The sequence below is a fragment of the Budorcas taxicolor genome, chromosome 2 (assembly GCF_023091745.1).
Source record: "Budorcas taxicolor isolate Tak-1 chromosome 2, Takin1.1, whole genome shotgun sequence".
In the NCBI taxonomy this organism is placed as follows: domain Eukaryota; kingdom Metazoa; phylum Chordata; class Mammalia; order Artiodactyla; family Bovidae; genus Budorcas; species Budorcas taxicolor.
The window spans coordinates 21,715,725-21,859,414 of NC_068911.1; the positions used below are offsets into that span (position 1 = coordinate 21,715,725).

At 45.9% G+C, this 143,690-nt stretch overlaps 2 protein-coding genes across 2 annotated transcripts; one reads left to right on the forward strand and one right to left on the reverse strand.

Annotated features, from left to right (window-relative positions):
• The first annotated feature begins 12,095 nt into the window (after positions 1–12,095).
• On the forward strand, positions 12,096–100,593 carry COG7 (component of oligomeric golgi complex 7). Its single transcript, XM_052663529.1, has 17 exons — positions 12,096–12,431; positions 17,970–18,118; positions 18,413–18,529; positions 21,184–21,352; positions 38,652–38,734; positions 39,924–40,046; positions 46,311–46,509; positions 53,268–53,395; positions 54,717–54,871; positions 61,308–61,424; positions 63,960–64,025; positions 72,095–72,281; positions 73,782–73,922; positions 79,492–79,575; positions 83,856–83,970; positions 97,284–97,427; positions 100,192–100,593. Exons 1-17 carry the CDS (start codon positions 12,263–12,265, stop codon positions 100,356–100,358), a joined length of 2,313 nt encoding a protein of 770 aa, XP_052519489.1. The 5' UTR covers positions 12,096–12,262; the 3' UTR covers positions 100,359–100,593.
• Positions 100,594–106,827: 6,234 nt separating this feature from the next.
• On the reverse strand, positions 106,828–131,944 carry SCNN1B (sodium channel epithelial 1 subunit beta). Its single transcript, XM_052635705.1, has 12 exons — positions 131,631–131,944; positions 128,375–128,651; positions 127,095–127,285; positions 116,784–116,887; positions 114,395–114,558; positions 114,001–114,108; positions 110,454–110,571; positions 109,685–109,760; positions 109,538–109,595; positions 109,056–109,117; positions 107,928–108,003; positions 106,828–107,208 (listed from the first exon to the last, which is right to left on the reverse strand). Exons 1-12 carry the CDS (start codon positions 131,939–131,941, stop codon positions 106,828–106,830), a joined length of 1,926 nt encoding a protein of 641 aa, XP_052491665.1. The 5' UTR covers positions 131,942–131,944.
• Positions 131,945–143,690: the final 11,746 nt, after the last annotated feature.

The window sequence follows — 143,690 nt, forward strand, 5'->3', positions numbered from 1 at the left end:
CTTTATTCACTCAAGTAGTAATCGACTATCTGCTGTGAGCCAGCCACGTTGTAGGCACTGCAGACAAAGCAGTGATAGAAGGTCCCTGCCCTTGTGGGTCTTCCGTTCTGATGGGAAATCCATCATATATGTCTGGCGAAGGTTTGGCACTGATGACCCCGCATTTCCCCTCTCCTGAATGCCTGCTCCAGGATCCTGGTCATCCCTGTCTTCCGGCCTACCTCTGACTGTTCCTTTTCGTCTTTTCTTTAAATGTGTTTCCAGAGGATTTAGTCCTGAGGGCTCTTCTAAGCGTTCTGGGCAGTTCACCACTAGGTGGGTGGTAGACTTCTTGCTGACCTCAGGTCCGTATTGCAAGCCGCATAGAGGATGTCTTTATCTGGAGGTTCCCACTGTTGCCTCCAAGTGCGTAAAATGGAACACAGCCACCTCCCTCTCTTTCTCTCTGTTCATTTATTTGAAAGCACCTTTCTAAGCCTTCATGGATCCTTGATTCCTACTGCATCTCCATTCCTTCAGTACTGTTTTCTCATCTAGTCTATTTCTTTTTTAAAAAATTTGGCCACGCCATACAGCATGCAGGATCTTAGTTCCCTGACCAGGGATCGAACCAGTGCCCAGTGCATCGGAGAGTAAAGTCTTAACCACTGTACCGTCAGTCTGTTTCTAAATAGTACCACATTTTGGCCTCCCTGCTGCATTGTCACTGCCTTGGTTTAGCTTTTTTTTTTTTTTTGGACAGTGCAGTAGGCTGCCTCTCAGTTCTCTGAGCCATTATACATTATAGTTGGCCACCATCAGATTTCTGATCTGGGTACCTGATCCCTGCTGAAAAATTCCAAATGGGTCATTAATGCTCTAAAAGTGTACGCAGCTGAATTCAGGTTGCTTGCTTGGGGCATTGAGTGCCCTCTAACTGTGTGCTCCCTACCCTTCTGGCATCATCTGTCAAGAATAGAGCACACTTTGCCAGAGCCACAAGAAAGTCCCTTCATAATGCCATGTTTTCTCATAATATCTGGCTACTACCTGCAGTTAACTCCTTTTATCTCCAGTGAATTTAAGTTTGGGCTAAAATGCTGCTCCATCTGCAAGCCACTCTGGGAGGGTAGATGGGCTGTGGAGATAGTAAAGGTTGAAAGAAGGATAAAAAACTTAAGACCAAACACATGAATACTACTCATTAAAAATTAGATAGTGTAGATTGAGAGATCAAACATGAAAGGTTGAAAGCAAAGGTGATATTCTCATACAAATAGTGTTTACTAAAGTGTTTGTAAATCACAAATTCTTTAAATATATCTAATACAGAAGATGCTTACTCAATCCCAAAATATAAAATTCCGTCAACTAGTTTGTTTGGTTTTTACACTAAGCACGCACAATAGGGTGCTGGCCATGGTTTGTTTTGTGTTTTTTTAAGGTAACCCCTGACCTCTCACTGGGAAGAAGTGGAGTCAAGTAGATGAAGTAGGGTGAGCCTGAAGGCCAGAGAGTGTGCCACACGCTTAATTTCAGCTGGCATGAAAAACTCCAGGCCTTTCTGCCCCTTGCCCAACGCATTCCCAGGTATACCCTGTTCCCTCTGAGAAAGCTTGCATCTAAAAATATGTAAACATTCTGCTTCTTTGACTTTTATTTTTAAATACATTATTCCATGGCTAGAGGTAATACTTTTTATACTGTTGAAAATACATACATACATTACAAAATATATACATGTTGAAAATACATACATATATGCTGCATGGTGGCATGCTGCAGTCCATGGAGTCGCAAAGAGTCAGACACAACTGTGACTGAACTAAAGTCAGGGGTAATACTATTTTAGAAGTTGAAAAACCTACCACAGTGTTACAGGCTCCAGATAACATAGGTTTTTAAAGTTTGAGGTTTTCTGAAGCCCCAGCAGTTTAAAGTAATTAATCAACCCCTAGTTGTAATTCTATTCTTCAGCTTCACATACTGCTTCTAGCCATGTGACCTGGGGCAAGTAATTTGTCCTCTTCCCCTTCCTTGCTTGTAAAGAACACAACAGGATTGTTTTGAGAGGTGAGTTATATATGAAGTGACTCTAGTCCTTCATAGTAATAAGCTAAGACTCATTTCAATTACTGTATGTTGGTCCATCTGGTTTCCAGTACATGAACTGACTTGACTTACCCGTAACTTTTTGTTGTTTTTTTGCTGCACCGTGGTATGCGGGATCTTAGTTCCCTAACCAGGGATTGAACCTGTGCTTCCTGCAGTGTAAGCTTGGAGTCTCAACCACTGGGCTGCCAGTGAAGTTCCCATAACTGAAATTTACCTCATGAGATAAATGTAAGCAAATATTTAAAATTTTGGCAGGGTTCAAATTAATGCTGAGATGCAGTAAATATCAAGGATAGATAAAAATATTGGAAACCACACACCTAAATCTGGCCAAAAGCAGAAAGCCATAACAATATACTCGGAAACTAATGAACACACTTCCTATAAAATACTTAAATTTTGTAAACAGGCTATGTAATTCTAAAGTTTACAACCCTGAGACTCAAAGAACAAAGTTATGATTACGGGGTAATCATTATGATTGCAGGCAGGGGTATGGGGGAAGGGATAGTTAGGGAATTTAGGATGGACTTGTACACACTGTTAAGAAAAATTCCTTGAACTGTGCCTCATAAATTGTGCATGTTTCAATAAAAATTTCAAAAATTAGAGAAAATTAAAATTTTTAATCCTGTCTCCAAAATCTGAAACAGGTAACTGTTATTAGTTTATTCTTGTTTTTGAGTGCATAACCAAAGTACTAACTTTAAAGCTAGTGGCATATTGAAAGAATACACTCTGTAGAGCCTTTGGGAATGCACTTAGCCACGTTAATAACGCAAATGGACTATTTGATCATCTGAGTAGATGAAGAAATGGCATTTTCTCTCATTCATTGTTTATTCCTAATAGAATCAAAGTACTAGCTATTGCTAGTAGAATCAAAGTACTAGCATCATGTTTAATAAGGAAATAACTACAGTGGCTTAAACACAGAGGCTTGTTTTCTTATTGAGGGCTTCCCTGGTGGTCCTGTGGTTAAGAATCATCCTTGCAAAGTAGGGAAAACCAGATTGATCCCTGGTCTAGGAGGATCCCACATGCCCTGCAGCAGCTAAGCCAGTGAGCCACAACCCACATGCTGAGGGACTGTTGCTAAGCTAAGAGCCAGGATATGTAGGAGTTTCTGCTGCAGAAACAAAAACACCCCTCCCCTCCATGTCATCAAGAGATTACTTCTAATCACAAAAGCAGACATCTCAAGTTAATGATTTTAGTGCTTTTCTATGTATGGGAAAGGTGCCAGAATCTGGACTCTGAAATAATTCCTGATACACATCTGGAGTATCGAGGACCAATATCCTGTGTTGTTTTTTTTTTCAACTCAGAATTCCCCTCAGGGTACACCATAGAGGCAGCTGCAGTGGTTGATGGCTTTATCACTGCAACATCGTTTGTTTATGGAAGTGGCAAGTGACAGCCTTAGTCCACAGTGGTATAAGCATCACAAAGTCATTAGGGACCTAAGCTCCAACCAGTGCTAAGTCACCACCCAAGGATGTACTCAACATTATGTTATGAGCTTTAGCTGCTGAAGTTCTAGGCAACAGAAAGGGAGTGGGGGGAGGAAGGAATAAAGGAAAACTGCCAAGTTCTTAAGGTTTCCTGGAAGTTTTATGTGATATTTTAATTCACATCCTATTGGTTATTTAGTAACATGGGCACACCTAGGCCACACCTAGGTGCAATTTATTTTAATTCTCAATGTTAGCTTTTCAGAATTCAAACAACAGAAGGTGGAAAGTCTTCCCACCAGCCCTTCTAAGACATACTAGTTCCTTGGAGATATTCTAGACATTTTAAAGCAAATGAACAGTCCATACTTCCCTTTTTCGTTGTTTAATGTAATTTGATGGCAAAAGGAGAAGCGGGTGGCAGAGGATGAGATGGTTAGATAGCATCACTGACTCAAGGGACATGAATTTGAGCAAACTCTGGGAGATAGTGGAGGACAGAGCTAGTAAACAATAGATGACTTGGTGATAATGCCATTATCAGTATGAACTGAACAGAAAAAAACAATAGCCCCCGCTCGCCTCTCTGACAGCAGATGGTATCAATCACATGTTGAAAGTGCTTTGTATTAAAACTGGCACGTGAACTTCCTGATGACTTCCATGTACCTCCAGCCTCTCCCTTCCACTGACCCCATTCCTGTGGGCAACAGAGGTTGAGATGGTTGGATGACATCACTGACTCAATGGACATGAGTCTGAGCAAACTCCAGGAGATAGTGAAGGACAGGAAGCCTGGTGTGCTGCAGTCCATGGGGTCGCAAATAGACGCAACTGAACAACAGACAGCAACAAAGACTGCTGAAGTCTTCCCTGCAGCTCTCCCTTGCATGGGAGAGAGAAACAAGGATGGGTTTTGGAGTCAGGTTCAGTTTCTAGTTTCTTGCCATCTTGGGCAAGTTACTTAACAACTAGGCCTCAGTTTTTATATTCTAAATGATAAAAATGTTAAAAATGTACTTCATAGTTTTTGGCGAGTATTTAATAACAAAATACCAGACCTGATAGGTACCCTTTATATGTGTGTATGTGGGCTCAGTCGAATCCGACTCTCTGCGACCGCATGGACTGTACCTGCTAGGGTCCTCTGTCCATGGAATTTTCCAGTCAAAAATACTGGAGCAGGTTGCCATTTCCTCCTCCCAAGGGATCTTCCCGACCCAGGGATCAAACTGGAGTCTCTAGTGCCTCCTGCATTTCACCTCAAATCGCCTCATCTAAGATCGCTCCTTTTTTAATTTACTACCTTAACTTGTGGTTACTTCCATTTTGTCACTATATTCGTTTCAAAACCTCCCCTGCTCTTATGGAAACCAATGAAATTTTGCTAAGGATACTAATAACCTAATATTTGCAGAGACAGCAGAAAAAGATTGCATTTAATAAAAGCTGACCATCTCTATATCAAGATTATCAGCTGCAGGAAATCGAAAAAACTCAACAGCGGCTTAAGCAATATTTAGGTCTATTAGCTTCCCGACACCCTTGAACAAGGTTGGATGACTCAACAGAAATGTATTGTCTGGCGGTTCTGGAGGCTAGAAGTCTAAAATGAGGACCATGCTCTTTCTGAAACCAGGAGGAGAACCCTCGGGGTCTGTGACAGTCTTTGGCCTTCCCTAGCTTGTAGCTGCATCACTGCTGTCTCTGCCTTCATTGTCACTGTTCTCCCTGTGTGTGTCTCCCACGACCGTCCTGTAAGGATGCCGATCTTACTGGATTAAGGACTCACCCTACTTCAGTATGATCTCATCCTAACCTGTTACATCTGCAGTGATGCCATTGCCAACTAAAGTCGCATTCAGAAGGACTAGGGGTTAGGATTTGTACCTCCCTTGGGGGGTGGGGGGTGGGGGGAGACACAGTTCAATCCATACGACTTGCAAATTCAAGAACCGCAAAACTTGCAAATTCAAGAACCGCAAAGGTAGTGGACCTAGGACTGGTGTGCAGTCCATGGTCAGGTCCCTGCTGCTGCTGAGTCGCAGTTGTGTCCGACTCTGCCACTCCAAGACGGCAGCCCACCAGGCTCCCCCGTTCCTGGGATTCCCCAGGCAAGAACACGAGTGGGTTGCCATTTCCTTCTCCAGTGCATGAAGGTGACAAGTGAAAGTGAAGTTGCTCAGTCATGTCCGACTCAGCGACCCCGTGGACTGCAGCCTACTCCTCCGTCCATGGGACTCTCCAGGCAAGAGTACTGGAGTGGGGTGCCATTGCCTTCTCCGGGTCAGGTACCTAGATGTCTTCAATCTTGTCCTGCCATGAGTGACTTCATTCCTAAGAACACTCAGTGAGCCTCAAGATAGGTCAATAGAAGTTACCCAATCTGAATAACAGAAAAAAACAAGAAAAATATAAAGCTGCAGAGATCTGTGAGACACAGTTCAGTGTATGGTGACCAAATACACACCAACACATACATAATGGGAGTCCCCAAAGGACAAGTGGAAAAAAGGGGCAGAAAAGAAGTTGGTTGAAGAAATAATATCCAAAGCCTTCCCAAATTTGCTGAAAAACATTAATCTACACATCCATAAAACTCAACAAGCTTCACGTAGCATAAAGTCAAAGAAACCCAGACCTAGACACATTGTAGCCAAATTTAAAAGCCAAAGATAAAATTGTGAAAGCCTTTAGAGAAAAATGACTTACCACATACAATAAGCTCATAATAGATTAAGAGCTGACTTCTCACTGGAAACAATAGAGAAGGCAGTGGGATGACATTCAATGGTCTGAGTAGGAAAGAATTCTCTATCCAGCATTACTGTCTTTCAAAAATGAAGGTATAATAAAGATATCCCCAACTAAAGGCAGATAATTTGATGCAAGCAGATATGTCTTGTGAAAAAAAGCTTTCTTAAAGTTCTTCAAGTTGCAATGAAGTGAACAATAAGTCTACATGAAGCAAAAAATACTGGTGAAGGTACTTTTAATTAAAAGACAATTGCACAAAACAATAAGAAATGTGTTTATAACAAAGAAACATACTATCCATGATAACAGGAGCTCAACAGAGAGTGCAGGGAGTAGAACTATACTGAAGCAGGGTGGTGGTGGTTCATGTTGCTCACTAAGTCATGTCCGACTCTCTGACCCCATGAACTGCGGAAAAGACAAATATTGCCAAAGTCAAGAAATAAAGAGGGGCAATTACTACCAATTCTACGGAAGTTAAAAAGGATTATAAGGGAATGTTATAATTTTTTGCCAACAAATTTCACAGATTAGATGAAATGGACAAATTAGTAGAATTTCTCAACATACCAATGGATTTAAGAAGAAACAAAATCTTAATAGATCTATAATAAGTAAAGAAGTTCTTAATAGATCTATAACAAGTAAAGAAGTTGAATTAATAATTTAAAATCTTCACACAAAGAAAAGTCCAGGCCTAGATGGCTTCACTTTGAATTCTGTCAGCTATTTAAAGAAGAGACGTTACAATCTTTACAAACTCAGAAAATGGAGAAGGAAGGATCACATCCCAGACCATTCTATGAGACCAGTGATATCCTTAAACCAAAATTAGACAAAGATCACAAAACAATATTACAGGCCAATTTCCCCCATGAACATAGACATGAAAATCCTCAACAAAATATTAGCAAAGCAAATCTGGTAACATATAAAATAGTAATACCCCATGACTAAGTAGAATTTATCCCAGGAATGCAAGATTGGTTTACCATCCAAAAAACTACTGCTGTATAGTTATACATCATATGAATAAAACCACACAATTTATAAAATACAATATTTTAACATACTGATAAAAGGAACAGAACGAAACTTCCTCGACTTAAAAAAAGGGCAACTATGAAAAATGTACAACTAGCATTGTACTTCATGGTTAAAGACTGCATGCTAAAGACAGATCCTTAGAAGGATGTCTGTTGCCACTTCTATTCACTGCACTGAAGATTCTAACCAGCACATTTAGTAGTTGGAAAAAAGAAAGACATCCAACCTTGAGAGGAAAAAGGAAGATTTTTCATTTTTTCATGATTCTGTATGTAGACAAATCACACACACACATACAGAAAGACAAAAGAAAAGACAGTGTTAAGTCATGTCTGACTCACACGACCCTGTGGACTGTACCCTGCCAGGCTCCTCTGTCCATGGGGTTGTTCAGGCAAGAATACTGCAGTGGGTTGCCATTTCCTTCTCCAGGGGATCTTCCCAACCCAAGAATCGAACTCAGTTCTCCAGCATACATACAGACACACAAACTAGAACTGAATTTAGATGTTCAAGAGGTACAAGAGAATCATACAAAGATCAAGTGTGTTTCTAACACAAGAAACTATGAAAATCAAATTAAAATTTCATTCACGATAGTATTAAAATGAATACTTTGGAATACATTTAGCAAAAGAAGTAGAAGACATTTACAATGTACAATGTTTGACTACTACTGTTCTTACTAGGGGACAGCTGTAATGTGGAGACATTTTTGGTTGTCACAGTTTGGGGGAGGGGATGCTATTGGCATCTAGTGAGTAAAGGCCAGGAATGCAGTTAAACATTTTACAATGCATTGGACAGCCCTCCACAACAAAAATTAACTGGTGCCAAATGTCAATAGCACCAAGGTTGGAAATTCTGCTCTAAATAAATGGAGAGGCATTTCATGTTCATGGATTTGAAGACTCAACCCTGTTAAGATGCCAGTTCTCAAATGGATCTATAAATTCAATATGATCTCTATTCCAGCAACTTCTGCAGTAGAAATTGATAAGCTGACTATAAGATGTATATGGAAATGCAAAGGGTATGGAGTAGCAAAACAATTTTTTACAAGAATAAAAGGAGAGGACTTACATGACCAGATTTCAAAACTTACTGTAAACTACAGAATCAAGACAGTTTGGTATTGGTACAAGAATAGGAGTATAGATGATGGAACAGAATTAAAGTGCAGAAACCCTTATATTTATGTCATTTGATTTTGACGAAGATCTAAAGGCAATTCAGAGGAGAAAGAAAAGTCTATTCAACAAATGGTCCTGAGAGAGTTGGAGTTGTATCTGTGTGTCAGTCACTCAGTTGTGTCCAACTCTTCGTAAACCTGTGGACTATAGCCCACCAGGCTCCTCTGTCCATGGGATTTTCCAGGCAAGAATACTGGAGTGGATTGCCATTTCCTTTTCCAGGGAATCTTCCCAACTCAGGGATCAAACCTGGGTCTCCTGCATTGCAGGCAGGGAGAATTGTATATCTGCATGCAAAAAAAAAAAAAAAAGGAAAAAAGAACTTAGACCTTTACCTCATATCATACACAAAAAATGAATTCAAACTGGATCGTAGATCTAAACGTAAGAGCTAAAATTTTTAAACTTCTAGAGAAAAATATAAAAGTTTATGATTTCTGGTTAAGTGAAGATTTCTTACATACAATATCAAAAGTATAATTCATAAAATAGAAAAAGATAATGGAATTTATCAAAATTAAAAACGTATGCCCCTCAAAAGATATCATTAAGAAAATGAAAAGACAAGCTATAGATTGAGAGAAAATATTTGCAAACCACACCTCTAATTCAGGAATTACATACAGAATACATAAATAGCTTTGCAGTTCAATAATATGAAGACAGACCTTCCCCAGTGGCTCAAAGGTAAAGAATCTGCCTACAGTGCAGGAGACTCAGGAAGACAGGTTTCAATCCCCGGATTGGGAAGACCTCCTGGAGGAGGACATGGCAATCCCTCCAGTAGTCTTGCCGGGAAAAGCCCACGGACAGAGGAGCCTGGCAGGCTACTGTCCATTGGGTCACACACAGTCGGACACGACTGAAGCGACTGAGGATGCACGCAATATGAAGATGCTGCTACTGCTGCTGCTAAGTCACTTCAGTCGTGTCCGACTCTGTGCGACCCCATAGATGGCAGCCCACCAGGCTCCCCTGACCCTGGGATTCTCCAGGCAAGAACACTGGAGTGGGTTGCCATTTCCTTCTCCAATGCATGAAAGTGAAAAGTGAAAGTGAAGTCACTCAGTCGTGTGCGACTCTTAGTGACCCCATGGACTGCAGCCCACCAGGCTCCTCCGTCCATGGGATTTTCCAGGCAAGAGTACTAGAGTGGGATGCCATTGCCTTCTCTGAATAAGAAGATAAGCAATGCCAATTGAAAATGGGCAAAAATTTTGAAAAGATAGTTCACCAAAGAGGAGGTAAGAACCGCTAATAAGCACATGAAAATGTGTTCAATATCATTAGCTGTTAGGGAAATGCAAATTAAGGCAACAATGACTTACTACTACATACCAAATGGAACTGGAACCCTCATACCTCATTGACTGTAATGTAAAGTGGTATGCGGGATAAGTTTGGCAGTTTCTTTAAAAATTAAACATAAATCTGTCTTATCATTTAGCAGTTCCACACCTAGGAATCTATTCAAAAGAAATGAAAACATGTCCACACAAAGACATGTAGTGAACATTCACAGCAGCATTATTTCTAATAGCCTTATTTAATTGGCTGCCAGGTCTTAGTTGTCATATATGGGATCTAGTTCCCTGACCAGGGATTGAACCCGGACCCCCTGCATTGGGAGCACAAAGTCTTAGCCACTGGACTGCCAGGAAAACTGCTCTAATACCCTTAAACTGGAAACAGCATAAATGTCCATCTACTAGTGCATGAATAAGCAAAATATGTCATATCCACACAATGAAATACAACTCAGCAACATAAGGGAACAAATTTTATGCTTGGTGAAAGAAGCCAGATGCAGAAGACTACATAGTGCATGATTTCACGTGTCTGAAATGTCCAGAAAAGGTAAAAATATAAAGACAGCACATCAGTGGCTTCCTAGGGCTTGGGGTGGGAGCAGAGATTAAACAAGCAGGGAGGAATTTTTTGGCTGATGGAAATGTTATTGTGAAGGTAGCACACCTTGTTCAATTTGCTAAAAATCGTTGGATTGTATATTTGAAGTGAGTGAACTGTATGCCCTGTAAGTTATTAAGCAATAAAGCTTTTTTTTTTTTTTTTTTTAACTTCATCTCCCTGGGGAGGAGAGGGGCATACGGCAATTACAGGCACCCAAGGCTTCTGAGCATGCCGCGGGACTAGATTAGTTTGCTTCAGGCGAGCGTATCACCTTTCCTATTAATAATTTGCAGATTTAGGTTCTTAGCTATATAGTCTTCAGGAACTACTGTATGCACTGAATTGGAGTATGCCTGGGTGAGAACAGATAAATGGCAAAATTAAGCACAGTGTGACCAAAGGATGCTTTTGTTTGTTTGCTTTGTAAATTTTGAATCCTATGACAAAGGAGGCCTTCCCAGATATCTCTTTTCCGAGGTATCACATTGCTTTAAGCTAGAGAAAACAGTACCGAATGGGGAATTCCAGACCTTTGTGTCTCAGGCCACGGACAGGAGGCCAGCGTGGCTAGAACAATGAGACAGGAGCTGGAAGCGTGGTGCGGAGAGACCAGGTCATGTAAATTCGTCTGCCCGCTTTGGGAAGGCACTGATGGACGCCAAAGAATTCAGGTTTCAGTAGCAGGCTTCGGTTCGGTTCGGTTCAGTCGCTCAGTCGTGTCCGACTCTTTGCGACCCCATGAATCGCAGCACGCCAAGCCTCCCTGTCCATCACCAACTCCCAGAGTTCACTCAGACTCGCGTTCATCGAGTCAGTGATGCCATCCAGCCATCTCATCCTCTGTCGTCCCCTTCTGCCCCCAATCCCTCCCAGCATCAAAGTCTTTTCCAATGAATCAACTCTGCCTGAGGTGACCAAAGTACTGGAGTTTCAGCTTTAGCATGAAACTTCCAAAGAAATCCCAGGGTTGATCTCCTTCAGAATGGACTGGTTGGATCTCCTTGCAGTCCAAGGGACTCACAAGAGTCTTCTCCAAGACCACTTCGGCGCTCAGCCTTCTTCACAGTCCAACTCTCACATCCATACATGACTACTGGAAAAACCAAAGCCTTGACTTAAGTGAAGTGAAGCCACTCAGTCGTGTCCGACTCTTTGCGACTCCATGGACACCAGGCTCCTCCATCTATGGTATTTTCTAGGCAAGAGTACTGGAGAACTTCCCGACCCAAGGATCGAACCCAGGTCTCCCACATTATAGACAGACGCTTTACCGTCTGAGCCACCAGGGAAGCCTTGACTTGCCTGAATTCAAATCCCACTGCGCTACAATCTAGCTACGTGATACTGAACAACTTGCTTAAACTGCCTCAGCTCTTCCACTTTAAGTTGGGGGAGAACAATAGCACTGAAAGGATTGTGAGGACTAAGTGTGCTAATAAAAGTAAGGGCTTTAGAGTAAGCACGTATTTAAGCGCCCAGCCGGCATTTAAATTAGCAGAGGAAAAGCGACGCTCCTTCTGTTGAACGCTCTCAGCTCGCCGCGTTTCCCGGAATGCCTGCAATCACTATAGTAACGGCTACCTACTTCCGGAAGAAGTACGGCGCGCGGCGAGGGTCAATCCCGGGCGTACACATCAGCGCGCTGACCCAGGGGCTGTGGAGGGGTCTGTCTCCGGCGCTGTCGATCCCCGGCCGCTGCTTCCCAGGCTGCCGCGGGCGCTCTCGCAGGGCCACCCGCTTCTGCAGCCGAGTGGCCGTCCGGAGCCAGGTCTTCAGGCTTGGACGCCGAGCTGCGACGGTGCAGCCATGGACTTCTCCAAGTTCCTGGCGGAAGACTTCGACGTGAAGGAGTGGATCAATGCGGCCTTCAGGGCTGGCCCCAAGGAGGCGGCGGCCGGGAAGGCGGACAGCCACGCAGCCACCCTGGTGATGAAGCTGCAGCTGTTCATCCAAGAGGTGAACCACGCCGTGGAGGGTGAGCGGCCGGGCAGAGCTCCCAGACGGGCCCGGGGTCCGCACGTAGTGGGCAGTAAATGTCAGCGCCTCGCGTGGAGAGCGAGCGAGCGCGGGTCCGGTTCCCGCGCAGTCCTCGTGGGGACATCCAGGTCTCAGCCCGCTGCTCGTCTCTCTGCAACACTTGCAGATTTGGGATCTTGCTTTCCACTTCCGGCGGTTTAAAACTTACTGGAGTGAATTTTAAGAACATGAAATAATTAGTCAACAGATTCTTACATTTGGCAAAAAGCGTATAGAAGATGTATAGGAAAAACACAAATAGGGAAGACATTGTTTTAATGGATTAAAAAAAAAGATCTTGTTACCTGTAGTTGATTTACAATGTTGGGTTAATTTCTACTGTACAGTAAAGTGATTCAGTTATATATGTTATATATATGTATTCAGTAAGTTGAAACTCCCAATCCTTTGGCCACCTGATGCGAAGAGCTGACTCGTTTGAAAAGACCCTGATGCTGGGAAAGAATGAAGGCGGGAGGAGAAGGGGGCGACAGAGGATGAGATGGTTGGATGGCATCACCGACTCAGTGGACATGAGTTAGAGTAAACTCCAGGAGTTGGTGATAGACAGGGAGGCCTGGCTTATTGCAATCAATGGGGTTGCAAAGAGTTGGACACGACTAAGCGACTGGACTGACTGACTGACTGTATGTACTTACATATATACATTCTTTACCACATTCTTTTCCATTGTGGTTTGTCACAGCATATTGAATATAGATCATTTCCTGTGCTGTACACCAAGTAGGAGCTTGTTTATCCATTCTATATATAATTGTCCGCGTCTGCTAACTTAAGACTCCCACTCCATCCTTCCCCCACACCCCTCTTATAGTGGATCTCTGTGTCAGTGAGGAAGATGGGCTGTCTTGATTGGAGACTTTTTATTCCCCACGTTTGTCTGTGCTGGATCTTTATTGCTGCACTTGGACTTTCTCTAGTTGTAGAGAGTGGAGGGCTACTCTCTAGTTGCTGTTCGTGGTCTCATTGTGGTATTTCTCTTGCTTTAGAGCACAGGATCTAGGATTCATGGGCTCAGTGGTTGTGACATACGAGCTGAGTTGCTCTGCAGCCTGTGGGGATTTTCCTGGACCAGGGATTGAACCAGTGTCCTGTGCATTGGCAGGTGGATTCTTAACTACTGGACCACCAGGGAAGTCCTAATGGGAGACTTTAAAGTATCAAATTAACTAACCAGAATAGTGAATTATTAAAAAAATACACACCAGAGTTAATAATAATTTAATGTATCTACCATGCACCTGTCAAGAAATGAGCACCGGGGGTGAAAAGTTTATCTTTCTGGAGTTTGCTGCCTTGTGGGGAAGACAGGTGAACAATTTAATTACAATGAAGGGTAGATTTACTGAGAACAGAACTGGAAGCTGAGAGTTAGATGAAGGCAGCAGTTGTCTCTTGTCTGGGAGGTTCATAAAGGGCTTTCCCTGTGTTAGGCCTTGAATGAAAGCTTCACAGGGCAAAGATGAGGAGGGCATTGTGTTTAGTCTCTCAGCCGTGTCTGACTCTTTGCGAGCCCATGGACTGTTATCGCCCACCAGGCTCCTCTGTCCATGGGATTCTCCAGGGAAGAATACTGGAGTGGGTTGCCATTCCTTTCTCCAGAGGATCTTCCTGACCCAGGGATCAAAGCCAGGTCTGCCTTGCAAGCAGATTCTTTACTGTATGAGCTACAGGGAAGTTCAGGGAGGATTTTAATAATAATGATACGATGGCAAATATCTGAGTCCTTGGTATACGTCAGGCACTGTTTTAAGGGCTTTGTATGTACTTTTGTAAAAAGAGCTACTTAATACTTAGTAATCCATGGTCTTTTTAAAACAAATCATTTAATTACTTTATTTGGCTGCACCGGGTGTTTAGCTGTGGCATGAGGGGTCTTCAGTCTTCATTAGGCCCTGTGGGATCTTTAGCTGTGGCATTCAAACTCTGTTGCAGCGTGCAGGATCTAGTTGCCTGACCAGGGATTGAACCTGGGCCCTGTGCATTGGGAGCACAGAGTCTTAGCAACTGAACCACCAGGGTTTTGCCTTGGATAGCCTTATGCTATCATAGACACAGCATAAATATCCATCAGCTGGTGAGTGGATAAACAAAATATGGAATACAACTCAGCAACATAAGGGAACAAGCTTTATCCTTGGTGAAAGAAGCAAGATGCAGAAGACTACATAATGCATAATTTCATGTATCTGAAATGTCCAGAAAAGGTAAATTTTTAGAGATAGAAAGCAGATTAGTGGTTTCCCAGGGCTTGGGGTGGAAGCAGAGATTAAGTGCAAAGTGGCAGGAAGGAATTTTTTGGTTGATATCAGTGTTCTTGTGGAGATAACACAGCTTGTTAAATTTGCTAAAAATCATTGAGTTGTATATTTGAAGTGAGTGAATTGTATGCCAGGTAAATTATTCATCAATAAAGCTGTTTTTAAAAAGCTTCAGCTTGTTGGGGAGGAGAGGGACATATCATAGAGGCTCCCAGACTTAATGTCCTACAGTTCTTGGGACAGCCCTGTGCAATGAAGAAGTGTCCTGGAGAAAATGTTAATAGTGCCGCCCCCTCCCTCAGCATAATTATCTTATTTAAACATGGCAGTAATCCTTAGAGGTAGGCACAGTTATTATTCCCACTTTATAGTTGTAGAAACTGCAGCCAAAGGTAGTAACTTGCCCAGCATTGTGTTGCTAATGAATGGGGAGACTGGATTTGAACCCAAGTGGCTGGTCCCAGATCCCAGGCTCTTATCCATTATACTTTACTACCTTTCTGGTATTAAAGGGAGAGGGAACACTTGTAGAGGTAGGTGGGTATAAAGAGACCTACCCAGTCCAGAAGAAAAGTGAGAAGTTCAAATAGAGCTTCATCAATAGCATCAATACATATTAGTCCTTATTATTATTGGAGGATTACACTTCCATGAGGGGGAATTTCTGCTGGAAATAAGGTAGAAAAGTAGATTAGGATCAGACTGTGAAAGGCTTTTCTGGCCATCCTAAAGTTTTGATTTTCATCCTATAAGGCAGGGGTTCCCAAGCCCTGGGAACCATTAGGAACCAGGCCACAGTAGGTGAACGATGGGCAAGAGAGGGAAGTTTCTTCTGTAATTTACAGCCACCTCCCATTGCTCACTTTTGTAGGAAGCTCCACTTCTTGCTCAAGGAACTCAATAAATTCAATGCTCTTGAATCATCCCAAAACCATCCCCTGCCCCTCCCCTTTCCAGCTTCCCAGGTCCATGGAAATTTTGGTCCCTGGTGCCAAAAATGTTGGGGACCGCTTCTGTAGGTAGTGAGAAGCCATAGAAGGTTTAAAGCTTTATTTTTAGGGACAGTGAGACAAGGTCCCAAGTCTGTGGTGAGAAGAAGTTACTGCATAGGTTGAAACTGGAGTTGTTGAGGATCCCTAATAGGATGGATTGATTCATTATTCATTCAGTCAGCAAATATTTTTTGGGCTCAAACTTCTTCAGGGTCCAGAGATGCAGTGTTAAACAAGATCCGTTCTTAGGTTGGAAATGTTGGCAGGGTCCAGGTCATGCAGGGAGGGATTTTACTGTCACATTAAAGAGTCTGGATTTGATTTAAAATGTGTGTAGTGGGAAGGTACTGAAGGATTTTTAAGCAGGACAATGAGATGATTTAAGTCACCATTCAGGAGACCATTGCTCTAGTCCAGAAGAGAGGTGACCGTGGCTTCACTTGGGTTTCTGGCAGTAGAGATGGGGAGAGAAGCGTAGCTTTAAGATATTCTCAGGAGAAAGGGGAGAATTTGCTGATGGATTGGAATGAGGGATAAGGGGAGGAAATCAAGAATGATGGCAGATCTTTGTTCTGAGCAACCGTGAATGGGGGTGCCAAACGTGCCACAATGCTGCGGGAATTTGTAGTGAAATTCCAAGCAGCCATTGCCTAGATTCTGCAGCAAGCAGTGGCTAGTCTTGCTTTATGGCAAGTCTGTCCATCCCTCTATCCATCCATCCATCTTAATTTTTGATGTGTTTAAAAATAAATCGCAGATAACAGTAGACTTTGCCCTTTAAACATTTCATTTAGAACCCTAAACATTATAGAGTTCAGTTCTTGTTTATAGCTCTTGTTTTTCACTAGGTAAAATTTATGTAAGGTGGGATGGAGGGACCTTATCTGATCCATTTGACGGGTTTTGACAGGTGTGTACGGCTAATACAACTCACCCCCCATCACCTTAGGCGGTCCCCTAGTCCCCCCTCTGATGGAGATTTGGCCCTTACCCTTCCAGAGGCATCCACGCGAGGTGACAGTTTTAAAATAGATTCTAGAAAGAACTAAATTTGAGGGTGCTGTGAAGCGGGGCGGGGGGCAGGGGGGTGAAGAAGTTCACAAGGAACCAACCAGACCTGAAGAGTGACTCTGAGGTTTAGCAGGCAAGGGGCCGGGCCAGGGCCATAACAGCCTGTTAAAAATCAGGAAGCCTCTGTGCTTTGAAGAAATCTTTGTGTGTTCTGCCTTTGTTTCGTTAGTCATAAAACTTTACTTTAGGTCAGTGCTGGAGACAGAATGTTGTTTTATGGTAGAGCAGGGTGAACAGATTCTTGAAGTGTGTTTTCGATGTTAAAGTTCCATTCAATGTACTGGTACCAGGAGCAGAAGGCTCTGAACTTCTTTGGTTGATTCCCCAGTGAATTGCTCTTTAAAGGACAAAAGGATTATGCCTTTTTCAGATAACACCTCCTGATCTGCAAGGATTTTCAGATTTTATTCTACACTTAGGATGTCTGTTAAAAAAAAGAAATACAAGTTCCTTGATCTCCTACCAGGATTCCTAAATAAGCATCTCTGGCAGGTGACCTGGGGACCTGCATTTTAACTGCATTCCAGCTGATACCAGTGGTCTGTGGACTGCATTTTGAAAAGACCATGGAAGCAGAGGTTGGGTCCAGACACTCCTTGGCTTCAGCTCTGTGAAATCTTGGGCAGCTTACTTAACCTTTCTGAGCGTTAGTTTTCTCATCTGTAAGAGGCAGCTGCTAGTGACTGCTGTGTATGTTAAGTGATGTATGGAAAGCTTGGGGTGCAGCGCTGGCATTCACCAGTGTCAGATTCCTCCCTTCTCCTTCCTGGAAAAGGGAGTTTCATGTGAATTCCCTGCCTGTCCAGTGGTTAGGACTCTTTGCTTTCACTACTAGGGGGGCCTGGGTTCGTCGGGGATCCTGCAAGCAGCGTGGCACAACCAAAAAAAAAAAAGAAGTTGCGCTTCAGCTCAATGGTGGTGGGTCAGGTTGATGGTTTATCATGGCTTTCACCATCATCCTGGGGAAGACAGGGTCCCAGCAGAGACCAGCTCCCCCACCCTCCGCGCCCCCGCCCCACCCAACACAGGCTCAGGAATCTGCATGGCTCATAGATCCTTAGGGAAGATTTGCTTCCTGTCATCTGATTTATTCATATTGTTCACTGGTGAGTGGTCCAGTGTTCACCTTTGGTTCTTGGGTTCTTGCTGCAGAAACAAGTCACCAGGCCCTCCAGAACATGCCCAAAGTGCTCCGTGATGTCGAAGCCCTTAAACAGGAGGCGTCTTTTCTGAAAGAACAAATGATTCTTGTCAAGGAGGACATTAAAAAGTTTGAACAGGACACATCTCAATCGATGCAGGTATTTTGGTTCCTAATTGTTGACTCTTGTTTTTGGAAGATGTTTGCCTTCCCAGCAGGAGGCCACCCCTCAGAATTCTGCCAAACATTCAAACTACTCTTTTGTTTAGTACTTTTAGCTTATTCATCTCTTCAGCATCACTGAACGTTTAACCATGTGATCAGTGTTGTGCCAGGTACAGAGTTTCCTAAGGCAGGACCATATCATGATACTTATGTTTCGAGTTACTTGCGGAAGGCAGAGCAAATGGAACTGCCGCTTCCTTAGTGTCTGAGACCCTCATTTCTCTTCTAGGTGTTGGTAGAAATCGACCAGGTCAAGTCCAGAATGCAGCTTGCTGCAGAATCTCTTCAAGAAGCTGACAAATGGAGCACGTTGAGTGCTGATATCGAGGAAACTTTTAAGACTCAGGTAGGTTTCTTGTTTAGGGGATGGTGGATTGGTTTGTTGTTGTTAGGCTTCCCTGGTGGCTCAGATGGTAAAGAATCTGCCTGCCAAGCAGGAGACTTGGGTTCGATCCCTGGGTTAGGAAGATCCCCTGGAGAAGGGAATGGCAACCCACTCCAGGATTCTTGCCTGGAGAATTCCATGGACAGAGGAGCCTGGTGGACTACAGTCCACGAAGTTGCAAAGAGTCAGACAGGATTTAGCAACTGCACAGCAGCAACAAAGCTAAAAGTTACATCTTGTTTTTTCTTTTCCCGACCCTCTTGATATTCAGAAATCACTGCCTACAAGATCCAAAGCATCTAGCTGAACTCTTCCAGGCTCATAAAAAACAGAATTAACTATTTCTGACCAAAGCCACTCTCCATTTGCTCCCCTGCCCCCTCTCTTGGGTTAATGCGTCCTTTTCCGTATAGGTTTACCTACCTGGAAACCTCAGCGGCCCTTCAGTGCCCCCTTCTCCCTGCCCCTCCCCTCTTTCTCTTCTGTTGTCTGTTCTTTCTGTCCCTCTGCCGCCCCCTAAGCTGGCTTTGTAGTCATTTTGCTCCTAGACCGTTTCAGCAACCGTCCACTCGCCTCCTTGCCATCAAGGCCCTCCCCGATCCCAGGTTATCCCCACCCACCACGTGTCCAGGGCATCTCCTAAAGCACAGATTGGCATGTGGCATTTCCCTGTCCCTCACACTCCCAACCCAACCCCATCTTAACCTCTACCAGCTTCCCATTTTCCATCTGATAAATTCTATGCTCCTTACACAAGCCACAACCTGTCCTTCCGCACAACGCTCTGGGCAGCCTGTGTTTACAGCTGTTCCTCCAGCCACTCCCTCTGTGTGATTTCAGCCTCTGCCTGCTCCAGACTGAGAACACCCCGTCCCTTTCATGCCTGTTCCCTGTTCCCTGCCTGAGCTGTCCCCCCTACTTTTCTTGATAGGACAGTAGCCTCCGCTTGTCCCTCGAGGCAGTTGAGTGTCTCTTCCTTTTACATCTCTCCTTGCTGGCTCCTGGCCTCTCCAGTGCGTGGAACTCATGGCCCCCTCCCCTCTGCTCCTGTGACCCTTGAGCCAACTTCTCTTTATTTTATCTAGTGGCCACCCCACGTGTGATGTGCGGTCTTAGTTCCCTGACCAAGGGTCAGACCTGCACCCCCTGCTTTGGAAGTATGGGGTCTTAACCACAGCACCACCAGGGAAGCCCATAAGCCATCCTCTTAAAGTGTCTCATAATCTTTCTCCCCCAAGTCATTCATGCACTGTGGCCTTCATCATCTTTTTGTCTCAACTATCTTTAAGACAGTATCTGAGGCATCGTGGGCACCTGCAAATACTGCAATGAAATACATTTCCTTACTCTCTTCATTCTTTCTTTAAATAGCATTTAGTTTTTTCTATTTATAAACATAACTTATGTGTGTCTTACAAGATTTGGAAAATTGAGAAAAATGCAAGGAAGAAAACAAAATGATCCTATTCCTGTGCCCTAATAGTATTTTTTTTTTATGTCTGTTAGGTATTTTTCTAGGTTTTTGTAAAAATTTATACTTTTGTATTATCTTATATGGATGCATATATTGTAGGCATATGTTGGGTTGGCCAGAAAGTTCATTTGGGTTTCCCATAAGATATTATGGGATATTATTAGGATATTATGGAATAACCCAAATGCACTTTTTGGCCAACTCAGTGTATACATGTCTCTGTATATTCTAGTGTTTGTGTGTCCTTTTTGTGATTTATTTCACCTAATGATAAGTTGTAGAGACTGTGCTGTGTAATTAATACTTTTCAAAACGTGCTTTTTAAAAACATTTAAATCTATTTACGTACTTTTGGCTGTGCTGGGTCTTGCTGCTGCTGGGACTTTTCCCTGGTTGCGAGGAGCAGGGCCTCCTCTCTAGGTGCGGTGCATGGGCTTCTCATTGCAGTGGCTTCTCTTGCTGCGGAGCACGGGCTCGAGGATATTCACGCTTCAGTAGTTGTGTCTCCTGGGCTCTAGAGCGCTGGCTCGGCAGTTGTGGCGCCTGGGCCAAGCTTCTCTGTGGCGTGTGGGACTCCCAGACCGGAAATCGGACCCTTGTCTCCTGCATTGGCAGGTGGATTCTTTACCACTGAGCCAGCAAGGAAAACCCCAAACGTGATTTTTAACAACTGTACAATATTTCACATGCCATTATGAGTCTCCTAATCTATATTTTATTTGTTACTATGGAAGATTTAGGTTCCTTCCAGGTCTTTGTCATTACAATACTAAAATCACATTAATCAATTTTAATGCATTAATATTTCTTTGTCCCTCTGATTTTTTTCCTTAGAGTTCTAGAACAGAAAATACCAAGTTCTAAGGATGTAAATATTTTTAAGGCTCTTGATGCATATTGCTAATTTCCCCCCCAGAAAAAATATAATAAATTTAGATAAACTTTCTTTGCACCCTTCCCAAAGATAGCTGTTATAATTTTTCAGAAGTTTTTCCAGTTTGTTAGGAGGAAAATGGCACTTCCTTGTTTTAATTTGCTTTTATTTGAAGACTAGTAATACTGAACATGAAGTGTTTATGAGCCATGTTCTCTTAATTGGAGAGTCTTAACATAAATATTCTCTCTTCTGGTCTTCTTATAGGACATAGCTGTGATTTCAGCCAAGCTCACAGGTATGCAGAACAGCCTAATGATGCTCGTTGATACACCAGACTACTCAGAAAAATGTGTTCACTTGGAGGCGTTGAAGAACCGGCTGGAGGCCTTGGCCAGCCCCCAGATTGTAGCAGCATTCACATCTCAGTCTATAGGTGAGTGCTGGCTGCTTCCCATCTCTCTGTATACCTCTTTAAACAGTTAAGGCTTTCCACGTCTTCAGTCTTGAGAATGTCTTAATTTTGATTAAATTATGTAGATTGGAAGTCAGTCTGTACCTTCATGGTGGTTGCCTTTTCTTCAACATTCTATATGAACTTTTTCAAAATGCAGACAGGCTGTAGAAACGCACCAGTGAGCGTCTCATCTAGATCCTAGCGTTAGCATTCGCCACATTTGCTTTATCACATATCTGTTCACCTACCCACCTCTGTATCCATCTGTCTTATTTTTATCATGCAAGTCAAAGTAAGCTGCAGACATCGGTACGCTTCACTGCTAAACACTTCAGCATTCATGTAATAGCTAGAGTTCAGGGTTAGTTTAGGAGCCTTTCTTTTTGTGAGGTGAAATTTACATTTAGTGTTAGTTGCTCAGTCACATCTGGCTGTTTGTGACCCCATGGTCTGTACCCCACCAGGCTCCTCTGTCCATGGAGTTCTCCAGGCAAGAATACTGGAGTGAGTAGTCATCCCCTTCTCCAGGGGATCTTCCTGACCCAGGGATCGAACCTGGGTCTCTTACATTGCAGGTGGATTCCTTACCACCTGAGCCACCAGGGAGACCATTTAGAAAAATGTACACATATTAAGCCATTTAGAAAAATGTACAAATCTTGAGTTTTGAGCCTGATCAAGACCATTATAATGCTATGTTATTTTCCAGTGACTTTTTTCAACACATAAGTTTACCTAGCTCTCCCTCTCCATTTCATCCAGAGAACTATTGGTTAAACAGGAAGCAGCAGCCGCAGTAAAGCTGCTTTCTTACCTTGTTGTTGGTGTTCAGTCTCCCAGTTGTGTTCGACTCTTTGCGACCCCATGGACCACAGTACGCCAGACCTCCCTGTCCCTCACCATCTCCTGGAGCTTGCCCAAGTTCATGTTCATTGCATCGGTGATCTCATCCTCTGATGCCCTCTTCTGCCTTTGATCTTTCCCAGCTTCAGGGACTTTTCCCATGAGTCGTCTGTTCACATCAGATGACCAAAATACTGGAGCTTCACCTTCAGCATTAGTCCTTCCAGTGAATATTCAGGGTTGATCTCCTTTAAGATTGACTGGTTTGACCTCCTTGCTGTGCAAGGGACTTTCAGGATTCTTCTCCAGCACCACCAGTTCGAAAGCATCAGTTCTTTGGTGTTCTGCCTTCTCTACAGTCCAGCTCTTACAACTGTACATGATCACTGGGAAGACCATAGCTTTGACTGTAATACCTTTGTTGGCAGAGTAATGTCTCTGCTTTTCAACACACTCTCTAGGTTTGTCATAGCTTTCCTGCCAAGAAGCAGTTGTCTTCTGATTTCATGGTTAAAGTCACCGTTCGCAGTGATTTTAGAGCCCAAGAAGAGGAAATCTGTCACTACTTCCACCTTTTCCCCTTCTATTTGCCATGTAGTAATGGGGTTGGATGCCATGATCTTAGTTTTTTTAATATTTAGTCTTAAGCCTGCTCTTTCACTCTCTTTCTATACCCTCATTGAGAGGTTCTTTAGTTTCCTCTTCGCTTTCTGCCATTATAGTAGTATTGTCTGCATGTCTGAAGTTGTTGATGTTTCTCCTGCCTATCCTGATTCCAGCTTTGTAACTCATCCAGCTGGGCATTTCTCATGATGTGCTCAGCATATAGGTTAAACAAACAGGGTGACAGCAGACAGCCCTGTCATACTCCTTTCTCAAGCTTGAACCAATCTGTTGTTCCACACAGGGTTCTGCTGTTCTTACCTGAGCATCTGTTTATTGATATATTGGCAGAATGTAGTCTCTATCCACTGCACTGCTTCCTGCACTCTTGGTCATACATCACGCAAGCCCTTCTGCTCTGGGGTTAGTGTTCTCCTAAACCTGTTCTGTTGAAGGTCACCAACAACCATGTCATCAGCAAACCTGAAAGCCTAATACCATTTTATACTTTTCTGTTTCTCATTGTCAACAACACTTAATGATGTTTTCTACTCCCTCCTGCTCTGAAAATGCTTTCTTCTTTTGACTCCTGAGATGTAGCACCAGTTTTATGTATGTGAAGTCTCTCAGTCGTATCCGACTCTTTGTGACCCCATGGACTGTAGCTTGCCAGGCTCCTCCATCCATGGGATTTTCCAGGCAAGAATACTGGAGTGGGTTGCCATTGTCTTCTCCAGGGCATCTTCCCCACCCAGGGATCAAACCTTGGTCTCCCGCACTGCAGGCAGACTCTTTACCATCTGAGCCACCAGGGAAGTTTTATGTATATGATGGTACATTTTCAATGATGAAATGAAACCATAAATAGTTCTGATATATTTGTTCTGTTTGCTTTTTTTTTTAAGCTTTATTTAATTTTTGGCTGCACTGGGTCATCATTGCTGCATGTGGGCTTTCTCTAGTTGTGGTGAGTGGGGTCTACCCTTTACTGCACTCTGCAGACTTCTCATTGCGATGGCTTCTCTTGTTGCAAATACAGGCTCTAGGCACTAGGGCTCAGTACTTGTGGCATATGGACTTAGTTGCCTAGTGGCACGTGGAATCTTCCTGGAACAGGGATTGAACAAGTGTCCCCTGCATTGACAGGTCAATTCTTAACTACTGGACCACCAGGGAAGTTCAAAATGTACTCTCTTTAAAAAATACATTTTTTTAAAAATTTCAAATTTAAATCCAAGGTCATGAGGCTTTCCCCCTATATATATTTTTTTTTCTAAGAGTTTTATAGTTTTAGCTCTTACATTTAGGTCTTTGATACATTATAAGTTAATTTTTATATATGGTACAAGGTAAGCGTCCAATTTCTTTCTTTTGCATGTGGACATCCTGTTTTCTGAGCATCGTTGTTTCTGAGCGTAGTTGTTAAAGGACTCTTCTTTCCCCCAGTGAATGATCATGACTTCTTTGTTGAAAATCTTTTGACCATGTGTGTGAAGGTTTATTTCTGGGCTCTCTATTCTCTCTATATACAGAGGCATATCTTAGTCCTTATGCCAGTACCACATTGCTTTGATTATTGTAGCTTTGTGGTAACTTTTGAAATCATGGATTGTGAACCCACCAATGTTGTCCTTCTTTTTCAAGATTGTTTTGACTTTTTGGAGGTCCCTTGAAATTCCATATGAATTTTAGGGTGAATTTTTTCTGTTTTTCCAGAGAATACCTTTGAACACAGTTTTGGAAGGGATAACTTTGAATCTGCAGGTGATTTGGGTAGTATTATCATCTTTTAAAACATTTTTATTAATTTTTTAATTGGTGGAAAATTGCTTTACAATTTTGTGTTGGTTTCTGCTGTACAACATGAATCAGTCATAATTTTAATTTTATATATCAGTCATAATCAGAGATATATATATCTCCCTCCCTTCCTTCCCCCCGTCCCGCCCTCTAGGTCGTCACAGAGCGCTAGGCTGGGCTTCCTGTGTTATTTAGCAACTTCCCACTAGCCATCTGTTTCACACATGATAGTGGATATGTGTTAATGCTGCTTTCTCCATGCGTCTTACCCTCACCTTCTCCCGTTGGAAATTTTCTAATTCATGAGCGCAGTATACCTTTTCATTTATTTATATATTTTAAAATTTCTTTCAGTGGTGTTTTTTGACTTTCAGTGTACAAGATTGTTCATTGTTACTGTATAGAAATGCAGGTGAGTTTTAGTGTGTTGATTTTGTATCCTGCTGCATTAACTTAATAGTTCTAACAGTTTGTGTGTGTGTGTGTGTGTAATCTTTAGCACTTTCTATATATGAGATCATATTATCTGCAAACAAAGATATTTTTACTTCTTCCTTCCCTTTTGGATGCTTTTTATATCTTCGTCTTACATAATTGTTCTGACTGTAACTTCCAGTACTGAATTGAATAGAAGTTGCAAAAGTGGGCATCCTTGTCTTATTCCTGATCTCAGAGGAAAAGTTTGAAATGGTCTTTCATATCAAGTATCATGTTAGTTGGGGGCTTTTCATATATGACCTTTATTATGTTGAGGTTGTTTGCTTCTATTCCTAGTTTTTTTGAGTGTTTTTAATCATGAAAAAGTCTTACATTTTATCACATGGCTTTTTTGCATCAGTTGAAATGATCATGTGAACATTTTCCGTTTGTTAATGTGGTGTGTTACATTTATTGATTTTCATGTGTTGAGCCTTCTTTGCATCCCAGAGTAAATCCCACGTGGTCAAGGTATATGATCCTTTTAATATGCTGTTGAATTTGGCTTGCTGGTATTTTGTTGATGATTTTTGCATCTATATTTATCAGGGATATTGATCTGTAGGTTTCTTTTCTTGCAGTGTCTTTGTTGGCTTTGGAATTAAGGTAATGCTGACCTCATAGAATAGGCGGGAAGTCTTCAGCACTCTTCAGTTTGGAGGAGAGTTTGAGAAGTATTAGTATTAATTAAACTTTTTTTTTCCTTTTGTGCTGGGTCTTTGTTGCTGCACATGGGCTTTCTCTAGTTGTGGTGTGGGCTTTCTCACTGAGGTGGCTTCTCTTGTTTGCAGAGCATCGGCTCTAGATATGTGGACTTCAGTAGTTGCGGTACCGGGTTTAGTTGCCCTGAGGCATGTGGAATCTTCCTGGACCGGAGATTGAACTTGTGTCTCCAGCATTTGCAGGTGAACTCTTAATCACTGGGCCATCAGGGAAGTCCAAGTATTAATCCTTAATTAATCACTGAAGCCATCTGATATACTTTTCTTTGTTGAGAGGTTTTTGATTACAGATTCAATAAATAGTTTTATGTCCATTCAGAGTTTCTGTTTCTTCGTGATTTAGTCTTGGTACACTGAATATTTCTAACAACTTGTTCATTTTACCTAGTGTATCCAATTTGTTAGCATATAATTATCCATAGTACTTTCTCATAATTCTGTTACCTTTAGTAAAATTGGTAGTGATGTCCTCCCTTTCATTTCTGATATTATTTATTTGAGTCCTCTTCCTTTTCCTTGGTGAACCTAAGTAAAGGTATGTCAATTTTGTTCACTTTTTCAAAGACTTTTTTCAACCCTTCGTTTTGTTGATTCTAATGTTTTGTTTCTGATATTCTCTGTTTTACTTATTTTTGCTCTTTATTATTGCTTCCCTTTTACTAACTTTGGGTTTCGCTTTCTTCCCCCTACTTTTGTAAGATGTAGAATTTAGGTTGTTGATTTGAGAGCTTTCTTCTTTTTTAACGTAAGCATGTACAGCTATAAACTAGCTCTTAGGATTGCTTTTGTGGCATCTCGTAAGTTCTGGTCTGTTAGGTTTTTGTTTTCATTTGTCATTTTTAAAATTTCTCTTGTGGTATCTTTTTGACTCATTTGTTGTTTTGGAGTCCACATTATTTGTGAATTTTTCAGTTTTCTTTTTTTTAGTTGATTTTCAGTTTTATTCCATGGTGATCGGAAAAGATACTATATGATTTATATGACTGTAGTCTTTAGAAATTTAGCAAGACTTGTTTTGTGGCCTATGATATGGTCTGTCCTGGAGAGTGTTTTATGAGTACTTCAGAATGTGTATTCTGCCATTGTTGGATGTATTGTTTGTTAGGTCTAACTGGCCTGTGATGTTTGTTTAAGTCCCTGCTTCTTTATTATCTTCTCTCTTGTTGTCTTAATGTGCTCTCTGAATGCACCTTCTGCAAGCTCTGTTCCTTTTCTTTTTTTTACCCCCTGTGGTGCTTTTGCAAAGGTCACATGGTAGAATTTTTTTTGTTTGTATTTATTTCTATTTATTCATATTTGTATGTGGGTGCTTTTTTTCTGGGTCCACTGTTTTACTGAAAAATAATGAGCATGGGATCTCCATGGAAACCCCTCCGTGTTTTGCTATTGTTTGGTCGCTTAGTTGTGTCCAGCTCTTTGCAACCCTATGGACTATAGTACACCAGGCTTCCCTGTCCTTCACTATCTCCCAGAGTTTGTTTAAACTCATGTCCATTGAGTCGGTGATGCCATCCAGCCATCTCATCCTCTGTGATACCCTTCTCCTTCTGCCCTCAGTCTTTCCCAGCATCAGGGTCTTTTCCAGTGAGTCAGCTGTTTGCAGCAGGTGGCCAAAGTATTGGAACTTCAGCTTCAGTATCAATCCTTCCAATGAATATTCAGGGTTAATTTCCTTTGGGATTGACTAGTTTGATCTCGGAGTCCAAGCGACTCTCAAGAGTCTTTTAGGGCACCACAGTTCAAAAGCATCCGTTCTTTGGCATTCAGCCTTCATTATTGTCCAACTCTCACATCTGTGCATAATTACTGGAAAAAACCATAGGTTTGACTAGGTGGACCTTTGTTGGCAAAGTGATGTCTCTGCTTTTTAATACACTGTCTAGGTTTGTCATAGCTTTTCTTCCCAGGATCAAGCCTGCTTGTTTACCTGGACTTAATTGAAAGCTTTCCTCTTGCCCTTGATTTAAAGGCTACATTCTCTGATGTGCCCAAAGAGAATGGATTCAGGACTCTTCTCCAGCCTCTTCATTCCACGTCCTCCCCATTTCTCAATTCTTTATTTTGCATCTTCTCTTCATTAGCATGATTACAGGACGAGAGCTGGACCTTTGGAAAATCACCATCTGGCAGTTTTATTCCTCACGTTTTCTAGTGAATTTGGTGCAGGTGTAGACCACGGAGCTCACTTGTGTGGTTGGGATATGCATCCATTTGATAGGGGATTAGGGAAGTAGGAGTGGGGACTGGGGCTCCATGAATTTTAAGTTTTTTTCCTTTCCTTCTGTGTGAATTGGCTACTTGGTGCTGGAATCAGGTTTGAAGAATGCCCTGTGGATCAGGATCACAGGCTTTGGTTTTGGAGTAAGCTGTATTTGACAGCTTTCATTCACAAATTTGAATCAGGCTTGATTCTAGATTCTGCTGTTTGTAGGCAGGATGCTGATTCAGAAGGGGGAAATGGGTCCTGCAGTTGTCCCACGGCCGAGCTGGGGTGGAAGCAGACCCTCTCCTGCCTGCCCAGGCCTCCTTGGCCCCTGGTGCTCCATGCTAATGTCCAGTTTTTCCCAGCATACCCACTTGTTGGCCAAAATGATTGAATATCTGATTGGTGTTCTCTGAAGTGTGTAGTATGGATGTTTTCCTGGCGTCAACAGAGATGGATGAAACTGTGTTTTTCTTTGGTGGTTAATTTTGATGAACATCGGGAAGGGTTTTTTTCTGTCACAAAAGTAATATGCTCTTTAATCAGTTATCTTTCCAAGAAGGCAAAGGTGCTTCTTTATCTAACAGTTTTTAGAGGGAAATCTGATAAATTAGTACATCCCCGACATAATACCCACAATCTTCAAGTATACATGCCTCATTCATTTTATAAACTAGTGGATTCATTACATAAATTGAAGCAACTTTTTGGAGCCTAACTTTACATATGGCAGGGATATTCATTTATCTACGTGATCTTATGAAAATAATAAGCATTTTAAAAGCACATAGTATTTTTAAACTCATGGAGTCCTGCCCATTACAATGAGAACTACTGTCTAGTCTCTGGAGTTTAGCTGAGTTATATCCACAGTGGTTGCTGTTACAGCTTTTCCTTCTCAGCAGTTTATTGGACTTACAAGAAATGGAGGAAAACAGAACAGGTATAAAGAGGTTTTGCACCTGATAGCTCAGGGTTTTTTCCCCCATTCTTTTTTTTACATTTTATTCTAAGGCTGTGGCATCTGTGTTTTGACCAGAAGGGGGCAGATGGGAGCCAGAGATGCTGCATGCATGGGAGGCCACTGAAACTGTATGTTTTTTCATCAGTAGACCTGGAACCAAGTGTTGTGTTTAGCACTTCCTCTGCCCTTAGGGAAAAATATAAGAAAGTACTTGATATTAGACCCATAGAGTCCATTGCTATCTGTTGAATGCTGGTGTTTACCAGATAATTTTCTTATTCCTCAAACCATTAAATATATGAAGTTCTAGGAGTTTAGTTTGTTTGCTTAGTTCCCGTCTGATATAATCAGAGTAGGAGTTTTCAGAGGGATTACTAACTTGTAAATAGTGTTTAAAATATTAATTACATGAGGAATGGCAGGAAATACAAAAATGAAAAAGACTGCTGTCCTTCAAGGACTTTATACCTTGGTTGAGGGTGAGGCTGGGAGAAAACAAGTACACAGATAATTTTATTACATAATGGAATGTGAAAACTGCCTTAGGCCTCCCCAAGATGAAGGAAAATCAAGGAAGCTTTTATGAAAGAGCTAGTATATGCACAGAACCTTGAAAGGGATGAATTTTAAAAAATTTAAATTGCTTCTGATTAAAAAATAATACATATGCAAGTTATTAAAATTTGAAAAAATGGAGAAAAGTGTAAAAAAGAAAATGATATACCAGTAAACTCACCACCCAGAGATGACTGCTAGTATTTTTTTTAATTAATTTATTTTTTGGCTGTGCCCTGTGGCATGTGGGATCTTAGTTCCCTTACCAGGGATCAAACTCTCGCCTCCTACAGTGGAAGCACAGAGTCTTAACCACTGGACCACTCGGGAGGTCCCTTTACTGTTATTACTTAAAAATTTTTTGACCATTAGTATTTTTTCCACTTTTTTTTTCCTTTGTGTACATAAATCTTTTAAGGAAAGTACATACATTGAGTATAGGCAATTTTGTATCTTTTTTGCTCCCTTTAGCAATATAGCATGAGCTTTTTCTCAGGGATATAGGGATTTGATAGGTGAGGAAAAGCATTTAGGGCTCAAGGAATAATGTATATTTGGATGGTATAGAAAGGAGAAAATTCAGGCTCTATTTTGGGAATAACAATTAAACCCATTTTAGTGGATGAACATTGGGAAATGGTCAAAGGTGAGGCTGGAAAGGAAGGTGGGGACAGAGCATAGTTTGCCTTGAACAAATTAAGGAGTTTCTATTGAGGGAATGACTTCATTGCTTCTGACAATTTATTAGTCTGCTGAGGAATGTGGCAAGAATGGAAGGACTAATAAATTGTCAGCAGCAATGAAATCATTCCCTCAATAGAAACTCCTTAATTTGGAGATGGGCAGACCTAGTTTCAAATCTTTGGGCCGCCACATATTAGCAGAGACCTCCACTTCTGCTCAGTGAAATGAGTGTAGAATACGCACTATGTTCTTGGGAGGATTAAACAAGACAGGCGTGCAGCTCCTGATCCAGAGGAGGCCTCCAGAGAATATTGCTTCCTCTTTCTCTGGAACCTCTCATTCAATACTTGTAGCCCTTATAGCAGCCTAAAGGGAATAATTCCTAAGAGGCCAGTAAAGAACTCCTGAACACTCTCTTGGAATGAGAGCTGCATCATTTCCAAAAAGCTGTGCAGCTCAGCAGATTTAACTAAACTGTCAATACATTTTGGAAGCCCAGACCCACATATAAGTTAGTTGGGTTTTTTTCTTGAATTTGGGCTTTCCTGGTGGCTCGGACAGTAAAGAATGTGCCTGCAGGGCCGGAAACCTGGCTTCAACCCCTGGGTCAGGAAGATCCCCTGGAGAAGGGAATGGCAACCCACTTTAGTATTCTTGCCTGGAGAATTCCGTGGATGGAGGAGCCTGGCAGGCTCCACAGGGTTGCAAAGAGTTAGACACGACTGAGTGACTAACACTTTCTCTTCTGCTTTCTTGAATTTAGTTAAATGTTTTTCCATCACCTACAGGGCTGAAAAATTAAGTAGTACTGAAAGGTCTAAAAGGGAAAAGTAACGTCTTCTTTCTCTACCTAGTCCTTATCCAAGAAGGCCACCACTTTTAGAGCTGTTTTTCTGTGGTCTTTTACTTTATCTTTCTGCATGATAAATGTATTAGTTTATTTCTTCATGTTTCAATTTTAGCCATTGTCTGTTGACTTCTGTTGTTCCAGCTAAGGATTTAGCTTTCATACCACTCCTCTTTCTCTTTCCCATTATCCTCCTGTCTCCTTATTTTAATTGAATCAGTAAATAATATTTATATTATCACAACTTTATAAATTATTAATTTTTGCTGAGTCAAGCCCAGGTACTATGATTTCGTTCCCTTTCCTGCTCAGCTTCATGTTTATCCTGAAATTTCTGATCACCTTTTTATCCCCTTCTCATCCTTCCAGCTCTCCATACTCCCTCTTTTTTTCCAATTGGGTTCTTGGGGATAATGCTTTGTTTCAAGTACCCCCTGTTCCCCAGAAACTCTCCTTTTGGAATGCTGCCTCTGCTCTGGACATGCAGATCCCAGGATTCTTTACTGGTGCTCAGATTTAAAGTCTTGTTTCTGTCAGTTGTCAATTGGACAAGTCATAGGAGTTAGATGATGTCTCAGGAACCTGGCCAAGACATATCTGGGCCCTTCTAGTTGTGTGATCTCAACGAACTTATTTATTTCAGTGTCTTACCTCATATAGTTGCCTTGAGATTATAAGTGAGCTTGCATAAATGGAGAAGCTTTGGAAGTTCTGTGAATGAAAAGTAGACTAGCTTATCCACAGTGACTTTCTTTCAGTGTTACTACCTACTCTGCATTTCAAAGGGCTTAGATATTATCCTTGCTGCTGTTTATATTTGCCTGTGCACTCAACCAGGTATCCTCTTTCTCCAGGAAAAATGAGCATCAGAGAGTGGGAGAAGTGAAGAACAGCTCTCAGCACATGCCTAGAAGGGTGGTGCTTGCTGTTTACACCTAGGCAGAAATGGGGGTGGGGTGGGATAAGTTCTGCAGACTGATATAGTGGGGGAACTATTTTAGGAAGAGATTTAAGAGCATAATTTCTATATATTTATTTTATTTAACATGTAATTATGACATATAGCCTATGTGAAAAGTACTTTCTTATGTTTAAATAGCATGCAAAATCATTTGCAGAAGCAACAATAAGTGAATTTTGGGGGACTCTTTATTTTTTAATGTCAGTGTCCAGGTTGCTTCCTGTTGGTGCCATAAGGTTTTTCTACTGTTTGTTTATAATTAAAAGTCAATTACTGATGTGAAATGGTAACCCATTTACCATATATTATTACACTTTGGGTACGTGAGGTAGAGACTTGGGGACTGCGTGAATATTTTATTCACATGATACCTGCATCAGTTTGAGATTCTCTTGGTATCAAGTGATGAAAACCTATTTCAAAGTGTTAAAGGAAAAAGAGATTGTATTGGTTTATGGAACTGAGAAGTTCAGGGATAAACTTGCTGCAGGCCTGGCTTGATTCAGGAGCACAATCTATGTCTTTAGAACCCAGAGTCTCTCTCTTGGCGTTTCTTGGCTCTGTCTTCCTATGTGTTGGTTTTACTTGCAGGCACATTCTTTGGGTGGTGGCCATTGCAGTTCTAGGCCTCCTTTCAGGCAGTTCAAGAAGGGGTGTCAGGATTAATCTTGATCTTGTTTCACATGCAGCTTTGGCACCTCTGAGTCAGTTACTTTGATTATGTGGACTCAAGACCCTGGTTGGCCAGGCCTGAGTATCATCCCAGAGCTGCGGGTGGAGTTGTTCCACTGGAAACATTTAGATCTTAGGAGAATGGGAGGCAGGGATATCGTTCCCCAGAGGAAGACCATAGTTCTTTCTTTTTTAAAAAATTTATTTATTTATTTTAATTGGAGGCTAATTACTTTACAGTATTGTAGTGGTTTTTGCCATACATTGACATGAATCAGCCATGGGTGTACATGTGTCCCCATCCTGACCCCCCTCCCCCCTCCTTCCCCATCCCATCCCTCAGGGTCATGCCAGGTGCACCAGCCCTGAGCGCCCTGCCTCGTGCATTGAACCTGGACTGGCGGTCTGTTTCACATATGGTAATATACATGTTTCAATGCTATTCTCTCCAATCATCCCACCCTCACCTTCTCCCACAGAGTCCAAAAGTCTGTTCTTTGTCTCTGGGTCGCTTTTGCTGTGTCACGTATAGGGTCATTCATTACTATCTTTCTAAATTCCATATAAATGTGTTAATGTACTGTATTGGTGTTTTTCTTTCTGACTTATGTCACTCTGTATAGTAGGCTCTGGTTCCATCTAGTTTATTAGAACTGATTCAAATGCATTCTTTTCAGTAGCTGAGTAATATTCCACTGTGTATATGTACCACAGCTTTCTTATCCATTCATCTGCTGATGGACATCTAGGTTGTTTCCATGTCCTAGCTCTTGTAAACAGTGCTGTGATGAACATTGGGGTACACGTGTGTCTTTCAATTCTGGTTTCTTCCATGTGTGTGCCCAGCATTGGGATTGCTGGGTTGTATGGCAGTTCTATTTCCAGTTTTTTAAGGAATCTCCACACTGTCCTCCATAGTGGCTGTCAAAATATGCATAGAAACAAATGAAAATGAAAACACAACAATTCAAAACCTATAGGATTCAGTAAAAGCAGTGCTAAGCGGAGGGTTCATAGCAGTACAAGCTTACCTCAAGAAACAAGAGAAAAATAAAATAAATAACCTAGCTTTACACCTAAAACAACTAGAAAAAGAAGAAATGAAGAACCCTAGGGCTAATAGAAGGAAAGAAATCATAAAAATTAGGGCAGAAATAAATGAAAAAGAAACAAAGGAGACTATAGCAGAAGTCAACAAAACTAAAAGCTGGTTCTTTGAGAAGATAGACAAACCATTAGCCAGACTCATCAAGAAAAAAAGGGAGAAGAATCAAATCAACAAAATTAGAAATGAAATTGGAGAAATCACAACAGATAACACAGAAATGCAAAGAATCATAAGAGACTACTATCAGCAACTATATGACAATAAAATGAACAACTTGGAAGAAATGGATGAATTCTTAGAAAAGTATAACCTTCCAAAACTGAACCAGGAAGAAATAGAAAATCATAACAGACCCATCACAAGCACAGAAATCGAAACTGTAATAAAAAATCTTCCAACAAACAAAAGCCCAGGACCAGATGGCTTCACAGGTGAATTCTACCAAAAATTTAGAGAAGAGCTATTGAATTGAACACCTATTCAACTTAAACTCTTCCAGAAAATTGCAGAGGAAGGTAAACTGCCAAACTCATTCTATGAGGCCACCATCACCCTAATTCCAAAACCAGACAAAGATGCCACAAAAAAAGAAAACTACAGGCCAATATCACTGATGAACGTAGATTATAAAATCCTCAACAAAATACTAGCAAACAGAATCAAACAATTTATTTAAAAGATCATACATCATGATCAAGTGGGCTTTATCCCAGGGATGCAAGGATTCTTCGATTCTTCTATATTTGCAAATCAATCAATGTGATACAACACATTAACAAATTAAAAGATAAAAACCTTTTGATTATCTCAATAGAGGCAGAGAAAGCTTTTGACAAAATTCAGCATCCATTTATGATAAAAAACCCTCCAGAAAGCAGGCATAGAAGGAACATACCTCAACATAATAAAAGCCATATATGATAAACCCACAGCAAACATTATCCCCAATGATGAAAAATTGAAAGCATTTTCTCTAAAGTCAGGAACAAGACAAGGGTGCCCACTCTCACCACTGCTGTTCAACATAGTTTTGAAAGTTTAGCCACAATAATCAGGGAAGAAAAAGAAATAAAAAGAATCCAGATTGGAAAAGAGGAAGTAAAACTCTCACTGTTTGCAGATGACATGATCCTTTACATAGAAAACCCTAAAGACACCACCAGAAAATTGCTAGAGCTAATCAATGAATATAGTAAAGTTGCAGGATATAAAATTAATATACAGATATCCCTTGCATTCCTATACACTAACAATGAGAAAACAGAGAAATTGAGGAAACAATTCCATTCACCATTGCAACGAAAGAGTAAAATACTTAGGAATAAATCTACCTAAAGAAACAAAAGACCTATATATAGAAAACTATAAGACACTCATGAAAGAAATCAAAGAGGACACAAATAGATGGAGAAATATACCATGTTCATGGATTGTAAGAATCAATATAGTGAAAATGAGTGTACTACCCAAATCAATCTATAGATTCAGTACAATCCCTATCAAGCTACCAACAGTATTTTTCACAGAACCAGAACAAATAATTTCACAATTTATATGGAAATACAAAAAACCTCAAATAGCCTAAGCAATCTTGAGAAAGAAGAGTGGAACTGGAGGAATCAACCTGCCTGACTTCAGACTATACTACAAAGCTACAGTCATCAAGACAGTATGGTACTGGCACAAAGACAGTAATATAGATCAATGGAACAAAATAGAAAGCCCAGAGATAAATCCACACACCTATGGACACCTTATCTTTGACAAAGGAGGCAAGAATATACAATGGAGGAAAGGCAATCTCTTTAACAAGTGGTGCCAGGAAAACTGGTCAACCACTTTTTGTAAAAGAAGGAAACTAGAACACTTTCTAACACCATACCCAAAAATAAACTCAAAATGGATTGAAGATCTAAATGTAAGACCAGAACCTGTAAAACTCCTAGAGGAAAACATAGGGAAAACACTCTGACAGAAATCACAGCAGGATCCTCTGTGACCCACCTCCTTGAGTAATGGAAATAAAAGCAAAAATAAACAAATGGGACCTAATTAAACTTAAAAGCTTTTGCACAATGAAGGAAACTATAAGCAAGCTGAAAAGAGCCTTCAGAATGGGAGAAAATAATAGCAAATGAAGCAACTGACGAAGAATTAATCTCAAAAATATACAAGCAGCTCATATAGCTCAATACCAGAAAAATAAACAACCCAATCAAAAAAATGGGCCAAAGAACAAAACAGACATTTCTCCAAAGAAGACGTACAGATGGCTAACAAACACATGAAAAGATGCTCAACATCACTCATTATCAGAGAAATGCAAATCAAAACTACAGTGAGGTACCATCTCACGCCAGTCAGAATGGCTGCTATCAAAAAGTCTACAAACAATAAATGCTGGAGAGGGTGCAGAAAAAAGGGAATCTTGTTACACTGTTGATGGGAATGCAAACTAGTCCAGCTGCTATGAAGACTATGGTTCTTTTAGAAGAAGGACAGTAGATGTGGGGTGGCCAGAATGTCAGGTCCACAAAGAGACCTGGCAGGGGCCCCTGCCCAGCAGGTGCTCACTGGTCTTTTTGAATTGAATTGGTTATGTGCTAAGAGCCTAGAATTCCTCTGGTTGCCAAAGCAGACTTTCTTTTTCTCTCTGTTGTTCAAATCAGGTTTACAAATTTGTCTGTTTAATGTATTGATCTTGAAAACTCGGATTCCTCTGTAAGGGCAAAGAAAGAAAGTGAAGTCGTGAAGTCACTCAGTCGTGTCTAGCTCTTTGCCACCTTGTGGACTTGTAGCCCGCCAGGCTCCTCTGTCCATGGGATTTCTCAGGCAAGAATACTGGAATGGGTTGCCATTTCCTTCTCCGGGGGATCTTCCCAACTCAGGGATTGAACCCAGGTTTCCCGCAATGCAGACAGACTCCTTGCCATCTGAGCCACGGGCTTCCCCTTTATAAGGGCTAAAGACCCACATATTGTTAATTTTAAGGTTTTACAGTGCTTTTGCTAAATGGATTTGCTGTTGGCCAATTCTGCTTTATTATTTGTTTCAAGAAATAACAAATTCTACTCTGTTGGGTAGAAATTTCTTAACATTGGATTATATATTTAGACCAGTGCTCATTGTAGCATTTTCTTTCTAAAAATATTTTTTTGACAGTCCACTAAAATGATGACAGTGTTTAACAGGAGTGATAGGATTGCGGGCAGTTTCTCCTTCATACTTACAGTCAGTTGGGGCTTCCTGGGTGGCTCTAGTGGTAAAGAACCCACCTGCCAGTGCAGGGGACACAAGAGACGTGGGTTTGATCCCTGGGTTGGAAAGATCCCCTGGAGGACAGCGTGGCAACCCTCTCTAGTATTCTTGTCTGGAGAACTCCGTGGACAGGGGAGCCTGGTGGGCTACAGTCCGCGGGGCCACAAGAGTCAGACATGACTGAAGCAACGTAGCACAGATGGATGTACACACACTGTCAGTTGCTAACAGTGTTCTCAACAAGCCAGGGCTTGTGGTATCCGATTGAGTCACATGTTCTACCCTTAACTTGACTTGTTTTTCACGTGTGTGATCTCCACACATGAGTTGATTCATTGTCTGGGTAGGAACTTCTGAATATTAGCTCACAATTAATCTGCATTCATCCTGCTGAATTCTTGCTCTTGGCTGCAACAGAAAACCTGGTAACAGTATGTACCTGTTTTCCGTTGTTCCCTCCCCACAGAGGGAGGGCCAGCAGAGCATCCAGACACAGGAAGTACAGAGGCCCTGGGGCAGCAAAGAGCATGATTTCTTCCTGGCACCTGTCAGAAGGTCTGCTCGTGCCAGTAATTTTTAGATCCTGTGAATACTAGCTTGGGTCCCATGAAATGCCTGTTTTTGTAGGTCGGAAGTGGTTAAGTAGCAGCAGCAGCGTACGGTTCAGCCTGTCCCTCCATCAGCGGTCCTGCTGTTGACCTGCAGGCAGCTGAAGTTCTCTGGGCTGCAGTTTCCTCACCCTGATCTGGTTGGTCTATGGTTATTTCAGACAACTTTTTACCCCTGACATTTTATGGCTCTAGTCAGGGCCAGGACGAGGTGAGGCAGGTGAGATGCCAAAAACACCAAGTTGAAGGAGATGCTCATCCTGCCCTTGTACAACCTGCAGAGTGAGAGCTCAGCCCCAGCCCCTAGTGCCAGCCCTGATTCTAATTCATTTTTCCATTCCATTCATTTTTCCACATGAGAGGTTTGCTTTGCTGTTGTATAACCTGAGCTCTATCAATGATGCCCTTTTTTTGTGTTTCTTTAAATGAGCAAGGTTGTTGTTGTTTTTTAAATTTTTATCTCTGTATTTTTGACTGCAGTGGATCTTCATTGCTGCGCCTGGGCTTTCTCTAGTTGCGGCAAGTGGGAGCTATCCTCTAGTTGTGGTGTGCAGGCTTCTCATTGCGGTGACTTCTCTAGTCGCAGAGCGTGGGCTCTAAGGTACACAGGCTTAGTTGCCCCATGGCGTGTGGAATCCTCCCAGACCAGGGATGGAACCCATGTCCTCTGCATTGGCAGGTGGATTCTTAGCCACCAGACCACCAGAAAAGTTCAGTGACGCTTACTGATGCACTGTTCTCAACAAACCAGGGCTTGTGGTATCTCGTTGAGTCACGTGTTCTACCCTTAATTTTACTTGTTTTTCACGTTTTTGATCTCAACGCATGAGTTAATTCATTGTCTAGGTAGAAACTTCTGAATATTAGCTCACAATTAATCCACATTTATCCTGCTGAATTCTTGCTCTTGGCTGCAACTGAAAACTTAGTAACAGTATGTACACATTTTCCATTTTCTGTTGTTTTTCTTTAGATCAGTCCAAAATGTTTGTGAAGGTTTTTAGTGAAATTGACCGGATGCCCCAACTTCTTGCATACTACTACAAGTGCCACAAGGTGAGAAGCTGTGAGTGATTGCCCCTGTGGAATGTTTGTAGAACCGGGCCATGGAGTCCCAGTTTCAAATCTCAGATTCTTACTTAAAGGTAAAAATGTTTGCCTCCATGCTCTCTGGCTTTTTTCTTTTAATTAGCCAGTAGGGGGTGCCCTTGGTCCAGCCTCTGGATTCATTTAATTGTAAGTTGGGAAAAAGAGTCATTGGTTTTCAGCCTTTGTTTTTGTAGCTGGATTTCCTTTACAGTGGAGGAGTTTTTAGTTTTTCCCATTTTTGTGTTTTGAGATTCCTTTAAAGCTCAATCACTAAAGAATCTGCCTGCAATGCAGGAGACCCAGGTTTGATTCCTGGATGGGAAAGAGGCCCTGGAGAAGGAAATGGGAACCCACTGCAGTGTTCTTGCCTGGAGAATCCCATGAATAGAGGAGCCTGGCAGGCTCTACAGTCCATAGGGTTGCAAGAGTCAGACATGACTTAACGACTAAGCCGCCACATTTTTGCCTTTTAAGGGAGATTCTCATCATAAGGTTTATTATGCTTTCAGTAAACCTTGAGAATTTTATCTGCTGTCTAGGTTTGTTGAGATTAGTTTGCTGAAAATCTTGACAGCTTCCTGGGCTAACTTAATTCCTGCAAATCCAATGCTCACATGTCTTTTAAGCAGTGGAGTTAGGACATGAAGCTAAAATACATCTTCATGGCCACCCCTGAGGTCTATTCAGAAGAATGGGGGCATGCTGAGTACATTGGCATGCTTTGGGAGAAAGATAAAAGGAGAAAGGATCACTTAGAGGGCAACAGATTCAAGCTCTAGATGACAACAGAGCAGGTGTTTCTCCTGCCTTTTGAAAAAATTATTCATTTATTTATTTGGCTGCATTGGATCTTGGTTGCAGCATGTGGGGTCTTCATTATGACCCGTGGGCTTAGTTGCCCCATGGCACGTGGGATCTAAGGTCCCCAACCAAGGACTGAACCCACATCCCCTCCATTGGAAGGTGGATTCCTAACCGCTGGACCACCAGGGAAGTCCCTTTTCTGCCTTTTTTTAAGCCAGCGGTCATCCGTGGGTACCTGCTTGCCCGGGAGAGTGGGCAGTGGTGGATCTCTTGCCGAGGTCGGGGGGCAGGAGAGCAGCAGGCAGTGTATCCTGGCGGACCCAGTAAGGCCTCATTTCTTCTGCCTCCACAGGTGCAGCTTTTAGCGGCCTGGCAGGAGCTGTGCCAAACCGACCTGCCCCTGGACCGGCAGCTCGCTGGACTCTACGACGCCTTGCTCGGTGCTTGGCACACACAAATCCAGTGGGCTTCGCAGGTAACAGCTCATCTGGGTTTTCGGGAGGACAGAGCCCGTGGTGCCAAGGGAGAGGCTGATGACCTTGACACCCTCAGCTCCACGTGAAGAACTTCCCCTTATGCTGCCATCACCAGAAGGGTTAAAAGATAAGCTTTGAAACCCAAGGCAGGCAAAGCTTCAGGTCTCCATTCAAACTCTTCTTATCGCTCTTATCTGTATCTTAAATAGGATCTAATGTGACAGTGTTGCTTGTTGTTCAGCCAGGCAGCCCATGGAATTCCTGGAGGCTGTTATCTTCTGATCTAAAAGCAGGAGGCCCTTAGTCAGGTTGTGCTTGAGTGAACCAGACCTTTTTATCTTAACTTGGGGTAAAATTTTCCTGGTCTAAAGTGAGTTTCCCTTGTTTTCACAATACACCAGGAGTTACAGGAGCAGTATAGAGTTTTAAAGGTGCCCTCTGACTTAGGGCAGAGGTGAGGCAGAGGAACTGCATTTCGTTGACTTTCAGGAACTTTCCATCCTTTACCTTCTCGAATATTCAGCCTTAAAGGGTATAAATCACTGGTCCCACGTCTTCGTGCCAGGAAGTGCCCCAGATCTTCTTTTTTTGTCTGAGTAATGACTGACTGGGCCTGTTCATGGTGTGGCTTATTATATTTTTTTCAAAATTCATTGTGAATCACCCTTCAAGTGCTGGTCAGTCATTCGCAGGCATGAACTTGACGGTGGTTGGAGATGATTCCTCATACAGGGTCACGTCGCTCAAGATCGTTGAAGCAGTCTTCTCCATCCTTGTTTCTTTCTTCTTGAACCGTTCAGTCTTTTTAAAGAAAAAAACAAGCAAAACAAAAAACAACCCCCTGTGGAAGTTTCATGGTTTTTATGTCATTGTCAGTTTTCAGTGGCCCTGTCCATCCACACTCATTTCTGTGTCCTTGTCTGCTGCTTCTATCAGGAGGAGTACAACAGTTCATGCGCATATGTACAGATGCCCCTCAGTGTCTGAGTAAAAGGACTTCGACTTCTCACACTTATATTCAGGCCTCACCCCAAGTTTTGTAAGATGTGATGTGTGTCCTTGTGTGCATGCTCAGTCGTGTCTGACTCTTTGCAACTGTGTGGACTGTAGCCCGCCAGGCTCCTCTGTCCATGGAAATTCCAGGTAAGAATACTGGAGTGGGTTGCCGCTTCTACTCCAAGGGATCTTTCCAACCAAGGGATCGAACCCTTGTCTCTTGGTCTCTTGTGTCTCCTACGTTGACAGGTGGGTTCTTTACCACTGAGCCAGCTGGGAAGTCCCTGTAAGATACAAGTATATGCTAATTTACACTTTTGTCCCATGGCCCGTTTTCTTTTCAAAATGTGAGGATGATACGTGACTGTTATCTTCTAAAGCTCAGTATAGCACAGAAGAAAACCAAAGGTGCTGGGGTGAATATGTCTCTGAAGACTTTTTATCCTCAGTATTTTAATATGAAAATTTCTAACGTACAAAAGATTTGAAAGAATTGTACAGTGAACACCCATGTACCCACACCTCCTGTGTTCTACAGTGAACATTTTGCTGTTTGCTTTACCACAGAGCTAGCCATCTCTCCATGTGTCCATCTGTTCACCAACTCATCTTAGTTTTTGACTCATTTCAAAGTAAGTTGTAAACATCATTCACTCCCAAACATACATATCATTGACTAGAGTTCAGTATTTGCTTACTGAGATTTTTTTAGGTAAATTGTGAACTGTGATGATCTTAAATATGCCATTTGATTAGTTTTGACAAATGCAGTTTAACCTAGTCCCCTACCAAGGTACAGAACGCAACTGTCATCCTAGAGAGTTCTCTTGCGTTCCTTCTCAGTTGGGCTTTGTGCCACCATCACCGAGGGCAACTGCTGTGCCGTTTTTTTCCACCATAAATCAGTTCAGCCCGTCGTAGAACTTCATGCAAATGGAATTTTACGGTGTATGTTCTTTTGTGGAGGGTTCTTTTATTCAGCCTGGTTTTGAAGCTTCATTTGTGTTGTCGTGTGCATCAGTAGTTCCTTTTCGTTACTGAACGCTCTTACATGGTGTGAATATATCTCGGTTTGTTTATGCAACCTTTTCTTGATGGACACTTGGACTGTTTCTAGCTTGGTGTGATTGTAAGTGGAGCTGCTCTGAACCTTGTTCTATAAGTCTTTTTGTGGATACCACAGGTTCATGTCTCTTGGGTAAACACATGGGAGAGGTACCCTGGGTTATAGAGTAGGTCTATATCTAGATATATAAGAAATCAGCACTTTTCAAAGTGGCTGTGCTTTTTCACACTCCCACACACAAGTACGTGAGAGTTCCGATTGCTCCACATCCTTGCCATCATTAGATGTTGTCAGTCTTTTTAATCTTAGCCATTCTGGTGGGTGTAGTATCTCACTGTGGTTTTAATTTGCATTTCCCTGATGACTAAGGGTGTTGAACTCCTTTTCTCATGCTTATTGGCCACTTGTATATCTTCCTTTGTGAAGTATCTGTTCTGGTGTTCTGCCTATTTTTTTAAAAAAATTGGGTAACTTGCTTTTTGAATTATTGAGTTATGGAAGTTCTTTGTATATTCTGGATATAAGTTCTTGATCAGATACATTTTGTAGATACTTCCTTCCAGTCTGAGCAGAGGTGTTGATTTTGATGAACTTAATTTTATCATAGTTTTCTTATATGGTTATTCTTTCTTTGTCCTCAGAAACTATCACCAACCCCCAGGTTGCAAAGACATTCTTCTTTGTTTTCTTCTAGATGCTTGTTGAGCTTTTATATTTAGTTCTATGGCCCATCTAGAATCAATTTTTGTGTATAGTGTAAGGTGGGGCTTCCCTGGTGGCTCAGACAGTAAAGAATAAAGAAGCTGCCTGCGATGCAGGAGACCTGGGTTCGATCCCTGGGTTGGGATGATCCCTTGGAGAAGGGAATGGCTGCCCACTCCAGTATTCTTGCCTGGAGAATTCCAGTGTAAGGTAATGCCACATTGTTTCTGCATGTTGTCTGGGTTAATTCCATGCCCCTTGTTGTGAAGTTTGATCTTGTAGTCTTTTGAACCTTTTGGTGGTTCTTTAACCAGTGGCCATCCCTTGTGCCAGATCACTTTAAAGGAAAAGGGACACCTTTGAGCATGAGAGACCTGTTGGTTGGTCAGCTGAAACTGTCAGCTGTAAACATTATAGTTCCAGCTGCCCAGCCAATTAGAAGGCTTTGGTTTAGAGTTGTTTAGTTTAATTCTTCCCCTGCCTCAAGTCATTTAAGTAGGAGATAAAAGTGAAGTAGGTATTCATTGCCTAGTCCTGTCTCACAATACCAGGAGAAGAGCCAGGATTTCTTTTTCTAGATAAGAATACTTTTCATTGTCTCCATTGGTTCCATCCTTTCTTGTAGTAAAATGTTTCTTTTGTCAAATCAGGAAGTTGGACTGGGTGATATCTAAAGATCTCTGTGATTCTTTTATGTTTGGGGGATCGTGGAGGGAATATTAACACTTTGGATAGAGACAGAGGAGGGTGTGTATTGGTGCAGTTTTGTGTGGGGGCAGTGGGAATATATGATGGAGAAACACTGAATGCAAGACAGGAGTTTGGCTTTCTCTAGAAGGCAGTGAGCATCTGGAGCAGTAGTGTGAATGATGTTACTGTTTTAAGAATCGCTTTGGTGTTAGACCATCACCTATGTAGTTCCTCTGCCAAAAAGTCTCACCAAGAGGAAGCATGCAGGTAAATCGAAGACCATTTTTTGAAACAGCTGTCCTGGACTCTTCAAAAATGTCAGTATCATGAAAGAAAAACAGTCAGGGAGTTATTAAGATTAAAGGAGACAAAAAGGCAACTGAATGTAATTTCACGATCTTGGATGGGATTCTGCATGATGACAAAAAAAGCTATTCAAAAGAACATTAAAAGGACAATTGAGGAGATTTGAACATGGACCATAGCAGGTATAAGTATTACATCAAAGTTAAGTTTGATTAGTTGCAGTGTTGTGGTGATAAGGCTGGCCTTATTCTTAGGCGATATATGCCGAAGTATTTAGCGGTAACATGTCATGATACCTGTGATTACCTTTCCAATGGTTTAGGAAGTAAAACATTTGTGGCAAAATATTAATTGTTGAATCTTGCAAGATTTAAACATTTAAAGCATAAGAAAAATTCTAAATAACTTTTAAAAATAGTGAATTTGGTAATGGTAAATAGGGTGAATTGATGAAGAAAGACTGAAGACAGGTAGGAAGCTATGTTTGGTCTAGGATAGTGATGGTAACGTAACAAAGGCATCCAGTTAAAAAATGGGCAATTGTTAGAACCTGGTAAGTGACAAAGGACCTGAAAGGAAGGAAAGTGGAAAGAGAGATTTTTATTCTGGTCAAATGGAGATGCTACTGACAGAAATAAGGAAGTTGAGAGAAACAGGTCTGAGGAGGTCAGCAGGAAAAGAATGAATTCCAATCTGGGACACTTTAAAATTCCAAGAGAGAGTGGCTCAGCTCAATGGTGACACCTAGTAGATGGCTGGAAGCTGTCATTCAGGAAATATAAATTGGTTGTTTCGGTATTTGTTGGGTTAAATGCAGATTTCCTCTGTCTGTTTCTCTCAGACTCCAGCAGTGATATTTATTAAACTAAATAGGTGCTCATTGAATTCACTATGAGAATTAAAAAATTTGATCTTCTCTTTTCATAATAATCTAAGAAAAGATATTAGCATATTTTGGACGATGTGCACGACCACCTTATAACCAGTTGCGGCCGTATGATTTCAGTGGGTGCATTTGGGTTGGTAGTCACGTTGGTAGTCACGTTGGTACCCGTCTTCTCTTGGGGGCTAATGAAAAAAGAGGTAATACTTACATGACATAAGTGCTGGTGTCAAGTGAGTGCTGTTTTATGTACGTTGCATAATGTTTTCTAGGATCCTTCCCTTTTTATGGCTGAATAATCTGTTGTGTGTATTTATCGCATTTTGTTTATTCATTCATTTGTAGATAAACACTTGAATTGTTTCTGACTTTTGGCTATTCGGAATAATGAAGCTGTGAACAGGGGTGTACAAACATCTGTTTGGGTCCCTGTTTTCAATTTTTAGGGGTGTATACCTACAAGTGGAATTGCTGGATCATATAATCCTATGTTTAACATTTTGAGGAACTGCCAAATGTTTTCCATAGCAACTGCAACGTTTTACATTCCCATCAGCCATGCATAAGAATCCAAGATCATGAGAAATTTTCCCTATGTTTTCTTCTAAGAATTTTATAGTTCACTCTTTAACATGTAGGTCTTAACATTTGAGTTAATTTTTATATATGGTATAAGGTAAGGATCCAACTTTTTTTTTTTTGTCATGTGGATTTCCAGTTTTCTGAGTGCCATTTGTCAAAAAGACTGTCCTTTTTCGATTGAATGATTTTTGGCACCCTTGTTTAAAATCATTTAACCATGCATGTGTTTTTCTGGGCTCTCTATTCTATGCCATTGGGCTATTTGTCTATTCTTACTCAGATGCCACACTGTTTTGACTATTATAGCTTTGTTGTAAATTTTGAAAATAGGAAGCATGAGATAGTCAATGTTCTTCTTTTTCAATATTGTTTTTGCTATTTGAGGTTCCCTGAAATTCCATATGAATTTTAGAATGAGTTTTCCTGTTTCTCCAGAAAATACTTTGGGGATCTTAATGGCGAGTACACTGAATATATAGATGGCCTTGGGTAGTATTATTATCTAGCTCAGTGGGTAAAGAATCTGCCTGCAATGCAAGAGATCCAGGTTTGATCCCTGGGTTGGGAAGATCCCCTGTAAAAGGAAATGACAACCCACTCCGGTATTCTTGCCTGGAGAATCCCATGGACAGAGGATTTGCAGGCTGGTCTACAAATGTGCTTCCAGATCCTCTAATTGATTCAGTGAATTGCTCTTCCTTAGCTCTGTTTGTTCCCTGCCACCCACGCCCTCCCCGTTTCTGCATTTCATTTTCACAGTCCTGTCTCTAGCCAGTATCTAAATACTACATGTGATAGATTTGAAAATAGTTAGGCAGACATGAAGTAGCCAGTTGTCTTGGAGGCAAGGCACAAGTCTTGCTAGTTTACTTGGCTTCTGAGCACATCTACATGGGTGCTGAGCAAAGAGCCTGGACCCTGTAGCTCTTGATTGGACCACTTCCTGGCTCAGAGGGATTCCTACAGGCCATCCAGGAGTCTGCTTCATTGGAAGGTTTGCTCCCATGTGATAACACGGATGCCTCTCTCCCCCTGCAGGTCTTCAAGAACCCCCACGACGTAGTAACTGTTCTGCTGATTCAGACCCTGGGGGCCTTGGTGCCCTCTCTACCCGTGTGCCTCAGTTCCGGCGTGGAGCGGGCAGGACCTGAGCTGGAGCTCGTCAAGCTGCTGGAGTTCTACGACGCCACCGCCCACTTTGCCAAGGGGTTGGAGATGGCCCTGCTCCCCCACGCACGTAAACATGCTTCCTCCCAGCTCTCTGACTTGCCTTCACTCACTTTTTTTGGGTGGGTCGGCGGGCCTGGGTTTGTTTACCTTTTCCAGTGACTGATTTTACAGACATAGAAAGGAGCAGTGTTTTCCTTCTCAACAGAGAGGGAAACCTTTTCCATGAAAACATTGCCATTATGGAAATAATTGTTGCCTAATATATTTGCCTAGCTCCAGTGCTGCCTAGGCGCTTCACCCATGCTGGGGAAGCGACAGGCACTTCTGCAGGGGCTTAGAGTATAAGAGGCAGGTGGACGTCAGTGGCAGCGAGTGGGCAGCGAGTTAGTCTGGGAGGGTGGTATCCTCTTCCTCTTAAGTCATCACAGAACCTCGGGCAAGTCAACCTAAAAAAGTAAGTTCAAGGGAACAAGTGGATTAGAGGAGGCTTTTGCAAGGGCAACAGCATATTTTTAAGGGCAAGGGTGCAGTATTAGGACCAAGGGCGGCTGTAAGGTACCTGGGCTTTCCCCAGATGCCGTGTGAGAGCGCTTTTTATTCCCGTTTGGGCAAACAATGCGTGGTGTGTTGCGTTTCCCCAGCTGTTTCCCATCTATATTAAAAGCGCCATAAAGCTTTAAGTCACACAGACCTCGTGAGGAATGCTGCTGTCAAATCAGGACGTCGCCTCAGGAAGGCCTGCTTCTGCCATTGGGCTGCTGCGTGTCACTAACTTGGTTTATTTACTAGTTATTCTCTTTAATTGCCTTCATGTGTAATTACCTCGTACATTCCAGGGAGTGTGTTTGTTGTTCGAGTTCCTGATGACTCATCGGGGGTTTTTGGCACACTTGCTGGTCTGGCCTCGGCTGTGGGAGAGGCACCGTGGATGTGGACAGCTTCCAGGGATCTGGACATCGTTGTCCTAGTGGTTGGAGAGTGTTTAGGCTGAGTGTCCTGCAGGGGCAGAGTGGAATGAAGGCAGGGCCAGAAGCAGGTTGCTTTCCTCCTACTGGTGATGGATATTGCTGAAGAAGAGAGAACCACCCTCTAAAGAACCAGATACAGAAAGTACTTTGTTAGTCAGCCATGGAAGTTTAGATTTTTCATGATTCCTATTGAGATTAAAAAAATATATATATGTATTTTTTAGTTTAAAAGTACTTTGGAAACAGACATAAAAATAAAAGAGCATGAAAATGATCCATAATCTCTTCACTCAGAGAGGCATGGGAACATTTTATTTCCTCCCAGTAGTTCATATATAAATATACATGTTCATAAATGTATATGAAATAAAGGGCTTCCCAGGTTAACTCAGTGGTAAAGAATCCACCTGCCAGTGCTCTAGATGTGGGTTCAGTCTCTGGGCTGGGAAGATCCCCTGGAGGAGGAAATTGGCAACCCAGTATTCTTGCCTGGGAAATCCCATGGACAGAGGAGCCTGGCGGGCTCTAGTCCATGGGGTCGCAGAAGAGTTGGACATGACTTAGTGACTAAATAACAACAACGTATGAAATAGGTGCATATATAAATATATACATGTGCATGTATCTTGAAAAATACTAGTTTATATGATCTTATACTCTCTTTTTTGCTCACATGAATGAGCATTTTTGTGTCATTAAGTATCTTCCTAAGACATGGTTTTTAATGACCATTTGATAATGATGGCTTACTTTAATTTTTTAATCCACTATTTAGAAATAAAACTTATAAACAATCTTGCACATTAATTTTGGAGCCCACTTCTGATTATTCCTTGGAAGAAGTTTGAAAATTACAGTTGCTAATAAATGAAAAATTTAAAGATTTTGTCACATTTTGTTCTGTAGAAAGTTTCTGCTTCTTTACAGATTCATCTGTAGTAAATAAGGCTCCTCATTCCCCCATGCCCTAACCAGCACTAGGCTCTATTGTTTTTCCTCTTGCCAGTTTCTTAGACAGTTAACAATATATTGTTTCAATTTTCATTTCTTTGATTACTAGCCAGTTTGAAAATTATAAAAAGTTATATTTTTTCTCTTAAATTGCTTATTCTTTTGCCTCTTTTTCTGTTTGAGAGTTTAATCTATTTCCGGTTAATTTATAAGGGCAATTTATGTAAAACAATGTTTTATCAAATATGTTATCAACAAAGCGCTGTTATAAAAATTCATGATACAGTTATATCTATAACATAAGATGAAACTCTCCTATAATCCCACTAGCTGGAAATAACCACTGTTAAAAATTTGGTGTGTATTCCCAAAATATCTTACATAGTATGGATTTTTTCTCATTATCAGCTATGTTGCAGATACGTTTTCTAACTTTCTAGTTTACCGTTAAGACTTTTCTATTTTAATGTATATATTGTATCTCTCTAAAAGGTTACGCAGTAGAAAATAAAAAAAAATAATTAGTTGACTTTATAGTTAACAAGCAATATGTTTGGAGTAGGAAAGGACAACCCACTCCAGGATTCTTGCCTGGAGAATTCTGTGGACTGATGAGCCTGGTGGTACAGTCCATGGGGTCGTAAAGAGTTGGACACCACTGAACACGTACACACACGTATTGGGTTTAGAAAAACCCAGAAAATACAAGGAAGGAAAAAGAGCAAGCTCAATCAGCCGTCCAGAAACAATATTTTACATTATATACACATGCATATTCTGTATATGAGTGTGTGTATGTACTTAAGTGCTTTTTATTTTTTATTAGTTTTTATTGGAGTATAATTGCTTTACAATGTTGTTACCTTTTTTTTTAAGAACTACTGTCTTTTTAAATTTTATTTATTTATTTATTTTTGATGGAGCTGGGTCTTTGTTGCTATGTGCAGACTTTCTCTACTTGCAGCAAGTGGGAGCTACTCTTCCTTGTGGTGGGTGTGTGGGCTCATTGTAGCAGCTTCTCTTGTTGCAGAGCATGGGCTCTAGGGTGTGGGGGCTTCAGGAGTTGCAGTGTGTGGGCTCAGTAACTGTGGCACTTGGGCTTAGTTGCCGTGCAGCATATGGGATTTTCCTGGGCCAGGAATCGAACCTGTGTCCCCTGCACTGGCAGGTGGATGCCTAACGGCTGGACCACCAAGGAAGTCCTTGTTAAATATTTTTAATACAATATTTTATTATCACCGTCACCCTCCCAGTTTTATATTGATGCAGTACTGTCATCCAGTACACAAATTTTCCTAGTTCCACAACAGTCTTTATAGCCGTTTCCCTACCTCTTACTAGAGTCTGCTCAGTGTACATGCATTATTTTTGGTTGTCCTTTCTCTTTAATCTCTTTTAAACCAAAAACAGTCATCTCATCTCTGGTCTTTCATGACACTGATGTCTTTGCAGAATACAGGATAGTTTTCTTGTAGAATGTCCTATAGCCTGGAATTATCTAGTTGTTTCCTTGTGTTTAGATTTAGATGAAACATTTTTAATAAGAATACCATACTGTTGATGATGTATACTTCTATGGCATCACATCAGGAGACACATAATGTCCAATTATTGGTGGTGGGTTGGATTAATCACTTGGTAGTTATACCTGCCAGGTCACTCCATTGTGAAGTTACCTTTTCCTCTTTGTAATTAATAATTATCTATGGGGTGATATTTTAGCCCATAGGAATATTCCGTTCCTTAAGAAACATTTACCTAATGACTTTAGCATCCATTTGTAATTCCTGCCTGAAGAAGCCTTTACATTGCTGATTATAAAATGGTAATATTCTCATATTACCATTCTCTCATTTCTTTTACATACATTTTCAGGCATTCTTTTGTGAAGAGATTTTTCTTCCTTTGTCTCTCTCTAATGTCACTATAAACTTATGGATTTTTAAATTCATTGTATTAAAATTATTTTCATTATTCATTTTGATGCTTAGGTTATTTCAAATTTGGTCGGTGATTGCCCCTTCAGGCTGGTGCCTGCATCATTTTGACATGTCCCTATCAGCCTTAGAGTGTTTTATTGCTTTTTGGTACACACAGATCCAGGAACATTTTGTACTGCCTCAGACCTGGAATCAGCCGTTTTCTCAAGGAGCTTGGTTTCTTCTAGTGGGAAATGGTATTTAGGAACCAAGATGTAGCACCATGCATGCTTATTGTTGCTGGGCAATTATTACTTCCTAGGCCCTTTGTGAACAGAGCCAGGAAATACATTTATTTTATTTGTTTATTTTTTCAAAATTTTTTTAAATTTTATTTTTTAATTGAAGGATACATGCTTTACAGGATTGTGTTGATTTCTGCCAAGCATCGACATGAATCAGCCATAGGTGTATGAACTCAGGGAACTCAAACCCGGGCTTCTTAACAACCTAAAGGGGTGGGATGAGGAAGGAGGTGGGAAGGAGGTTCAAGAGGGAGGGGACATTTGTGTGCCTATTTATTTATCTTTGGTTGTGCTGAGTCTGTTGCTACCTGGCCTCCTCTCTAGTTGCAGTGAGCAGGGGCTTTTCTCTAGTTGCAGTGAGCAGGGGCTTTTCTCTAGTTGCGGTGAGCAGGGCCTCCTCTCTAGTTGCGGTGAGCAGGGCCTCCTCTCTAGTTGCGGTGAGCAGGGCCTCCTCTCTAGTTGCGGTGAGCAGGGGCTTTTCTCTAGTTGCGGTGAGCAGGGGCTTTTCTCTAGTTGCGGTGAGCAGGGCCTCCTCTCTAGTTGCAGTGAGCAGGGCCTCCTCTCTAGTTGCAGTGAGCAGGGGCTCCTCTCTAGTTGCAGTGAGCCGGGCCTCCTCTCTAGTTGTGGTGTGCAGGCTTCTCATTGCAGTGGCTTCTCTTGTTGCAGAGCACGGGCTCGAGGGCACTCAGCTGTCAGTAGCTGTGGGACTAGGGCTCAGTAGTTATGGCTTCTGGCCTCTGGAGCACAGACTCAGTAGTTGTAGTACACAGCTTATTGCTCTGCGGCATGTGGGATCCTTCCGGATCAGGGATTGAACCCATGTCTCCTGTATCGGCAGGCAGATTCTTTACAACTGAGCCATCAGGGAAACCCCATATTTTAAAAAATTACCAGTTTATTCTGATATTTCCAACACCAGTAGATTTTTACCTCTTGCCATTCTCTACTGCATCTGTTCTCTCCTACAGAGAGAATCATGGTTTCCATCAGCAGTGGGTGTGCATGTGTGCGTGTGCATATGTGTGTCTCTGTGTTTTTTGTATACACATACAATTACTTTTCATGACCCTCTTACAGATAGGTCAAAAGGTATTTACTTATTCAACTATAAATGGGCTAGTTCTAGAGTGCTGTATGCTGAGAATGCCATGCTAAGCAAAACCAGACAGAGTCCCTGCTCTCATACAATATATATTCCAGTGGGAAATAGCCAAATAATCATACTGATGAGTGTATAATTACAAAGCGAGATGAGTACTTTGAATAGCAAAATGGTTCTAGGAGAAAAGTAGAATGGTCCTAAGCCGATAAAGATGATCGAGACCCTCAGACATGAACTGAGTGAGTCGTGAAGGAATAGGAGCTAACCAGATGAAGAGGGTTAGGGAAGAACAAGGTCTTTCCAAACAGAAGTAGTAGCCGGTGGCCAGAGGGGAGCTTTTGAGAAACCGAGAGAAGGCTGGAGGCTAGGGGAGTTGTGAAAGAGGGTTAGGCTGTAGAAGTACTAACAAAAGTCAGTTCAGTTCAGTCGCTCAGTCGTGTCCGACTCTTTGCAACCCCATGGACCGTAGCATGCCAGGCTGAGTACAACAAAAGTAGCTGGCATTATTGAGTGCTTACATGTGTTAGACACATACTATTTTACCTAATCTCCAGTTAAGCCTGTAAAATTGATGCCATTATTAACCTCATTTTACAGTTGAGGAAAGAGACATTGAAAAGTTAAGTCATTTGTACCTAGTCCCCTAAGAGAAAGCAAGAGAACTTCAGTTAGAAGAGCCTTCATCCTTAACTACCCCCTCTTTCACCTCCTGAGGTCAAGCAATGGTAAAACTTTGCAGGCTATGGAAAAGATTTTGGATCCCAGCTGAAGAGAGAATTCTTAGCAGTTGAATTACTGTGTCACAGAATATGCGTGTTAAAGTTTTCATGTAGTTGAATATGGAATTTTGATGCATATCCCGTTTCTGTAAAATCCTAGGAATGCTCCAAATGAAAATGTTCTTTGTGCAGAGCCTTTTCTCTGTAGCAGTTCTTGAACTTGACCCTGGGGAAGGCTATCATTTGAAGAGGTTCTCAATTATGATGGGTTATAGGATTAAGGGGATCCATATCTTTATTATTATTTTAAAATTTTTTATTTATTTATTTTTGGCTGCATTGGGTCTTTGTTGCTGCCCAAGGGCTTTCTCTAGTTGCGGCAAGCCTGGGGTGGGGGGCTACTCTCTAGTTGCCCTAGGTGGGCTTCTCACTGTGGTGGATTCTCTTCCTGCAGAGCATGGACTCCAGAGCGCAGGCTCAGTAGTTGTGGCCCATAGGCTTAGTTGCTCTGAGGCACATGGGATCTTCCCGGACCAGTGATCAAACCCGTGACCCCTGCATTGGCAGGCCGATTCTTAACCACTGGACCACCTTGTCATTCCAGAAATTCAGGGAAGCTCCCTGAATCAGTGTCTTTAATAGAACTTTAGGCAAATAGTACACAAAGCTCAAATTTATTGAAATATTTACTGACATGATTGTTACAGGTTCCATGAATGGTAAAAGCAGATGAACAGATAGTAGGCACCCCAAAGATGAAATAGGAAAAGTTCCAGTAGAGTTCCTTCCACGTATCATTTTTCACCAGTTAATTTCCAGTTCCTTGTTCATTATTGCTTTTAATTTCTGATTTCCTTGAAGATGAGCAAAACCTGGTGAAAGTCATGGAGCTGGTGGATGCTGTGTATGGTCCATACAAGCCCTACCAGCTGAAGTATGGCGACATGGAAGAGAAGTACCTCCTCATCCAGTTCAGCGAGGTGCCTCTGGTAAGGTCACAGCACTGCCGGGGCCAACTGGGCTTCGCTGTATCTGCCAGGCTAGGGTCGGGCTGGCTGGGGTGCTTCAGAGAAGGTGGGAGCCAGTATATGGAATGCAGAGAGTGGGAACAGGTGTGTCAAACATGGGCTCTCAGCGCTTCCTGGGCTCTCGTAATCCAAATGAGACCACAGGTCTACTACCTGGTTTTTATTTAAAATCCCCAGTGAGGACCTAACACCCCTCAGAGGCTTAAATCTTCTCAAGATTAAGTTGGTTATCTCCCTGAGTCAGTCATGATTACGCAGTCTTTTGTTCAAGGCAGATATGCAAACAGACACTGGAGCGGAGCACTCAAGCACAGTGCTCTCAGGCCAGGTTCACCAGGTGGACGCACCAGAGGGGAATTTCCATTGCAAATAATTAAGTCTGTCTAGCGGGAGAGGTGGACACGACTGAAGCGACTTAGCAGCAGCAGCAGCAGCAGCGGGGGGTGAGTTGACATTGAAGAATAGATCTTACAGTAGTTCAAGCCGGCTGCCTCCTGCCATTTTTTTTTTTCTGTTTTCTAAGGATGTCCCTAGAAAGTCTGTTCCACTCAGTTATGTTCTTGCCCCTGAAGGAAGCATGTGTTTTTTTCACTGCATTCTTTTGGAGTGTGTGATACGAAGAATTCAGACCCTCACTTGAGAGCCAGAGGGAGAGCTGCTGCTGCTGCTGCTGCTGCTGCTGCTGCTGCTGCTGCTGCTGCTGCTGCTGCTAAGTCACTTCAGTCGTGTCCGACTCTGTGCGACTCCATAGACGGCAGCCCACCAGGCTCCCCTGTCCCTGGGATTCTCCAGGCAAGAACACTGGAGTGGGTTGCCATTTCCTTCTCCAATGCATGAAAGTGAAAAGTGAAAGGGAAGTTGCTCAGTCGTGTCCGACTCTTCGCAACCCCATGGACTGCAGCCTACCAGGCTCCTCCGTCCATGGGACTTTCCAGGCAAGAGTACTGGAGTGGGTTGCCATTGCCTTCTCCACAGAGGGAAAGATACCATCTTAATCACAGAAAAAGAGGAAAGAGATAAAAAATACATATATAAGGATGACTGTAAGGATTTGATCATGCTTTTTGCCCAGGAGTTTATTTCTGTGATCTCACTGGCCGCTTAGACTGTTCTTCCTTCAGTCAGGCTTTTAAAGAGCTCTCATAGTTTGGGACTACATTTCTGATGTTCGTAGTAAATGGTTTGACCATGAATGAGAAGGTCTGGAGCTCCTCCCATCTGGATGTTGTCTATTCATTTGTTCTTCAGTCTGAAGCAGCTTTTTATTGTCTCTGCTGACCAGGAGCACGGGGAAGTCATTGACTGTGTGCAGGAGCTGAGCCACTCTGTGAACAAGCTCTTTGGCCTGTCTTCTGCAGCCGTTGACAGATGCATCAGATTCACCAGTGGCCTGGGGACCTGTGGTCTGCTGACAGCCCTGAAGTCTCTCTTTGCCAAGTAAGGCTGGGGAAGTGGGATCAGGGCCAGCTGCAGGGAGATAATGGCCTGCTGATGGCCCTGAAGTCCCTCTTTGCCGAGTAAGGCTGGGAGAGTGGAGTCAGGGCCAGCCTCATGGGAGAGTGGTGTCTCCCAGTTAAAAATGCGGATGTCCGTATTCCTGCCATGAATCACTTGCACCTAAGCCTAAGGGGACGTCCTTAATGACGCTAAGAACATCACAGCACATTCATTATGGTGGAGCATTTAAAGCAACCAGAATGTCCATCAATTTGGAAATGGCCAAATAAGATATGGTATATTCATACTAAGGGAGTTCCTTATGAGGCAGTTAAAGTGTTAATTCTATCTACACATAACAGCAGGGACAGATGTCAAAACATACTGTTGAAGTGAATAAAAAGTTGCAGGATACTATGTAGAGTACATTTTCTGTAGCAGGGCTCAGCAAAGCTTTTCTGCCAAGGACCAGATGATAAGTATGGTTGGCCTTGAGGGCTTTGTAGTCAGTAGAGACTTTCATGGAGAGTGCTTCCCCAGAAGCACAAAAGCAGCCAGAGAGAGCACATACCTGAGTGGATGTGGCCTTGTTCCAGTAAAACTTTGTTTACAAGAAACAAGGAGTGCCAATTCCTGTTCTGGATCCTCTTTGAAACTATAAGTGCATTATATGTTCCTATAGAATACAGGTCACCAAACTCTAGCTCAGGAGCCAAGTCTGTTTTTGTAAAAGTTTTTGTAAAAGTGTTATTGGAATTCCACTAAGCCCATTCACTTATCTGTGGCCTCTAAATCCTCCCAATGAAGTTAGAGTTGAGTAGTTGGAACAGAGACCTTGTGACTTGCAAAGCTTAATACCTGGACCTGAACAGACAAATTTTGCTAAGCCCTGATGCGGAAGGTTAGGCAAAACTGAAAACACTGATTATATTTGAGGAGAGGGAGGACTAAGTAGTCATAGGAGACTTAGCTTTGTTATTTTTGATTCTTAAAAAGGAGACTAAATTAACACATTTCTTGTGTAATTAAAAATATAAAATAAAAAAATATATAAACATCATGCTCAGTAGAAGAAGCCAGTCAGACAGGACCTCACGTTATATGATTCCATCTATACAAAATGTCCAGAACAGGCGAATCTATAGAGACAGACAGTAGGCTAGTGGCTGCCTAGGCAGGGCATGCAGGTTCCATCCTGGGTCAGGAAGATCCCCTGGAGGAGGAAATGGCAACCCACTCCAGTATTCTTGCCTGGGAAATCCCATAGACAGAGGAACCTGGCAGGCTGCAGTCCATGGGGTCGCAAAAGAGTCAGACGTGACTAAGCAACTAAACAAAAGGGCTGGGGAGGGGGGCATTTGGAGGAGATGCAGGATGTCTGCTAAAAGGTAACAGGGTGTCTTTTAAGGCTGATGAAGCTTGTTTTAATGTTGATTGTGGTGATGGTTGCACAACTCTGTGACTGCATAAAAACCTTTGACTTGTGTGCTCTGTGAATTGCAAAGGCGATAAAGCCATTAGAAGAAAGAAAAGAGGGAAGACCAAAATTAAATTTACTTAGAGAAAAGAAGAGGTAAGAAATTTCAGTATAAGGCTGGATTCTCTGACCTGTGTGATTGAGGTGAAAGGGCCCTTGGGAGGTTAGATGCTTCAGTGTTTAGCTTATGGACGGATACATTCTCAGGCTCTGCAAGAGACTGTGTTCTGAAATAAAGTTGCCTTGAGTCTCAAGGAACTCCTCGTACTGAACTGAATGCTCTTTTGCTGCCGTAAGTTTAGGGAGCCCTTGTCATTCCAGAAATTCTGAACATGCCCCGTGAGCTCTGTGCTGTTGGTCACTGCCGCGGGCGGTCTGCACCTCCGAGGGCGGCTCACAGGAAGATACTGAGGGGACAGGGGCCCTGCTCACAGAGGGAGCGGGAGCAGGTGAGCCCAGACGGCACCTCCAGAGAGAGAAACATCAGCAACAGGTTTTAATCAAATAAAATTCACCTCTTTCTCTGCCACCAACCAGGATTTTGTGGATGAAATAATTCTTTTTGAGACCTAAAAATTTTATTATAAAATAACAAAAGTAAAACGCTTTCAAAAATACAGATATATTTAAATACAAAAAGGTGTAAAAAAGCAAAAGTCTTCCTTCTTTCCTGCCCATGTCCTTCTCCTCAGAAGTCACAAGTTTTAGTCTTTTATTTAAATATATTTAGCTGCACTGGTCCTCAGTTTCGGCACGCGGGATCTTGGTTCACTGACCAGGGATTGAACCCAGGGCCCCTGCATTGAGCTCAAGGAGTCTTAGCCTTCTCACTCTTCTCTCCAGACTTTAAAGAAAATTTGTTCGTTTATCACCTTTAACTTGACTCTCAACCCTGAAAGGTGAGGAACTGGGCCTCTTTGAGTCTGGTCCTCTCATATCCTCTCTCCTCCCAGTTCTCGTTGGTGATGTTTTCATTTTTGGTTCTTGTGTTGGTTACTTCAGTTCCTTCATTTTAAAAAGTAATGCAAATCCATATTAAAAATTCAAACTGGACCAAAGGATGTATGAAGCCAGATCACCTTCTCTAGAAGGGGAGGATTTGAAGGTACCAAAATAGCTGATATTTGTTTATGAAATTAGTCAGGGAAATAAGGGTGATACTGACTTGCCCAGGGTTCAAGTGGGACCTCGTTCAGTAGTGGGGAGGGCATGGGATGGTATTCAGGAAGGAGGGGTAGGGAGGATGAAGGATGCAGGCAGGGCAGGAGGGTAGCCTAACCTGGATTTGGCCAAGGCTGTAGAATCCATAGTTAAAGATGGGGTGGTACAGAGTCAGGGGTGTTCTGGCTGTGAGGGAGCCTGGGCCCTGGAGGTGGAGCCCCCTGAGCTGAGATCCTGGCTCAGGCACTTAACAAGCTGGGACCTTGGGTGGGTTCATGCACCTCTCTGAGTCTTGTTATCTTTTAGTTGGGGAAACTGATGGTGATAATACCACCTTTCTGTGTGGATGTGAATATTGAGTGAGAAGTAAATGTGCTTAGTCGCTCAGTCAGTCTTTGCAACCCGATGGACTGTAGCCCGCCAGGCTCCTCTGTCAGTGGAATTCACCAGGCAAGAATACTACTGGAGTGGGGAGCCTTTCCCTTCTCCAGGGAATCTTCCCAACCCAGGGATCAAACCCAGATCTCCTGCAATGCAGGCAGATTCTTTACCATCTGAGCCGGCAGGGAAGCCCAGGGAATATTGAGTGAAAGCACATAATTACAGCACCTTGCATGGTAGAGACACTTGGAAACATTTATTGTGAGAGAGCTGGAGTGTTTTGGTACGAATGCCATAAAAATGTGGTGTGATGCACACATCACCTGTGAGCCCCACTGGGGCTAAGCAGTCACCCACCTCCCCCTACCTCACGCCCCTGCCATGCTCCACAGCTGCTCACCATCCCAGGGACTCTGTCAGGAGCTTCTGCAGCGCAGTGGCACTGTTGGGCGGGGTGCTCTTCACGTACTTGTCACGGTTGCAGGGTGGTGATAGATGTTTAACCTTCTTCAGCTAAAGCACAATTATGTCCTCCAAGAGCCCCCTCTCAGTGTGTCCTGAGGCCCCTGCCCCTCCCCCAGGGGAACCTGTCACGTCTCTGGGAGGGGTCCGTGGCGTTTTGGTTTCATAGCTTTCCAGCGCTACGTTTTGAGGCCTCCGTGAAGGCAGCAGCACCGGCGCTTGTCCTCAGCGCAGTGGCCTGCTGCAGTTTTGTCCACTTGCTTCTCTGAATGGCCTTTCTTTCCACCACACAGACTTACTCTTCAGGGCAGTGCCTGGGGTCCTCATAATCCACCGTCCTCCCTAGAGCGTATGGTTTGGGAAGGGAGAGGAGCAAGATTTCCTGTGATGTGTGCAGGTGTTGTGGGTTTTAGGGAGCCTCTTGGCTTCCAGAGCACATGACCATCCACCCTAGTCCTCCTTACCGTACTCTCCCAAAGGCATGTTTATTGTTTACCTTCCAAGAACTGTACAACCAGCCATCTGTAGCCAGCATCCCTTATCTGTGGCTTCAACTAACTGTGGATTGAAAATACTTGGGGAAAAAATGTGCAGAAAGTACCAAAAGGCAAAACTTGAATTTACCCGTGAGTTTGCCACATGCTGGCAACTATTTACATAGCATTTATATTGTATTTACAATTTACATAACATTTACCTTGTATTAGGTATTATAAGTAATCTAGAGATGATTTAAAGTATATGGGAGAATGTGCCTAAGTGAAGTGAAGTGAAGTCGCTCAGTTGTGCCCAACTCTTTGAGACCCCATGGACAGTAGCCTGTACCACGCTTCTCCGTCCGTGGGATTTTCTAGGCAAGAGTACTGGAGTGGGTTGCCGTTTCCTTCTCCAGGGAATCTTCCCTACCTAGGGATCAAACCCAGGTCTCCCGCATTGTAGACCAACGTTTTACCATCTGAGCTACCAGGAAAGTCCATATGCCTAATTATTATTATTAATTTGCTCAGTCGTGTCCGACTCTTTGCTACCCCATGGACTATCAGGCTCCTCTGTCCATGGGATTTTCCAGGCAAGAGTGCTGGAGTGGATTGCCATTTCCTTCTCCAGGGGATCTTCCTGACCCAGGGATCGAACTCGGGTCTCCCACATTGCAGGCAGACGCTTTACCGTCTGAGCCACCACGGAAGCCCTTCATATGCCTAGGTTATATGCAAATACTATAGACCATTTTGTATTTTTTTAAAAACTTGAACATCTGTGGGTTTTGCTACTTTGGCTGGGGGCAGGATCCTGAAATCAGTCCCTCATGGATACCAAGGGAGTTACAATATATAAAAACAATACCACTGCACATCAGCTTTCATTTTATACTTTTCAGGGAACTTTTGTGTGTTCTGTTTCATTCATTTCATTTTGTCATCACGACAACACTGTGGGAGCAGTACAGAAAGTGAAACTCGCTCAGTCATGTCTGATTCTTTGTGACCCATGGACTATACAGTCCATGGAATTCTCCAGGCCGGAATACTGGAGTAGGTAGCCTCTCCCTTTTCCAGGGGATCCTCCCAAACCAGGGATCAAATCCAGGTCTCCCGCATGGCAGGCAGATTCCTTCCCAGCTGAGCCACAGTGGAAGCCCAGGAACACTGGAGTGGGTAGCCTATCCCTTCTCTAGCCGATCTTCCCCATCAGGAATTGAACCAGGGTCTCCTGCATTGCAGGCGGATTCTTTACCAACTAAGCAATCAGGGAAGGCAGTGCAGAAGACATCATCAAGTCCACTTTGAAGATGAAGAAACTGAGGCCCAAAGACACCTCGGTACTTGCCTAGCTACTGCAGTGCAGGTCTGTCATTGCCTCACAGCCTGTTTCTGGATGTCTCCCTAATGCCCAGGCGTGTGCTAATTCCCGGGGATACAATTATGAGCCACAGAGTGATAGTCCCTGTTCTCTCCCAGAGCTTCTAGTCTAGTGACAGCAATAAACATGAAACACATACATTAAATAAGCTATTTAGTGATACCTGGGGTTCCGTGATAAGTGGGATGTGATAAGCCATTCAGTGATAAATGGGATGAAGAGAAGTAAGTGGTGTAGGCGCGAGCAAACAGCACAGTCTGCGAGGGAGGCTTTCAGTTTGGAATCCAGCTTTATGCTTCACTAAGGTTGGGCCCAAGCCATGGGCTTGGCTGTTTACTCTGAATTCAAGGATTGGAGTGGGCTTCCCTGGTAGCTCAGCTGGTAAAGAACCTGCCTGCAATGCAGGAGACCCTGGTTTGATTCCTGTGCCGGAAAGATCCCCTGGAGAAAAGATAGGCTACCCACTCCAGTATTCTTGGGCTTCCCTTGTGGCTCAACTGGTAAAGAATCTGCCTGCAATGTGGAGACCTGGGTTCGATCCCTGGGTTGGGAATATCCCCTGGAGAAGGGAATGGATATCCACTCCAGTATTCTGGCTTGGAGAATTCCATGGACTGACTGTATAGTCCATGGGGTCGCAAAGAGTTGGACACAACTGAGTGACTTTCACTTTCAAGGATTTCAATGCTGCAGAAGTACCTTGTGGTATCCTAGGTGTCAGTCAGGTATTATAGTGGGGCCGTGATGTTTTAAAACAGTCCTTTAAATTAGCTTCCAAAGAAATGCCTCTGTTAGGATGAAGGAGTGACTTGCCAGCATCATCTGTCACCTGGTGGGTCACAGAGTTGTGGTCTTCGTGGCCGTCCCCTTCCCCCTCATCGTGAACATCTCTTAAAGCTGCTCTACGAGATGAAAAAGACCGTCTTGTTACATAGAGATTTGTTTGTGGTCAGGGCTTTATGAGTCTTGACAACCCTTTGCAGGATAGCCTCTGAAGATGCTCTCCTTAGCGGTTTGTCCAAAGCTTTGTAATTCCTGGTGTCTCTAGGTAGAGAGTTTATGATGATACCACTGTTAATTTTTCTTTCCCCATAGGTATGTGTCTGACTTCACTAGTACTCTTCACTCAATACGAAAGAAGCACAGACTGGATGATACTCCTCTCAACTCTCTTTTTCAAGAAGATTGGACGGCTTTTCAGAATTCCATTAGGTAAAATGGGAGTAAACATATATAAACATATATATATAATAGTGTATAAAAATGATAAATGTGGGGTTTTTTTTCTCTTTCACTGTCTCCTCCACCTCCTGCCCCTTTTAAAGCAAACACTCTAGACGCTGCAAACAAGCCAATAAACAAAACAAACATCAAAGAGATCTGTCTTGCTCTTAAAATATTTTCAGAAATTCTTTAGGAACTCATCTCCTTTGGTGATTAAAGTTTTTTGTCTGACTTGAGATTTTTTTCCCCCCTTAGCCTATAGTTTTTGCAGTAAGTTAGAGCTTTTATATTTTAGAAAATGCACAGTTGATTATAGCCTGTTTCTGGATCTAAGTGCCATAGTACTAAATGGTAAGGCAGTACTCTTTGGCCTGCAAAGAGCCGTATAAGAGTTCCATGAAAGGACCTGAGGTGACCCTCCTGAATTGTTGTGGACAGGCTCCAGGGTAGCCTCGTGTGACGTGTGGGCTGCGTGGTAGACACCCTGTTGCCCCAAACCCTGAAGTCTGATCTGAGTGTGACTGGCAGTGGCTTGAGGCATTTGGCCCTTGATATGTCCAGCCAGGGAATGCAAATGCTCGCCAGTGGCCAGATCTGACCTATGGACAAGTTTTGTTTGATCACAGGATTTAAAAAAATTTTTTTAGATTATTTGCCAGCATGTAAAACCAGATTTAACATAATCCAGCTTTCCAACATCATGTCAAAACTGGTCTCTCTGGAAGCACTGGGTCTGTGTCGCCCCAAGGCCTTGACCTCTACCTGGGGCTGGAAGCCGAAACCCCTGGTTGACGAGGTAAATGTCCTCTGTTCTGTTCTCCCACTCCTATGAGGCCTATCAGCTGTACTATTGGCCTGAGATAAAAAGCAATCCAGAAATTTCTTTTCCTTACAACCATTCTTCACAGACATGTGTTCTGGAAAGGCAAGCTGCTCTCCCCTCACTTACATTCCTTGCCTGACCCCCTGGGCTAGGTAGCATGTACAGGATACCCATGGTGCACGTGGGTCCAAAAACCATCTTATCAGGGTAAACCCTGGACCTCCCAAGACCATCTGGAATATCTCCTCACGGGCTCTGATCTGAACTTTTATTTTTTGATGAAATTTAATGTTCTTGATGCTAATATCCCTTATCAGCTGTGGCAGCTTGGTACACCGGAAAATATTACGCACGAAGTTGTTCTGTTGTACCTGATGTGAATGTAATATTTCACTTTCTCATAAACCTTTCTTATGATGGAATGCCTAGATATCTTGGTGATGATAGGCACTTTTAGAGAAAGTTAAAAGTTAACTAGCCCTAAGATGTTTTTAATCCTTGGATTTGTCCTGACATTATAGTTTGGTGTTGAAGGACTCAGTGGCTGGAGTTTGAGGCCTAGCATAAAATTACTCGGAAATTAAACAAATATTAAATTCAGACGTGATGATCATTCAGGCTTATCTCTCAGAAACAAATGGATTAAACTCATCTGCCTTTCATGTGATCAGAATGGAACATAATTCTAATATCAAAACAGTTTTCTCTTCTATGCCTGGCAAATAGCAGGCATCTCACAAGCATTAAATAATGAATTTTGGTTTTTAAATTTTAGAGACAAAAGATTTCCAACCCATTTTTGTTTGTTTCCGTTTTTTTTTTTTGTCACACTACAAAACTTGTGGGATCCAGTTCCCTGACCAGGGATGGAACCCAGGCCCTCAGCAGTGGAAACTCGAGTCCTAACCACGGAACCACCAGGGAATTTCCTCCAACCCATTTTCTCAGAGACAAAAACCAAGAGCAACTTCAGTATTTTGTGTGCGTGCTAAGTTGCTTCAGTTGTGTCCGACTCTTTGCAACCCTATGGACTGTAGCTGGCCAGACTCCTCTGTCCACGGGATCCTTCCCGTAAGAATACCAGAGTGGGTTGCCATGCCCGCCTCCAGGGGATCTTTCTGATCCAGGTATCAAACCTGGATCAGATCTTTGAGGTCCCCTGCATTGGCAGGTGGGCTCTTTACCTCTAGCACCACCTTGTATTCTGGGACATGTTAAATTATTTCGGATCACGTTGGATAGACTTGTGATTCATAGCAGGGAGACCCATGACAGAGGAATATCAGAAAGGACCGGAATCTCCCTTTTACGTGAACTACTAATGAATGAAACATTTCAGATCAGCCCTCTAAGTGGGCTTCCCTGCTGGCTCAGACGGTAAAGGTAAAGAACCTGCCTGCGGTGCAGGAGACCCAGGTTTGATCCCTGAGTTGGGAAGATCCCCTGAGGAAGGAAATGGCAACCGAGTCCAGTATCGTTGCCTGGGAAATCCCATGGACAGAGGAGTCTGGCAGGCCTCCAGTTCATGGGGTTGTGAGGAGTCTGACATGACTGAGCTCAAAGGATTAACTGCTTTCCCACAACGCAGCACACAACAAAAAGGGTTGAATACTTAGAATTTTTATGAATGAGACAGTGTTTGTCCTGTAAATGTCAGCATTCCAGATGCTTAAACTTGAAGTGCTTTTTGTTTTGTTTAGGATAATAGCCACCTGTGGAGAGCTCTTAAGGCAATGTGGGGACTTTGAGCAGCAGCTGGCAAACAGGTAGGAGGGGTCTGGGGGTGGGTCCCTGGGCCCAGGTTTAGGGAAGAACTTGATTGAGTACACAGCACAGTCTGACGCCTCAGTGCTCCAGGGCTCTCTGTACCTAGGATACGAGGCGTCAGTATTGTCACCATTCAGCATTTATTGAGCATCTAAAAGGAGCAAGGCCTGCTTGGCAGCGGGCACATAATTTTAGTTAGATATGAAAGTCTCAGCCTAATTGAGGAAAACAGTACATGCTATCTCCAAATTATCAGTGGGCTGGGTTCCTGCTGCAATTGTGAGTCAGTTATTGGAAATCGAAATAAATTTCACCATAGAAATGGTGTTCAAAGCATGGTGAAGTCCCCAGGGCCAACCTACAGAATCGGGCTGAACCGGGCCAGCCTGCCGTCTGGGTTCTGCCCCAGGATTCTGTGTTGCAAAGTGGGTGTGTGGCAATGAGGATTTCTGGGCTGGGGTCTGGAAGGTCCCTTGTGTCCCTTTCTCCATTCTGATACCTGCCCCGAAGGGACCCCTCAGAGGGCTCCAGCTGCCCAGATGCTCTTGTTTCTTTCTTTCAGCAGAATCTCATTGTCTCAGTGCAGCTGGGTTCTCTGTTCTGCAGGAGTTCAGGGGAAGAAGTCTGAACTCAGGTGGTGTGAGGGCCTAGCATCTGTCCCTTCCCCTCTTTCTGGGATAATTCTTCATTGTCTTAAAGTCATCTCTGCAAGAGGGACTTTCTGGCAGTGGTACAAAGTGAAAAGCAAGTCGAGACCTCAGACTGGGTGGACGGTAGGGGCGAACTGCTGGGGAAGGAAGTCAGACCACCCTTGGGGTCAGGGGCCTGAGCTGGTCATTTCTTCTTCTCACAACTTTTGGTCTTCTTTCATTTCTGACCGCATGGATTGCCTTCAAGTCACAAGACTTTTCATGATGGCTCTCATTATGGGGAAAGTCTTGCTAGGGGTGGGGGTGGGGGTGGGGTGGGGTGGAATGAGCAGCTACTGGGGTTCATGACTCCCAGACAGCCCAGCACAGAGGTTATGTGGCTTCCTGGAACAAATAAAACCAGGACATCACAGGCATACAATGGAGTGTGTGTAAATAGTATAAATGATGAAGTGAACGCGCCCTTCCTCCCTACTCCCATGCACACTTACGCTCACATTCATATGCAGGTGTATACACACACGCACACGTATACACGGTGAAGGGAGCTTATGGTGGAGGGTAATTAGGTCTGGGTTCACAAAGGGCCTGCACAAAAACGTGAACATTTTATATTTACATGTTTAAAAGAAAAACATGTAGCTTATTATTTTCTTAATTACAGTAGTAATTACATCCTGGGTCCAACTCATTGCACAAATTAAAAGTTCACAAGTATACAAAGTAAAAACTGAAAATCTCACCTTAAAAGTTCTTCAGAAGAAAACAATTACAGCCCTCCACCCCTGTCACATTTGTTGAGCTTCTGATATTAAGAACCTTATCGCGTTAACTCATCAGTCATCCCGGGGGCTCAAAAAGATAGGTACTCTTCTTATCCCCATTTTTACACATGAAGAGACATTGAGGCCTAGAATTTGGCACAGGTAATAGCTTATTCTAGAAAAAGTTACTTGTTTTTGGCTGTGCTGGGTCTTCATGGCCGTGCGGGTTTTTCTTTAGTTGTGGCAAGTGGGGGCTCCTCCCTAGTTGCAGCGCTCAAGCTTCTCATTGCAGTGGTTTATTTTGTTGCAGGGCATATGGGCTCTAGAGCACAGGCTTAATAGTTGTGGTGAATGGGCTTAGTATTTCTGTCGTATATGGGATCTTCTTGAATCAGGGATCAAATCCGTGTCTCCTGCACTGGCGGGTGGATTCTTTACCCCTGAGCCACCGGGGAAGCCGCAGTAATAGCTTTTTAAGTAAAAGAAATTATTTGTGGAAAGAGCTGTGTCTGAGGTGATGCAAGTAAGAAGCAGTGTTTGAACAGGGATGTCAGCTGAGTCATCCTGAGTACATGTCACACCCACACGTCCTTCCTCAGAAATGGTTGTCCATCCTTAGACTTGTGTTTCTCTGCGTGCATATCAGAAGTCTTACCATGTCAGAACATACAGGCTTGCCTTAATCTTTTAATGAAGATGAATATTACATTCTAAAGGGCAAGGAAGGATCTGGTTAAGAAAATGCATGGGGCATTCATAGATAGGTAAAGAGCAAGCTCTTGTAACTGCACCCCAGCGAGGCTGAGTGCCTGGCCCGAGCTCTCTGGTGTGATGAGAACAGATTGAGTGTATCCAGGGCAACCTTTTTAAGATGTGGCGTCATTCTGGAAGCACTGAGCCTGGAAAGGGAAACGAGTAACAGTCACCATCTGTATTCCAATCAGGGAGCCCAACTGTTTGGCCTGTAAAACTTATCTTATCTCCCCATCAATTTCACCTGCAGAGCCCAGACTATGACTTAGGACCACTCCCCCAGGGTGGCAGCCGTGGTAGCTCGAAACACTCCAGATTACTTGAACAACAGGAGTGACATTGGCTACTGGGCTTTAGAGATCACCTAGGCAGGTGATCATTTTGACAAAGATCATTTTGTGACTTATGGGCTGAGTGAAGCCAGGCCGAGTTGGGTATCACCCGAGGGATTTCTCTTGAACTCGGGCGACACGCAGGAAGGTTGCTGTGGCTCCTCTATACTTTTATGGTGCCCACTACCGATTTTTGGCACAGTGGCATTTTCACTGGGACACAGCTTTAGTAGGGCAGTTCAGTGGGGCGATGAGGTTTGGAGAATCCAGAATAAATGTATACATTTCCCTGGCTGAGGCGTGAGCAGCAGCTTTTCAAGAAAAGGAGATGTGTTGAGGAAGTAGGTGGAATTGGGATGTTCGTCCCTCCGTCCTTATCATGTGTGGACTTAACTGCCTTCTCCTGGCCCGGCAGGTAGCCCAGCACTGGCACATATTGGGCTTTCCTGTTAATCTCTGAGCTTCTGGGCAGGCTCTGTTGTATTTAATCATCTGAAAGCACCGAAGCCTAGCTTAGAGCCCATCACAACATGAGAAAATATTTCTTTTTTTAAAAAATGTATTTGCTTTTGGCTTCACTGGGTCTTTGTTGTTGTGCAAGGTCTTTCTCCAGTTGTGGAGAACGTGGGGCTTCTCTTGTCGCAGAGCATGGACTCTAGGGCACGTGGGCTCTATAGTTATGGCCAGCAGGCTTCCACTCCCTGGCATGTGGAATCTTCTGGATCAGGGATTAAACCCGTCTCCTACACTGGCAGGTGGATTCTTAACCACTGGACCACCAGGGAAGTCTGAAAATGCTTCTTAATGAATAAGGAAATCAAGTTTTCATTTTTGCATGGTTTAGTTCACAATACTGGGAAATACAGATAACAGGACATCAGAGTCTAATGATGAGATCATCTCATGGTGACTGGTTGAAGTGGAGGCTAGGGAAGAATCCCATTATTGCCTTAGGGCTGGAGCTGTGTTTATTCCAACATTTAAAAATGTTGGATTTGGTTTCTATTGTAGAGCACGCTATTCAGACATTTTAAACTGTTATCTGTAGTATTTGAAACATTCCCGGTGTAACTGCTCTTCTTCACCTTGGATGGCAGAATGATGCCACTCGCTAGCTGCCTGAGACTGAAGCATGAGCTGCAGTGACCCTGAGAAGGAGAGCTGACTTCCTGGAGGGAAGAGATGAAAGCTCAGCTCTCAGCTCCCTGCTCACCAAATCCAGGGCCACCTGGCATTCACAGAGTAATTATGGAACGCCTGTTCTGTGCCCAGCACTGTGCTTCTATGGTTCAGTTGCTCAGCCATGTCCTACTCTTTGCGACCCCATGGACTGCAGCATGCCAGCTCCCCTGTCCTTCACCGTCTCCTGGAGCTTGCTCAAACTCAGGTCCGTTGAGTCGGTGATGCCATCCAGCCATCTCATCCTCAGTCGTCCCCTTCTCCTCCTGCCCCCAATCCCTCCCACCATCAGAGTCTTTTCCAATGAGTCAACTCTTTTCATGAGGTGGCCAAAGTACTGGAGTTTCAGCTTTAGCATCATTCCTTCCAAAGACAACCCAGGGTTGACCTCCTTCAGAATGGACTGGTTGGATTTCCTTGCAGTCCAAGGGACTCTCAAGAATCTTCTCCAACACCACAGTTGAACAGCATCAATTCTTCAGCACTCAGCCTTCTTCACAGTCCAAGTCTCACATCCATACATGACCACAGGAAAAACCATAGCCTTGACTAGACGGACCTTAGTCGGCAAAGTAATGTCTCTGCTTTTGAATATGCTGTCTAGGTTGGTCATAACTTTTCTTCCAAGGAGTAAGCGTCTTTTAATTTCATGGCTGCAGTCACCATCTGCAGTGATTCTGGAGCCCCCAAAAATAAAGTCTGACACTGTTTCCACTGTTTCCCCATCTATTTCCCATGAAGTGATGGGGCTGGATGCCATGATCTTCATTTTCTGAATGTTGAGCTTTAAGCCAACTTTTTAACTCTCCTCTTTCACTTTCATCAAGAGGCTTTTTAGCTCCTCTTCACTTTCTGCCATAAGGGTGGTATCGTCTGTGTATCTGGGTTATTGATATTTCTCCCTGCAGTCTTGATTCCAGCTTGTGCCTCATCCAGCCCGGCATCTTGCATGATGTACTCTGCATAGAAGTTAAATAAACAAGGTGACAGTATATAGCCTTGACGTACTCCTTTCCCAATTTGGAACAGGTCCATTGTTCCATGTCCGGTTCTAACTGTTGCTTCTTGACCTGCATACACATTTGGCAGGAGACAGGTAAGGTGGTCTGGTATTCCCAGCTCTTTAAGAATTTTCCAGTTTGTTGTGATCCACACAGTCAAAGGTTTTAGCGTTGTCGATGAAACATAAGTAGATGTTTTTCTGGAATTCTCTTGCTTTTTCTATGATCCAGTAGATGTTGGCAATTTGATCTCTGGTTCCTCTGCCTTTTCTAAATCCAGCTTGAACATGTATCTGAAAGTTCTTGGTTCACATAATGTTGAAGCCTCGCTTGGAGAATTTTGAGCATTATTTTGCTAGTGTGTGAAATGAGTGCAATTGTGTGATAGTTTGAACATTCTTTGGCATTGCCTTTGTTTGGGATTGGAATGAAAACTGACCTTTTCCAGTCCTGTGGCCATTGCTAAGTTTTCCAAATTTGCTGGCATATTGAGTGCACAACTTTCACAGCATCATCTTTTAGGATTTGAGGTAGCTCAGCTGGAATTTCATCACCTCCACTAGCTTGTTTGTAGTGATACTTTCTAAGGCCCACTTGACTTCACATTCCAGGATGTCTGGCTCTAGGTGTGTGATCACACCATCGTGATTATCTGGGTCATGAAGCTCTTTTTTGTACAGTTCTTCTGTGTATTTTTGCCACCTCTTCTTAATATCTTCTGCTTCTGTTAGGTCCCTACCGTTTCTGTCCTTTATTGAGCTCATCTTTGCATGAGATGTTCCCTTGGTATCTCTAATTTTCTTGAAGAGATCTCTAGTCTTTCCCATTCTGTTGTTTTCCTCCATTTCTTTGCATTGATCTGAGGAAGGCTTTCTTATCTCTCCTTGCTATTCTTTGGAACTCTGCATTCAGATGGGTATATCTTTCCTTTTCTCCTTTGCTTTTTGCTTCTCTTTTTTTCTCAGCCATTTGTAAGGCCTCCTCAGACAGCCATTTTGCTTTTTTGCATTTCTTTTCCATGGGGACGGTCTTGATCCCTGTCTCCTGCACAACGTCACAAACCTCTGTCCATAATTCATCAGGCACTCTATCCATCAGATCTAGTCCCTTAAATCTATTTCTCACTTCCACTGTATAATCATAAGGGATTTGATTTAGTTCGTACCTGAATGGTCTAGTGGTTTTCCCTGCTTTTTTCAATTTAAGTCTGAATTTGGCAATAAAGAGTTCATGATCTGAGCCTCAGTCAGCTCCCAGTCTTGTTTTTTCTGACCGTATAGAGCTTCTCCATCTTCAACTGCAAAGAATATAATCAATCTGATTTTGGTGTTGACCATCTGGTGATGTCCATGTGTAGAGTCTTCTCTTGTGTTGTTGGAAGAGGGTGTTTGCTATGACCAGTATGTTCTCTCGGCAAAACTCTGTTAGCCTTTGCCCTGATTCATTTTGTACTCCAAGAGCAAACTTGTCTATTTGCATTCCAGTCCCCTGTGATTAAAAGGACATTTTTTTTTTTTGGTGTTCTAGAAGGTCTTGTAGGGCTTCATAGAACCGTTCAACTTCAGCTTCTTCAGCATTACTGATCAGGGCATAGACTTGGATTACTGTGATATTGAATGGCTTGCCTTGGAAACGGACAGAGATGGTTCTGTTGCTTTTGAGACTGCACCCAAGTACTGCATTTTAGACTCTCTTGTTGACTGTGAGGGCTCCTCCATTTCTTCTAAGGGATTCTTGCCCACGGTGGTAGACAAAACTTCTTGGCTAAGTGCTGGGAATTCAGAGATGAAGAACACTTGGTGTGTTTCAGCCTCACCATCTGATGGAGAGGAATGGGAGAGCATGTGCTAAATGTATAAGAGGTGAGAGGCTGGTGAGGTCAGAGGACTGAGGCCTGAGGGGTATGATTGGGCACAGGAGAGCAGTCCCTGTAGAAGGGGTAGGATCTTTCCAGGGGCACCAGGGAGGGGAGAGCATTTCAGATCACAGCAGCCTGTGAGCAAGACATGCAAGGGCCTGAAGTATGCTGTGTGGGCTGCGCTGGGGGTGGTTGGCACGGGAACAGGAATGTCTGTAAGCCTATAGGGGCTCCAGTGATGGAGGGCCCTGGGTACCATGCCAGGCATGTTTAGTTTTATCTTGTGGGACACTGGCAGGTCTTTGGGAAAAAGATAAAATCAGATTTGCATTTAGAAAAGATCATTCCAGTAACCCTCGAGGACAGATTAAATGAAGCAAGGAAGGGATGGCCACTGTGGTCCAGGCAAGAAACAGTGAAGACTTGAAAGTAAGGCAGTGGCAGGGACAGGCCACGGTTCCATGGACAAAGATCCGACCAGAATGACCTGTGGGCATAAGAGACAGGGAAAACTGACTTGACCTTAATGGCAGAGGCAGATAACTGCTTGTGTCAGCTCTGGTTCCTGAGGAGGATCCTGTCCCCAGCATTTGTTTGCAGATTCAGGCATTTCTTGATGAAGTCATGGGATTTGTTTTTGAAGAAGTAAGTTCCTAAAAGCTGCTGTGTCCAAAGTTATGCTTTTCATAAGAAATCGCGGTGAAGGAGGGGTTGGGGAATTAGGCATGGTTGAGATGTACAACAATGTCTAGTCTCCTGGCCCCACAGGTTCGTATAATCCTTTACACATATAAATGTGTGAGCCAAGTAGTGAAGTTGGGCTCAGGAGAAATGGAGCAAAGGTTTTCAGCGTCCATCAAGGGAGGTCATCTTCAATAGAGACAGATGGAGCGAAGGTTTTCAGCGTCCATCAAGGGAGGTCATCTTCAATAGAGACAGAGAGTCTACTCCCCAAGCCACGCTAGAGGTTGATCTTCCCTTAGAACCTCCCCGCAGGCTTTGTTCCTTCTCAGGAAAGCGCCAACTTCCCTCAATATGTCTCTCTGAACTGCAGAGTAAGCTTTTTGGTGCTGATGAGCACAAGCAGTGCAGAAGCCCAGTATGTATGAGAGCGTGAGTCCCGTGGGTAGAGTTGTGCAGGGAGCTCCAGGGACGAGCTGTCCCACTGCCAAGTCCAGTGCCTCTGTGACCATTGGCCTGGTGGCTCCCTTGGCTTTGACCATTCCAAAGAGATGCTCACAGAACTCATATGTAGAAAGTGCACAGTGTTCCGGATTGCAGTGAATTGACAGCTGCCCTGAGGCTGGGCGTCATATTAGGACGATGGCATATTCTGTTAAAGCGTGTTAAAACAGGAAATGAAAATGTCTGGTGTTCATCGTGCACCTGACGTCCACCTCCCTCCCGAAGGATGAATGGCATCTGTGTGCCTCATGAGGAGGTCCTGGGATTCAGGGAGGAGCGTGAATGCTCCAGGAAGGAAGTTCCATACACGTGGCTCAGGACATAATGGCCATCGCTTTCATTACAGGATTTTGTCCACAGCTGGGAAGTATCTCTCTGACTCCTTCAGCCCTCGGAGCCTGACCGGTTTTCAAGATAGCATCTTGACAGACAAGAAGAGCTCTGCCAAGAACCCATGGCAAGAATATAATTACCTCCAGAAAGATAGCCCTGCTGAATATGGCAGTTTAATGGAAATACTTTATACCCTCAAGGTATGAGACCAGACTGATGGCATTCTTACGCTCTTGAAAGCTTTTCCCTTGTCACTCACCCTTTCCCTAACCCAGCTGCTCTGCCCCCTGTGTGTGGGCCCTGAGCTGTGGCAAAGCCTGCTCCTGCGTCTCTGTCTCAGTTTTGTTGGGATTTTAAGAAGCCGAGCAACTAAACCGGAGTCAAACCAACTGAAGCACAGATGTAGGAGTCAGATTAACAAAGCTTTATTACTGAAAGATAGGTTGGAAAATGCAGCTCTAGGTCTGTAGCCAAATGAGCTTGCCATTCTTCCCCCAGAGTTAACTTGTCAGCAGGGTGGGCTGAGCTGGACAGCCCTGGACTCCCACACAGGGACAGAACCTGGGAAGATGGCCCCCAGCCCAGCAGCCAGGGGAGGAGCAAGGGTAGAGAGAAGCCAAGCACAAACACCTCCTCCCCCAGTGCAAGCTTCTCCATGTGGCAGCACAAGGACGTGGGAATCAGTGTTAGATTTGTTTGTCTGCAATAAAACTGACCTTGACTTTGAGCTTTGGGCCCCCTTGGGTTCCAGGGGCAGAGCAACCTCCTGACAAATGGAATGAGCCATAGGCTCCCTGAGAATGACCCGAGGTTCTTAGCAGTCCGTGGCATCCTTTCCAGAAACTTCCTCCCCGCCACCCCCAGTCTGATTTGAATCTCAATCTCTTGGTGATAAGTAGAGGAGATAGTACTGTTCCCAGAGCACCAAATTCAATCTGAAATTGTCTGTTTGGGCCTCACGCTCTGGAGGTGAGCGCACAATGGCCCTCAGGATGTGTCTGAGGCTTCAGCGTTGCCCTCGCAAGGGTCTCCCCCACCCCTCTGCACCTTCACCTACCACCTGGCTGCGTTTGAGCTTGGCAAACACTTCTCAGAGCCATTCTGCAAGTTCGCTCATCCATGCTCTGCGATTAGGTTAAAGCAACTCCGTTTATCTTTATTGCTGATCTGATTTATGTCTGTTTGTCGTAATCAGTTCACTAATAATAGCAAAACGAAGGTTACATTTTCCACCTCTGTATTTTCTCAGGCTATTTGGAATACCTTGGGACTCATACAGCAGGGTGCATGCTCTGGTGTACGGCCGAGAGTTATTGACCTCCCTGTGAATCAGGGCTCTGCCTGTCAGTCTTGTTTCTACTTGACACATCTCAATTTTTTTTTCCTTTCTTCTGTACCCTTGAGGGACAGTCACAGGTTAATTTTTCGTAAACTGTCACTCCATGAGCTGATATTAGTTTAAGTGCATCAGAATCACCTGGGAAAGTGAATACAATACCCAGACTTGGTGGTTCAAGCAGATCCTGGGTGTCTGTGACTCAGCATGTCCCCATGGGGTCCCGAGCACAGCCAGGATCAGAAACCATCACTGTCGAGAACCCTCTTGCTGTTTTCCTTTCAGTGGCTTTTCAAAACGTTTAGCTCATCCCTCGGTTGCATTCAGGGCCTAACAACCTGCCTTCTGCATTTTCTTGTCATAGGAAAAAGGGTCGAGTAACCACCACCTGCTGTCCGCGTCGCGATCGGCTCTGACTCGGCTTAACCAGCAGGCCCACCAGCTGGCTTTCGATTCGGTCTTCCTGCGCATCAAACAGCAGCTGCTCCTCATTCCCAAGATGGATGTGAGTTTCCCACCAGTCAGCCAGTGCGCCCGCTCACCCCCTGTGCTGGACCTATCATCCCTTGCCCGAGCCTTAGGAGGGGCCCATTTGGACGCTCCTGGGCTAGAAGCCTCACTGCAGAGTCACTGTTCCCTTATAATTCATTGTTTAGCATGACTGTCTTGTGTGTATATATATATATATATATATATATATATATTTATTTTTTATTTTTATTTTTTTTCTGTCCCCAAACAATTTATTCTTCTTAAGGGTTACATAACAGATCATCACTAACTCGTGCCAAGGGGCTGTCTCATCTTAATAGTGGTCACTGCGATGCTGTGGTTTCAGATTGTTTTTTGGGATTATTCCTCTTGCTTGATTAACTTTCACCATTTGGAGAAGCTTACCTGTGGCCTCTCAGGGGGAAGCAAGGGAGCTTATGTGCCATTGGATAGGCTAGGGCTACTCAGAGGAGCTAGCTGTCTGATGAGGTCGAGCTGTTCTCCTGCCAGATGTTTGTGGAGACTTGGTTCTGGAACTTGACCCAGGAGAGTGCCTTACCGGGTGTGGTCTGGTGTTTTTGAGGGGAGTTTGAAGGGTAATGCTCTTTTCTATCTTTGATACTCTTGCTGTTTGGTTATTCTTGGAATGCCTTGCTCCCTTTTCTCTTCTCTGCTTGTCCTTATTGCTTTTCAAGGAATTGCCCCTCCAGTTCTCTGTTTTCTCTACTGGCTCTTGACTTTCTCTGGGTCCAGATCTCAGGTTTCCTTTCAGATTTCTGAGACAGTCCCCTGATTAATTTTTCTTATGGACTTCTCAAGTCTATTTGGATTTGGCTTTTTATCATTCTTTGTTCTCTTTCTGGAAATTAGGATTTTTTTAAAAGATAATTTTGGGGGGGGGCTTCCCTGATGGCTGAGACTCCTCACTTCCTTTGCAAGGGGCCCAGGTTTGATCCCTGGTGAGGGAATTAGATCCCACATGCTGCACCTCAGACCTGGCACAGCCGAAATAAGTAATGGATGAAAGAAAGAGAGAAAGATAATTTTGGGGGGAAGGACCCATTTATGGGCTTTTGCTCACTAGTAGGTCCTTTGCTTTCTGCTGTCCCCTGGAAAATATACTAGATCGGGAGCTGAGGGCCACTCTCTCATCCACTGTACGATTTGGTCAAGTCTTGTGCAAAATGCTGTGAGGTCTTCTCTAACCAGATCTTACGTTGCAACCACGGGTGGGTGGTGTGGTGGCTATTGCTGTCACATCCTAGCAGAAGCGATGTCACCATAGCTACACCCAGACAGCCATATGTGGTCTTGCTGGGTCACGTGGCCGAGGCTGTTAGAGCATCTCCTTATCCTTAAAATGGGGATACAGTGATGGGCATCATATGAATATGTGAAGATTAAGTGAGGTTTCGTATATGATAGAATTTAGCACAATCCCAGCCCAGAGTAGTTGCTGAATAAGTAGTGGTTTTCTTTTTTTCTGTGATTATTAGTTTTTAAGAGTAATGATAGTTTTTAAACATAAAAATTACTCATTTTTCAGAAATTCAAACAATACAGGAAAGTACAAGGAATAGAAGCAGTAAGCCCCTTCAAGGTACCTCCATCCAGAAATCATCAAGCCAGATATATCTTCCTGTCCATTCACATGCTGAGGGCTGGGTGGGCATTGGTAGATAGGTAGTCCACAGGAAGAAATGGAATTGTACTATTCATGCTGATTTTTAAAAAAATCAAATGTGTGCAACATAGATTTTATTTGACTTTAGAAAACAAATGAGCCAAAGGAATGGTTGAACTTGAGATAATAGTTTCTTCACCATGAAAGGTATCAGTTCCCAGAAGATCTTCGCAAGATCAAGAAAGAAAGATTATAAAAATTCCTGATAGATGGAGTCACTGTTTTTGTTAGTCACGTTTCCATTTTAGATAGATACTAGCATTGATTCCGGAGAAGGCAATTGCACCCCACTCCAGTACTCTTGCCTGGAAAATCCCATGGGTGGAGGAGCCTGGTAGGCTGCAGTCCATGGGGTCTCTAGGAGTTGGACACGACTGAGCGACTTCACTTTCACCTTTCACTTGCATGCATTGGAGGAGGAAATGGCAGCCCACTCCAGTGTTCTTGCCTAGAGAATCCCAGGGACGGGGGAGCCTGGTGGGCTGCCCACCTATGGGGTCGCACAGAGTTGAGACACGACTGAAGTGACTTAGCAGCAGCAGCAGGAGCATTGATTCACCTGCCCTGAAAGCCGATGGGATTAACATTCCTTCCATCTCTCATCTCCCTTCCCCAGCCTCCCAGGTTTGGTTGTTTTTATCATTTTTATTTTGTCAGAGGCTGAAAATATCAGCCTCCTGTTCTGAAACCTCAGTTCTGCCAGTTATTGCATCTTCTTTGCCATTGAGCTGGGCTTGGTGCCTCCACTGTCCTTTCCCCTCTACTTCTGTGATCCACGCTCACTGCTCTGCCCCGTCCTCGGTTGCCTGATCTCACCTGCTCATTCAGGCCTCACCGCAAGGGCTCGGGCGCTGGGAATGGACGTGGGCAGCTCTGGAGATTAGGGGGAATTCTCCCAGTGCGCCCGTGCGAAAGCACACAATACAAAGGCAAACACTTTTGGCCTCAAGGATTTGAAAATTAAACCCTGCTCATTAAATGTTTGTTTTTAATGTTTGCTGGTAAATTGTGTTGCCCTTGTCCATTACAAGAATATAAACCAACACCATATTCCCTTTCAAGATAGGCTGTTGAAGTTTACTTACGTTACCTGGTGACAGACGTTTAGAAAAATCCCTTTGAAGGAAATTTTGAGTTGAAAAATAATCTGCACCATTTCCTTGTTGACCTCTTCAGGTCCACCCCCTCTGCCCACCGTTTCAGGCCCTCCCACATCAGTCTACCCCGTCTCGCCCTTACCCCCAAGTACTTTTCCACTCTGGCTCTTCTTCCCCTCCACCCTCATCTTAGCCACCTCCCTCCTCTGTGAAGCCCTCCCAGGGCCTGCAGCCCATGGTGCTTGTACTTTAGCTTCTGTGCCCTTTCCCCACGACTCAGCCCTGGCCCCTGGCTGCCCCCCTCTCTGCCTGCCCTGGTCTTCACCACCTTTGCTCCCTCGCTGAGCCCCTCTTTGCCAAGACTCTACCACCAGGTTGCATGGTTGCTTCTTTCTAGATCCGTCTCCATCTGTTTCCATGGCCACTGCCCTGGTTTGGGTTCTCGTCGTCTCTGAATTGTTTCTTGAGCCTCTCCACCCGCAGTCCTTCTGAGAATTGCTGCATCCGTCTTTATAAAACACCGCTCTGATTTTTGTCTCTGCACATTCAGATCCCTTCCCTGGCTCCTCACAATCAATATGATAGTCTATTTTTAAAACTTTTTATTATGGGAAAATTTCCTACATATATGCAAGAGTAGAGGGAAGAGTGTAATAAACTGTGCATCTTCATCACCCCGCTTTGACACTGATCAACTCTTGGCTGTCCTGGGTCATATATACCCCCTTATCTAAAATAAGAGCCCTAGGGGCTTCCCTGGTGTCACAGTGGATAGGAATCCACCTGCCAGTGCAGAGGACACGGGTTTGATCCCTGGTCCGGGAAGATCCCACATGCCACAGGGCGATGAAGCCTGTGCGCCATAACTGCTGAGCCCGTGCTCTAGACCCTGTGCTCCGCACCAGGAGAAACCACCTCAGTGAGAAGCCTGCACTCCACGACACAGAGTAGCCCCTGCTTGCCACAGCCGGAGAAAGCAAAGTAACAAGGACCCAGCGTAGCCAAAAATAAATAAATTGAACTCTCAAAATAATCACAGTACCATAAGCACCCCTAAAAGGAAAATTAAAAATAATTCCTTAATGTCATCAATTAACGTTCAAATTCCTAATTGTCTTATAAATGTCATGATTTGAATCAGGATCCAGACTAGTTCTGCACATTGGTGGGTATGTCTTTTACATCTCTTTTGAGACGTAACAGGTTACCTTCCCATCTTTCTCTCTCCCTCCCTTCCTCCTTCCCTGCCTCTTTCTCTTTTCTCTCTCTCTCTCGTTACCCCTTTTCCTAGCCTGGTGTTCACACTGTGCATTCTCTTTCCAGCCTTTCCTCTCTGCACCTCATGCGTCCTCTGGCCAGCCCCTTCTCTAGCCACCTTGGGCTCCTGTTCCTCTGTACTCTTATTGTATAAAATCCACCACTGAGAACTCCTGAAGTGGAAGCCTCTGTGTGTGTGTGTGTGTGTAGGGGTAGGGGTTGGGGGTCTAGGCTAGGAATGTGTCAGGGGGTCTCGGTTCCCTAGGGAGAGCAAGAACTAAGATCAGCCATTTCTTTGTCTCTCCCTTCAAAGCCTGGCGCAGGACAAGCACTCAGTGTGTGTCTGATCCCTGTGTCCCTCCCTGTGGGGGGGGGGGAGTTAATTGAACAAAAGTAGGATATTTTGAAATGAAAGGATTCTCAGAAAAGAACAAGAAGTTTAGAAAACTGTAGGGGCAGGGCTGGGGAAGAAAAGACTTTGTTTAGAGCAGGCAAATTAAGAGTTGAGTTGGTGCTCAAGAGCATGGGGAGGAGAGCTGCAGCTTGGCCTGGGCTGGGAGCCCAGGGGCGGACATGGTCACACCATTCCCGGAAAGCTACTTAGAGGATCAAGCAACCAGATCGGTCTCAGGTGGCTGCAGAGAGCAGCTACCATGTGACCTCAGGAGTCCCTCCAGGAGTCCAGCCAGCAAGGGCCTTGCTTTCCAGGCTGGCTCTAGGGTGGCTTGGGTAAGAATTAAGAAACTAGACTTCTGTGTGAAGGTGTGCCGGGCTGACCTCTGTAACCATGTGTGTACCGGTAACTGGCCTGACTCTATAGAGGAGCCCAGGAAGGCTCCACAGTGATGTCGTGGTTCCACTAAATGCCAAAAGGAGACATGTCAGTGCCGCAGGTCTCCAGACGGGCGTTCAGGAGAGGACAGAGGGGCTGCCGGTGGGGTCTGGAGCATCCTTCTCATCCCTTTCCCACTGAGTTCTGAGTCAGCTGAGACCTAGATCCAGGAAGCAGGTGGATCAAAAGCAGCAGTTTTACCTTAGTGGCAGCAGTGTTGGTGAACATGGTTTGGATATTCCTGTAACCAGACAGGGCTTCCGACTCAGATATGGTCTCTGGAGAGGATTTTAGAGGGGAGTCCTGGTCTCTACAGAGTGCAGGCTGACGAACCCAGAGTTAGTGAGGTTACCTGTGCCCGGCAGAGAAACCCAGAACAAGAATAACCAACTCTTTCTCTCACCTTCCAAGAAAGGTGAACAGAGAGTGTCGGTTCCCATTGAATAGTTGAGTTGAGAAGGTGGGACTTCCTGCTTTGTAGATTTTTATGGATCAGAAAGGATGCAGAGAGAAACAAAGGATTGCCTCCTCTGTGGCGGGCTTCCCCGTGATGACTGGAGGAAGAGAAACCCCTGCTCTACCATGTGGCGATGACGCCAGAGGCCGGCTCTGAGCAGAGACAGCGCCTGCGGTGGGTGCCGCGTTCTTCGTGTGCTTTCCCGTGCTGCCTGGGCGCTGTGACCCTGACTGCTTGCTCTCCTTCCTTCTTTAGAGCTGGAACACTGCTGGCATTGGAGAAACCCTGACCGATGACCTGCCCACCTTCAGTCTCACCCCGCTCGAGTACATCAGCAACGTAAGAGCCTCTGCACACTTCGCTCTGTGCTGATCACAGCATCTGAGACCACTTCTTGTCTGACCCTTCCAGGTGCAGTGGTCCTGGCTGCCCCGGTGCTGTCTGGACCTGTGCTTTGGGACAGTCTCCATCCATAGCCAGGAGTTTAAGGAAATGCAGCTGACTTCCTTAAGTCAGCTGATGAAACACATGTGGATTTTGGAGCCTAACACATTCTTGCCCCTGCCCCATCCCTCTCAATGTGAGATGTAGCCAAAACCTGAGGGCTTCAAAGTGTGAGTCCAGTAGGACAGGGGTCCCCAACCTTTAGGATCTAGTGCTTAATGATCTGAGGTAGAGCTGATGTAATAATAAGGATTAAAGTACACAATAAATGTAATGCACTTGAATTATCCCCAAACCCCAGCCATGGAAAAGTTGTCTTCCATGAAACTGGTCCCTGGATCAAAGGTGTGGGAGACCATTGCAGTAGGAGATTCAGAACTTGGGAAGATGGGAAGCATGGTGGTCAGATTCTTCATGACTTTTCAGAAGAACAGTGTATCATAGTTCTGAGTTCAAATCCAAAGAAACATGTTGTGAGCACCTACCTTATACCAGGCCCGCGTGCTCATGTTTAATTTCATAGCAGCAGGTACATCTCTTCCCTGGTGGCTCAGACGGTGAAGAATCTGCCTGCAGTATGGAAGACCTGGGTTTGATCCCTTGGTTGGGAAGATCCCCTGGAGGACGGAATGGCTACCCACTCCAGTATTCTTGCTTGGAGAATTCCATGGACACAGGAGCCTGTCCGTGGGGTTGCAAAGAGTCGGACACAACTGAGCGACTTAATACTTTCACTTTCAAGTAAATCTCTACAAGAATTTTAGTTATACAGGCTTAATGTTAACAGAGCAGAGTGAGCCTTGCAGGGGTACCGGGGCACCTCAAAGCCTTTGCCCCTTCACCTTTCACCCTTGGGAGCTGATTGTCTCCCAGACATCTGCATGTGGCCTCTCCTTTCATTGCCCTTCCTGCAGTCCAGCTCCATTGTTTTTTTTTTAATAGTTAAATCTGAAAAAGTTTTATTTTTAAAAAAATTTTTTAATTGAAGTATACACCAGTTGCTTTTATTTTTTTTTTCATTTCATATATGATATTATACATGTTTCAATGCCATTCTCCCAAATCATCCCACCCTCTCCCTCTCCCACAGAGTCCAAAAGACTGTTCTATATATCTGCGTCTCTTTTGCTGTCTCGCATACAGGTACTAACGCGTATGTACGGAATTTAGAAAGATGGTAACGATAACCCTGTATGCAACACAGCTCCGTTGTTTTTAAATGTCAGCGAACCTAAGAAATACCATCTGGGAGCAGCAGATCCCAATCATGTCTTCCCCACACTCTGGGAGAGTTCTGTGATTTTTTTCAGGGGTGATTTTGAGGTGGGTGATCTCTGCCATGAGCATTCACTTTAGGACCCACCCCTTTGTAAGTCATGACTACTGAAAAGATGGGAAAGAATTTTAAAAGTAAACACGGTACAGTTAGAGGAAGCCTGTGTGATCGCGCTGGTGAGTAGCAAAGAGAATGACCTTCCACACTCTTCACTGAGCAGTGTCACTGTGCAGAAGACAGTTGTTTTCCTGTTTTCAGGGCATTATCCAATACCCTGGACTGAGGGAGCAAAAAAATGTGAGCAGTCTTTACAGCCAATGAGAAGACTCTCATTTTTAGGATTGAGATTTGTGTGGCAGTGGTGGTTTAGCCGCTAAGTCATGTCCGACTTTTGCGACCCCATGGACGGTAGCCTGCCAGGCTCCTCTGTCCATGGGATTCTCTGGGCAAGAATACTGGAGTGGGTTGCCATTTCCTTCTCCAGACTTGTGTGTTGCACTATAAATTGATTCCAGAAATGATGTTGCTTTCCAGAAGGGACTCGAAAGGTTTTCAGATTGACTTTTTAAAAGTTACGTAGCTATCCTTTTTGGTCCTGCTGGATCTTTGTTGCTGTGCTTGGGCTTTCTCTAGACGCAGTGGCCTCTCCTGTGGTGGGGCACAGGCTCTGGGGTGGGAGGGCTTCAGTAGTCGAGGAGCACAGGGTGAGGTGCCCTGAGGCTCGTGGGATCTTCCCAGACTGGGGATCGAACCGGTGTTGCCCTGCATTGGCAGGCGGATTCTTAACCACCAGACCACCAGGGAAGTCCTAGGCCAAGGTTTATCTTCACAGCAACTTGGTGAGCCGGTTGGTGGCAGCCATGTTTTCACATCAGCAGCACCGAGGCTCTGGGGGATGGGAGTGGGGCGGGGAAGCCATTTATCTGGCAGCCGTTCTCTTAGGATGCCAGGATGCTATATGTGTGTCTCACACAGGATTAATTTCATCCTTGCCACAGCCCTTTGAAGTAAGTGTGAGATCACCCTCATTTCAGAGATGATGAAACCAAGGCCCCGGCTGGTAAAGTAAGGTGCCCAATGTCACACAGTGGGAGAGCCAGAACTCAAACCCTGGTCCTCTGGCCACAGAGGGTTTCATGTTTCCTGAGTCACTGTGCTTACCTAGACAGGATATTGGCGAGTATTTATTGAATATGTGAGAATAGTAGACAAACCTCTAGAGGTCTGATGAGAAACATCTTTTCCCACATTGAATTCTAAAAAATAAATGTAGAACTCCCAAGAGAACCCTGGTGTCATGGAATCTCTCTAGGAATCACAGTGATCCCCACAATCTGAGGCCCATTAATTGAAGTTCGAGGTGTCAGATGGTTGAAAAATTGTACCTGACACTTTGCCTTGTTGGTGGGTGCCCTCACCCACACAGAACTGTGTGAGCATTATGAGGGGATGAAACAGAACGTCCTTGGAAAAAATGAAACAGCATAGATGCAAGGCATAATGATGATGATTCTTTATTTCAAGTAAAACTGGCTACAGGTGAAAGAGGTACCAAATACAAGAATACGCCTGTGATCTCTGCATATAGTAGGTATTCAGGAAGTACTGGCTGAGTGGAACTGAAACGAAGAAATTCTAACCTCAAAAGTCAGCATCCTTCTCTTCCTCCAGCCTTGGGGGAAAATGATGATTTTGTTGCCATTTCAAGTTGTAATGTACAGTGGTTGTGGTTATTAGCAAGGTACGCAACCACTTGTCTAGTTTGAATGAAAGATTGTGGTAAGTAAATGAAAGGAAAAGGTGCTGGTTTCATTTATTTTACCATCTGTGTATGGACCTCTTTAAAAGGACACCAAACTAACAATTTCTTATTCGCACAATGGGCTGCATTAAATATTTGGAAATGAAGGCGTTAATCTGGGCTGGTAGCTTTTGGGAGTCTGCCTTAACTTCTGGACACCTGCCACAGTATGAGCGTATGTAAGGCCAGATTGAGAAGATCTTTCTCAGATAGTCCTGACGTTAGCTGGCAGAATCAGTATCAACTCTTAAGTGGGAATGAATGTATAGAATCAATATGAAGACAAAAAAAAAAGCAACAGGCTCCAGTGCTTTTTTAAGAAAATATATATCACATTGTCATAACCTGAAAATCAATTTCATTTTGGAACGAAACATATGCATACCTTTACTTTGTACTAAACAATTGTGAGTTGTAATAGAAATAGGTGTCTAAAATGTATCCATGATGACACACACATGACTAACCCTGAGTTACTTTATGGCTCATCTCTAATGTCTTGTAACCCTACCTTTGCGATTCCTCACCAACCAAGAAGGTTTTCTAGAGTTTGTATTATGAAAACACACAATTTCCCCTCCAAATTAACTTATAAACTGCTTTTTTCCCCCCTCCCCCAACAAAATTTCTTCCTTCACCCGTTTCAGTAACCTGGACGGAAGAGACGCAGATCCAACCCCAGAAGACACGATTGAAATTCTTGCTTGACCGTGCACTTGTTGACATTAGCATCTTACCGGTTTTTTTCATCCATGAACAATAATAACAACATATTTACACAAGCGCTTGAAGTTTTACAAAGCACTCTGGTAATCCATTACTCATTTGCAGTAGAGCTCACATTGAATGCATTCCAGAAATATTGAGGCCATTAGTGAGAAGGATGAAATCTATGGTCTACATGCAGACTGGCAGTGCTCTTATTTTTCAGACGTTGCCTAACCCATATTACCACACACTGGGCAGATCAGGCCTGGGGCTGCCAACAGGTCTCGCGCAGTTTCGTCTGCCCACCGTTTGCCTTCGCATCAACGTCCTGCATGCAGTCGTTACACGCGTGCGTCAGCGCCGGGCTGACCGCGCTCTCTTTTGTTTCAGATCGGGCAGTATATCATGTCCCTCCCCCTGAACCTGGAGCCGTTTGTGACTCAGGAGGACTCAGCCTTAGAGCTGGCCTTGCATGCCGGGAAGCTGCCATTTCCTCCTGAGCAAGGTGAGAGAGACGTGCGGGACAGGGAGCAGCGGGCTGGGATGTGATCGCAGGCTCCTCGCAGCCTCACCCGCATCACACACATGTCCTCCACACTCCCAGTGAAATAGGTGTCAGAGTGCGCAGGAGTGACTGGGACAGATTGGGGTTCTCTTATTGTACCTGCCGAGGTACTTCTGCAGGACGGAGTGGGTAAGGGAAGGCTCACTGTGCAGGGTGTCCCTGGGTGAATGCCCCCAGTGCCCTCAGTGGGAAGGTGTGGGAAGGTGGTGGCAAGTGGGCCTGGGCTCATAGGCACTCAGCGATGACAGAAGGGAGCTTACGGGGCGAGGTGTTTGCTAGATGCACTGTCTCTGCTCCCCCTCTCTGTGGGCCACGTGCGGAGTAAAGTGGACCCTTTTAAGAACAGTTCTTGTCAGAACAAAAACTGTCCAGCACAGAGGTTTGCATTTCCTGTCCAATTGCCTCTGACTGCAGCAAGCTGCCAACTCCCCAAGGCTCCTGGGTCTGTAAACTGACAAGGTTAAAATACAACACATGAACACATTTCCTTTTCCTCATTATCTTGGCCTGACAGATTTGAACAGGGGCCACGTACTCTCTGATCAAAAAATCATCTTATCTCTAAATTGGGCACGATAGGCCTCCCTCTTTAAGGCTGAACAGACAGAAAAAAAGAACCACTTGGTGTATAAAGGATTCAGCAGCTCAAGAAAAGGTACCACACTGAAAATAAAATCACATTGAAAGATTATAAATTAAGGGTTGCTAAAAGGGATCTCATACAGATTTAAAAAAATACAGATTAAAAAAAAAGATGACTGCATCACTGTTAGAAGAAGTTGAATCAAATCAGAAGATAATAACTAGGACTAAATGATTCTTTATGTGGGTAACAGGTGGATTCCATAGTGGACCTGTAGTAGCCAGGTACCCTAGTGTGTCCAGTAGCGCAGCACCAATGTATATAAAGAAGAAGCTGATAGACATGTAATGGCAAAACTACATGAGTACTGAGAAAATCCGTACCCTCTCATTTAGGTTTTCACAGAAAGATTAATGAGAAAAGAGAAATTGTTCCGAATAATCAGTGCATTTGACTGAATCAATACATCAAGCTTTTTATCCCACAGAGAATTAGGGTTGTTGTCAAATTTCCACAAACTGTTTGTAAAAGTAATACAAATAAAATCTGTAAGTTTCATAGGATTCTAAATATTGGTGATACTCATATAATTTTTTGGCTACGCCACTTGGCATATCTCAGTTCCCTGACCAGGCTCCTTGCAGTGGAAGCGTGGTGTCCCTGATACTCATGTAATTTTTGAAAAAAAGAATAATTCTGTTTAAAACTGAGATTTAAAATGTGAAACCTGCTAAGCTAATCTATGAGTGAGTATTAATTAATCTTAGGGATAAGGAAGAGAAGACTTTGAAATGAAAGGAATTGTAAAAAATATAAATGGTAAGCTGGAAAAAATAGCAACATATATGATAGATGATGGTTAATATCCTCATTTTATAAAAGTTCTTATGAATCAGTAAGGAAAAAGTGAACACCCACAGAAAAATAAGTAAATAACCTGAAGGCATTCAAATAAGCTAAAACATATAAAGAAATGTTTAACTTCCGTAATTCTCAAAGAGCTGCAATGAAAGTAACAGTTCATTTTTTATAACTTATCAAATTGACTGCATTTATATCCATAGATTTTAAGTGTTTATTTAATATTTGGCAAGGTGGAGGAAAACAGTTCAAATTGTACAGTTTGAATTCCTGAAGGACTATTTGACATAAGGTCAAAGGCCTTAGAAATGTGTATACCTTTTAGATCAGGAATTCTGCTATATAAGTGTGCTAATAAAATAATCACGAGTATAACGCTATGAATGTGTGTCCCAGCATTGTTTATAAAAGCAAAGCAAAACTGTAGAAATTTTGATGAGAAATTTTTTGGTATATCCATATACCTAAATGCTATACAACCGTTAACACATTCAGTTCAGTCTCTCAGTCGTGTCCAGCTCTTTGCAACCCCATGGACTGCAGCATGCCAGGCTTTTCTGTCCATCACCAACTCCCGGCGCTTGCTCAAACTCATGTCCATTGAGTCGGTGATGCCATCCAACCATCTAATCCTCTGTCATCCCCTTCTCCTCCTGCCTTCCATCTTTCCCAGCGTCAGGGTCTTTTCCAGTGAGTCAGTTCTTTGAATCAGGTGGCCAAAGTATTGGAACTTCAGCTTCAGCATCCGTCCTTCCAATGAATATTCAGGACTGATTTCCTTTAGGATGGACTGATCTCCTTGGAGTCCAAGAGAGTCTCAAGAGTCTTCTCCAACACCACAGTTTAAAGCATCAGTTCTTTGGCTCTCAGCTTTCTTTATGATCCAATGCTCACATCCATCCATGACTACTGGAAAAACCATAGCTTGGACCATATGGACCTTTGTCGGCAAAGTAATGTCTCTGCTTTTTAATATGCTGTCTAGGTTTGTCATAGCTTTTCTTCCAAGGAGCAAGTGTCTTTTAATTTCATGGCTGCAGTCACCATCTGCAGTGATTTTGGAGCCCCTCAAAAATAATCTGTCACTGTTTCCATTGTTTCCCCATCTATTTGCCATGAAGTGATGGGACCAGATGCCATGATCTTCGTTTTCTGAATGTTGAGCTTTAAGCCAGCTTGTTCACTCTCCTCTTTCACTTTCATCAAGAAGCTCTTCAGTTCCTCTTCTCTTTCTGCCATAAGGATGGTGTCATCTGCGTATCTGAGGTTATTGATATTTCTCCCAGCAGTCTTGATTCCAGCTTGTGCTTCATCCAGTCTGGCATTTCGCACGATGTACTCTGCATATAAGTTAAATAAACGGTGACAGTATACAGCCTTGACGTACTCCTTTCCTGATTTGGAACTAGTCTGTTGTTCCATGTCCAGTTCTAACTGTTGCTTCTTGACCTACACACAGATGTCTCGGGAGGCAGGTAAGGTGGTCTGGTATTGCCATCTCTCTAAGAATTTTCCATAGTTTGTTGTGATCCACACAGTCAAAGGCTTTGGCATAGTCAATAAAGCAGAAGTAGGTGTTTTTCTGGAGCTCTCTTGCTTTTTCAGTGATCCAATGGATGTTGGCAATTTGATCTCTGGTTCCTCTGCTTTTTCTAAATCCAGCTTGAACATCTGGAAGTTCTTAGTTCACATACTGCTGAAGCCTCACTGGGAGAATTTTCAGCATAACTTTGCTAGTGTATGAGATGAGTGCAGTTGTGCAGTATTTGAATAGTCTTTGGCATTGCCTTTCTTTGGGACTGGAATGAAAACTGACCTTTTCCAGTCCTGTGGCCACTGCTGAGTTTTCCAAGTTTGCTGGCGTATTGAGTGCAGCACTTCACAGTGTCATCTTTCAGGATTTGAAATAGCTCAGCTGGAATTTGTCTCCTCCACTAGTTTTGTTCGTAGTGATGCTTCCTAAGGCCCACTTGACTCCACATTCCAGGATGTCTGGCCTAGGTGAGTGATCACACCATCATGGTTATCTGAGTCATGAAGATCTTCTTTGTATAGTTCTTCTGTGTATTTTTGCCACCTCTTCTTAATATCTTCTGCATCTATTAGGTCCCTACGCTTTGTCATTTATTGTGCCCATCTTTGCATGAAAAGTTCCCTTGGTATCTCTGATTTTCTTGAAGAGATCTCTAGTCTTTCCCATTCTATTGTCTTCGTCTATTTCTTTGCACTGATCACTAAGGAAGGCTTTCTTATCTCTCCTTGCTATTCTTTGGAACTCTGCATTCAGATGGGTATATCTTTCCTTTTCTACTTTGCCTTTCACTTCTCTTCTTTTCTCAGCCATTTGTAAGGCCTCCTCAGACAACCATTTTGCCTTTTTGCATTTCTTTTTATTGGGGGTGGTCTTGATCACTGCCTCCTGTATAAGGTCATGAACCTCTCTGTCCATAGTTCTTCAGGCACTCTATCAGATCCCTTGAATCTATTTGTCGCTTCCACTGTATAATCATAAGGGATTTGATTTAGGTCATACCTGAATGGTCTACTGGTTTTCCCTACTTTCTTCAATTTAAGTCTGAATTTGGCAATAAGGAGTTCATGATCTGAGCCACTCAATATGCCAGCAAATTTGGAAAACTCAGCAGTGGCCACAAGACTGGAAAAGGTCAGTTTTCATTCCAATTCCAAGGAAAGGCAATGCCAAAGAATGTTCAAACTACCGCACAATTGCACTCATCTCACATGCTAGTAAAGTAATGCTCAAAATTCTCCAAGCCAGGCTTGAGCAATACGTGAACCGTGAACTCCCTGACGTTCAAGCTGGTTTTAGAAAAGGCAGAGGAACCAGAGATCAAATTGCCAACATCCGCTGGATCATCGAAAAAGCAAGAGAGTTCCAGAAAAGCATCTATTTCTGCTTTATTGACTATGCCAAAGCCTTTGACTGTGTGGATCACAATAAACTATGGAAAATTCTGAAAGAGATGGGAATACCAGACCACCTGACCTGCCTCTTGAGAAATCTGTATGCAGGTCAGGAAGCAACACTCAGAACTGGACATGGAACAACAGACTGGTTCCAAATGGGAAAAGGAGTACGTCAAGGCTGTATATTGTCACCCTGCTTATTTAACTTATATGCAGAGTACATCATGAGAAACGCTGGACTGGAAGAAACACAAGCTGGAATCAAGATTTCTGGGAGAAATATCAATAACCTCAGATACGCAGATGATACCACCCTTATGGCAGAAAGTGAAGAGGAACTAAAAAGCCTCTTGATGAGAGTGAAAAAGTTGGCCTAAAGCTCAACATTCAGAAAACGAAGATCATGGCATCTGGTCCCATCACTTCATGGCAAATAGATGGGGAAACAGTGGAAACAGTGTCAGACTTATTTTTTTGGGCTCCAGAATCACTGCAGATGGTGACTGCAGCCATGAAATTAAAAGACGCTTACTCCTTGGAAGAAAAGTTATGACCATCCGAGATAGCATATTCAAAAGCAGAGACATTACTTTGCCGACTAAGGTCCGTCTAGTCAAGGCTATGGTTTTTCCTGTGGTCGTGTATGGATGTGAGAGTTGGACTGTGAAGAAGGCTGAGCGCCGAAGAATTGATGCTTTTGAACTTTGGTGTTGGAGAAGACTCTTGAGAGTCCTTTGGACTACAAGGAGATCCAACCAGTCCATTCTGAAGGAGATCAACCCTGGGATTTCTTTGGAAGGAATGATGCTAAAGCTGAAACTCCAGTACTTTGGCCACCTCATGCGAAGAGTTAACTCATTGGAAAAGACTCTGATGCTGGGAGGGATTGGGGGCAGGAGGAGAAGGGGACGACCGAGGATGAGATGGCTAGATGGCATCACGGACTCGATGGACATTGAGTCTGAGTGAACTCTGGGAGATGGTGATGAACAGGGAGGCCTGGCGTGCTGCGATTCATGGGGTTGCAAAGAGTCGGACACGACTGAGCGACTGAACTGAACTGAACTGAACTGATCTGAGCTACAGTCAGCTCCCAATCTTGTTTTTGCTGACTGTATAGAGCTTCTCTGTCTTCAACTGCAAAGAATATAATCAATCTGATTTCAGTATTAACCATCTGGTGATGTCCACGTGTAGAGTCGTCTCTTGTGTTGTTGGAAAAGGATGTTTGCTATGACCATTTTGTTCTCTTGGCAAAACTCTGTTAGCGTTTGCCCGTCTTCATTTTGTACTCCAAGGCCAAACTTGGCTGTCACTCCAGGTATCTCTTGACTTCTTCTTTTACATTCCAGTCCCCTGTGATGAAAAGGACATCTTTTTTTTTTTGGTGTTAATTCTAGAATGTTTTGTAGGGTTAGCATAAAACCATTCAACTTCAGCTTCTTCTGCGTTAGTGGTTGGGGCATAGACTTGGATTACTGTGATATTGAATGGTTTGCTTGGCAATGAACAGAGGTCATTCTGTCATTTTTGAGATTACAAAAATATTTAATGCAGTATACAGTATGAGTCCATTAAAAAAAAACTTCCGTGTATACAAATGCAAGAAGAAAAGACTAGGGGACTTCCCTGGCTATCCAGTGGTTAGGACTCTGCACTTTCACTGCTGAGGATATTGGTTCGATCCCTGGTCAGGGAACTAAGGTCTGTTAAGCTCTATGGTGAGGCCAGAAAAGAAAAGACTGGAGAACACTCACCACCACTATCGGTCGGTGTATGCACTTTGAAAACAGCTTGGCATTTTCTAATAAGAGTGACAGTGTGCATACCCTCAGCCTGTCAGGTTTACTCCTAGATGTATATCCTAGAACGTCTTCAACAGGCGCCCCCATACATATCTGTGAGGATATTTGTGGTGACTTGGTAATAGCCACAGACCAGAAGCCACAAACCGAATATCCATCGACGGTCAGTGGACACCTACAGTATGGTGCAGTCATGGAATGGAATAGTTTGCAGTATTAAAGGTGAACAAGCTACATACTGACATGGATGATTCTCACAAACATATTATCGAGCCAAAGAGGTGAGGCAGAATGTGAACAGATACAGCTCGAAGGCTTGCTGGGGGATGCAGATCATGGCACCTGGGATCCTGGTACGTGTGACTGGAGAGGCATGGGGGGATTTCAGGCCCTGGCAGGGGCCTCTGTCTTGAGCATAGAAGTGGTTGCACTGGCATTGGCTTTATGGTTGTTCTGTAAGACATGTAATTTTTTTAATATGTTGTACCACATGTATGATCTATCTCATGACTTGTACAAGAAGAGAACCAAAGATTAGACCCTAGGAGTATAAATTGATAAAGGTTGTCTGGAGGGTGATTTCCATCAACAGCTAAAGGACACCCATCCTTTTTGATCCAACAGCTCTTCTTCTGCATGCCCATCCTAGAGGATTCCATGTTTATGTGCCCACAGAGGTGCATATGAGGCAGTTCATTGGACAAAATTAGAAAACCCAAATGTCTGTTACTCAGTGAGTAGATAAGTATATTGTGACATATCCATAATGTTGAAAAATTCTTTTTGATTTTCTTTATGAGAGGTAGAACTATTTGTACCTAGAGATAAGGTCTTCAAAATACGGATTTTATATATTGTTAAGACAGAAAAGATCTGTTATTGTTAAGACAAAAAAGCAGATACAAAATAATTCATACGGTATTATTTCTGTTTTGAAAATACCCTACCTTGTCTGTTTCTGCATACATGTTTGCATGTAAAAGTATTGAATATAGATCGGGCAGAATATGAACCAAACTCTCTTCCATGGTGGTTTGATGAATTTCTTTAGTATTATGTTTCAATTCCTTTCTAATTATCTTTTGTGTATCTACTGTAGGTTTTCGCTTTGTGGTTGCCATGAGGCTCACATATAATAGTCTCACACACACATACTTCAGTATATTTTAAATTGGTAGAAACTTAAACTTGAATGCATATTGAAAAACGCTACATTTTTACCTTTCCCATCACATTAAATTTTTTATGTCATATATCTTTTTGAGTATCCCTTGACTAATTTTTTTAGTTAATTTTACCTCTTTTGTGTTTTAACTTTCATACTAGCTTTCATACTAGCATCTACTGCCTTAACCATATATTTACCTTTTACCAGAGAGATTTTTATTTTCATGTTTTCTTGTTATTAGTTAGTGCCTTTTCTTTTCAGCTTAAACAAGACCCTTTAATATTTCTTACAAGGCTGATTTAGTAGTGATGAACTCCTTTAACTGTTACTTGTTTTGAAAACTATCTCTCTTTCAGTTCTGAATGATAACCTGAGTGATAGACTGTTCTTGGTTGAAAGTTTTTCCTTTCAGCACTTTGAATATAACATGCCAGTCCCCCTGACTTGAAGAGTTTCTGTTGAAATATCAGCTGATTAAAAAAAAAAAATTAGCTGATCATCTTATGGGGTTTCCTTGCATATAGCAAGGTTTTGTGTTTTCTCCCCCTATTGCATTTAAGATTCTCTTTGACTTTTGAGATCTCACTTATAAAGTCTGTTGGTGTGGTTCTCTTTGGGTTCATCTTGTTTGGAACTCTGTGTCCTGGATCTTGATTTCTCTTTCCTTCCTCAGGTTAGGGAAGTTTTCAGCCATTAATTCTTCAAATAAATTTTCTGCTTGTTTCTCTCTTCTCCTTCTGGGACCCCTATAATGCAAACGTTATTCTGCTCGATGTTGTCCAATAAGTCTCTTAAGTTATCCTCACTTTTTAAAATCCTTCTTTCTCTTTGCTGATCTGTTTGCATGAGTTCCTCTCTCTGTCTTCCAGGTCAGTGATTCATTCTTCTGATTCATCTAGTCTGCTGTTGAACTGATGTATTTTTCAGCTCATATTCTTGAGCTCTATTATTTCTGTTTGATACTTTCTTATATTTTTCTCTCTTTTTGTTGATATTCTCACCATTCATCCATTCTTTGCCCAAGCTGGGTGACCATCTTTACAACCATGAGTTTGAACTCTTTTTCAGGTAGATGACTTATGTCTGTTTCACTAAGGCATTTTGCTCAGGTTCAGTCTCTTTCTCTCATTTGGAAACTATTCGTCTGTTTCTGCATTTTGCTCAACTGTCTGTGTTGGCCTCTGTGTAACAAGCGAAAGAGCCCCCTCTCCCAGGCTTGAAGGAATGGCTTTGTGTAGGAAATGAACCTTATCACTCAGCTTCACCTTAGCTCTCAGTTGTGTCTTAAACCTTTGTGATTGTCCAGGAAGCCTGGTTTGTTTCTTGATGGGCCCCAGGATGTGCCAAGACCTGTCTATTCCTAAGGGGGTGGTGACATTGAGTGCCCAGATTCAGGCTGATTGGAAGCCAGATCCGCAGGTAACAGCTTTTAAAGTATGCAGGGGCTGCAGTCATGGACCCTGCTGCCCTCCAGACTGGAAGATTTGGTCTGGAGGTGTCTTGTGGGCGACAGCTGCAAGAATAGGGACTTCAGAGGAGTGTGGAAGCTCCTTCTGGGAGGCACCAGTGAGCAGGGGTGAAGCCAAGGGGAGGGGCAAGAGTGATGTCTCCCTGCCTGCTTTCCCAGAGGACACCTCTGTAGCCCATAGGTGTGTGGCAAACCTAAGGCCAGTGCCACAGGTTGAAGCTTCAGGACAATTAAATGGGCCTTTTTCTCCTGCAGACCGGTTGTGTTACAGTCTCCCATGTGGTGTCCTGGGTGTGGTATCTTGCCCAGAATACCACAGCATTTTCTGATAGAAAAATGTTCAGCATGTTCTGAGGAAAAAACTCAGTGTTTTCTGATAGAAAAAGGTTTTTTGTCATAATGCGTCAGAGTCTACGCCTTACAGTTGATGTGTTTTGTATTAGTGTCACAGCATAAAAGCTTATTACAAGGCTGAAGGAGTCAAGGTCTCTATAGAGTTATCATTGCTCTACACTGAATGAAAGCCACCGTGCTTGTGTTTGATTGGGCATCCCTTTGGTGTCAGTTGTTTGGAAGTCAGTGATATTTGCCACTGAAATTCACATCCATAGACTTAGTATATACTTCCATGGAACTTTGTTTTTAAGTGACACTATGCATACAGACTTCATTTCTATGTCTATCAAGAGATGTACTTAATTCTCCGTGTTATCCTTGACTCTTTAAGGGCTGTGCTATAATGAGAATATGTTCTATCTTGCTGTTAAACTCTAATTACATATACTTTCTAAGACAGTCCTTTGAATCCTATAAATGTGAATTTTGATGTAATAACTGCTAATAAAATTATACTGAAACAGTAAAAAAAAAAAAAAGAATGTTAAAATGACTTTCCGATTGCCATGGTCCTGCAGGGTCCAGGAGCATCAGCCCCTCTGGTCATCAGAGTCAGGCGAGGCATTCCCTGTGGGGAACCAGGGTTGGGAAAGAGTGCGGGGGGCAGGGCACACCTGCTTTTAGTGGTGCAGAAGGAGAGCATGGGGGGGCCCACACCCTCAGCTTTCAGGAAGCCGTGTCTCGCATGCCCCTCTGTGCCCCGAGGGAGGGGGAGAATGCAGAATGGCGTTTTCCAGCACCTCTCCCGCCCCAGGATAACCCTGGGATATTCCCCGTGCCTCTGGCTGAAGCTTTAAGACTAGCAGCTGAATTTCCTTCATGTGTAATCTGGTCACCTCTCAAACTGCTGCCTTTGCTCTGGTTTCCAGGATGAGTCTCTGTGTTCAAGCTCCTCAACAGGGGTATCTCAGATGCCCACAGCACCCCCGGGTCCCACTGGTTTCAGAGCTGGATGTTTTGGGGACCTCATCTGACTGGTGCAGGTCCCAGGGTTGGGGTGCCGGATGTGGGGCACAGAGAGACCCTTTGCTCCTCAGGGAGGGGCTCTGTCCATGAGATCCCTCCCTGCTGTGTGGGGGTTTTGGTGAGGCTGCTTCTCTGCCTCTCCGGGGGTGGTGGGGGGGTGGGCAGGGGGAAGAGGTGAGTTCAGGGTCTTCGTGTGTCACCATCTTGATCCAACGGCTCTAAGTGATTTTTATTTTCATCTAATGCTAATGGCTAATATACTTTCTTTTAAGAGGAAGATCTCTTGTTGCCTTCCCCTTTTATTTTTTAATTAAAAAAATTTTATTATTTCTGTCTGCACAGCGTCTTTGTTGCTGCCTGTGGGCTTTCTCTAGTTGCAGTGAGCAGGGGCTACTCTCTGGCTGCAGTGCTCTAGCTTCTCATTGAGGGGGCTTCTTGCAGAGCGCAGGCTCTAGAGCGCGCACAGGTTTAGTTGCCCTGTGGCATGTGGAATCTTCCCAGATCAGGGATCAGACTGTGTCCCTTATATGGGCAGGCAGAGTCTTAACCACTGGACCACCGGGGCAATCCACTAATATGCTTTTTGAGTTTAAAGAAAAATGTTAGGGGCTTCCCTGGGGGTCTAGTGGTTAAGAATCTGCCTTGCAATGCAAAGGATGCTGGTTTGACTCCTGGTCCAGGAAGATCCCACATGCCTCAGGGCAGTTGAGCCCATGTGCCACAACTGCTGAAGCCTGTGTGCCCTAGAGCCTGTGCTCCTCAACAAGAGAGGCCACTGCAGTGAGACGTCCTAGCATCGCACCTTGAGAGTAGACCCTGCTACCTGCGAATGGAGAAGGCTCGTGCAGCAACAGAGACAAAGCACCACCAAAAGTAAATAAGTGCTTTGTTTTAAAATGCTCCCAATATAAAACAAAAAAAGGACAACCTTAAAAAGAAATTTTTTTTTAACTGTTTTTCATGGAATTTTCCACACACACACCCAAGTCATGAGACTAGTACAGTGAAACCCCAGACACTTATCCCATGGGTATAAGAATGGCTGCTTCTTGTTTCATATATTCTGCTTACATTTTTTGCTTGATTATGTAAATCAAATCCCAGGCATCATGTTATTTCATTTAGAAATACTTCATTTTGTATCTTTTACTGATAAGGATTAAATTCAGGTTCACATTCTTTGGCAAGAGAATGTAGTGCTGTATTTATCGTCTGTTGCCTTACATCAGGAAGAGCATAATAGCTTATTGTTTCACTGCAGATACATATGGAGAAGGCGATGGCACCCCACTCCAGTACTCCTGCCTGGAAAATCCCATGGACGGAGGAGCCTGGTGGGCTGCAGTCCATGGGGTCACAAAGAGTCGGACATGACTGAGCGACTTCCCTTTCACTTTTCACTTTCATGCACTGGAGAAGGAAATGGCAGCCCAGTCCAGTGTTCTTGCCTGGAGAATCCCAGGGACGGGGGAGCCTGGTGGGCTGCCATCTCTGGGGTCGCACAGAGTCGGACACAACTGAAGCGCCTTAGCAGCAGCAGATACAGATATAGAGATGTAGTGAGTATGTGGTGGTTTCCATTCACTCACTTAAATGTTTATTAATTGTTTACCATGTGCTAGGCTCTGGGTTGAACATTGTTAAGAAGGAAAAAAAAAAAACCTTCCAGCCATAAAATAACATTGTAATAATGGTTGAAACCATAACAAAAAAAACGAAGCCGACCTGGGTAATTTTTTGTTTTTAGTCTTTCATTCAATATGTTATTATGAAAATTTTCAAGCATACAAAAAATTGGGAAGAATTACCCAATGAATTAGCATTCCAGTCCTCCTATTTTTTCTTTTTTAAAGATTTTATTGAAGTACAGTTGATTTACAGTGTTGTGTTAGTTTCTCATTTACAGCAAACTAATTCAGTTACACATGTATATAAATTCTTCTTCATATTCTTTTCCAGCATTTTAACAGTGAAAGTTTTATGAAGCAGATGGTTAAACAGCCAATAGGAACTTTTTGGCTTAGATACGGGCTTTCCTGGTGGCTCAGACAGTAAATGCGGGCGACCTGGGTTCGATCCCTGGGGCAGGAAGATCCCCTGAAGAAGGGAATGGCTATCCACTCCCGTATTCTGGCCTGGAGAATTCCATGGACAGAGGAACCTGACGGGCTAGAGGCTTAGATACATGATAAGTAGGAGGGAGATTCAAAAATCGTTCCCATGAGGAAATTGAACTTCAGGAACTGTGAAGTGATGTGTGCAAGGGTCACCCGCCCAGTGGGCTGGAGCAGACACCTGCAAGAAGGTTGCAGGCTCCCCATGTCACAGTCATCTTCCCTGGTGGAGGTACCTGCTTTGGCCACAGGGAATTGGGAGATCTTTGGAGGCAGCTGGAGCTGCCGTGGGGTCATGATTCTGGGCAGAGGAGGCAAGTGCTGCCCAGGTGTGAGTGCTGGGCCCTAGGAGGCTCCCCCACTCCCTCTGACCTGGGTTACAGACAGGGCAGTCAGCTCCTGGTCTGCTAGTCAGGCTCTGGGCGGGCCATCTGATGGGGAGGTGCAGAACTCCTCCTGGCCTGTGTGGCTGCATCGGCCCCCAGGATTTGAGACCGCTAAGGTTGTCCCACCTCACCTGACTGCTCTCTCTTCTGAATCCTCCTTAGACTAAGTCAATACCAGTTGACCTAAGATGTAACTGTCTTCTGTTTTCCTGTGTTGCCCACCGAGACCGTAGCTTTGTGTATACGTGTGGCACCTATCATGGCCCTGGTCACCCAGGACAGCCCTGTACAAGCTGGTGAAAGTGAACGTGTTAGTCACTCAGTCGTGTCTGACTGTTTGCAACCCCATGGACTGCCACCCATCAGGCTCCTCTGTCCATGGGATTCTCCAGGCAGGAATACTAGAGTGGGTTACCATTTCCTTCTCCAGGGGATCTTCCCGACCCCGGGATCAAACCTGGATCTCCTGCATTGCCTGCGGATTCTTTACTGTCTGAGCTACCAAGGAAACCTGTGCAAGCTGTCACTGGGCAGTTTTTCCTGACCAGGCTCTGTTTCTTTGGTCTTTCCCTCTCCAGGGGATGAGCTGCCCGAGCTGGACAACATGGCTGACAACTGGCTGGGCTCCATCGCCAGAGCCACGATGCAGACCTACTGTGATGCCATCCTGCAGATTCCTGAGCTCACCCCACACTCCACCAAGCAGCTGGCCACTGACATCGGTGGGTCCCTGCAGCAGATGGGGGAGGGCCAGCTCTCCAGGAAGGTTGTCCCAGGTCTCCTCTCAGCTTCAGCTCGGGGTTGGTCTAGGAAGCTTTGTTAAAAATGTGGATTCTCCAGTCCCCGCCCCCAGAGGTTCTGACATGACAAGTCTGGGTGGAAGCCTGGGCACCAGTAGTTTGCCAGATGTCCCCGGGGATTCTCATAGCTGCCAGGGCCGAGAGCCGTTCAGGGGCGCCTTGGCGAGACAGGGTGAGATGGGTGAGGCAGACTGGTGTGATGCTGCCCTGCCCTGCCTTGCCTTCTGCTCATCCATATAATCATCATCCAAACCGACATTGATTAAGTGCTCACTACAGGCAGGCATGCAGGTCCTGAGCCAAGCTCTCGCTCCCATTGTCTTACGCAATCTTCAAAACTCCCCTGTGAGGTCGGCGCTCCTGCCTTCAGCGCTCTGATAAAGAAACGGGGGCACAGAGCACTTGCGTCACAAGGCCACCCCACCAGGGTCACCCCACCGTCTCCACCCGAGTACCTGCCTGATTCCCAGGTCAAGGGGCGTGTACCCATCTCCTCCTGCTGGCACACGTCCCTGGAGGTGATGCCACCCAGTGGGAGGTGCTCTGAGGTTGGGGTGCTGCAGGCAGGCGGTCAGAGCATCTCCCCACCTTCTTGGTATCATTCTATTGACTTGCCGGCTCTTTTGGTGGAGGCAGCTCTTGGAATGGTCAGGGGAGGGGGTGTTGGGAGCCTTGAAGAGTAGCAGCCTGGGGACCCAGCCAGGGCTTTGACCCAAGTGAGCACAGGGGCAAGCCAGCCTCTGGTTTTGCTGAAGCAGAAATAGAAGTGAGATGCTTTCCTCCAGGTCATGGGGCAGTGAGCGACGGAGCCAGGCCTCGAACCCAGCTGCATGACTCCCCTCGCTATGCTCATTCATGGTCAGCTCTCAGCAGTTACAGAGCAGTGGCCAGCTGTCGTCATCTCACAGGGCACGTGTTCAGAGGAGAGATGAAGAGGTTCCCGTGTTCATCAGTGGTCCCTGTTAGTACAGGCGGGAGTACTGAGGAGAACCGGCAGAACTAGCGAGTGAGATTTGGGGGCGGCCCCTAGAGTTCACTTGTCCACATGTCGTCTGCCCCCGCTGTTCAGCTCCCATCCAGATCACCTCTTCACTCGCTCAGCAGTGACTGAGCATCTGTTGCATAGCAGCCATCGTGCTAGGAGATAGGATAGAACCAGAGTGGTCTGGACAGTTCCTGTGCTCACTGAGCTTCCACCAGGAGGGAGTGAGTGTGGGCTTAGGGCCCAGGAAGCTGCCCAGTGGTAGCACAGTAGGGAGCGGTGAGGTCTGTGGCAGTACACGTCCACCTTAAAGACACAAAGTTAAACACTGAAACAAAAGCACTCTTGCTGTCTGGACAGAAGTTGTGGTAGATCGTGGGCTGCCACTTTGCAGGTCCTGGCCTGCAGTCGAGGGGAGCCCACAGTTTTATGGGTGCACATGGGCCGGAGGCAGGTGCCTGACCAGTTGGTGGTGCCTTTCCTGGGAAGTGGCTTGTCTGAGGGGGACGTGGGGTCAGGCATCCAGGACAGAGCAGGCACCGACTACAGGCTGTGCCCTGAGCCGGGTCTCGGAAAGAAGACACAGGGGAAACAGAGCCACGCTGGAGCTCCAGCCTAGTCGGGGAGGAGAGATTGACGCGGGCAGTGATCAGAAAGTAGGAAGGAACTTGCTAGGTGATGTGTCTCCCAGCCCCTGGGAGCAGGAAGAGAGGGAGGAGATGGAGAGGGCTGGCCGCGCTGCCCAGGAAGGACGAAGGGAAAGAACGCCCAGCCATTGACCACCTGCGTCACATGGGACGTGTTCACCATCCCTGTCCCTCTTCACCCCCTGAGCTATGCTACCGAGGGTACTGACTGCCTCCACAGGTGGAAGCAGAGACACGAGAGGTCAAAGGAGTCACTGAGGTCACCCCGACCTTGGAAACCCCGTTTTCTCCTCCACTCTGCCTGTGTTGCCTGAGCTCGCCTGCCAGTTAGGATGGGGGGTGCTCCTTTTCAGGACAGGCCCCTCACACCCCTCTCATCGACTGGGCCTGGGGGTAGGCTCAGGAATCTGTCCTCACTTGTCCCCCAAGGGGTTATATCTGGAAGTTGTGGGAGCCACATTACACCAGGGATTGCCCCCAGCACCATCTGCATCCCCCCTGTAGGGGCTTTGCTGGGGGGTCTTTGGGAGCTGCTTAGATAAACCCTCTGTCTCCTGACCCCTTGGGTTTTCCATGTGGTCAGTGGGGGCCACTGGGGAGCAGGGCTGGGAACCCAAGAGTTCTCAGTGTAGAGCTTCAGCTGAGGTCGGCTGATCAGGCTGCAGAGATGAGTGTGTGGTGGCGATGTTGGCAACTCCTTCATTTATTTAGAATGGAGAAGGAAATGGCAACCCACTCCAGTATTTTTGCCTGGAGAATCCCAGGGACGGGGGAGCCTGGTGGGCTGCTGTCTGTGGGGTTGCACAGAGTCGGACACGACTGAAGTGACTTAGCAGCAGCAGCAGCAGACCTGGGCCTGGGCCAAGCTCACAGTCATATTTGACCACCGTCCTGTAAAATGCCCTCAGAGTGAAGGCTGGCTGGCTGAGAGCAGACCTGGCAGCCAGCATCAGGGAGCTTGGGGGGGCGTCTTGTTTCTTACTACGGGGAGGCCCTTGGGGCTCATCCGCTTGGTGCTGAGTCTGTTGGTCTGTGTCCGTCTGCTCCCACCCCACAGACTACCTGATCAACGTGATGGACGCCCTGGGCCTGCAGCCGTCTCGCACCCTCCAGAACATCGTGATGCTCTTAAAGGCCAAGCCCGAGGACTACAGACAGGTCAGCAAAGGCCTGCCCCGTCGCCTTGCCACCACAGTGGCCGCCATGCGGAGTGTGGACTACTGACCCCCATGCCCCTGCTGACAAGAGTGTCGGGGCCACAGAACTCTCCAGAATGGTCTTGCTCTAAAAATCCACCTGGGATTGGCCAGAACTTGTTTTGAAAGGACTTGGTTCATTTGTATAATCAAAAAGAAGCCTGTAAATTAGAGGTAAATTATTTATTAGGAATTTTCAGAAAATTTTTAAAAATGATTCCATCTTGAAAGTGCAATTAATAAATACCATGAAATGAAAGAAAGACGTTTTCTTTCCATTTTTACTCCGTGAATATTTGGGTGCTCCCCACGTGCTGTGCTGTCCACACTGGGGATTCGGCCGGGAAGGAGGCTGAAGCAGGGAGGGAGAGAGAATTGGCAGGTAAACTGACTAAGGTCTGGCTTCCTTGGAGGCTCAGTGGTAAAGAATCTGCCTGCAATGTGGGAGACCCAGGTTTGATCCCTGGGTTGGGAACATTCTCTGGAGAGCAGCATGGCAATCCACTCCTGTATTCTTACCTGGGGAATTCTATGGACAGAAGAGCCTGGTGGGCTACAGTCCATGGGGTCGCAGAGTTGGACACGATTGAGCAACTAACACTTTTACTTTCCTTTCTGACTAAGAGCCTCTAGGATGTTAGTGCTGGGGGCCCAGAGGGCGTCAGGGGGCAGTGGCCTGGGAAAAAGCTGGGTGGGCAACCTCAGGACCTAAAGGATGAGGGCTGTGCATGGTGATGAGCTCTGAGGAGTGCTCAGGCTGAGGGCAAAGGCAGACCAGGCCCTGGGCATGTCCATGGTCAGCAGTGGAAGTGGGAAGCCAGAGACAAGGTCAGGGAGGAAAGAGGTGCAGATCATAGCAGGTCCTGCAAGCCACGGTAAGGACTTTGACTTTCCCTTTTTTAAAAAACCCGCCAGGTGATGCAGATTCTGTCAGGTGTTTTTCTTTTTCTTTGAATTAACTTTTGACTGAAAAGCCCCGTTGCTGCACGCAGCCTTTTCTCCAGTTGCAGCAAGCAGGGCTTACTCTTTGCTGTGGTGCTCGGGCTTCTCACTGTGGTGGCTTCTCTCTGCAGAGCACAGGCTCTAGAGCACGTGGCTTTAGTAGTTGCTGCACGTAGGTTCAGTAGTGGTGGTTGCCGGGTTTTCGAGCGCAGGCTCCGTAGTTGTGGCTCGCAGGCTTAGTTGCCATGTGGCGTGTGGGACCTTCCTGGCCCAGGGGTTAGACTCCAGTCTTCTGCACTAGAAGGCATATTCTTTACTGCTGAGCCAGAGGAAGCCCTCTATCAGGTGCTGGTTTCTTTTTCTTTTTTTTGTCAATAGCTTCTGTATCTGTTAAGATTTTAGTTGGCTATAAGTAACAGAATAATGTAATTTGAGTGACTTAAATAAGAATTGATTTTTGCTAGTAACAGAGAGTCAAATGGTGGTGGCTGTGGGCACTGATTTAGTGGCTGGACCGAGTCAGGACCAGCCTCTCTGTGATCTTGACGTTCCCCTATGGGCTTGGTGCCTCATCCTCCCGCAACTAGGTACAGCATCCACATCCAGAGAGGAAGGAGCCAGAGAGGGGGTGGCCGAGCAGCAGTTCCATCCTTTCCACTGGGGAGGCAAAGGCCTTCCCAGAGCCCCACCCATGACTTCCTCCAAGGCCTCATGGCCATGTTGGCTCGCCAGCCGTCTCCCCAGCTGCAAGCAAGGCTGGGAGCACAGGAGCAGGACTGACGTCTGCCAGGCTGGACAGCTCTGTCTTGGGGCGTCCTGTGCGCTGTGGGATGTTGAGTAGCATCACTGGCCTCCACCCACTGGATGCCCGAGTTGTAACAACCAACAGTGTCTCCAGACATGGTCCAGGAGGCAAAACCACCTCTGGTAGAGAAACCCTGACTTAGACCATGCAGAATTTCTTGCCACCTGAAAATTGGGAGAAGGGCAGGCAGCCGAGTCCCTCACAGGCTCCTTTTGAATTGAACTGCACCATGTTCTAAGCCTGGGTGGGCTTTCCTTGTCTCCTACGCATTGCCTCACGTTCCTGGAACATAGAGCCTGGGAATATTTCACGAAGGAACTGAGGCTTGGAGAGATCTAAGGGGCTTGCCCAGAGTCACTCAGTGGCCATGTGCAGGGTTGGGAGCCCAGAGGCATTGGCTCCACCTAATCCCACCCAGGTTAGCCTGCCCTTGCCAGCCCCCTGGGAGGAGCACCACTGTGACCTCAGCCTCTGAAACAGCCCCACTGGGCTGCGAGGGCCGTGTCTCCCTCTGGTTCTGTCTCCCAGGGAATTCACACACCTTCTGTTCCCCATACCTTTGGAAACAGTTTGGCTGGCCCTGAAAGAGCATTAGCTGCAAACTTGCACCAAGAAAAATATTTTGGTTTCTCACGTGGTGGATCACAGCCATCCATGGTGGGGATCAAGCTTGGCTCCTCCCTCAAAATGGGAGCTGGAGACCTGGAAGGTGGAAAGTGCTGCTTTGAAGTGGAAACCTCTTTGCAGTGACCTCTGCCAGTGTCGGTGAGTGCCACTAAGACAGGCTCAGGCTTGATTCCAGCTTTGCTACCGTCCAGCTGGGTGACCCTGGGAAAGTCATTCACCTCTCTGAGCCTTGTTTCCTAATCTGGAAAACGAGTCATCATGGTACCTAACTCATAGGGTTATTTGAAGGGTGCTTGAGATGAGATGAGATGAAGAGCTCCCCTGGTGGCTCAGAAGTAAAGAATCTGCCTGCAATGTGGGAGACTGGGATTGGATGCCTAGGTGGGGAAGATCCTTTGGAGAAGGGAATGGCAACCCACTCCAGAATTCTTGCCTAAAGAATTTCATGGACAGAGGAGCCTGGTGGGCTGCAGTCCATGGGGTCCCAAAGAGACACGACTGAGGGACTAACTAACACTTAACAGCAGATGGTAGGTGTATAGTAGATGCTGCCTTCATAGTCCTCCAGCACCTGTAATTTACCTTCCCACTCGAGAGAGTGGTGGGAATGACAGAGCGCCATTCCTGGGCAATTTTGGAACTGCTAATTTTTCAGGCTCTGATAAGTCCCCAGGGTAGAATAGGATACCCCTTCTCCCCTCTAGATCTGGAGGGGAGAGTAATGACCATCTGCCTGACTCAGACCTGCTCTCAGAGGTGGGACCATCATCCATCTTTATGCCAGCTCTCAGTACTCCCCAGGGGAGAATAGCAACTAAGGCCCACATCAGCCTGGTCCTTTTCTACCATCTATAAGCAGCCCTGGGGGGCTGGAAGCTCCTCCCACTCCTGCTTCCACGTGTCTCTGAGCAAAACCTTTCACCGGAGTCTGTAAGGGGCTATCTGCCATAGACCCCTCCCTGGGCAGGCTGGGCAGCATCTCCTATCCTCAGTTGCAGTGACTGGTTCAGGATTAGCATGCGGCCCAGGCTGATCCAAATGAGCCTCATTCTCAAAATTTTTGCTAGGAAGTTTTCTTCCTATTGTGTTGCTGAGCTGAGGGAATGGATTCTGGGACTAAAAGGGAAAGAAAAGCTCATGGAGAGAAAGTATGTAAGACAGATGTCAACATAGAAGATAATAAAGCCAGCAGCTGGAGAAATCACTAGATTGAGCTGAACCCCTGGATACAGCCTTGCCTGCAATCCCTGGATTTTAATTAAAGAACCAATGAATTCTCTTTTTAACTCAAATTCAAGTTAACTTGTGACCAAAAGACTGGTAAAAAGAGTTAGATAATAATCATTGCTTTGCCCCATAGCCTCAGATGAGATAATAAATATGAAAGCCCTGGGCTCCTCTGAGGAACTGCTATTCTAATGGTCACTGGTATTCTTATGGCAGCAAGAGGATGAGGCTGGAGTCTTGCCCTTGTCACTTACGGTAACAGCAATCTAGTCTAGAACCTTACTTCTCCAAGCCTCAATTTATTTACTTGTAAAATGGGATGATCGTATTTCTCAGTGGTTATGAGAATTCAATGAAATAAAGACTTACAAAGTATACACTTGGCCTGGTGCCTGGCATGCGGTAAGTGTTTGATACAATACAGTCTTTGTTTAAAGACAACAACAAATAATAGTGAGTGTGGTGACAACTACCACTGCTAATAATAACAGCCCTAGTCATGGTAGTAAGTGTGATAGTTACCAAGAATTGTTGACTCCACCCTGCAGACTTGGTCTGGCTCTGAGCTGGGAAACCTGGCTTCCCCCAGACTCAACCCTCTCAGTCCGTAGCAATGCTGCCTTTGGCTGGAGTGGCGCAGCCCTCGTCTACAGGTGCCATTGAATGGGCACTGAAAGGGAGCACAGCTTGCCTTTCAGGCCAAGGACTCAGGTGTTCTAGGCCAGCATGGCGGGGTGCCCTGGTCCCAGACTCTGAAGCCAGCACTCATTCACCACTAGGGCTGGCAGGTGACAGCAGGGCCCTGCAGTGGTCAACTGTCTGCAGCTGCCAGATCCCATTCTTCGTTGATAATGCCTCCTGTTTCCTCTCTGGGAGGCCGATAGTATTGCCATGTTGTTGTTTAGTTGCTAAGTCATGTCTGACTCTTTTGCGATCCAATGGGCTGTAGCCCACCAGGCTATGGGTTGCCATCTTTAGCAATGAAAAACACAGGAAGCTCAGTTAAATTTGAATTTCAGAAAAACAATGATTTATTAGTATAATGTTGTTGTTGCTCAGCTGCTAAGGCATGTCCGACTCTTTGCAACCCCCTGGGTTGCAGCATGCCAGGCCTCCCTGTCCATATCTCCCAGAGTTTGCTCAAGTTCATGTCCAATGAATTGGTGATGCTATCCAACCATCTCATCCTCTGCCACCCTCTTCTCCTTTTGCCTGCAATCTTTCCCAGAATCAGAATGTTTTCCAATGAGTCGTCTGTTTGCATCAGGAGGCCAAGATATTGGAAATTTAGCATCAGTCCTTCCAATAAGTATTCAGGGTTGACTTCCTTTAAGATTGACTGGGTTGTTTTCTTGATTATATTAGTATAATATGCCCTCAATATTACATGGATGTCTACTAAAAGGTTAATTTCCCTATCTAAAGTTCCAGTTTTGGGCTTCTCTGGTGGTTCATTGTTTAAGAATCTGCTTGTAATGCAGGGACACCAGTGTGATCCCTGGTCCGGGAAGATCCCACACACCACAGGGTAGCTAAGCTAGTGCACCACAACTACACTGCCTGTGCTCTGGAGCCCTTGAGCTGCAACTGCTGAAGCCTGCTCGCCCTAGAGCCCATGCTCCACAGCAAGAGAAGCCACTGCAATGAGAAGCCCATGCACCATAATGAGGAGTAGCCCCTGCTTGCCAAAACTAGAGCAAGCCTGTGTGCACAGCAAAGACCCAGGCAGCCAAAAGTAAGTAAATATTTTTTTTTAAAAGTTCCAATTTTACTTATTTTCTCTGGAGCCCCTAGGAACCATGTCCCCATCACCCTCAGACCATGTGATTCTGCGGAGGGGCCAAGGGGCCTTAGGCATGGGCAGGGTCTGATCAATTCCGGCAGCCTACCAACGGGGCACACTGATTGGTTCAGAGGCAGGCATGTGACTCAGTGACCAATGAGAGTCAGCCTGGGAACTTGCTGAGACAATTGGGAAAGAGAGGCTCTCTCCTAGCTGGGTTTGCTAAGCTGGAGATGTGAGTTTGCAGTTGCAAATGGCCCTTTGCTGCTATAATGTAAGGTGAGCCTGCCTGGGAAGGCAGAGAGAACAGACATCATTTGAGCTGCTGGAGATGCTTGTGCTTAAGCAAGTTTTAAGAATTTATCCCACCTTACCTCCTTCCCTTGCTCTCTTGGTTCTGGAAACCCAAAGAAATAAGTTGGACAACGTTGAAAAAGGCATAAAGCCACTTAAAGCTACTGTTGTGGCTTTCAGGGACAACTTGTCTTTCAGGGTCAAGTTGTCTTTCAGGAACAACTTGAAGGAAACTTAATCACCAGCTTGGGCCTCTCCTTGGCCATGTCTGTGCTCTCAAGTCAGCATTGATGCCCTTCTGCCCCCCAGAGATGTATCAGGGCGCTCTGGATGCTCAGCCGGACAAAGAAGAAAACTAGACTCTATGTTTTCCATTTTTATTTTCCAGAACAAAACATGTGCCACCTGGCAAGACCCTGATGCCTGCTCTCCAGCAACTCTGCCCTCACTCAACCCATTCACTAGGTCAGCCGAGGCAGGAAGGAAAAGAAGGCTCCTCTTGGGGTCAGAGGGCACAGTGTGCCCACCTGCCTTCAACTTTGGGGCAGATGGTGACTGGCGCTGGGAGAGAAGTAGCCTGGCTCCAGGGGACGGTGCTTTGGGTCTCGGACCCCAGGCCAAGGGTCAGGTCAGGTTGGGGGTGTGGGCAGGAACACAGTTCCCGTATCCATACCAGCACCGTGACCCCTTGGAGCCCTCAGCCTGGGGCTGGCCAAGAGCTGCCAGCCTCTCTGTAGAGGGACCTGGACCCTGGCCTTGGGCGATGTCTCAGCTGCTCAGGTCCGAATTCTTGGCCTGCCGGGAGGGGCAGGGCAGGCTCTAGATGGCATCCCCCTCGCTGTCAGACTCAATGACGTCCAGCGGCTGCAGGCGCAGGGAATCATAGTTGGGGGGTGGTGTGCCCGGGATGGGCGGGTTCTGCTCACGGCGGTAGGCCCCCGCGTCAGGGCCGGGCATGGCTGAGTCTGGCTGGAAGCCAAAGTTGGTGTGGGCCTCCACCAGCTCGGCCACAGTGGGCGGTGGGCCATCGTAGCGAGCCTGGGCCCGCTTCTGCCGCACACTCTTGGCGAGGGCCACCAGCTTGATGATGGTGATCCACACAAAGTCGATGATGATCTCCCCGAACTCAATGAGGCAGAGCACCGAGCCCCCCATCCAGAAGCCGAACTGTCCGCCCAGGTTCGACAGCAGCCAGACAATCTGCAGGGAGCAGGGGGTGAGGGTCTGGCCACAGATCTCTGCCCCAACCTCCGGCTTCCTGTGAGGTGAGTTGGTGGCCAGAAGGGGAGAAGAGGTGATCATCTCAGCCCAGGGAAGTAATCGGGGAGTGCCTATGGGACCTTCCTGCTTCCCTGGTGGCTCAGCAGTAAAGAATCTGCCTGCCAGTATTGCGTCCCGGTCCACCGGGTTGCAAAAAAGTTGAACACGACTGAGCAACTAAACAACAAGTAAGCAAGTGTTAATCTCTCAGTCGTGCCCGACTCTTTGTGACCCCATTGACCGCAGCTTGCCACGCTCCTCTGTCCATGGGATTTTCCAAGCAAGAATACTGGAGTGGGTTGCCAGTTCCTTCTCCAGGGGATCTTCCAGACCCAGGGATCAAACCCAGGTCTCTCGCATTGCAGGCAGACGCTTTACCATCTGAGCCACCAGGGAAACCCATAAACAACGAGTTCAGTTCAGTTCAGTTGCTCAGTTGTGTCCGACTCTTCGCGACCCCATGAACCACAGCACGCCAGGCCTCCCTGTCTATCACCAACTCCTGGAGTCCACCCAAACCCATGTCCATTGAGTTGGTGATGCAAACAACAAGGGAACTTCCTAATTCCTCCGCTGGGCTCTGGATCCTCCCCACCCTCAGGCTGCAGGGTGGAGGGGCAGAAGGCAGGGCTGAGGTGTCAGGAGCCCCCCAGACTCACGTTATTGGCTGCTGACTCTTCAATGGTGCGATAGTTGAATTCTTGGAAGTAGATATTGAGCTTGACAATCCCCTTCCTGCAGGAGGCAGCAAAGGGAACTGGTGCCCTCTCCCCAATACACACACACACACACACACACACACACACACACACACACACACAGAGGAAAGGTACCCTCCTCTGGCTCAAGCTTCCCATGTGCCCACTCCCAGGAGTGGAGAGTCCAAACAATAACCAGGAAGGGCCACTCTAGGCCTTGGGGCCACAAAAGGCATCTCTTCCCAGCACCCATTCCATGCACCCCTTTCTGAACCAGTTCTCCAAAGGACCTGGGGGCCAAGACAGTGCTAAGGATCAGCTCTGGGCTCCCCTCACCCACTCCCAGTACAGCAGACTTGACATAGAGTCCTAGGCCTTGGCCCGCTGTCAGGGGACTCAGGGCAGGGAAGTGTGGCCAAGAGGGCTTTCCCCTTACACCTGATGGTCCTCAGAAAGGTTATTCTCTCTCATACCTCCAGCCTTCTGCCGGAACATCAGCGCCTCTTCCTATTTGTCTAAACAGTTACTACTCCTCCTTAGGGGATTAGCTCAAGGGTCACCTCCCTATACAGATCTCCCTTATCTCTCAGGAAGAAGGGGCCTCCTTCTCTGCTGGGCTCTCTGAGAAAGGGTACTGTGCAGACTCCCACCACCAAAGCCCTGTTCATGTATTTCTGTCCTCTAGACTCGAAGTTCTGGATAGAATGGAAGTTCCTGTCTTTCTCGTGCTCCATGCCTGGTTGTGTTGAATGGATGGAAAGATGCATGAATGGATGGAGGTTGGGTGGGTGGATCGATGAGTGGAAGAATGGAAGGATGGATGATGGATATAAGGGTGGACAGGTTCAAGGATGAAAGGACCAGAGGGATGGATGGAAATGAACAGGTTGTCCTTTAGGAAATGGTAGGCTCTGAGCCCCCCTGGCTGGCCTCTCTCTCACTCCCAGTACTTCCTGCTCCAGGCTTGTTTCTGGATCTGACCAGTGTGAGAAGGTGTCTGAGCAGCTGCCCTGTGTCCAAGCCCCTCCTGCAAGGCTCTGGTTTCTCCTCTTTCCTGCCCTCCCTGGCCAGTCCAGACTCTGAGCTCACCTGCTCAAGGTGATATTGCTGCTTTGGTCCCGCTCCTGAGACAAGACGTGGAAAATCCAGTCCTGGAACCCAAAAAGGCAGCTGAGAACAACGGTGCCTGCAGCATCCCCTCCCAGGCATGGGCCCTGCTACCCGTGGGAGGCAGACCACAGCCCTGGGGACTGTGTGTGCACACAGGGAGAAAGGGGAAAGGCACTGGGTCTCCAGGCTCTTCCCCATAGGCCCGGCCTCCCTGCTTCAGTTCTTTCCCACCGCAGGCCCTTGCACTTGCTGTTCCCTCCGCCCAGGTCCTCCCCAGACCTGCGCAAAGGACGGTCTGTCCCATTCACTGCCGTGTCCCCCGCACAGTCCTTGGGGGACACGGGTGGAAGGAGGCAGGGCGGGAGTGGAGGAGAGGTTCCCAACAGCCTGCAGACCGCCGGCCACATCTGCCTCCCATCCGAAGCTGGGCGGCCAGGAGCTTGGCCGCCCCCCTGACTCACCTCGGAGGCCTCGGAAGGCCAGACAGCCATGGAGATGGTCATCTTGTACTGAGTGTCACTGGAAGAGAGACGGCAGCCCATCGTCACTGTGCCCGCCCGCCGCACCCCCCACACCCGCCCCCGCCCATCCCGTCTCGGTGGACTCACTTGCAGGACTCCTTACAGGCGTAGATGCAGGTCTCCCTCTGTGCCATGCTGATGCGCAGGGCCGAGTAGCAATGGGCTGGGTGGGACGGGTCGGGGGGGAGAGATTTTGAGCCAGGTTTTCTGCTTTGAGCCCCTGGCCACCCTCTGATCTCCTGGCCCTGAGTCACCCAAGGCCTGTGGTTAAGTTGAGTGGGGAGCGTTGTCTCGATCCAAACTCCTCTTGTCACAGAAAATCACCCACCCTAGGTGCCCCCTCTCCAGCCATTTGGCCCCAGCCTGGCCAGAGGGACCCCCTCCCCAGCACTCCAGCCCCAGCCCAGGAGGATCAGAGCAGCTTTCCCTCCACCTGTCACCCTTGAGCCTGGCGGGGGCGGGCTAGGGCCAGCAGGTCACGTGGGGAGGGATGGGTATTGGAAGGGATAAAGTTCTCCCCTCCTGTCCATACATGTTGTTAGTTTTAAGAGGTAGTAGGACTCCCTCTGCCACTGACAACATCCATTGGTGTTTGGATGACATTGGCCCTGTGTGAGCCAGTAGGGGCTCCCCTTCTGGTGACTTCAGATCTCAAGGACAAACTCTCTCCCGAATGTACACGTTTCATGCCTACACTTGAAGGCATCGGGGAGCTGTGGGTGGGGAGAACCAGGGCGAGAGGGGCCGTGGACGGTGAGGACTCATGGAGCCCCCCAGCCCCACTTGCAGTCACAGCCTTTTGTGGGCAGAGGCCCAATGGGCTGGGGGGCCAGTCCCCGGGGGGCTCCCCGCTCACCCCAGTCTGGGAACTCCTGGTTGTTGCAGTATTTCCTCTCGTTGGGCAGCGGGTACAGGTAGTGGCCACAACCACATTCCCGAATCATGTGCTCCTGGAAGCAGGAACGAATGCAGGCCTGGGGGGTGGGAAGGGGCAGAGAGGGGGCAGAAGTGAAGGCGATGTCCCCACCTCTGCCCAGGGGGACAGGGCCCAGGGGGACGGGGCCCAGGGGGACAGGGCCCAGAGGGAAGGGGCCCAAGGAGCTGGATGCCCAGGCCGGGAGGGTGGGAAGGGGCAGAGAGGGGGCAGACGTGAAGGCGACGTCCCCACCTCCACCCAGGGGGACGGGGCCCAGGGGGCTGGATGCCCAGGCCGGGAGGGTGGGAAGCGGCAGAGAGGGGGCAGACGTGAAGGCGACGTCCCCACCTCCACCCAGCGGGACGGGGCCCAGGGGGACAGGGCCCAGGGGGCTGGATGCCCAGGCCGGGGGGGTGGGAAGGGGCAGAGAGGGGGCAGAAGTGAAGGCAATGCCCCCACCTCCACCCAGGGGGATGGGGCCCAGGGGCTGGGGCCCAGGGGGACGGGGCCCAGGGGACTGGATGCCCAGGCCGAGGGGGTGGGAAGGGGCAGAGAGGGGGCAGAAGTGAAGGCGACGTCCCCACCTCCGCCCAGGGGGACAGGGCCCAGGGGGAAGGGGCCCAGGGGGACAGGGCCCAGGGGGACGGGGCCCAGGGGGCTGGATGCCCAGGCTGGGGAGAGGGTAGGAAGGGGCAGAGAGAGGGCAGACGTGAAGGCGACGTCCCCACCTCCACCCAGGGGGACGGGGCCCAGGGGGCTGGATGCCCAGGCCTTGAGGGTGGGAAGGGGCAGAGAGGGGGCAGAAGTGAAGGCGATGTCCCCACCTCCGCCCAGGGGAACGGGGCCCAGGGGGCTGGATGCCCAGGCCGGGGGCTGGGGGAGCCGAGTAGGCGCCCCTCCCATGGAGAAGGGTGGTGAGGTGACTAAGCTTCCTCCCCGCTGCCCCCCGAGGTGGGAAGTGGCTGTCCTTCCTTGCCTCTGTCCCCACAGAAGGACTCAAGCCAGAACCCGGCTCTCTGAGACTAGCCCCACAGATGACACACAGAGAGGAGGCTTGTTCCAGCCCTAAAGCTATCTCTCAGGGACTTCCCTCAATGGTTAGGACTCCATGATTTCACAGCAGGGGGCGTGGGTTTGATCCCTGGTCAGGGAACTAAGATCCCAAATGTGTCCACCGTCTCCCCTCGACAACAAAAAATGGCTAACTCTTAAGAAAACTCTTGTTACAAGGCTGCCAGCAGCCTTCCAAGCCATTTACATGGAAGGACCCAGAAGAGAAAGCAAGCAAGCTCGCTCTATGCTCCTTCATCTTGGAGGGAAACCCTCAAGGAAGGTGAGAAGGGTGATCCGAGTCCTCAGTGCAAAGGAGAGGAAGTGACCTTCTTTGGAATGTCCCCTGGTGGAGGGTGAGGGAAGCGGGGGAGTGGACCAGTCCCCTCTAGGCTGGATGAGATGAATCTATAATTTCTGGGTTTTCAGGTCAGACCTGGTTTCAGTCCACTCAGAAGCGAGCTACGTGTTCCAGGGCCAGCCCTCTCCTCCGAGCCTCAGTTTATTCCTGTTGCTCCGCTAAGGCGGGGAGGTCAGCATGCCGCTGGGCACTTGGAGAATGGAAGCAGCCGCTCAGCACGGCTCTCCTGCCCGGCTTCCCAAGCCCACCTCTGGAGGGCTTCCTGCTCCCACCCCTGCCAAGGAGCTCGCACCCTCTCCCGGGCTCTCCTGCCTGCTGCTTTCCAGGCCACTGCATCCGCCGCTCCGTTCTCCCCTGCAAACCTGCAGGTTCCTCGTGGGAGGAAGTAGGGGTGGGCAGGGGGGTGGGTGGCAGAAGAAATGGCACAGCCAGGAGGAGGGGGTCTGGGGTGAGATCGGGGGCAGTGGGTCAGCAGGGAGCTCTGGGCCAAGTGTCCGACATTCACCCAGACCTCACTGTCTTACCTGGAAGGTAGGGGCCCTCTCCAGGGTGAGCTAGGGCAGGCCCAGGGCTGGCAGGCAGAGCGCCTGACCAGGGCCTGGGTCTTTGCCAAGGTCTCTGTCCAGACTGGTGATGGCACTGGACAAAACGAGATCTGAGGTTTCTCTGGAATGGGGTTGCCAGGGCTGGGGCCTGATGCCTTTGTGGCCTCCTTCTCTGTGTTCCCACCAGCCCCCACACCCCCGGCTGCCTTGTCTGTCCATCTGTCCCTCCAGAGGCTTGAAGACTCCTCAAGCTCTCCATCGCAGGCAGAAGCCCCCCAAGACAGGAGGGTCAGAGTGAGCGGTGCCTGGGGTCAGCTGGATAGAGTGGGCAGCGGGGATGGTGGATTCCCGTGACTAAGACGAAAGGGAAAACCACACCCTGCTTGGGGCTCTCAGACATGGAGCCAGGCACTGGGCTGCCCCCCAGCCATCCTGTGTCCTCATCCACCAAGGCAGACTGGACTGGGAGAGAAAAGTGTCACTGTGAGCAGTCACTTTGGTCACCTTTGCAAAAAGTCAGTCTGTCCTCTCCTCTGGGGCCAGGTCTGAGGCCAGGCCTTGTGGGCTGACCTTGGAGATCAGGATAAGAGGTAAGTAAGCCCCAGCTGCAGCAGAGGGGATTAAGGCCAGATACAAAGAGGGACTTAGGAACACTGATGAGGCATTTGGACTAGGGTCTATAAACCCCAATTTCCTCATTCTTAATAATAGCGTCTACATCTTGGTATTGTTATGAGGATTAAATTATTTTTATATATATATAATGTATATATAGGATATACATATGTAAAAAAAATATATATGTAAAGCACATGGAACAGTGATAGCACATGATAACCCTGCTATTATTAGTATATTATAATAATAATGGTATAGTATAATAAATGCTGCTGCTGCTGCTAAGTCACTTCAATTGTGTCTGACTCTGTGTGCAATCCCAGAGATGGCAGCCCACCAGGCTTCCCCATCCCTGGGATTCTCCAGGCAAGAACACTAGAGTGGGTTGCCATTGCCTTCTCCAATGCAGGAAAGTGAAAAGTGAAAGGGAAGTCGCTCAGTCGTGTCTGACTCTTCGCGATCCCATGGACTGCAGCCTACCAGGCTCCTCCGTCCAGGGGATTTTCCAGGCAAGAGTACTGGAGTGGGGTGTCACTGCCTTCTCCAAGTATAATAAATAGCATATACAATAAATGCTGTTAATACCATATTAATATATACTAACAATAATTAATGATTATTATTAGAATATTATTGCTTCATATGGGTACTGAAAGGATCAAATGATGGTTTAATCCATGTAAATCCTTAGTACACACAAGAGTTCCTTTTGGGAAACCCCAGAGCAAGACCCCCAAGGCCACACCTGCCAAGCAAGGACAAGAAGTGGCCAGCCCCAGGCCCTGGTGGCAACCAGGACTAGACTGGCTCCCTAGCCTCCAGGGAACCCTGTGGTCCCAAAGACCCAGCAGAGCCAGCCTTGCTGGGACCAGCTTTCCCAGACACCTCAGGCCTCAGGCCACCGCTGTCCCACCTGGATGGAGTAGGTCGTGTTGTAGCTGCTGTAGAGGTTTTGGATGGGGACGTCAGAGCCGTTCTTGGTGCACTGGCTGTAGGGCTCGCCCTTGCGCTGCAGCTTGTCCTGTGTGAGAGGTTGTTTGTGGGGACCCCTGATCACCCCTAGGAACCCTCCTCTGTTCCTCCCTCCCATCCAGCAAGCGGGCCTAGGGGATGCTCAGAGGGGCTGGAGGGCTGACACCCCAGCAGAGGCCAGGGGTGCGGGGCACTCATCTTCCCCCAAGCGTGGGGCCCACTGGGGTTCCAGGCAGAAGCTGAGGAGGTGGGGAGGTCCAGGGCTTGGGGAGGCATGGAGCTCCTCCTCTCAGGCCCCGGGAGGTGGGCGCTGGGCAGACAGCCTGCAGGCATACCACGAGCACCCCGATGGATGTCTCCATCCCCGCCATGGCGTAGATGCCCTCTTCCTTGATGAAGGGGTATGACCTCTGCTCATGAAGCATCAGCCGGGCACCGGCCGTAGATGTGAGGAAGGGGACATAGTCTTCCTGGCCCATGTCCAGGATCAGTTTTAGGCCTGAGGGGAAGATGGGGCAGAGGGCAGCCTGAGCTGGCTCCCCAAGGCTGAGGGCAGACCCACCACCCACTGGTCCCAGCCCCCACTAGCCAAGGGAAGGCCAGGGTCTACGCAGGAAGCTGGCTCCACTTTACAAAAACCCGGACTTCTTGCCTTCTCTGAGGCCCACTTCCTAGTCTGAGCCAGCACGGTCTCCACTCTGGGCTCCGCCTGCCCCATCTCTACTCCATGGCCTCTTCCACAGGGCAGGTAGATCTAAGGCTGCAGCCCAAGCGGCCTTGCCTCTCGTCTCCAGGATCCTCATTCTCTCTGCTCATCCCCTCAGCTGCCATGCTCCTTCTTACTGGAGCCTTACTGCTGGGCCTTCATCAGGCTGTCTTCTCTTTGGAATGCTGTCTCCAGCCTCACCTTGCACCTAGAAACTCCTGCTCTTCCTTCAGGCCTCAGTCCAAGTATCACTTCCTCCAGAAGCCTTCCCTGACTATCTAGACTGGGTCTCGGGATCTCTGTCATATTCTCTCCTTGTCCTGGAACTCGCCTTCCAAGTACCTGTCTCATTTTTGAAATTTTTCTTTTATTATCTGTCTTCCTTCCCCACTCCACTGTTCTCTTCTTGAAGGTGGAGACCAGACCCAATATTTTATGAATCATGGCAGGGGGTGCTTCCCAGGTGGTGCCAGTGGTAAAGAACACGTCTGCCAATGCAGGAGATGCAAGAGATGTGGGTTTGATCCCTGTGTTGGGAAGACCCCCAGGGGAAGGAAATGGCAACCCACTCCAGTATTCTTACCTGGAAATTTCCATGGACAGGGGACCCTGGCAAGCTACTGTCCATGGGGTCACAAAGAATTGGACACAACTGAGACAAGCAAGAAGAAAGGACTGGGCAGGACAAGAAGCCTAGCATTTATTGAGCATTTGCTGCATACTGAGTGCTGGGCTCAGGGCTTTATTTACATGATCTCAATGAGGCTTATAAGAGGCATATGAGATAGGTACAATTATTGTCCCCATTTTACAGATGAGGAAACTGAGCCCAAAAGAGAGTAAGGGACCTTGTCATAGGTCACTCAGTGAGGAAGTGGAAGTAGCCTTGATCTTAATCATCAGTCATCACTAGAGAGTGAGCTAGCTGGCATCTTTGTGATACCCAGTGTCCTCAGGGGCTCAGGGGTGGGTGAAGTGTTGGCAGCCCACCACACCCCTCTAGACCAGCAGCTCTGACAGTTGCTGAATGACACCTACCTTTGGATGCCTGGGGAGCTCAGAACCTAAGGGTGGGGAGGAAGGATTTGCTCCCCAAGGCCTGGCGCACATGCTGAGTCCACCAGCTGCTTCCAAGATGAGCAGCTTCTGCCATCCACCGCTTTCCTCTTCCTCACTTCTGTTTACTACTTCACCTTTTCTCTGTCTCTCACGAACTGCACAGAAATGAGGCTGACAGTAAGGGCTCTGCCCCAGGCTAACTATGTGATCATGGGAAAGTCACTTAAAACATCTCAGAACATCTGCATTTAGTGAGAGTTTGCTGCCGGCCAGGCTCAGGGGCAAGGCCACTTGCTCTGTGCTCCGAGGTCTACCTGCTTTAGGCCAGGATGATGCGATGGGGTCTGCACCATACGCTCTGCTCTGTGCAATATGGGGAAACGAGAGCTTCAAGAAGTTAAGTCTCGGTTCAGCATCACCCGGGGGTAAATGGTAGGGCTGGGATTCCCCCTGGTCACAGAAGCCTGTGCTCTCAGCCACTGCTTCCTCGCTTTGCTCATCAGCAGAAGGGGTGCACCAGTCACTCAGTACCCAGGGATTTTTGCGCACTGGGTTGGGGGACGGCTGAGAAGGCACCTGGCCCTGCCCTGGGGTACCCTGTAGACGCTGCTCCTCTGCATGCCGGCCCCTGGCTAAACTCGGTCCTGTCCCTCAACAGCTGATGGTGTGTGTGCTTGGTGATCACTCAATCATGTCTGACTCTTTGCGACCCCATAGACTGTAGCCCACCAGGCTCCTCTGTCCATGGGATCCTCCAGGCAAAATAGTAGAGTGAGTTGCCATTTCCTACTCCAGGGGATCCTCCCAACCCAAGGATTGAACCCACAAGCCTCCTACATCTCCTGCACTGGACAGGTGGATTCTTTACCACTGCGCCACCTGGCTGGTGGCAATTTGGTCTTTCATCCTCACATGATAGGATTTAAAACCTCATGGCTCTGGCTCCAGGACAGACTTACCAAACTCACTTCCAGGGTTGGCTGAAGGGAGGGCCTTCTCTGTCATGCCCCAGTTGAAGATGTAACAGTTGCCATAATCAGGGTGGAAGATGGGTGTGAAGTTCCTGAAAAAAATACCATCAGCTGGAGGCCAGGGCCCATCCCCATCCCAACTGATGTCACCCCAACTGCCACCCCCGGGTGTGTGGCAGCGGGGAGCTGGTAGATTACTGCTCAGAGAGGCTCAGGAACGGAGAGGTGAGCGATAGGTCATTCTGTCCATTCCCCTGTATCTATGCACCCACCAGAGAGGAGATTCCCAGACTCTTTTGGGAAAGAGGGGGTTCTCTGGGGGTAGGAGGCAGGCTCTCTGGCTTAGTCATGAAGTATGAAAAAGAAGTTGCTTTTTGTTTGTTTGTTTCTTTTTTTTTTTTTTGAGGTTAATTTGTGCTTTTATCTGCCAGTGTAATTTAACTACAGTGGCCTGTGAACTTTTTTGATCTAAAAATATATTTTACATCACAATCCAACAAACATATACATGTACATAAGATGTATACATAGATAAAAGTGAAACAAAAGTTTTGTCGAAACATCTGCCCTGAGGGTTATTTATTTATTTTTTGAGACCGGAAAAAGAAAGCTTCTTTGATGTTTTCAGCTGCCTCATCTACAGGGTCTTGTAAGCCATGGGGTCATTTAAACGGTGACCCCCGAAAAGAGATGTCCACATCCTAACCCCAGGGACCTGTGAATGTGACCTTAATTGGAGAAGGGATCTTCGCAGGCACAGTTAAGGATTTTGAGGTGAGATTAACTGGTTTTATCACGTGGGCCCTAAATCTACCCACAAGTGTCCTTAAAGAGTCAGCAGAGGAGTCACAGAGAAGGTCACATGAAGACAGAGGCTGAGACTGAAAGGTACAAAGACGGAAGTCAAGGAATGCTGGAGCGCACCGCCCCCCCCACCGCCATACCGCCACGCCGCCCCCCAGCCCCCCACCCCCCCCCCCCCGACATGCTAGAAGCGGCAAGAAAGGCTTGTCCCCTGGAGACTTGGGAGGGAGCCTGGTTCTGCTAACACCTTGCTCTCTGACTTCAAGCTTCCTCTGTGAAAGCATACACTTTTGTTGCTTTAAACCATCCAGTTTGTGGTCATTCGTTGCAGCAGGCACAAGAAACTAATACAGATAACGTGAGTGAGTGGGCAGCTCCAGGCAACGTTTGCTCCAAGGAGCTGGCCGAATCCGGACGGGTGGGCTTGTCTGGGAGCCCTGGGAACTCAGGCAAGGAGGGAAGAAGATGGAGATGGGGGGTTAGAGGGGGATGGGAATCAGGACGGGGTGCAAGCAGAGGTCAGGAAAGAGAGAACTTCACAGTGAGGCGTGAGCCTATCTAGGGTCCTGTTTTACATCAGGGGAATGTTTCCAAGGAACTATTCGATAACTGAACAATAGCACAAAACATTATTATAAAGATACGGAAAAGTGACAGCATAATATCAGTTTCAAATAATTTGGTTCAGTTTTTTCCTATATGGAACTTTTCAAACATAAAAAGTTGAGAGAACAAAGCCCACCACCAGCTTCAACAATCCCCTAGTCATCTGTTTCATCTCTCCCTACCCCTATTGAAGGTAATCTCAGATATTATAATTTTATTTGTAAACATTTCTATATGTCTATAAGTAAGAATGCTTTGTGTGTGTGTGTGTGTGCAGGCCTTTCTACTTATGCATAGGCTCTCTAGTTGAGATCTTAGTTCCCCTCTAGAGAACCCATACCCCCTGCATTGGAAGATGGATGCTTAACCACTGGACCTCCAGGGGAGTCCCCGTAAGAACTGCTAAAACACCACTACTACCAGGTTAAACATAACTGATAAAAATTCCTTAATATTATTATACATTCAATTTATATTGTCTCATAGAGGTCAATTTTGGTTTTACAACTTATTGGTTTAAATTAGAATCCAAATGACATTGACATGTGATTGGTTGATATACCTTTTAAATCTCCTTTAATCTATGGCTTCCTTCAACTGACTTTTTGGGTTGTAAAATAGCTGTTAGGTTCTGGTTTCATCAAGCTAGTAACTGAACAGAGAGTGATACAATTAGAGGGTCATCATTTTGTTCCCTGATTTTGGGGGTTTTGGGCAACATGCACCGGTGGTGACCGATGCTGTGTGTCCCGATGGAAGGGCACAGGCTGCCCAGGAAGTGGCCTTGCCAAAAACAAAACAACCACAACACCCAGCTCTTAACAGGATCGAACACCTCTAGCTACCATTTACAGCAAATACTGGAGACAGAGGAACAAGTTCAAAGATACCACAAAAAGTCAATCTGCAAAATCCAGACTCCAAAAAATAAATAACCCAGTGTTTTCAACAAATAAATTATGAGACAGGGAAAGGGAGGTAACCTTCAGATTGAAAGCAACTTCAAAGACTTGGTTCTATTCCCAACCTGTGGACTTTAATTGGATCCTCATTCAAACAAGCAAACCCAAAGTCTGACACTGACGGGACTGAACACCACTGGATAGATGAAGTAATGAGCAATCACCCATCGTTTCTTTTTTAAGGTGGCGAAACGGTATTGTGCCTCTGCCAAAAGTCTTTCTCTTTGAAGTTACATTCTACACACCATGTAGATGAAAAGGATATGATATCTTGGATTTGCTTTAACCACAGGATGAGAATCACACTTATTGGATCTGGGTGGTGGGTCCACGTGAGTTCCTCACATCCTGTCCTATGTGTATGTTCTCAAGTCCCCATGTGTGCCAGGTCACTTCAGTTGTGTTCAACTCTGTGCTGCCCCATGGACTGCAGCCTGCCAGCCTCCTCTGTCCTTGGAATTGTCCAGGCAAGAATACTGGAGCGGGTTGCCATTCCCTTCTCCAGGGGATCTTCCCAACCCAGGGACTGGGATGGAACCCACGCCCCTTAAGTCTCCTGCATTGGCAGGTGGGTTCTTTACCAGTAGCACCACCTGGGAAGCCCAATTTCAAGTCTGCATAGAAAATAGCATTTAAGGGGACTTCCCTCGTGGTCCAGTGATTAAGACTCCACACTCCCAATGCAGGGAGCCTGGGTTCAAACCCTGGTCAAGGACCTAGATCTCACATGATGCAACTAAGAGTTTGCATGCCACAATGAAGAGACCCGGCATGCCGAGACTAAGGATCCCACATGCAGCACCAAAGATCTAAGATCCTGAGTGCCACAAACTAAGACCCATGGAGCTAAATATATATATATATACATTTTAAATGGAACTAGCATTTAAAATGTCTTCGGATGTTTTTACGTGGTTTTCTGTTGTTTTATTAAAAACAGGAGGGAATGGGGCTTGGTGCATCAGATATTACAGAAACATACCTGAAATGCTACACTTTCTAAGCTTTCTGTTCCACAGCATTTACTGAGCAAATTTCCTCAGACCATGCTGAAGATTTCTGCGTATGTTCTTTCGTTTAATTCTTGCAATAACTCCCTGAGGTCAGCAGGTATTTGTCCCCATGTTCGGATTAGGAAGCCATTTCCTGTCTCTTTGGTCTCACCCTCTGCGCCAGCCAAATCAGGTGGGTCCAGGGCAGGTGGTGAAACCTGATCCAGGAGCTGACTGTGCCTGACATGCACGTGAGAGGCTTCCTCAGCCTCTGAGCTGAGGTGTCCTCCACCGTGAAAGACAATCTGCATTTCCCATCCAACACTTACTGAGTCACGCACTGGGCTCGGGACACGGAGGCCAGCAAGACAGTCCTGCGCTTGAAGCTCATGGCGTGGGAGAGACCACAGACTGGGGTCGTGGCAATTCTCTTTCCTGCCCGCCTCCTCCACCTCTAAGGTGCCCACCCTGGTCCAGGGCCGCCAGCGCCCCCCATCCCGATTCCTGCAGGAGCCTCTGCCTCCACTCTTGCTGCGTTACAATCTTCCTCCTGCACAGTGGTCAGGGCAACTGTTTAAACTGTGAATCACAGGCTTCCCTGTGGTTCAGTGGCCAGGACTCTGCCTTCCGATGGAAGGGGTGTGGGCTCTATCCCTGGTTGAAGAGCTGAGATCCCACATAGCTTGCAGCCAAAAAAGCAATACTGTAACAAATTCAATAAAAACTTAAAAAATAGTCCACATCCAAAAAAAAAAAAAAAAAATTGTGAATCAGCCCGTAGCACGCCCCTCTTAGAACCTTCCAGAAGCTCCTTGCTGCTCTCAGAATAAAATGCAAATGCCCCACTTGGCTTCCTCCCCCTTGTTCATTATACTCCAGAGACACTCCATGTCGTCTTCAAATTCAAGGCCCACTGCTCCTTGTGCCTGGAATATTCTCTGAGCAGATCTTCAAGTGTCTGGTTTCTTCTCCTCCTTCAGGTTTCATCTGCTCAGAGATGTCCCCTGACCTCCCTATGCAAAGTCACCTCCCAGTCACTTGACCATTTCCACCTGCTTATTTCCCTGGTGGCTCAGTGGTAAAGAATCCACCTGCCAATGCAGGAGATGTGGGTTGGGAAGATCCCCTGGAGAAGGAAATGGCAACCCACTCCAGCATTCTTGCCTGGGAAATCCCATGGACAGAGGAGCCTGGCAGGCTACAGTCCATGGGGTCGCAAAGAGTTGGACACAACTTAGCAACTCAACAACAACAACAACATTCCCATGCTGGCATGCATCAGAAGCTGAACTCATCTTCTTGACTTAATTGCTTATCAGTGGCCTCTTGCCTTAGAAAATAATCCCAGGGAGGACAGCTGTCTGTCTGGAGGGAGAAAGATCCTAAAAGCTAAGAGCTCAGGCTTGGGAACCAGCCTGCCTGAATTTGACTTCTGGCTCTGCCAGTTACTCACTGGTGAGCTTGGGGGAAGTCACTTCACTTCCCTGTGCCTTGTTTCTCCCGCCCTAACACCAGGGCAACAACAGCACCCACCCAAAAGGACTAAGGTGGGGGCTGGAAGCTGAGCACACTGAATTGCTGGACAAATTCACCCCCGATCCTCAGAGCCTGGCAATCGGTAGAGAGACACTCAGTAAATATTTGTTGGATAAATTATAATACATGATAAGAGTAGCAGCAGAGATAAGCCTGGAAGAGTGGATGTGGGGGTGGGGAGTGGGTTGGGGGAGGGTTCCTGGAGGAAATGAGGTCTGAGCTGAGACTTGAAGGATGAGTAAGAGGTAGCCGAGCTTTGCAGGTGCAGGGTGGACGAAGGGCACCCCAGGCTGGGGGTGGGAGTGAGGGTGGGGAGGACACTGAAGGCCTAGAGGGAAGAAACCGCTCTGGGCGGGCACCGTGGAGTCTCTCTCCCAGGGGGGATCAGGGCTGCGGCCACAAGGGAGGAAATGAGTGGGGAAAACCAGTTGCAGCTGGGCGCTGGCTCTGGAAGGAGAGACCCCGCCCCTGGGACACGGGCACGCGATGTTCCCAAGGAGCTGCCTCGGACACCTACCGCCCAGGAGCGGGAGGTGGCTCTGGGCGCGGCCAGATCCCCTCCTGTCCCAGGTTGCACTCTGAGGCTTGCCAACTATTTGCTTGTTGATTAATGTTCTTTACCTGGAGAGGCTGCTCCCAGCACTGGCTGACTCTGGCTCCAGCTAAGCGTTTCCCTCCCCAAACCTTCCCTGGAACAGAGGCAAGGCATAAAGACAGAGACCAGCCAGCTTCCCGCAAAGACTGGGAGATGGAGCACCCTAGTTGGGGGCTGTACAACGACAGTGGCACTGGGTAGCAGGGTTTGGGGAAGGGAGAAACTGGAGGACCAACCCTTGAAGCAGCAACGACACACGTGCCTGAAAAAGTGAACGTGAAAGTCACTCAGTAGTGTCCAACTCTTTGCGACCCCATGGACTGTATAGGCCAGAATACTGAAGTGGGTAGCTTATCCCTTCTCCAGGGGATCTTCCTGACCCAGGGATCAAAATGAGGTCTCCCTCATTGCGGGCAGATTCTTTACCAGCTGAGCCACCAGGGTAGCCCAAGAATACTGGAGTGGGTAACCAATCCATTCTCCAGGGGATCTTCCTGACCCAGGAATCGAACCAGGGTCTCCTGCACTGCAGGCGGGTTCTTTACCAATTGAGCTATGAGGGAAGCCATATGTGCCTAGAGCTTGGTTTCTAAATCCCATTCTCCAATAAAAGGACTGGAGCTTCTCAGAGAAATGGCTGATTCTAGGACTGGGGCATCTTTTAGTGCCAGAAAGTAAGGAAATACTAAAACAACAAATAAATGGATGAGGACACGTCGAAGGGACACAGGAGCCAACTGAAGGAGTTCTCAGTGGCCAACACTGGAACATTTTGAGTAATAAAATAAATAGTGTGGTATTGGATTACAACCCAAATATACAAGAGTCCATACTAGTATAAATAAATGATTGAATAAATAAACAAAAGGAGAAGACATTCTGTACAGAAGAATTCCGAATAGTGTCTGCTCCCCTCTCCAGGAGAAGTGGAGTTTAATCTCTCTCCCCGTGCTGCTTCCCCGACCCCACCCCGCAGAGTACAGGCTGAACTTAGAGCTCATGATACAGAGCACGGCCGGAGAAGCTGAACACACCCCACCTTAACCGAGGGAGGAGGGTCAACATCACGGGTGGTACTGAGTGGCTAACACGTACCCCCTGATAGGATGTGACAAGGAAGCCCTCCACCTCTGTGGTCTTCTTCCTCCAAACCCATCTTATCTGTATAAACCCAGATCAACGGCTTGCTATAAAACACCTGACCAGCACCCCGAAACGGTCACGGTCATCCAGAAGAAGGAAGTCTGAGAAAGTGTCACAGTCGGAGGGGACAAAGGAGAATAACAACCGACAGCAATGTGGTCTCTTGGATGGAAGCCTGAGCAGGAAAAGATCATCAGGAAAAACCGACAAATCCGAATAAAGTGTTGGGTTTGTTTATAAGTGATGTGGCCATGTTGGCTTCTTACTTTTGATAGATTACGTGGTGACTTAACATGTTATGGATAGGGGAAGCTGGGGGAGGAGTACCAGGGAACTCTGTGCACTCCTGAAACTCTTCTATAAATCCAAAACTACTCCACAATAAAAAGTTAATCTTTAAATTGCTCCTATAATTCTTAGCACTTGCTTAGCACTGTTCTAAGCACTTCATCTGTGTAAACTCACTTAACCCCCATGATAGCCTTATGAGGTCATTTCACTATCCCTATTTTCCAGATGAGAAAACTGAGACCCAGAGAAGCTAGGCAGTATGCCCCCAAACAGAAAAGTTGAAAGTATTAGTCACTCAGTCCTGTCCGACTCTGCAACCCCATGGATGGTATGTAGCCCATCAGGCTCCTCTGTCCATGAGATTCTCCAGGCAAAAATACTGGAGTGGGTAGCCATTCCATTCTCCAGGGGATTATCCCAACCCAGGGATCGAACCCGGGTCTCCTGCATTGCAGGTGAGTTCTTTACCATCTGAGCCACCAGGAAAGCCCAGCTGGTATTCAAATCCAGGTGGTTTGGTGTCAGGGTCTAAACGTGGCTCATACTTTCCTAGAACTCCAGTGGCTGCACCTTCAGCATTTGCTAACACGAGGCAGAGAGGATGGAGACCAGGACAGAGTAAGGGAGTCAAAGTGTCTGGGGCCCAACACTGGGAGGGCAGAGAGAGGCACGTGTCCTCTGGTGCTGAGTCGGGGGCTAATTCAGGAAGATGGGCAACCAGTAGGCTGTGGGACCGAGAAGCAGCATGGAGGCGGGTGGACCAGGGTCTCCGTGCCAAGGAACCGCCGAGGGCTGAAGAAACAGGCTTGGGAAGGGTAGGCGGGGAAGGAAAACGATCTCGATTTCTGATGAGCGATGAAGTGACGCCAGGTGGGCGTGGCTCAGACTGCCACCTCGGCTACTCACCAGGTGTGTGACCTCAGAGCTGTTGCTTAACCTCTCTGAGCAGGGCTGTATCACATAAAACAAGGGCTTGTTGCCAGAGTTAGACTGACTGATTTTATACATGTAAAGTGCTAAGAATAGTGCCTAGACATAAGAAGGGTGCAATAAGTGTTAGCATCATTACTGAAGAATGAGTTCCTTGTGAAATGTGGGTTTAATGAGAGTAATACTGAGCTCATCGCTACTGTCAGCCTGTCACGCACATTAACTTATTTAATATTCCAAAGAACCCAGGAGAGTAGGCATGGGCTTCCCAGGGGTGTCAGTGGTAAAGAACCTGCCTGCCAGTGTAGGAGACACAAGAGACATGGGTTCGATCCCTGGGTCGGGAGGATCCCCTGGAGGAGGAAATGGCACCCACTCCAGTATTCTTTCCTGGGAAATCCCAAGGACAGAGGAGCCTGGCGGGCTACAGTCCATGGGGTCACAGAGTCAGACATGACTGGGCACGCACATGCACGCAGCGTAGGCACTGTTGTTGCCTATTTTATGCGGGAGGAAAATGGAGGCATATCAAGGTTAAGACACTTGCTTGAAGCCACACAGTTGGAAAGACAGAGCAAGGATTTGAACCCAGTGGTCTAACTGCAGAGTCCAGCCTTGACCGCCTCACCAGATTTATTCCCCAGTCACAGCCACACCACAAAGTTATGCGGCCAACACCGGGTGCTGCCTGCCCATCAGCCATCTTCTAGTCACCTGACCCAAACAGGGCTGGCTTTGGAGGGCGCCATCTTGGCAACACGCACGCCATCCCCAGGCTGCCTCGGGCCCTGGATCAGGCCAGGAAGTCGCTCAGGGCTCTGTTTGGGGACCGCGCTGTGTGCAGAACACACATCTTTGAGCCCTGGGATCCCACTAAGGGTTGCTCACACAAAGCGCCAGGAATCGGGCAGGAGGTCCCAGTGGATCCTAACAGATCCCACTTTTTCAACTCACTTGCACTGCAGGGCATATTCTGACTGAGCAGACAAGCCATATGTTTTAAATTACCATATTACACCTCTCTCTTTTAGCTGTGAGGGTAAAGATGAACTTGTAGGCACAGACCTCGTTTACTGGGTACCCACAACCTTAAGGCAGGCTGCCAGGAGTGGTGGGGCAGGTAGGCTCTGAAGCAAGTCCCCCCAGAGAGAGGGGTTGGAACCCAGCCTGCAACCAGCCAGCAAGGACGTGTGCCATCGGTGGGGGGCTGGCACGCAGCTCTTCCACCTGTAGCTCCCTCCTTCTCAGATTCTCACAAAGGGCCAGGTGGGCAGCTCTGCCCGCTCAGGGGGCCTTGACTCCTTGACACGACCTACACCTGCCCTGAGCCTGTGCTTTCCGGGGGACAGAATCAGCAGATTCTCGACAGAGGTTCCTGAGGATTCATGAGCTGACTGATGCGGGCTGAGGCCACAGTCCCTGGGAGTTTGAAACTGGTATCCTGTCACTCATCCAAAGCGGCAAGACTTGGCAAAAAGTCCCTTTCTCCAGAGACCTGAAGTGTAGGAAATCTGAAGCCCCAGGCCAGGAGGACACTAGTGCCTCGGGGAAATGGGACCGGCCAAAGCCCGGGGCCAGACTCGGGGGGGCGGCCGCTACACCAGGAGGCCTGCCACGAGGCCCGGAGGGGCCACTGGGGCCTCAGCAGCTCACCTGCCTGTGCCCAGCCTCCCTTCCCGAGTGACTCGCCCGTCGAGTCTGTCTGACAGCTGGGGACAGAGCTGGGCTCTCAGACCCAGGGTCTGGATGGTCAGAAGCTGGAGGTGGCAGTGCGGGGAAGGAGGTGGAGATCTGTGGACCACGTGTAAGAGGACCCAGGCTTTCGGAGTTAACGCTGCCCTCATCCTGCCATTTTCTCAACCCTGGGGTTGTTTGGGAAAATGGTGTTTATGCCAAAGGCTTCTAGGGCTCTGTTCTAAGTGCTGACCTGAGCTGATTCATTTACTCTACATGAGACACAGATATGGTTATTGTCCCATCTTAGGGATGAGAAAACTGAGGGCAGTAGATGCTGGGCATTGGAGGATAACAGCTCATGGCTGCTCCTTCTCCCGCCTCCTTGCCTGGGAAGTTAGGAGACCCCCAGCCCATGTTCCTGGGGGTGGCACACATGCAGTGAGGGACTGATGGGGCCATGTGCAAGGGGCCAGACCCCCACTTAAGGGAGGACGGCTCTGTGGTTCAGTTTACAGGGATGACGCCTGGGTTAGACGCTACCTGAGGCCACATCCTCCCTTAGCGCCGTCCTCTTTCCCTACAGACTTTCCCTAAAGCGATGCCCTCGGGACGTGATGGGGCTGTCAACGCATCCTCTTCTCAGATTCCCTCTAAGAAGCCGAAGACAGCAGGGTACAGACAACTGGGGTGCATGCTGAGTGGCCGAGCTGGGGTGTGGACCCAGGATTGGGACCCCGGCCTCGGGAGGCCCACTGGCTCTCACCTGTAGTTGCAGGGCTCTGCCCCGAAAAGGCAGGCCAGGATCAGCTGCTCGGCGGGGTAGCCCATGGCCACCAGCTCCTGGTTTGGAACCTGTGCGAAGATGTTGGTGGCCTGCAGGGTGTACCACTCCGTCACGGCCTGGGTGGCGCTGCTGAAGTTCCGGAAGGTGCATGTGGTTCCATTGTGGCTGCACTGCAGTGGGGGGCGGGGGGGGGGGTGGTGCAGCAAGAGGAGTTCCTGTGGGTGGGGGCTGCTGGAGGGCCCCCCACCCTGAAAGTCAGGGCAGCGAGGGTGCTGCTAGCTACCCTTCCTTGGGTGGCACCTTGGTGCTGGGGTGGCCAGCGGCTGGGCTGGTGGGCAGTGTGTTGGCACTCACAGTCACAAGGCTTGGGTTGTCCACTCACATACACAAAGCACCAGCCACCCTCATATAACATTGCCTCAGGCCTGAGCCAACTCACTTGCACACACATCCACACAGTCACGTCCACACAGACATCTTTCTAACACCTGCAGTCACATGATGTCCTGGCGTCACAACCACATACACACGTGTCCACATGCCTAGAGTCACACAAGTGGCCCCACACTCATGCTCACATGGACACGTGAGCAGCAGACACATTTGACCCTCCGCTCCCCCAACTCCACTCCCAGCCCCCTCCCAGACATCCAGAGGCAGCCCCCTGGAGGCCGGGTGGACCATGAAGGACTCGAGACTTCAGGTTCTGACCCTCTCTCTGATGGGGGAAGATATTGACCACATATGGGGTATGGGAGACAGTGGGGAGTGTATAGCCCCAGCCTGGGTCCCCAACCAGGGCGAATCATCAGAATCACCAGGAAGCCCATTAACAAGACAGATTCGTGAGTCTGGGCCCAGAACTGCCCTTTCAGATTCTCCAAGAGCTGGGCCCAGGGCTCTGTGTAGTTGCAGAGCCCCCAGGGATCCTGGGCACAGACGGGGAACCTTCTTCCCACCTGCAGGCTTGCAGGCAGCCCAGCAGTCCAGTTTTGCTTTGGCAATGACTACAGCACAGCTGTGGTTTTCTACCTGCCCAATATTTATGCCCCTGTCTTCTGATAACAAGACTTAATTCCTTCTTCAGGAGGCCACCCACCCCTTCCCCTTCACTCAGTCCACGTAGTCTGATAGACGCTGACTTCACCCTCAGCTCTCCCCTAGCCAAGACCCAGATTAGTTATGGAAAGAGACTCCCATCGGACTCGCTGGAGAGGGCCCACTGTTTGAGCTGTGCCCGGGGAAGGGGACCCACTTACTAGTCTAATGGCAACTTTGCACCTGTGGGCACTGCAGGGCCTTCCTGGTGCTGGGCTGCTGCTTGCTGAGCCATTGAAGTTGTCCTCAAACAGGTCCAGAACCACTGGGTGGTGGGGGTTCTGCTCGTTGATAAAGACCAGGGGCGTGTGGTGCCAGATAGACAGGTTCAGGGCCCTGGTGGCATTGACCTGGCTGAGCTCAGGACCCAGGATCCTCCCCAGGACTGCCTCCATCAGTGCGTCCAGGTCCTTCAGCAAATGCTGGACTTTGGAGTACCTAGGTGGCGGAGAGGGCCAGTCAGAGGGGCAAGGAGGGCAGCTGCAGAGCAGAGCGGCCGTAGTCCAGTCCCCTCCTACTCCAGCGTGGCTGCCGCCACGTGTGGAAGGCTGCTCCTCCCCACACCCAGCACCCACCTCGCGACCCACCCACCCATGCATCCATGCCTCCTTCCACCACCTGCTCACTCATTCTTCACCCAGTATTTGGTGAGTATCTACCATGTGCCAAGTACACAGAGGCTATTATAGCAAACAAGACAGAAACAAGACAAGATGAAATTCTCATGCTACTGAGACAGAATCCTCTGGTTATTGATCCCTCACCATGAGTCAGGTGCTAGGTGTTCCCTGCATCTTCTTTGAGTTAATTTATAAATAAAATTCTACAATGACCCCCCACATGTGGATAAAGAAACTCTGGGAGTTGCTGTGATTTCCTGAGCTCACCCCACTGAAGAAGGTGCAGAGCTGAGAACCTGGGTTTGGTGGGCCCCAGTTGGTATCTGTGGGTGCACAGGGTTTGGACTTCTTCCTAGGAGGGGTATAATATTGGAAGAGGGGCAGGTCTGTGACCTTAAAGTCCTAAATCTCCAGCAGCAATTTGGGGCATAGGAGCCAGTTTCAGCAGGGAGAAGACTGTGGGGTTGGGATCCAGGATCTTCTCAGTCCTGGAGGTTCCCATACTGGAAATGGTGACCAGTCAGTCCGGCAGAAATGTGTCCACCCCTTTCCACCAGGCCCTAGGTTGGGGGGCTCCAAGCCCTGCCCCCCTGTCACTACAGAGCCCAATTTATCCAAGACCCTTCCCAGAGTGTGGTCTGCAGGGTGGTGTGTGTCAGCTCTGGCTGGAGGACTTCCTGTAGGAGAGGACACTAAACCCTGGATATAGGCCCAAGTGCTAGTATGCAGGTAGCCAGCGGCCAGAGCTAACATCAGTCACAGATGCTGACACCACCTGTCCCCTGATCACCAAACCAGCCACCTCTGTGCGCACAGGGAGGGGAGGACTGGGAATGTGCTGGGCTGTGGGGTGGGGGCTGCTATTATAGCCTGGATGTCTACAGCTGCTGTCAAGCTTGGTAAGATCTGGGTTTGAATTCCAGCATGCCACTTAATGGGCTTCCCTGGTAGCTCAGCTGGTAAAGAATCTGCCTGCAAAGCAGGAGACCCTGGTTTGATTCCTGGGTCAGCAAGATCCCCTGCAGAAGGCATAGGCTATGCACACTCCAGTATTCTTAGGCTTCCTTGGTGGCTTAGATGTTAAAGAATCTGCCTGCAATGCGGGACACCTGGGTTTGATCCATGGGTTAGGAAGATTCCCTGGAGAAGGACTGGCAACCCACTCCAGTATTCTTGCCTGGAGAATCCCCGTGGACAGGGGAGCCTGGTGGGCTACAGTCCATGGGGTTGCAGAGTCGGACACGACTGAGTGACTAAATGCAGCACAGCATGCCACTTAATATCTGTGTGACCGTGGGTAGGGTAACCTCTCTGAGGCTCTCTTCTCTCATCTGTGAAATAGTTGGGGGTTAAAACATTTACCCTAGAGGATTTTTGGAGGATTCAATAGGGTGATGCTTGTAAGCAGGGTCTGTTATTATAACTATTAAGAGTTTTCTTGAGTAGCTTCAAAGACCCACCCAAGCAAGGAAGAACAGCCCTATGACCAGAATGAGGTGACTTTCTGATAACTGGAAATGTAACCAGGAAGTATGATTTCCTTCCAGGACCTCCTTTTGGACAAGAATGTTTCCTGTGACTCAGACAGGCTGGCTCATTTTTCAGCCCCTTGAATGCACCAGGCTGTGTCTCACCCCAGGACCTTTGCACGTCCTATGTCCTCCACTTGGCGCACTCTCTTCATTCCACCTAGCTAACGTCTACTCATTTCCTGGGGCATTTTTATGTGACCCCCTGCCTTTCGTCAACCGACTAGGCTGGGTCTCCTTGGGTGTCTCCTTCCTAGGCCTTGCCATCCAGTGGTTAAACAGTGGCAGCTCTGGAGTCAGATAAGACCTAGATTCGAATCCCACAGTTGCCCACTGTGTGTCTCTGGGCAAGTTCCCTCGCCACTCTGAATCTCCATTTCCTCACCTGTGCACTGGGGCTACTAGAGTAGTGCCCCCCCACCACCACCCCAGAGTGGTTGTGTGGACTAGAATGACACGAATTATCCAAAGAACACTCAACATATTGCCTGGCATTTAGGCAATATTATGAAATGCACTCAATGCAGTTGCCATAGATGGCTGGAAGATTTCCTGTAGGAGAGGGCACTAAACCCTGGATACAGGTCCAGTTTAATCCTCACGATGAGAATGATTTCAATATTTATGGAAGAGAAGATGAATGTCTGTTTTCTCTGGGAGGCTGTGATGAGGACAGGGGGAACTTTGTTTAAGTTACAGATGTATTTCTGGTGCCCCGTAACAGTGCCTGGCAATAGCAGTGTGTTAGTTGCTCAGTTGTGTTATTCTTTATGACCCTATGGACCGTAGCCTGCCAGGCTTCTCTGTCCATGGAATTCTCCAGGCAAGAATACTGGAGTGGGTAAGCCATTCCCTTCTCCAGGAGTTCTTCCCGACCAAGGAATCAAACCTGCATTGCAGGTGGATTCTTTACCAGCTGGGCCACAAGGGCAGCCCCAGTAGTAGGTGGCAATAGTAGGTGCTCAATAAATACACATGGAATCAATAAATAGGCTCAGTGTGACTGAGCCTGGCGTGCTGCAATTCATGGGGTCGCAAAGAGTCGGACACGCCTGAGCGACTGAACTGAACTGAGTGTGACTGAAGGGACTACCAGGTATTTTTGGAGGTTCTGTTTAAGCTGAGGAGGTTTATGAATTTTGAATCTTACTTGCTGCAGAGGCAAAGAGACAGAGAGAGAGAAAGAAAAAGGAGGAGATGGGAAAGAAGGATGGAAAATGAAGGGAAGCAGCCCTGCTGAGACCAGCCGTGCTCCAGGGACCACCTACTGGAAGGGGCTGGCGTTGCAGATGGTGACAGCGGGGAAGTCCATGGTCTTGAAGCCGATGGAGAGGGAGACGCTGACCTCCCAGTTCAGGTAGGTCTTGATGAACAGGCCCCACTGCCAGCAGACGAGGGAGGTGAAGAGCAAGGTGAGCACGAACCACATGGCCTTCTTCTTGGGCCCCTCGCAGATGATGCGCTTGGGGCCATGGGTGTTGGTGTTGTCACAGTACCACACCAGCAGCTCCTTGTATGTGTAGCCGGGGCCCTTCTGCAGCCGATGCAGGCCCTTGAGCAGGTACTTCTTCAAGTGCATCGTGGCTCCTGCAGAGACAGCCGCGAGAGCCACATCAGATACCACGCCAGCCTCAAGTCCCAGGATCTCCCAGCTGTGACCAGAGCATGGGCACTGGAGACAGGCAGGCTGGCCCTCTCTCCATTCCTCCCCACCTCCCTCCCTTCCATCTTGCCATTTATCATCCAGCCAGCTGGGTGCTAAGTCACTAAAGTCATGTCTGATTTGGTGTGACCCTATGGATTGTAGCCTACCAGGCTCTTCTGTCCATGGGATTCTCCAGGCAAGAATACTGGAGTGGGTTGCCATGGCCTCCTCTAGGGGATTTCCCCGACCCAGGGATCCAACCTCAATCTCTTACAACTCCTGCATTGGTAGGTGAGTTTTTTTTACCACTAGTGACCACCCCAAAACCTTTATTAAGTGCCTACTGTATGCCAGGCACTTAATTAGCCCCTCTGAACTCAGTGATGCACAAAATGGACATGGTTTCTTCCCTCTGGGAATTTCCAGCTTAGTGGACAAGTTGCTTAAACTCTCAACTTCTTAGGTTCTCTGTGTGCAAAACAGGGACAACTGTACCTAGTTTTTACACAATTGTGAGAGGGTGAAATTGACTGATGCCTAAAAGGTGCTAAACACAGTGCCCAGCACAGACTAAGTGTTGGCTGCCTTTACAGCAGCTGTTAGTGCTGAGACAGACATCGATCATATAACCCATCAGAATGAGTAGTTAGGAAATGTGACAGGAAGGATGAGGACCCTGAGCGCCCAGAGGCAGGAGACAGTGGTGGTTAAGAACGAGGACTCTGGAGCAAAATGCCTGGCTTTGAATCTTGGCTCTGCTACTTTCTAGCTGGGTGACTTTGAGCAAATCACTTTCTCAGTGGCTCAGTTTCTTCGTCTTATAAGATGGAGATAATAACGGTCCCCACCTCACAAGGTTGCTGTGAAGACTGAAATGAATGAAAATACAGAGTGTCGATTAAGGCCTGGCACCTAAGCGTCAGCTACCATTGTTACAAATAAATATCACTCCTCCTAAATCTGGGAGTGAGTTCTTGGAGGAGTTGAAGGGGAGGGCAGGAGAGGAGTGGTGATGGGCAGCGGGCAAGGCCTTGTGGGCCAGGCTTAGGATCAGGGTTTTAGCAGCGGTGAGACGCTGTCAACTCTGCAGTGTGAAAAGATCACCCAGCTGCTTGGTGGAGATGGACCGGAGTCGGTGAGGGTGGTCCAGGAGCCCTGGGAGCTAGCTGAGGTTCATCCAGCAATGGGAAACCTTCCGAGACTATTTCCCACCTGCGTGAGCAGACAGGGCTCTTGGGATATTAACCAACAAACTTGTCAAAGAGCCTGGCAGATGATGGTGTCTCAGGAAATACCTGCTCCCTCCTTCCTTCTCCCCAGATACAGAGCTGGAACCTGCTGCAGGAGTACCCCAGCCCCATCCCTGGAGCCCCAAAAGGCCAAACTTCCTTTGCGAAGTTGTCCTGACTCCCTGGCTGGAATGACCCCTGCCTTCCTCTCAGAGCCTCTGTCTCTCTGGGGGCTCTGCGGTAGGCAGGGTGGTGCCTGCTTCCCAGAACCCCCTTCCCCGGCTCTGATGTTCCCACATGAACCCCTCCCCCAAGTTCAGTGTGTGTGGGTGGCCAGGCCACCATGCCTAGCTCTGGGGCAGGGGTCTCGCATCACCCCAGTTTGGACCATTGGAATTCAGTTCTGTTACTTTATACTGGAGTAACTGAGGAAGTGTGGGCTTGCCAGGTGGCTCAGTGGGTAAAGAATCTGCCTGCAATACAGGAGATAAAGGAGACATGGGGTCAGTCCCTGAGTCAGGGAGATCCCCTAGAAGAGGGCATGGCAACCCACTCCAGTATTCCTGCCTGGAGAATCCTCCCCACAGACAGGAGAGCCTGGTGGGCTACAGTCCACGGGGTCACAAAGAGTCAGACGCAACTGAAGCGACTGAGCCACATGCATCCAACTGAGGCACCAACCTCCCTTTCAGCTAAGACTACTAAGCTGGTGGTGTCTGGCATCACAGATGGGGAGAGACTGGCTGAAAGGAAAGCCAACACAGAGGAAAGCAGAGCCATGAGACCGAGGTTTCTGACAACATCACGTGAACACCTGGATCCAGCCATTGCTGAAGCCATTTATTTATTCCATTTATTTACTCAGCAGATATGGGAACCAGTAAATTTTCTTTCTTACTCATGCTGATACAAACTGGATGTCTGTCATTTGCAACCAATGAGAAGGAAATTCTCCCCGTTCTACTCTGTGTCATACTTACTTGTCCTGTGCTTTGTCACTCTCCTGACATCATAAGCCCCCCAAGGGTAGCAATGCTGTATTCCTGACAAGCCCAGCACAATGCCTGGGACACCACTGAATAATGAAATGAATGACGCCAGACCTTGATATCTAAACAGAGATCTTAAACTTACCCAAGCATGCTCACTGCTGACCTAATTTTCTGACACAGTAACACTTCTCACCTTCCTGGTCAAAGCACTAAGGGCTGTACTCGCTAACTCCACTGTCTCTGCTCTCTGATGGGAGGCAAGCCCCATGTGCCTCTCCAGTCTATCATGGCTGGTGGACAGATGTTCACAGACTAACCCACCCCTCTTTTTCCCAGAGAGACCATTCCCTGCTCTGGCATAATAAAGTAATAATAATTATAATAACAACTACGAGAATAACATCAAAGTACTGAGTATTTACCATGATCCAGGCACTGTGATGTGCTTCTCATGTTACTTCATTCCTTATGTTACTTCAATCCACAACCCTAAACCTGGAAAGAACTGGGGCTTCATCTGTCTTGTATGGTCCAGCACCCCAAGGCCCAAGAGGTGAAGAATACATTCAGTTCAGTTCACTTCAGTCCCTCAGTCATGTCCAACACTTTGCGACCCCATGAATCACAGCACGCCAGGCCTCCCTGTTCATCACCAACTCCCGGAGTTCACTCAGACTCACGTCCATCCAGTCGGTGATGCCATCCAGCCATCTCATCCTGGGTCGTCCCCTTCTCCTCCTGCCCCCAATCCCTCCCAGGACCAGAGTCTTTTCCAATGAGTCAACTCTTCGCATGAGGTGGCCAAAGTACTGGAGTTTCAGCTTTAGCATCATTCCTTCCAAAGAAATCCTAGGGTTGATCTCCTTCAGAATGGACTGGTTGGATCTCCTTGAAGTCCAAGGGACTCTCAAGAGTCTTCTCCAACACCACACTTCAAAAGCATCAATTCTTCGGCACTCACCCTTCTTCACAGTCCAACTCTCACAGCCATACATCACCACAGGAAAAACCATAGCCTTGACTAGATGGACCTTAGTCGGCAAAATAAAGTCTCTGCTTTTGAATATGCTATCTAGGTTGGTCATAACTTTTCTTCCAAGGAGTAAGTGTCTTTTAATTTCATCACTGCAGTCACCATCTGCAGTGATTTTGGAGCCCCAAAAAATAAAGTTTGACACTGTTTCTACTGTTTCCCCATCTATTTCCCATGAAGCGATGGGACCAGATGCCATGATCTTCGTTTTCTGAATGTTGAGCTTTAAGCCAACTTTTCCACTCTCCTCTTTCACTTTCATCAAGAGGCTCTTTAGTTCCTCTTCACTTTCTGCCATAAGGGTGGTGTCATCTACATATCTGAGGTTATTAATATTTCTCCCAGCAATCTCGATTCCAGCTTGTGTTTCTTCCAGCCCAGCACTTCTCATGATGTACTCTGCATAGAAGTTAAATAAGCAGGGTGACAATATACAGCCTTGACATACTCCTTTTCCTATTTGGAACCAGTCTGTTGTTCCATGTCCAGTTCTAACTGTTGCTTCCTGACCTGCATACAGATTTCTCAAGAGGCAGGTCAGGTGGTCTGGTATTCCCATCTCTTTCAGAATTTTCCACAGTTGATTGTGATCCACACAGTCAAAGGCTTTGGCATAGTCAATAAAGCAGAAATAGATGCTTTTCTGGAACTCTCTTGCTTTTTCGATGATCCAGCGGATGTTGGCAATTTTATCTCTGGTTCCTCTGCCTTTTCTAAAACCAGCTTGAACATCAGGAAGTTCATGGCTCCAATAAAAAGTTGTGGAAGAAATTGATCCAGGGTCTCTCTGATATATACTCTCATGCATTCTCCTTTAACCATTCTGATTCAGTCAAGAAGAAAGTCTTAGGTCACTAACATTGGTCTGAAAGTGAAAGTGTTAGTTGCTCAGTAGTGTCCAACTCTGCGTCCCCATGGACTAAAGCCCACCAGGCTCTTCTGTCCATGGAATTCTTCAGGCAAGAATACTGGAGTGGGTTGCCATTCCCTTCTCCAGGGGATCTTCCTGACCCAGGGATCGAACCTGGGTCTCCCACCTTGCACGCAGATTCTTTACCCTCTGAGCCACCAGGGAAGCCCATCCATCTAAGCCCCTCTAATCTCCCAGCTTAACAATGAGACGTGAAGCTCAGAGCCTTGTCAGGCAATGGTTGTTGTTGAGTCGTTAAGTCGTGTCCTACTCTTTAACCCCCTATGGACTGTGGCTGCCTGGCTCCTGTGTCCTCCACTATCTATCTGGTATCAACAACCTTCTGTTTTCACTGGGCTCCTTTTTTTTTAAATTTAAATTTATTTTAATTGGAGGCTAATTACTTTACAATATTGTATTGGTTTTGCCATACATCAACATGAATCCACCACGGGTGTACAGGTGTTCCCCATCCTGAACCCCCCTCCCACATCCCTCCCCATACCATCCCTCTGGGTCATCGTAGTGCACCAGCCCCAAGCATCCTGTATCCTACATTGAACCTGGACTGGCGATTCGTTTCACATATGATATTATACATGTTTCAATGCCATTCTCCCAAATCATCCCACCCTCTCCCTCTCCCACAGAGTCCTAAAGACTGTTCTATACATCTGTGTCTCTTTTGCTGTCTCGCATACAGGGTTATCGTTACCATCTTTCTAAATTCCATATATACGCGTTAGTATACTGTATTGGTGTTTTTCTTTCTGGCTTACTTCACTCTGTATAATCGGCTCCAGTTTCATCCACCTCATTAGAAATGATTCGAATGTATTCCTTTTTAATGGCTGAGTAATACTCCATTGTGTATATGTACCACAGCTTTCTTATCCATTCATCTGCTGATGGACATCTAGGTTGCTTCCATGTCCTGGCTATTACAAACAGTGCTGCGATGAACATTGGGGTACAACATCACTCATTATCAGAGAAATGCAAATCAAAACCACAATGAGGTACTATTTCACACCAGTCAGAATGGCTGTGATCCAGAAGTCTACAAGCAATAAATGCTGGAGAGGGTGTAAAGGGAACCCTCTTACACTGTTGGTGGGAATGCAAACTAGTACAGCCACTATGGAGAACAGTGTGGAGATTCCTTAAAAAACTGGAAATAGAACTGCCTTATGACCCAGCAATCCCACTGCTGGGCATACACACCGAGGAAACCAGAATTGAAAGAGGCACGTGTACCACTGGGCTTCTGTTTAAGAGGGATCTTCTGTTAATAAACAACTGGCTTTTGCTTTAGGTTCATAGATACATGTAAGTTAAAAAAAGAGAAACTGATTTAAAAATATTGATTAAACAATAGTATTACATGCAACAAGAACTGTGAATGGTAGGTAAATAACAGAAGTGTGTTGAGTACTGTCTTATCACCTAACTAGTCTGGGACATTAGCCAAGTTAAAATCAATAAATGCTATAAATAACTTTATGTTGTTCTTGTCAGATTTCACCTCCCGAGCGATAGGTAGCCTGTGTTTGGAATGTATACACACCTTGTGTAGAAAGGTTTGAATTAGCTTACAGCTTAAACCAACCCAAACAAGCCAAGTGGAGACCAAGTCCAGGTATGAACTCGGGAAGAACGGATGCAGTCGGTCATACTTCAAGAGTCACAGATTATTATCTATACCTTGTCCCTGAACTTGTGGTAACATTCCTGGCAGCAAATGAAGAAACAATAAATGCTGTGTACAACCATTTCTGGTTTCTTCTAAGAGAAAACATCTGCTCACTTTCAGACAAAAATTGCACTTGAGATTTAACTCAGTGTCCTAGGGGATGGATAATGAGAAACCCAGTGTGTGTCTCTACTTATTATTTTGACAAAACACACATAAATATTGATACTATTTAATATGGTCAGTTCTTCTGTACCCTCTATTCGATGTTGCAAATGGATGACCCATGAGCCGTATTGGGTTTGTAAAAGTTTTTGTTGCTGTTAGCATATGTGTCCATGCTTAGTCACTCAGTTGTGTCCAAATCTCTGCAACCTCATGGACTGTAGCCCACCAGGTTGCTCTTTCCATGGGGATTCTGCAGGCAAGCATACTGGAGTGGGTTGCCATGCCCCCCTCCAGGGGATCTTCCCTACCCAGGCACTGAACCCAGGTCTCCTGCATTGCAGGAGGATTCTTTATCATCAGAGCCACCAGGGAAGCTGCATAGTATTTTAACAAATATATAATTTCCTTTTGTAAATAACAGTTTTGTTGAGATAGAATTCACATACTATATAATTCACCCATTTAAAGTGTACATTCAGCAGGTTTTAGTATATTCACAGAGTTGTTCATCCATCACCACAATATATTTTAAAACATTTTCATCTCCCCTGAAAGAAACTGTACCCATCACCAGTCACTCCCCACTCCTTCCTCTACCCTACCCCACCTCCAGGCAACCACTAATCTATGTTCTGTCTCTATAGATTGCCTATTCTGGACATTTCATATAAATGGAACTATATATTGTCTGGTATTTTGTGACTGGTCTTTCACTTAGCATCAGTCAGAACAGTCGCTCAGTCGTGTCCAACTCTTTGCGACCCCATGGACTGTAGCCTGCCAGGCTCCTCTGTCCATGGGATTTTCCAGGCAATAGTCCTGGAGTGGATTGCCATTTCCTTCTCCAGGGGATCTTCCCAACTGAGGGATCGAACCCAGGTCTCCCGCATTGTAGACAGACGCTTTACCGTCTGAGCCACCCGGGAAGTCTTCACTTAGCACAGGGTTTTAATTTTCATGATGCCCAACTTGTCCATATTTCCTTTATTGTTTATGCTTTGGAATGGTATCTAAGAGTTCATTGCCTAACTCAAGGTCATAAAGAATCATTCCTATGATTTATTCTAAGAGTTTTATAGTTTTAGATCTTACTTTGAGGCCTTTGACCCAGTTTGAATTAATTTTTGTATATGGTGTGAGGTAGGGGTTCAGTTTCATTCTTTCACGAGGATAACCACTTACGCCAACACCAAGACTATTCTTTCCCCTATTTAACTGTCTCAGTGCCCTTAGTGTTTTTTTTTAAAATTATTTAATTTAAAGAAAACTTATTGGGAGGTGGGAGGGAGGCTTAAAGTGGGAGGGGACATGTGTATACTTACAGCTGATTCATGTTGATGTATGGCAGAAACCAACACAATATTGTAAAGCAATTATCTTCCAATTAAAAATAAATTTTCAGAAATAAATAAATGAAAAAATAAAGAAAACCTCAATAAGTGGAGATATTCATGGATCAGAAGTCACAATGTTGATAAGATGTCAATTAACCTCAAATCAATCTCTAGAATTAATTCAATTTAAATCAAAATCCCAGCAGACATGATATAGAAATTAACAAGTGATTCCAAACATCACATGGAAAAGTAAAAACACTAAAATAGAAAAAAAAAAAAAAACTTTTGAAAAAGAACAAAGTTGAAGGACTTAACTTACTATAAAGTACAGTCATCAAAACAGTGCAATATTGGTGTGATGATAGGCATACTAATAGAGATATTAGTCAATGGGATGGAATAAACTCTAGAAATAGACCTAGAAAGGTGCCAAGGTAATTCATGCAGAATGGATAATCTTTTTAACAAAATATGCTGCAACAATGGATATCTTTATAAGAAAAAGGAATCTCAACTCCTACTTCACACTTAAGATTGACTGCAAATGGATCTGAGACCTAAATACATGTGCTAACACTGTAAAACATCCAGAACAAAATATAAGAGAAAAATCGGTGCAATCCTGCAGTAGGCAAAAGACCTTTTAGATAGAACACTAATATTATGAATGATAAGAGAAAAAAAATTGTCCTTTATGAACTAATTAATTCTTCTGCTTTTCAAAACACTTTCAAGGATATGCAAGAGTAAGTCACTGGGAGAAAATCCTTGTATGTCTGACAAGGAATTTGGATCCAGAATGTGTAAACAACCCCTACAACTCAACAATAAGACAACCCCTCCCCTCCAAAAGGGAAAAAGATTTAAAAAAAACCTTTCATAAAAGAAGACATGTGAATGGCTCATAAGGGCCTGAAAAGATGCCTAACATCATTAGTCACTGGGGAAATGCAAATCAAAACCACAGTGGGACACCATTTCCCACCCACTAGAAGGACTGACAGTATCTAGTGTTAGGGAAGATGTGGGGGAATCAGACTCTCCTACATGATTGGTTGGAATGCAAAATGGTATAGTCACTCTGGAAAACTTTGGCAGTTCTCATAAAGTTAAACAGGCACTGATCATACGACCTTGCAGGGTCCCTCTTATTTGTCCAAGAGAACCAAAAACATAGGCTCACACATGAGCACATATATACTCACAGCAGCCTTGTTCATTAATAATAGCAGCCTTATTCATTAATAATCCCAAACTGGAAACAAGCAACTGTCCACCAACAGGTGAGTGAATAACCTGTTTCATATCTATACAATGGAATACTATTCAGTAATAAAAGGAACCAACTACTGATATATACAATGACATGGATGGATTTTTTTTTTTTAAAGCTATTATGCTGAGGAAAAGAAGCTAGACACAAAAAAGGGTACATACCGTACAATTCTGTTTATATGAAGCCCTGGAAAAGACACAACTAATCTACAGTGATAGAAAGCAGAACAGTGATTTTCTGGGCCTGATGTGAATAGTGGATCCACCCAAAGTGTAAACCAGGGAGCCTTTTGGAGGTGATGCAAGTATTCTATATCTTGAGTGAGATGGTAGTTAATTAGATGATGCATTTGCAATAACCCATCAAATGCTCGGAGAAGGCGATGGCACCCCTCTTCAGTACTCTTGCCTGGGAAATCCCATGGGCAGAGGAGCCTGGTAGGCTGCAGTCCATGGGGTCGCTAAGAGTCGGACATGACTGAGCGACTTCACTTTTACTTTTCACTTTCATGCATTGGAGAAGGAAATGGCAACCCACTCCAGTGTTCTTGCCTGGAGAATCCCAGGGACGGGGGAGCCTGGTGGGCTGCCGTCTATGGGGTCGCACAGAGTCAGACACGACTGAAGTGACTTAGCAGCAGCAGCAGCATCAAATGCTATACTTAAAATGGAAGTATTTTGTCTGCAAATTACATCTAAATAAAGTTTTAACAAAACATTTAAATCCATGCTATCTCAAAATTATGCAAGTTCACATTTTAAAGAAATAAAGATTTTCTTCAACTTTTAAAAAATAGGAAAGATTTGATAATTGTCCCCACATGGCAGTTTCTTCTAGAAAAGCCCTCCTTAGCCTGTGCTCCCTGGTTCACCCCAACTCTCCCCATTTTCATATTTTCTTAGCTCAGCTCACTTCACTCTTTTTTTTAATTCCCTGTCTTGGCTTATGTGGACATCTGACTCTGTGACCCCTATAAATTGTAGGTCAGATGCTATCATTAAAATCCCCTGTACTTAATTTTGCAGCAAAACCTCAATTATCCAAGATTATCAGGGAATAAGAGTTCTGGGTAGCTGGATTTTTATAGTTAATTGAAGGTTAACCTGAAAATGGACTGGACTCGATATTGAAAAAATCTTTCATGTTTCTGCCTCTTGAGCCCCTGGGCATGACTGACTCTTTGTTCTTGAGAACTTAGCCAGGTCAGAGCGATTGATGGGGCTAACTGTACCAGGCTGGAGAGGGTGAAGGAGAGCTTTAGAGGGGCAGTTGGAATTGCTCCAAGGACCAGGACATTCCCTGGATGTCATTTTTGTTCATAAATCCAAATATGCCCATTCCAGACACCTAGATTTTGGCCTCTAAATACCATTCTCGACTAAAATGAACCAGGGCTTCTTAGAAAAACTGCTGATACAAGTTTTGATGCAGGAAATGTACAAGATGAGCCTGAGATCTCTTACCATCCAGAAAACAAAGGAAGCTATCAAAGACAACTTGTTGCTGTTGTTTAGTCGCTAAGTTGTATCCATTCTTTTGTGACCCTGTGGACTGTAGCCCACCAGGCTCCTCTGTCTATGGCATTCTCCAGGCAAGAATACTGGTGTGGGTTCCCATTTCCTTCTCCAGGGGATCTTCCCGACCCAGGGATCGAACCCATGTCTCCTGAATTGGCAGGTGAACTTTTTACTACTGAGCCATCAGGGAAACCCCATCAAAGACTATTCGGGTGGGTCAAAGGACTCTTTGAAGGGATTTTTACTGGCTAAGATGGGACAATTTGAACATCTTTAAAAAGAAAGTATGGGATTAATTGAAATATATTAAATGCATAAAAACCCATGAGTTCATAATAATATTGAAAAAAAGAGGGAATAAGTAGAACATTAATGTTATTTATAAATTCATTAATAAATAGGTCCCCTACAGGTTGTTACACCTACATTAGGGGCACTAGCAGATATTATATGTTCAATAAATTCCTTAATTTTCTGCAAGGATCTGTAAAGTTGAAAACCCAGCCTGTTTCTGTATGGTCCTCAGTCTCAGAATACTATTTATGTTTTCAGTGCATGCATGCATGCTAAGTCGCTTCAGTCGTGTCCAACACTGTGACCCCATAGAAAGCAACCCACCAGGCTCCTCTGTCCACAGGATTCTCTAGGCAAGAATACTGGAGTGGGTTGCCATTTCCTTCTCCGAAGTTTTCAAAGAGTTAAAAAAAAAAGAACACGCAGTGTCTGTGGCCCACAAAGCCTTAACTATTAACTATATCTGGCCCTTTACAGAAAGAAAATTTGTCAAAATCTGATTTACCGTGTCCTATATGTTTGCATTAAATAAGAGGAAATCCTTAAACTGGGTTGGGTTTTCATATAAGTATTTGTAAGTTTGATTTCATTATTTGCCCCCCACATACCTGCTAATTCAATGTTTCCCAAATGTCAGTCATTTGCATACCACCCGAACGGTTTTCACTAAATCCCTATAGCACTTGTATCATTAGTCACTTAATATATAACATCATCTGAATTCACCTGTTTTCCTCGAAAAAATTCACCCTCATCCTAAGCAACACTATGCCTGTGGATGTTTGATGTGCTAAGCCATTTTTTTCTTAATGCATGTTAGAATAGTTCTATGATTTTAAAAAGGGTTCCCGTCAAAAGACTGGCTTCCCTGGTGGCTCAGATGGCAAAGCGTCTGCCTGCAATGCAGGAGACCCAGGTTCAGTCCCTGGGTTGGGAAGATCCCCTGGAGAAGGAAATGGCAATCCACTCCAGTATCCTTGCCTGAAAAATCTCATGGATGGAGGAGCCCGGTAGGCTACAGTCCATGTGGTCGCAAAGAGTCGGACACAACTGAGCGACTTCACTTTCACTCAAAAGATTAAAACCATCTTCCTTACGACTCTGGAAGAAATGCTCTGTTGACTGTTTTCTGCCCACTTGAAGCATACCCTCTCTCTCAAGCACTTCCTCCTGTGTCTTTCAGGGATGTTGGGGTAGCCAGAGTTATGCCCATTTCACAGAGACAGTAGCCAGA

What these genes read in the sequence shown, in the direction of transcription:
- COG7 (XM_052663529.1), top strand. Translation starts at nt 12,263, where the DNA reads ATGGACTTCTCCAAGTTCCTGGCGGAAGACTTCGACGTGAAGGAGTGG. An exon ending in GAGCAGCAGCTGGCAAACAG is followed by an intron (nt 64,026 to 72,094) that starts GTAGGAGGGGTC and finishes CTTTCATTACAG; the next exon opens with GATTTTGTCCACAGCTGGGA. An exon ending in AAATACTTTATACCCTCAAG is followed by an intron (nt 72,282 to 73,781) that starts GTATGAGACCAG and finishes TTCTTGTCATAG; the next exon opens with GAAAAAGGGTCGAGTAACCA.
- SCNN1B (XM_052635705.1), bottom strand. Translation starts at nt 131,941, where the DNA reads ATGCACTTGAAGAAGTACCTGCTCAAGGGCCTGCATCGGCTGCAGAAG. An exon ending in CCAGGAGTTCCCAGACTGGG is followed by an intron (nt 109,761 to 110,453) that starts GTGAGCGGGGAG and finishes CGTCCCACCCAG; the next exon opens with CCCATTGCTACTCGGCCCTG. An exon ending in AGCAATATCACCTTGAGCAG is followed by an intron (nt 108,004 to 109,055) that starts GTGAGCTCAGAG and finishes TGCCTCCTGCAG; the next exon opens with GAAGGGGATTGTCAAGCTCA.